At 42.2% G+C, this 143,236-nt stretch overlaps 5 protein-coding genes and 3 non-coding genes across 8 annotated transcripts; 5 read left to right on the forward strand and 3 right to left on the reverse strand.

Moving 5' to 3' along the window:
- Positions 1-22,802: 22,802 nt before the first annotated feature.
- On the reverse strand, positions 22,803-71,537 carry MSH2 (mutS homolog 2). The gene is made up of 16 exons (XM_058020947.1): positions 71,287-71,537; positions 68,973-69,127; positions 68,320-68,598; positions 67,868-68,014; positions 66,718-66,867; positions 64,392-64,525; positions 45,250-45,449; positions 40,146-40,255; positions 38,005-38,128; positions 36,849-36,999; positions 33,911-34,008; positions 32,205-32,450; positions 30,517-30,721; positions 29,463-29,710; positions 25,216-25,388; positions 22,803-23,208 (listed from the first exon to the last, which is right to left on the reverse strand). The coding sequence occupies exons 1-16, from the start codon at positions 71,504-71,506 to the stop codon at positions 23,038-23,040; spliced, it is 2,811 nt and encodes a 936-aa protein (XP_057876930.1). The 5' UTR covers positions 71,507-71,537; the 3' UTR covers positions 22,803-23,037.
- A 5,798-nt stretch (positions 71,538-77,335) lies between these two features.
- Positions 77,336-83,431, reverse strand: EPCAM (epithelial cell adhesion molecule). The gene is made up of 9 exons (XM_058019896.1): positions 83,052-83,431; positions 82,620-83,002; positions 81,800-82,040; positions 81,456-81,521; positions 80,182-80,245; positions 79,719-79,820; positions 79,369-79,566; positions 78,941-78,982; positions 77,336-77,837 (listed from the first exon to the last, which is right to left on the reverse strand). Exons 1-9 carry the CDS (start codon positions 83,429-83,431, stop codon positions 77,796-77,798), a joined length of 1,518 nt encoding a protein of 505 aa, XP_057875879.1. The 3' UTR covers positions 77,336-77,795.
- A 12,113-nt stretch (positions 83,432-95,544) lies between these two features.
- On the forward strand, positions 95,545-101,799 carry SPDYA (speedy/RINGO cell cycle regulator family member A). Its single transcript, XM_058020314.1, has 6 exons — positions 95,545-95,773; positions 96,789-96,847; positions 97,099-97,184; positions 98,777-98,948; positions 99,856-100,147; positions 101,705-101,799. The coding sequence occupies exons 1-6, from the start codon at positions 95,545-95,547 to the stop codon at positions 101,791-101,793; spliced, it is 927 nt and encodes a 308-aa protein (XP_057876297.1). The 3' UTR covers positions 101,794-101,799.
- A 184-nt stretch (positions 101,800-101,983) lies between these two features.
- On the reverse strand, positions 101,984-108,184 carry TRMT61B (tRNA methyltransferase 61B; the record flags this gene model as incomplete). Its single annotated transcript, XM_058020315.1, has 7 exons — positions 101,984-102,099; positions 102,279-102,359; positions 102,934-103,169; positions 103,574-103,665; positions 104,852-105,042; positions 107,464-107,566; positions 107,672-108,184. Coding segments are annotated over 7 exons (1,260 nt in total), but the record flags the coding sequence as incomplete, so codon positions are not given.
- Positions 108,185-108,438: 254 nt separating this feature from the next.
- WDR43 (WD repeat domain 43) lies at positions 108,439-132,415 on the forward strand. Its single transcript, XM_058021306.1, has 18 exons — positions 108,439-108,658; positions 113,019-113,156; positions 115,493-115,614; positions 119,276-119,396; positions 120,537-120,676; positions 121,155-121,257; positions 122,332-122,396; positions 122,769-122,937; positions 123,440-123,526; positions 125,239-125,370; positions 125,826-125,963; positions 126,764-126,850; positions 128,095-128,126; positions 128,925-128,988; positions 129,844-129,957; positions 130,419-130,488; positions 131,103-131,158; positions 131,256-132,415. The coding sequence occupies exons 1-18, from the start codon at positions 108,464-108,466 to the stop codon at positions 131,373-131,375; spliced, it is 1,953 nt and encodes a 650-aa protein (XP_057877289.1). The 5' UTR covers positions 108,439-108,463; the 3' UTR covers positions 131,376-132,415.
- LOC131082170 (small nucleolar RNA SNORD53/SNORD92) lies at positions 116,008-116,085 on the forward strand. Its single transcript, XR_009114327.1, has one exon. It is a non-coding gene; the product is annotated as a small nucleolar RNA SNORD53/SNORD92 (small nucleolar RNA).
- LOC131082172 (small nucleolar RNA SNORD53/SNORD92) lies at positions 120,777-120,860 on the forward strand. The gene has a single exon (XR_009114328.1). It is a non-coding gene; the product is annotated as a small nucleolar RNA SNORD53/SNORD92 (small nucleolar RNA).
- LOC131082168 (small nucleolar RNA SNORD53/SNORD92) lies at positions 124,294-124,370 on the forward strand. The gene has a single exon (XR_009114325.1). It is a non-coding gene; the product is annotated as a small nucleolar RNA SNORD53/SNORD92 (small nucleolar RNA).
- Positions 132,416-143,236: the final 10,821 nt, after the last annotated feature.

Here is a 143,236-nt window from a genome sequence, read left to right on the forward strand (position 1 = left end):
ATGGAGAGAGGCTTTTTGTGAGAAATGCCTTTTCCTGGGGGAAAAGGGACCACACAAGTCAGTTGCCCAGCTTTTACTGGGAAAGCAGCCGTGCTGGTCCCTTGCAGTGATGATCAGTGTTTGATCAGTGTTTTGGATCTATCAGAGGTGCAGATCCCCTTGCCTCCAAATCCTCCTAGTCCCAGGGCTGTGTCACACCCTGGTGTGTCCCAGCCAGCTCCCAAGCCCAGACTTGCCACGAGGATGTAGCTGGGTTTGACAGTGTGTGTAACATCCCAGCATCCTATCCTCAGCATCCCAAGTGTTTTCAGGATCAAACCTTCAAGCAGGTGACGCTTTTTCAAACCTAAGGAATACAAAGAAGTCTCCATATTCCTTTTTTTGCAGACTGTAAGAGTACTTTTTAAAGCCAATGAGTCAATGCAAGATTAATGCTTTTATAATAACATGCATAAACAACATGAAAAACTTACTGCTATTTCTGACAATGTGCAAATCAAACACTAGGTTTCTCAATGGGTATAATTTCCTATTCCATGCAAGTAAAATTATGTCCAGGAAGTTTTTGCTTACAGTATCATCCATGGGCTGCACAGGCAGTGCAAGAATTTAGTTCCAGTTTTACTGTAAAACCTCAGTATCTGAAAGCACAACAGCTAAAAAATGGTTTGGGGATTGTCTGTGGGGGGTTTTTGTGTGTGTAAACATTGTTTATTTACAAAAATAAAAATGCTATAATTCTACATATACAATCCCATTTTTAGTTTTCACTAGAATTCTATTTTGTTGGATACTCTCAGCAAAAAATATTCGTTCCAAATTTCCAGCCAATTTAAATCACTTGAGTTTCGAGATAACCTGTTGAAAAGTATTCCTATTTATTTTGTTTCTGTTTGAAAGGGCACAGCTTGGTAGATATCTTTAGCTGAGCTGGCTTTGCTATCTCCTACTACAAACCTCAAAATTTTACTTCTGGAGCTGATTCCCCTGGCTTTGGTATTTGCTCATTTCTGCATTGAATTCTAGAAGGAACGGCCAGTTCTGTGCTGTTTTCTGGTTGGTATGATTTTCCTTTTTGCATTGATTGCAAATAGCTGAAATATGAACACCAGCAAATATTCCCAGACCCACCAAAATTAGTCACTTTTCTGAATGTTTTTCTTTTTTAAATTGTTTTGTAAAATCTAGAATCTGATTGTAAATTACGTCATGGTTGGAATTAGCAAACTGAATATTTTTTTTAACAGAATTGCTTGACATGAATTCTGTGAAGGATGCTAATGATTCAGTTTCATGTAAAAGGACTTGCATATTTCATTTTCCCATTCTATCTAATTTGTTTCAAATTCTTAAAGTCAGAAGTATGTTAGTCCCATTTGGAAGAAGCCCTATGCTGAACATTTGCTTCTGTGAATAGATCTTTCAGAGGGATTGAAATGGAGCCTGCCTGATTGCTGCAAACAGAATTGCATGTGTAGACCTTCAAAACCTGAACATTTGTACCTATTTGGCCATTGCAAACCAAGGGCATGCTAATGTAATTCCAATTCAAGCAAAGAAACATTAAATCACAGGGCTCGACTGGCTGCTAACCACTTTTATCAAAAAGGCCACACAGCTTCAGGGCCAGGGGTGATGGATGGGCTCTTGACACACAACAATGTTATTTTGGAGGTTGGTTTGGTGGCTGGGAGGTGGCTCTGGGGTGGTTAAAGCAGCTTGGCTGGGTGGATCCAGGCAGCTCCCTTTGCCGAGATGTTTGCCAGTACTAAAAAAGTAAAAAAGATAATGGACGTAGCATTGAGCCCCTCTTGAGAAGCACAGCAAAGTGCTGTGGCCTGTGCTAGGCTGTTCCTGGTTCTGGCCACCTTGGAACCCTTGGTTGTTCCTGAAACTGGAGTGTTTGGGACACTCCAGTTTGCTCTTTTCAGTGCCTCTGCACTGGCAAAGCAGCAATCCTACTGTGATGCTTCTCTCCTCATAAAACGGATAGAGAGATTTGTTTTGGCTTTCCATATGATGACAGCATATATAAATATTAAAAGATGAATCAATTACCGAGTCTGGCTATATTTGCTAAGAGATCTTTATCAGTGAAAACAAGAAGAATTGTGTTACCAGTACAGTGAATCAACAAAAGTAAGTGTTCTGAACAGAAAGTAAGGTGCTAAAATATACAATGCCCAAAGCTCAGGCATGTGTCACAAAATTATCATTCTTTTCCGATGCTCAATGCACCTGTGTCTTGTGGGGAAAAGCCTTGTTTTCTGCCTGCTCCTTGGCATGCAAGGCTTATCTTTTCTTTATCTGTAAGAAGGCAAAATGTATCTGAGGACATGCCTTGGTCTGCACAGCACTCAGGGGTGAGCTGGCCTCCATCCCCAAATTTAAACCTGCCCGTGGACCATGAATACTGGTCCAGCCCCCATCAGAAAATGCACAGAATGTCCCTGCTTTGGGGTGCCTGTGGTTTTTGGAGAGCAGCTGAAGGTCATGGCAAAGCACAGCTGCCTCCTCCAGCCCAGCCCCTGCCAGGGTGGGATCCATCCCACTGCCAGCCCCTGGGCTGCAGCCAGGGATTGTGCTGCCAGGAGAGTGGAGCAAATCATCAGCAGTGTGCTCTTATCCCTGCCTTCCTAATGGGCTAAAAACAGTGGCAAACAGAGAGATCATTTTCTATTTTAATGATCAAAAGGGTGTTGCCCATTATTCACAGCCTACACACAAGATGTTATGATTTTCAATTTTCCTGCACTGATCGTTCAGTCCATTTGGCAGCTGACCTTCAATTGGTCATGGTTTTTCAAAAAAAGGAGGAAAAAAAACCCCAAACAGAAAACCCAAACACCCATTATCAGCATTTCAGACAAGAAAAATAATCGTGAATGTGGTGGTAAGGATCTCAAATGCAAAAGCTTTCAGCAGAGCTGCCTCTGTTTGCAGCAGCTCAATCTTTGCATGGCAGGAAGAAAAGTTTGGGTTCAGGAGAGAACCAGATGGTTGTTTGGGGTGCTGGAAATTGCCCTACAGGCAGCTTCAGCATCAAAATGGCACTTTTGGAACAAATTTCTGCATCTGTTTCTGCACTGTTAGGGACATTTCACATCCCTACTGCTGAAATCAGAGGATGACAGCAAATGTTACACGGGCAATTTACTGTCACATACTGTGCATATGGGTATTAGCCAGGGACATTTTCAACAACCAAGAGACATTTCAGCTGAGTGTTGGTCAGAAAAAAGGACATTTTGCCATCCATAAAGAGCCGCAGCAGGTCCCAGTTCCTGACATCACCCAACATAGTCCCAAAGAGCCGAACCACACAAAGATTACCTAAATAAACCAAAAGAGTTGGGAGGGTCTAAGAAGCAAGTGTTCCTGTGGCTTGAATCTGGAGTAACTTGGTTGAATTGCAGGTAGTAAATAACCTAATTAAGTAGATGTAATGACTTAAATGCCTGCTAGAAGTCAAAAGGAGATGCATGTATCTTTCCATCACAATTTTGATTGTGTTTACCAAGAGATGAAATGAAGAAACATAAGTTCCTGTAAATTGTTGATTGGAAAACAGATTTTTACTCTCTTTCAAATAATACTTCCTTGAAAAACGTTAAACTGGAATAAATTTCAATATTGAAATCTGTTTAAACAAGTGTCAGTATTAAAAATGCTTTAATCCTGGGTTGACAGGAACTTAGTCTCCAGCTCACACCATAATTATGAGTGCTCTTTAGGAATCAGTCCCACTTTTGATGTCAGCTCAGGATTTTTCCACTGTAAGATCTTTGAATGAAGAGGACTAAAAGCCATAAACAAGCCAATCAAAGGCGGATCACGTTTCTGCTGGTTCATCATGTACAGTTTGCAAACAAAAATGGGTATTTTGGGCTTGGCACCCCTTCATTCACAGAAACATGGTTATGGATCCAGGAGGCAGAGACAGCTGAGGTGCAGCTGCTTTGCAGAGCAGTGCAGAGGCATTGGCAGAGGATGTGTAGAGCTGGTGGTTAAGGAGACAGTGGAAGAACCCACTGGTGGTGTCCAGGGAACGTTCCTGTGTGTTTTCAATGCCGTGAAACATGATGGAGTATGGATTCTCTACATCTGGGAGGATGTCAAATCCCAGGTGACGTTTGGAATGTTGCAGTTAAGCTCCTGCAAAGACTTTTGAAATAAACAGGACAAAAAAAAATGTTGCCTGGGATGTGCATGTGAGTGCTCTTGTGTTTTCTTCTGAGCATGGAGGGTGGGAGGTGAGGCAGAAGCACCTCCTGGGTGAGAGACCCCTTGGAAATGGAAACCTCAGAGCCATATGTGGAGACCCAGGTGCTGGGTAAACTGTGTATGGCTGAGCAGAGGCAGGAGGGATAACAACTGGTGGGATGTGCTTCTGATGTACCCCATGGTCATCTGATAAATTCTGCAGCTGAGTGATCCTTTGCTCTGCAATAAAACAGAGAGCAGATGGAAACTGTTTGCTCTGTAAACAGTTACAAGGAACTCCCAATATATCCCCTCTCCACAACTCCCATTCTAATCAATAGAAGCCATCTGTTCGAGGTATTAAGATAAATCTTGGGAATTTTGATATTGACTGGAAAGGCATTTAAAAGATCAATCACACTGTGAACAGAGAAATGTCATTGCCCCAAACGTGGAGGCTGCTAATCCTGCCAGATAACATGGACCCAGAGGGCAAACCTTCCTGGTTTATAAACCCAGGTAAAGTCCTCACTATTGCTCTCTCCATCTCCTCAGCTAATAAAATAAATAAAATAAAACAGGCCCCAGAAAGAGCTGGTGCTGGGCACAGGCTGGGGATGGCACCTGCTGCTGCTGTGGCCAGCCAGACACAAAACCTGCCAGGGCTGCTGTGGCAGCCCCTGCCCATCAAAGCACACACAACTTATTTTACCAGCAGAAATGATAAGGGTGGAAGAGTTGTGGCCACCAAAATTATGCTGGGCCCAGCAGTGAAGGGGAGAGGGAAATTTTTGGCTGTTTAGCCCTCATTTCATTCATGGTGGGTGTCCCCAAAATTGCTATGCTGGGAGTCTAATTCCTCTAGGATTTATTCAGGGTCTCCCATGCTTCAAAGAAGTTAAGATTTTCAGACTGTTTCAAATTCTTCACAGTTCCAGCCTTAAAGAGTGTGATGGGACAATCCTACTAATCTGTTAGATATTCATAATTACAGAAAATCATAAATCTTTTGGTTTTAATAATTACCCTTTTTACACCACTATATTTTGATGTTGCTGTTCAAGTGCCTTCCTGATTAGCAAAAATATCCCTGAGGAGTCACCAGCTACTTCAGCTCATTTCCTAATGGGAAAAAAATAATTCACTGAGCTCTGCTGTCCAAGAAGACAACAAAGCAAATGAGTAGAAGGGAAAACCCACCAGGATGAGCAGCACCAGCAGCTCCCAGAGCTGCTCCTGAGGTCGCTCTCTCTTGTCCTGGTGTGGGCAGAAGGCCTCTGTGAAAGCACCCAGGCTTGGTGCATGTCAGGAGCTGGAAGAAGGCAGCAATTTCAATGGAGGTGATTTCAGGGCAGATGGTTGCCCTTGTTTCTGCTGCTGGTGGGGAGCTCATCCGTGCTGCCCTCAGGTGAGCCTGGGCTGGCTTGCTCAGACCAGGAGTGGACACAGGCCTGCCAGCACCCAGCCATGACATGCATCTGTCTCCAGGCCCCCAAAACCCTCTCCAGAGGCAGGAATGTAAAAATAGCCCTTAATCCAATTTATTACAGCAGGACTCAGCCCTCACATAAGGGCTGCATTTATATTTCCAGTACCAGGATGATGGGGCTGCCTCCAGTTCCCAAAGTGATTTTGTCCCATGCTCATTCCAGCTCCCAGCTCGGTGTCCAGGTTGCCTGCTGGCATGTCACTGCTGTGCCACCCTGGGACAGAGCCTTTCAGGACCCAGGACATTGCTCTGGCTGCCCTGGGTGATTCCAGACCCTGGCAGGGGGCTCAGAGATCTTGGCATGGAGTCAAAAACACCTGTGCTTTCAATTTTAGCCCATGGAAACAATTACCACCTTTGTGGTAATTGTTTAAAGATTTACAAGCCACACAAAGAGTGTGTGTTTACAGGAGTTTGAATAGAATGATAGTTATTTGTCACAGGGTGAAAAAGTAGAATTCTGGGGTTTTAGAATGGGGGTTCAAGAGGCAAGATGGAGGAATCTGAGCATGTCCTGTCCTCCTTCTCCTCCTTCTTATCCTCCATCTTCTGCTGTGATGGTGACACTTTTGAATTGGTTTAGAGTAGAGACAGACTGTCTAACATAGGTGATAGGCATTGGAAAATTATTGTAAATAAAATACAAAACTATTGTAAATAAAGTAGTTCATAGTATAAAAAGTTAACACCACCCCAAGGGCAGTGACTGTGCCACAACCTAACCTGCTGCACAGATCTCAGCAGGTCAGAGAAAGAAAGATAATAGATATAAGAAAGATAAGAGAATAGATAATGTAATGGATAAGAGAAAATAAACAACCTTGAAAAGCAGAACTCAGCTTCTTTGGTCACGGATCTGGGAAAAAAGACTTTCTAGCACCTCAGGAGTCATCTCAATGACAGAAACCTGAGAAGAGCCCTGCACAGGGCTGGTGTTTAGGGATGAAGCAATTACAGGGGGTTCAGTACACCCTGAGCACTGAGATTTGGGGGTTTATCATGTATTGGGGTTTTCAGTGGTTCCAGACACCAAGCTGGGAACTTCATCGGGGTGAGATGATTGTTTGCTGCTGGTTTTTCCTGGGACTGGGTTTCATTGTCCTTCCATCTCCAGTGGGCACCTGGTCACACACACCCAGAAACACACTGACACCTTCAAAATACTGGAGTGAATCCAGAGGATGAGGCTGGTGAAGGCTCTAGAGGATAAATCCCATGAGGAGTGACTGAGGTAGCTGGGGGTGTTTGGCCTGGAGAAGAGGAAACTCAGAGGTGATCCTATCACTCTACAATTCCCAAAAAGGAGGTTGTGGCCAGGTGTGGGTTGGCCAGGATTCTTCTCCCAGCAACAGGAGTAGAGCACACAGCCTCAAATTGTGCTGGAGGAGGTTCATGCTGGACATCAGGAAGAATTTCTTCATGGAAAAGATTGTCAGGCACTGGAATGGGCTGCCCAGGGAGGTGGTGGAGTCACCATCCATGTGGGTGTTCAAGAAACACCTGGACATGGCACTCAGTGCCATGGTCAAGTTGGTGTGGTGGTGTTCAATCACAAGTTGGGCTGGATGATCTCAGAGGTCTCCACCAACCTGACTGATTCTGCAGTTCTTCCTACACCGTATCCAAAAAGTACATTTTGTGCAACTGTTGCATTTATACAGGAACATTATATAAAGGTTAAAATCCACCTCACCCTAGTCATGTAACCAGTTATTTTGGTGGAAATGACGCTATTTGAATGAGTGTCCCAAAAAAGATTTCACCTGAAATACCCTTGAAATGTGCTGTACAAGTCGTTAAAGCCCTCACCATGCCCACCCTTTTTCTCTTTGCTTTTACCCACTTTAATTGGAATCTTACCCCATTTATTCCTCTGCCTGCTTCAAAGTCCTCTGTTTCCTTCCCACTGCTTTATTCTCCCAAGCCAATCCAAGAGCTGTGTGTGACCCTGTGACCTGCTGAAATCAGTGCCAAAACCCCCATGGCTGAGCTGATCACCACACCAGCCCTAAAAATGAATCACACCCTCGCATCTGCACTGAATGTCCTTGTTCCCCTTCCCTCCTTCATGCCTTGCCCTGAGTGATTCCTGCAAAGGACAAAATTCTGTCACTGAGGGTAATTAAAAATAGTTCATATCCTGCTAGGATTGCAGGTTTAAAAATCTGAGTGCCAGGGAATCAAGGCGTTTGCTGTTTTTGGAGGAAACGAAACTCCCACAAGAAACATATAACTTAATTTTGCTGTCAGATGTTCCCACAGACTCCTCTTGAAAGTCAACCAAAGCTGTATATATGTGCCTGAAGTCAGTTTTAAAAAAGAAATTACATTTATATTTAGATTATCACCCTCCAGTCATTCAAAATGGTTCATGTGGGAAGTTTATAAAGCTATGATCAAACCTTTCATTTTGGAATTTATTGATGTTTGAGTGTCTTGGGTCTTCTGCATGAAAACTTCTGTTTGTCTTTCACACACACAACACGTTGGCACCAAGAGATGGTCCTGAGTGACCCAGCCCTGGAGCAGTGCCAAACAACTGGGGACACTTTCCCTTTGGGACTATTGGCAGAATGAGAAGAAGGAGCCCCCTTCCCTCACCCCAACTGCTGCAGGTGGATGCCTGTTGGACAAAGTTTTATGTCCACATGTCCATCACTACTTAAATGCCAATCAGTTGGCAAAATCTTGCATGTATGGCTCCTTGGCCAAGGAAACTCTTTTGACCTTCTCATGCTCCTGGTGAGCCAGAGGAAGGAATAACAAAATGCTTGGTGGGGAGGATGCAGTGCAGCCATAACTGATGTACCTGGGTTTGCTGTGCTAAGAGAGGCCATCTCATGACCCCTCTCTGCTTTCAGAAATATTTGCTCTCCTGCCACACATTGCACCAAGGGCAGGCCTGTGCACTAGAGGCACATGGATTCTGGCAGAGGAGTTCTGTGCTGTTCCTCTGTCTCCCAAAAGAGATCAATCCTCCATCCTCGCTGAGCTGTGCACCAGTGGCCACCCCTACCCCTTCCTGGGGACATTATATGGGGCAAGTGACTCCAAGCCTCTGCTCTTTTAGTAGGAAATGTGGGAATTTGAGAGTGTCTTTCAAATAAAGGATTTCTGCTCACCTGTGATGTCCAGGGAAGAAAAGCTCTTCAGCCTGGCACACTGCTGCAGCTTAATGACATGGAAAGAGAAGTGATGAAATCAATGGAGGGACTAAACCAGAAGGACTCCTCTGGGGCAAGATAAAGGGGTGCCTTTGCTTTATCCATGTGCTTCAGGCTCTCCTCAGCTCATGCCTGGTCAGACAGGGTCAGAATTCCTCTCCTGCACTCCTGGCCAGAGCCCTGTGCATGCCAGGGGCTGCAGCAGCCCATGTCTCATTACATCAACTGCATTTGCAATGCAAAATCAAACCAATTCATCTGAATTGTGCAGGGAGAGAAACACTCATCCCTGAAATCTCTGCAAATCAGGTGAAAACCATCAGCAATGGGAAAGGAAAAAGCCAATATGGACAAGATTATTCATACCCGTATAATAATGTTGACTTGTACCAATATTTATTTTTATCGCTCATCTTTGAAAATGTAGGTATAATTAAACAACCTCTCATGGGCATCATCTGTGCTAGTACTGAAGAAGTGAAATATTCCTACATAGATCTAATAGTTGATGGTAAATGTTAGCATATCCTTGAGATTTGCAAGACCGTTAAAGCAGAAATTATCTCATATTAAAAATGGTTATAGGCAGTTACAGGCTGCATCCACAGCCCTTTAGGGGAAAAAAATGAACCACCAAGGATAATTTTTTAGTAATTGTTTCCATCTGAAGTGCATTACCTCTTTTCTAGCCCCTCAGAGCATTGTCAATAATGAGAAGCCTGTGGATGAATCAGACACTCCATCTTGGCTCCCTTCTGTTGCTGGTGATTTCCAAGCATCTCGTGACCAGCTGTAGGCTCCTCCACAAGCCTCTGAATGAGACATTTTTGGCACCCTCATTTCATATACATTATTTGATGGTCTCGTGAGTCTTTTCCAACCTGAATGATTCTGTGAGTCTATGCACAGAAAGATACCAGAGAGTCAAGGACTTGTCCACCACAACATGGGAGACCTGTGCAGGAATTAACAGCAAATCCTTGAGCCCCAGACAATGTTGTAGGCAGCACGTTTATCTCCTGAAGATGATCAGAGTCCTGACCCTACAAATCTTGAGCACCTTGGCTCCAACAGAAACACAGAGTATTCATCAATTTCTGAATTTTTCACCAGACCAAATCCCTTGTGCACATCAAGTTGGTGAAAGTGGACACCAGGCGACTGAGATTATTATTATTATTATTATTATTATTATTATTATTATTGGGAATTGAAAAAGCTGGGAGCAGATGTTGCCACATAAAAAGCTGATGGGGACAATTCCTCCCATCGTGCAGGTATCAGAATTAGGGAGCAGGAATCAGAAATAAGCTCAGCTCAGTGGGATTGTAACAAAACACCATTTATCAAAGCAGTCTAAAAAAAGCATAGTCTAGGTTTTGAAACTGCTAGTGAAAAGACAGCTGCATCTCTCAGCACTTTTTAAAGCTATCCTAAAAATCACTTCGTTTTTGCTTTGTACCTAGGCCCTGAAAAGCCAACGAGCTTTTTTATGGTTTCATGTCCCAGCCTAAGTGCATTTTGATCTACACTGCAATGCTGTAAAAATGTTACATCAAAAGTGCAAGTGAAAACAATCATGAGGGATTGTTCACTCTTTTTGACTGGTTTCACCTACAAAGAGCAGAGGCTACAGAGAAACCTGGAGCCACAGACAGGCTCTGCTGGAAAGTCCCCCGAAATATCACAGCCCTTTCTTGCCAGAGCACGTCATTTTATTTTCCAGAGCAAATGGAAACATATCCAATGCAGAATCCGGCCTCAAGCCACAGGTGCTCTTGCTTGCCTTCCCACAGAGGTGGTGAGGTGGGCACAGCCAGCAATACCGTCAGAGAGGGCTCATGCACCCTCTGAGCACCTCCACAGCAGAAAATACAATTTAAGCCATGCAGAGGCAGCAGCTAATGTGGGGGAGAAACTCCCTGTGCACTGCCGTGAGCAGGGGCAGGTGCCCAAAGCCCTGAGACCAAATGTGGGGGGATCTGGGTGGCTCTGGGGGAATTTGGGCTGCATTTGGGGGCTGTCCAGCATCCATCTCTCAGCAGATCCTTCTCCCAGGGCTATTCCTGCACAACTGAGAGGGATGGGGATGCCATGGGGGTCTCAGCACATCAGCTGGGGTGTTTTAGCCATTCCTCACCTTCCTGCCTCTCACTTTGGTCAGGCCTGCAGGACACCTCAGTGTCAGGATCTCTGGCTTGTCAGAGTGACCCTGAGAAAGGTTAGAAACTCTCTTTTCCCAGCCTGGTGCTTGAAGAACGAGCCAGAGCTCTTCAGTTTTCAGTCTTGAAGTTGTTTATTAGTTCTTATCTATAAAATTTTCTTTCTGCCCAGCCGAGATCTGCTCAGCAAGGCAGCCACAGGCACTCTGACTGCCCCTGAGGTGGTGTTGTCTTTTTATACTAAAAAATAAGAATAACATATTTACAATAACTTTCCAATACCTATCACCTATGTTAGACATTGCACTTATATTCTAAACCAATCCCAAAGTGCCAACATCGCAGCAAAAGATGGAGACAAAGAAGAAGAAGAAGAAGAAAGGCTGGACATGCCCAGATCCTCCCATCTTGTCCCCAAAACCCCCATTCCAAAAATATTAAAATCTACCTTTTCATCCGGTGATAATTTTATTATTATATTATTTAAATTCCTGTGACTTTCAGATCCTCATACAAAGCTGGTAACTTGCTCCAGGGGTCAAAATCAAACCCACAGGTGCTCTGGGCTGTGTGCCAGGGTCTCTGAGCCCTCTGAAAGGGGCCCCAGCAACTCTGGACATTCAAAGGGATGTACTGAGTTCTGACACCTCAGGATCCAAGCTCTGAGCAGGGCAATGGGTGCCACCACAGTGCCCAGGTGTCCCTGGCAAGGTGCTCTTGGGCACCTGCAACAGCTGCAGTGCCACAGGGCACAGCCAGCATCCATCCCATCTGCAAGCAGATGGTTTGGCACTGGTGCCCAAAATGCTCCTGGATGCCCTTCAAGCAAATAAATATGTAACTCCAGAAGAGGAGATTCAAAAGCCATTTTTTAAAATTGAGAATATAATTTTATTAAAGGGTTTTAAAGACATTGTCTTTGCCCAACAGAAGGAGAGGAGGGCTGGTGTGTTGGCAGGAGCCTGGTGTTCAGGGTGACACTGCTGCTCACAGGGAGTCTTTCAGAGAATCAGAGAATTCCAGAATCAGAGATTTCCAGAATCATTAAGGTTGGGAAAGACCTGTAAGATCACTGAGTCCAACCATTAATCCAGCACTGCCCAGGCCACCACTAAACCATGGCCCTGAGTGCCACATCTACATCACTTTTAAATACCTCCAGGGATGGGGACTCCACCACTTCCCTGGGCAGCCTGTTCCAATAGCTGACAACATTTTATATGACAAATCATTTCCTAATACTCCATCTATTTCCTCTCATCCTGTTTATTTCCTCTCATCCTGTTTACCTGGCACATTTCCCCTCCGCCCGTCAGCCCCTTGGCTCAGCAGTGGCACCAATCCCCCATTTCTGAAGAAAATTATGTGGGATTTCTGATGATTTCATTCCCACATCCCCCACTTCTGATGATAATGTGGTGCTGACATGGAGGCTCTGCACAACCTGCCAGAAGAGAAACAGCCCCCATAAAGAAAATCATTCCAAGGCACTGCTGTTACCCACAGATGCCCAGGGCTGAGGGGGTTTCTCAGGGCAAGAGTTGATTTTTATAGTCTCAAGTCAGTACCAGTAGCACCCCATATAGTCAGGAGAGGATGCATTCACTGCATCATTCAGCACTGTCAGTCATCTTTTAAAATCTTTTAAAGTCATCTAAAATCTTTTAAAACTCCAGAAACTGTAGCTGGGTGTTATTAGCATCAGTCCTATACCCTGCAGTATTTTTTTAGTACCCCACAAGGGTTTAATATGCCATGCTGGCAGCTCTGCGAGCATCATCCTGCAGAGAGCTTGCTCCTGCTTGGTTCATTGCTTTCCAGGAAATTTGTTGTGGGCAGGATTAGAGCACCTGCAAGGCAGATGTTGAGGCCATGAGGAGAGCTCAGAGTAGGCAATATTTGCCTTGGGAGTGGTGTGGAGTTCAGTTCAAACTGCAAAGGTTTCTCTGCTCTGGTTAAATGACACAGGCTGTGGAGACACCCCAGGGAGAGAGAAGTGACAGGTCCCCAAGTGGATTTTCTTCCCCTGAACAAATTCAGCCATTCAAATCCCAATAGATTATCAATAGACAGGCTCATATCTCCATCTGGACAGGCTGCAGAGTTGCAAGCCACTAAAAATAAGGGTTAGAATAAATGTTGTTCTCCCCAGAAAGGGGCTGAGTGGGGAGGGGAGGGTGACACCAAAGTGGTGCTTTATTTAGTGTCCAAGCTTCAGGGGGGAAGCAAAGAGTTTGTCTCCTTTCAGGACATCCATGAGGATGCCTGTCCATGTGCTTCTCCACTCTGAACTGGATAAAGACCAACATCTTTCTATATTGTTTTTCCAGCAACCATTTTTGGCCACTCAGTCCGTTTTAAGACAGAGTCTTCTGACTTTCAGGGTACATTGAAGCTGACAACCTATTTCTGCTGGGCTGGTTTCTAGCTGGTCTCTGAAACTGCTACAAGCAGAGCCCAGCCAGGGTTTCTCCACAGCTCACACTCTGACAGAGAGTCACATCCTACTGACCACAGCTCTCAGGGGTGTTCTTTACACGGCCTGACAGGGGGTGCAGAGCAGTGGGAAAAAAGCATTTCTAGAAAGGTGAATTTTCAACAGGCACAAGACAACCTGATGGCACCAAGCTTTCTGCCATCCAGTTCCTGGAGCTTTCTGTACACATTCAGGAGCATCAATCTCAGCAGACACTTTCCTCCTCAGCTGGAACTGAAAGACTTTGCCAGTGTATACATTTTCTTAAAAGAAGAACTAGGACTACTTTCTGTGCACAAACAGCTTTTGTTGGTTTGGTTTTTTGTGTGGCTTTTTTAGAGCAGCATGTGAAGGGCACCCAAAAATTACAGCCTCTCCCACACTTCAGCCTTCAGGTTCAGCAGCCCCACTCAGTTTCCAAGGGCTCAGGGCTTGGTTTCACTACCCAACGAAGGGAGAAGTGAAACATCACACACAGACTCAGTGACCTCGTCCTGCTCTATTCAAATTGGTGCAAATTTTGTCACTGACTCACATAACAGCAAAATGATGCAGCCTGTGGTTCTCCCTTTGTACCACTTCAGTTTAAGCAGATGCTTCTCATGGCTGTGCTTCTCCTCTCCTCCCTGTTTGCCTGTCCAATCCCACAGCACCAAAAGCAGAGGAATTTCATGGAGCATTTGCTCTGTGCTGGCTGCAGTGCAAAGCAGGGCTGTGTCTGGGGACAGATTAAACTGCAGGAGAGGCAGGGCAGAGCTTCCCTCCCTCAGCAGCCAAAGGTGTCCAAGACCATCCTAAAGGTGCACAAAGCTCTTGGCCACTACAGCCAGGGGAGGGTTTTCCAAAACCCTCCTGACTGATGGTTATGGAGGTTTCTTTGAGTTCCCTGTGAAATGCATTATTGGCTGCCTGCTCTCTATAGACCAGATCCATTGCAATCTATTTTCTAGACTAAATTTTCCCATTTGGATCAAGATCCTGTTTGGGCAGGCCTCACAAAGGGACTGGCCCAAAGCAGGCACAGCAGCTCAGGATTTCACACCAGGCATCCCTCCCATGATCCTGTGTCCTCCTGAAAGGACCAAAGACCAAAGTTTCAGGCACTATCTGCAAATGTCAGATTACTGCACAGTAGCCATGATATTTTCTGAAAAATCCTTTCCTTAGGATTTTTCCTCCTGAGAAGCTGAGAGGCCTCAGGAACAAAATGTAAACAATGATTATCTGCTGCTGTGGAATGCAACAGGTGCATCTGGGACTGGTCTCTTGTGGTTGTTTCTAATTAATGGCCAGTCACAGTCAGCTGTCCAGACTGTCTCAGTCAGTCACAAGCCTTTGTTATCATTTTCTTTTTCTATTCTTAGCTAGCCTTCTGATTAAATCCTTTCTTCTATTCTTTTAGTATAGTTTTAATATAATATATATAATAAAATAATAAGTCAAGCCTTCTGAAACATGGAGCCAGATCCTCGTCTCTTCCCTCATCCTAAGACCCCTGTGAACACCATCACACTGCACTGGTTACCACACTTCCCCAAAAAACTCCTTGTTCACATTGAACACCTCCAAGCAGCCTGGTGCCTTGCATGATATCCTTTGATAAGGGTAACAGGGGAAAAAAATCCCAAGTGCATGCCTCAGGATGTGTGGGAGGTGCAGCAGAGCCTTGGATGGTTTGATTTCCTCTCATGTGCACAGGATAAATAAGCATCTAGTCACTGATGGAGATCAGTTCTCATTCTTGAAAAAAAAACCACAATAAAACTGAACTTTGTAATACTAATGGGCAAGATACTCATCAGCTTTCCAAGTTTCCCAATAAGAAAATTACACTTTTATCTACAAACTACACTCCAGAGAGAAATTAAACCATTGAGAACTACTGAGAGCACAACAGCATTAGCATGGATTCATGGGCCAAATCAACAGCCAGTCTAATCTCAGGGTAAAAAAAGCATTTACTTCATGCAGCTCCTCTGATTCCCACTGAATGAGCACATCTCTTACAGGAGAGATTACAGAGCTCATCCTGTAGCAGAAAGATAAACAGCATTGCAGCTTTCTTATAACCACTGCTGTACCATGCTGCACGATGCTTGATATCCAGCCACAGCAGCACAGAAACTGATCTCTTTCCTTCTCTCCCTCTCAGAAACTGATCTCTTTCCTTCCCAGAGTCCAAAAAAAAAAAAAAAAAAAAAAAAAAAGAAAAAGAAAGAAAGAAAAACAAAATAGAGAAGGAGCTGTTAAAACACTGCTGTAGGGGAAATTGGAATATGACTCAGGTCTGCCAGAGCCAGGTCAGCTCTGCTCCAGGGCTGTGTCACTGCACTGCAAGGCAGGTCCAAGCTGGAGTCTCACAGGATTTTCCCCCTCAGAACATCAAATATTTTAATTTGGCAAGCCACCCAGCCCTGCAAGTGTCTCACAGTGCTGGTGGCCCACCGCCTGCTCAGCAAGTGCTGCTCATCTTCTGGGGCAACCTCAAACTAAAACCTCTGGTTTTGGTCTCAGATGGCTTTCTTTAAGTTAAAGGCAATAACCAGAGCAGAACAGTAGTGGCCAAATGAATACTGAAACAGCACCTTCCAGAACACTTCTGGAGAAAGGCCCAGCCTGTGCTGGGGGCCAGGGCTCTCCTCTCAGGCTTCTGTGCCAGCATGGAGAAATGCAGCTTTTAAACCCTTGAGTTTCACTGGGGATGTACATCCACAGAGAGAGGGAACATCTCACAGAGCTCTGTGCACCCCCTGATTTCCTGCCCCTGCACCACCAGCCATGGGCATCGTCACACACATCCTTTCATACAGCAGGCTCCCTTTTTTTTTAATCTTTTAATGTCATTGACTGCCACCAAGGTGGGAGTGAGTTGCTCCAGTGCATCCCAGTGTCCCTGAATGGAATGATAAACGCCACAGCAGAATGAAGATATGAAAGATGACTTCCTGCAAGCAGAAAGGGAGTGTGAGCTTGAATCATCCATTACTGCCCAAGGTGAAAAGAGTCAGTAGGTACAGAAACCAAAACTCCCACACTGCCCTCCCAGGTCATGGCAAAAAAAGACTGCAGCCAGAGCATCTGCACTAAAATGAGCATCAGAATCATCTTGCTGGTCATTTGGATGGTGAACAATATAAAGCTTGGTTTTTAATTTTTACCTTCTTCATTAGCACACGAAAGCATAAGGAAACTACCTGCCATTATGCTGAGACCCTGAAAACCAAGAAAGGGACACTCAGGTCAGCAACAACCTCCAGCAGAAAGGAGGAGGAATAATTACTGCAAATATCCAGCAGGAGGGAACTGCTTCTGAAACAGCATTTCCCCAGTCACCCAAAACCCAGGCTTGCACCATGGTAACACATGCTGTCATTCCTTGCAGGGCTTGGGACCACATTCTGATCAATCAGCCACATTTCTGATCCTTTGTAGAGTGTTTTTTGTTGAACCAGAGGCTCTGGGGAGGAGGTGCAGCACGTGCAGTAAATGTGGCAATGTTTGCTCTCTCTGTGTCCCTGCAGTGCCACTCTGGCTGCACCTGCACAGGGAGAGCCCAGGCAGCTCTGGATGGGCTCAGGTGGGTGCAGAGAGGTTTAAAAGCTTGGGCTGTTTGCTGTCAGAGGCATCTGGGAACAGCCACACAAGGGAACCAGCAGGCATGCTGAAAAGACTGATGTCGCAGACAACTTTTATGAAAAATCCTTTCCTTAGGATTTTTCCTCCTGAGAAGCTGAAAGGCCTCAGGAACAAAATGTAAACATTGATTATCTGCTGCTGTGGAATGCAACAGGTGCATCTGTGATTGGCCCATGTTGGATGTTTGTAATTAATGGCCAATCACAGCCCAGCTGGCTCGGACAGAGAGCTGAGCCACAAACCTTTGTTATCATTCTTTGCTATTCTATTCTTGGCTAGCCTTCTGATGAAACCTTTTCTTCTATTCTTTTAGTATAGTTTTAATGTAATATATATTACAAAATAATAAATCAAGCCTTCTGAAACATGGAGTCAGATCTTTGTCTCTTCCCCAATCCTAAAACCCCTGTGAACACCGTCACAGACTGATAATCTCTGCTCTGAAGAGCACAGCAGTGGATGATTTCCTGAAATTTTGTGCACAAAAAGAAAGGGGCAGTGTGACAGTGGTCACAAGGGGTTTCAGGGTGAGAGAGAGATAAGAATGTTGATCTCATGTTCAGATGGCTTGATTTATTGGTTTATGCTATATATTACATTATGACTATACTAAAAAGAAGGAAAGTTCTCAGAAGGCTAGCTAAGTTAAGAATAGAAAAGAATGAATAACAAAGATCTGTGTCCCGGCACAAAGCGAGAGCAGCTCTGCCGTGAGAGGTCAGTAAATCCAAACATCCACAGGAGACCAATCACAGATGCACCTGTTGCATTCCACAGCAGCGGATAATCATTGTTTATATTTGTTGCTGAAACTTCTCAGCTTCAGCAGGAAAAATCCTAATGAAAGCATTTTAACGAAAAGATGTCTGTGACAGGGCAGGACAGAAGATATTTCAAAAGCTCAATATGAAAACAATTCATGTTCCTCAGGGTGTGAAGCAGCATCTTCAGGCAGGCACAGACGCACTTTGGGAGCGCTGCCCAGCTTCTGCCTCCCCCCAGCACGGCCCAGCAGCAGGCTGGAGATGGGACCAGACTGCCAGAGTGATGTGCAGCAGCCCTCCCTGTGCAGGTCTGCTCTGTGCCAGGGCCATGGGCCCATTGCCAGAGTCCACAGCAGCTCACAGGGGAGCAGCTGCCCAATTCTTGGAGAAAGAGGGAGCATATGGAAGCCACCCCCTGTGCCCTGCCCTGACAAGCCATGCCTTTGCAGCACGAAGCAGGACAGGGGTGGATCAGCAGGGAAAATATTCTCATAAGCACAGGCTATTTATTTATTTATTCACAGCTTTTCCCTCAGCTCTCATTGTTCAGCACTCCTGTTTTCAGTCTTCCAACCATCCCCACAAAGGCAGGACCATCACATCCTTAAGGAAACTGCCACAGAAACCAAGCAGCTCAATGCAGGTGCCAAGGCACCTTTTCCCCACGAAGGCAAAAGAGCAAACACATTTTCTCACCTCTAGGAAAGCCCTGCTTGCTGCAGCTGGAGGAGCAAACACAACCTGTCATCTGCTTTACAATTGCTTCCCTCAGCTACAGGTTGGGACAGGGGACACTGAGTTCAGGAGGGCAAGTCCCAGCTGCCACTGAAAGGGATCAGAAATTGTCACTTCCCTCTTTAACAGCACAGGCTGGTCCCTCTCAATTTGACTGGCAAAGCAGAAGGTGCAGGGATGCACCCACCCCTGTCCCACCCCAGGCAAATAAAAATCTCTGCTGGCAGTGAGAGAGACACGCATAAAAGAAGCACTGGATGGTGCTCCCTGTGCACAGGAACAGAGCAGGAGCTTGGCAGGAACAGGGGAAATGCTGGGAAAGGCTGCAAGGCTGGGAAAGGAACAGGAATATCTGAAAGACAACTGCTAACAAGGCTCTTTCAGCAAACAGCACCAAGAGCCAAGTTATATCTGCAAGGGTTGCAGCCATCTCAGAAGATGACAGCACCTCTCCCTTTGTATTTTAAGGCTTCAGGTTCCTGAGGCCACTTCTTTTCCTTCTTCCCAGGTCAGCAAGAGGCAAAGAATTCAATGCTTGACCTCACACTTCTTCAGACACAGAGCAGCAAATGCTCTCCCTTGGTTTTTCAAATAAATCTGCCCCAGTGCAGAGTAGCAAGACCAGCTGTCTCACTGCTTCACAGCCAGAGAAATTGCTCAGCCTGTGTAATGGCTGGGTGTTGAAAAACTCATTAAATTAATGCCATGAAAACCAGTTTAAACCAGCATGGTAATCTCGCACCAAACCGGGTGAAACTGCTCACACAATCCCAGAGCTCAGCAATGAGCTCTCCCCCAGGCTTCCCTGGACCTGGAAAACTCAGACCAGGAGCACTCCCAGTACTGACAGGGTGGTTGTCAGCCCAGAACAGCTACAAGCTCTAAGAGCTGATGCAAAGTTGCACTGCTCTGCACAGCCAGGCCACCAGCAGGGCTGGTGTCACCAGCAGGGATCCAAAGCTCTGGAAATCTCCTCAGGGCAGTGTCAGTGCAGCTGCCAGTGGGCAAGGACTCACCTCAGCCCTGTTCTGCCATTGCTGATTCCAGAACCACCTCAGCTCCAGCAGAGGAAGGAGACCGAGTCACTTGGTGACTGCATTGTTATTTGAGATGAACAGGCACAGCTGCAAGCTAGAATATGCAGACAAGCCCAAATCTGGCAGGCAGCATTCCCTGGAGTCATCCAACCCTAACTGGAGCCTTTGACCACGACCCAAGAGGCAAACCCAACACTTCCTCATCAGGCTGGCTACCAGGTGCTCCTGATCCCTACAAGGGCAGTGAAATCACCAAAGGAAAATTAATTCCTTCAGTGTTTGCTCATGTCCCCTCTTTTGTTTTACCTCATCTAATGCAGTTTTCTTCATGAAGAGCCTTCTAGATGAACAGTAAGAGCAGAGACCAAAGGACCACTTGCCTGCAGCACTCAGTGCCCAGCTTTCTCAGGTGAATGAGCAGAGAGAACCTTGCATCTTTATTGAAGGCTAACTGCATGGTCTCACTGCTCCTCAAAAGCCTCCTTAGTTTCCTTTGGAATTTTGATAATATTTGCATCCCTGGCACAGCTCTGCAATATGCAGACAGGTTGTGGAACTGCTCCTGCCCCATAGGTACATTTCTGAACAAAAAGCTAAATTGGGACCAGCAAAAATAGCCACCCAGCCTGCTCAGATGAAATCACAGTACCTGTAACCCAGTTTGCCAGCAGCTCTGGCATATGGAGACTTAACCCTGCCTGATCTCCTCCTGCCTATATCCAGCAGCAGAGGGAGGGGGAAGTGTAGTGTAGAAGAGAAAAACAGTGCAAAAGATTAGCTTTAAAATCTTGTTAACTTGCACTTTCTCCCTTGAGAGTGTTGAAGGGAAACCTGAAAGAGAAAAAAAGAAAGAGAAAACCTCAATCTTCTTTGCTGCAGACACACGAGCCCCTCTCTGAAGCACACAGAAGGTGCTGCCCTGAGCTGGCCCATCACTCCTGAGTAACACATGAGCACCTTTCACCCTCAGACAGGCAAACCTGACCACACAGGAACACTCTATCAGCCTCCAACTGCAACACAAACATAGAAGGAGCCTGTCCTCAGCATGCTGCAGACACACAGAACTGAGGCACTGCACCCAGAAAGGAAGAGTGGACACAAAGAACATAAAAGGAATGAGGAAAGCAGAGAGGAACTCCTCAGTGAGGAACTCCTTGGCTAAGCAGACACTTCAAGTGCACACGGGGTCAGAGGGACAACAGAGGAATTCCTGGGAGAGATGACCTCTGCTGGTTTTATGCCTGTTCTCTTGGTTACATGGACACAACACTGAGCAATGGGTATTTTTGTTCAGACCACAGGGATCTCAGCATGCACAGGCAGAGGCTGTCAGTACCAGCCATTCCAGTCTCACAGGAATGTTTCTATCAATAACCTAAAGCAGTTTGAGCCAGCATTTTTGGATACTTTGGTGGTTGAAACAATCAAAACTGCAAAAACACGCATTGTTACTTTATGCAACAGATTTTTCATGCTGATGCTTTTCCAGACCATGCATTAACTGTGCTGTTTGTAAATGCAAATCTGTTTTTGTCTTTGTGAGCAAAATGCACTTTAATTTAATGGCCAGAAAGGTGTTATGCAGCACTCCAACCTCTCAAACCAGCCTTTAGTGCTTCTGTAAAGCAGATCTAATATGTCCCAGTCCTGGTCTAAGTACAGGCATTTTCCAAGAGCAAACTGAACATCCCACCTCTTTTATGACTATTTAAATGTTTCAATGGACAGCACTGCGACACATTAATCCCTGACACAGCACTATAGCACAGCTTTAACAGCAGCACTGCTGTCCCCAGCACACACCCACTGATGCAATCTCTGAACACAGCAAGAGTTTGCCTAACATCTCCAGCATGATTTTATTTCTATCCTCTCCTGTGACAAACAACTTTTCCCATTAGTCTTTCAACGCTGACAGTTTTAAATATAGGTAGCATTCTTCAGTAACAATTTAAAATGCTAAATTTCAAGGAGAAAATAAACTTGTACCAGCATGCTTTCAAACTGCCTCAATGAGAGAAGCACATCAGATAAAAATCAATGTATTCTTACTTTGTAGACAGCCCTCACTAATCATGATCAGCTCAGACATTCCAGTTGAAATGTAACTTCACCCCAACCTCTGCTTCCATTACAAAACCACAACCCAGGCAGGAAGAGCAGCCTGCAGTGTATTTGACTCAAGCATTACCATTCACATAGCAAACAAAAAAAATCCCTCCCACCCAGTCACCCAACTCATCCCTTCCAAGACCTGTGCAGGTACACAGAAAAAAAATCTCTGACAAACTGCAGGGACATCTGGTTGGAAAAGACCAAACACTGCGGAATCCAACCATTAACCCAGCACAGCCAGGGCCACCACTGAGCCACGTCCCTGAGTGCCACATCCATGTGCATTGCCAATACCTCCAGGGTGGTGATTCCAACACTTCTCCAGGTGGCCTGTTCCATGGTTTGACAGCCCTTTTGGGGAAGAAGTCTTTCCTAATACCCAACCTAAAGCACCTCTGGTGCAATTTGAGGCTGTTTTTTCTTATCCTATCATTGCTATATGGGAGAAGAGACCAATCCCCACCTGGCTACACCCTCCTCCCAGGGACTTGTAGAGAGGGACAAGGTGTCCCTTGAGCCTCCTTTGGTCCAGACTGAGCCTCGCCAGCTGCTTCTCATCAGCCTTGTGCTCCAGACCTTGTTCAGCTCCACTGTCCTCCTCTGGAGCCTCTCCAGCACCTCAGTGTGTTTCCCATAGTGAGGGGCCCAGAACTGGACACAGCACTGGAGGTGTGGCTTCACCAGTGCCAAGTGCAGAGGGACAATCCCTGCCCTGGTCCTGCTGGCCACACGAGTGCTGATACAGGCCAGGATGCCACTGGCCTTCCTGGCCACCTGGACATACTTCAGATGTTGTTTTTTTTTCTAATGGAGCACTAACATAGCATTACTAAATCTTCAGTGAATTAACTGATATAATTGCATCACACAAAAAAGAATCATAGTCTAGGACAAAGATTTTTTGTGTATCTACTGCTGCTTTCCAAGGCTCTGGCAACTGTTTGGCACCTCAGCTGTTAGACTTTCTAGCACACTTCTGGAAAAGCATTACCCATTCTGTCTGCGCAGTCAATAGCACTCAATATGAAAAACCATTTTATTGCAAACTTCTAACAGGACAAAATGATCCCAACTAAAGCAGGAATCTGGCATGTAATGTGCTCAGAATTTTTTACAAAATAATTACAGTCCAAGAAAAAATGCCTACATAAATGAGCACAAGTATCCATAAGTATAAAAGCTACAAGACAAGAAAATTATAGTTCTTTCAATACAAAATATGCTTCAGAAGCTCTATCCTGTTCTTGCACATTTCATGATGTAACTTTCGTTCGAGAAATTATTTCATTCACAAAACTGTTGTTCTTTGCCAGCACATCATTTCTCAGCTGCTTCAACTTGACTTTGATGTCTTCTTCTGACATATCTGTCAAGGGCAACGCTTTCACTTGACAGAGAAAATCCTGAATTATCTTTTCACCTTCCTGAAATGGAGAGAAGAGAAGGAAAAGAAAACAGAAAAGGTGTTCAGATTGCAAGCAGGAATTTTCCAAATTCCCTATAGACACAAAGTATTTTTCATCAGCAGAAACTCAGTGCAGGCAAAAATCATGGCTATTTTTGTCCTTGCTATCAAGTTCTGAAGACCAGAACAAACCACTTACACTGGTACCAGAAGTTCTTTTTCCATGCATGAGCAAAAAGCACCAGTTGATCAGCATAAACACAGCATTTAACATTGCAATCTCCTGTAAGTGTTCCACACTTAATTCCAGTGTGCAGCAACATGAGGTGAGCACTGCCAGCAGTAACAGCACCAGAATGGTCATATTACCCAAACCAGTTACTTTTAGAAGGGACTGTCAGTCAAAAGCAATGCTTCAACATGCAAGAGGAAAGGACAAATTGTAACCAAGCAACTGCAGAGTGGCCGTCACCAAGGAGAACAGATGATAATTAAGCTTTATGCATATGCTTTTACACAAACAGGCAAAGTGGGACTTCTAAACAATCTGACTTAAATAGCAAGAACAAACATTGCAATGAACAGCATTCAGAATCCCTGTACTGGAAACAACTGGTCCAGAATGCAGAAGTTTGTCCACTCCTCTGCACTGTAGAATTCTACTGTAAAGTTCACTGCGTTTTCCTCTGATCATTTAAGATTGATGCAGTAGTTTTCAGTGCAGAAGTTTCCAAAAAGTAATAGCACCCTTTTCCCTCTACACACAATGTAAATCAAATTTCCTGGGTGAGACATCTAAAGCTCTGCCATCCTATTGCCTAGAAGGTTTATGGTATATATTCTATTACTGAAACAGCCAAGAATAAAACATGATGATGTATCTGTCACAAGCTTTTGCTATGTCAATTCAATTTACACCAATTTAGGACCATGCAGCCAGGTCCAACTGATCTCAAAATTCCCTCACCACGATGCCTGACACAGGAAAGGTAATAGTGGAGCAACTGAGGTAGCTGGAGGGGAATTGTTCCTGGTTCAGTAAGTGGATTTGATGCTTTAGATGAACAACAAATGCAGCTGACCTCTGAAACTGAAAATAAAGTAACAGCTAACAGCCTCTGTCTAGAGCAAAGGCATTTTAAATGTAGGAATTGTTCTGGATGTGGACTAACACTTCAAGGTTTCCACACACTGGAGCAGTCCCTAGTCTCTGCCAGAAGGAGATCAGGGTGGTACAAGGCTGTGGAGCCTCAGGCTGGCTGCTGGGACACAAAACAAAGCTCTGTGGTTTTGCAGGTTTGTGTGCATGCAGCCAGGAGCACCCAGCTGCACTGGACAAAAACCAATGCAAGCCACAAAGCAGCAGCACTGGATTTCCCAGGAGAATGCCACAGATGCCACTGTCAGGACTCTTAATCCAGCAACAAGACAACACAGGATGTTCTGTGAAAGCTTCCTGGAGCCTCTGCTTTCCTCTACACTACTTGCAAAGGAAGGTTCTCTAAAGCAACTTTGCTGTGTGACATCCATAAATCAAGTGTAAATCAGCCATTCAGGTACTGATTGGTGTGTAATTTGGTATGATCAGCTGCTGAGTTGTGACAGGTCTGATGGGACATGCAAGGGCACCAAGGAGAAGGCTGGGTGTTCACCTTTCCTCTGGTGTGAACAGATCTGCTCACACTGGGCTCCAAGAACACCACGGCACCAATGAACACTCAAACAAGGGGGGGCAAAACCAGGTGTGACCCAACTGCAGGGCCAAGAATATTCTACACAATGGCAACAAAAGCTGTATTTTAAATCTATATTTTTAGATAAAATTCTTGCCTAAATTAAATTAATCTAAATCAAACTCACTACCCCTGACTATCTCTTCAACTCCTAACAAACACAGTAGCCAAGCCATTTTGTAATGGAAAAATACATTACAGGGTAATTATCCTCAGGCTTTGGGGGAATCTGAATCCTTAAATGATTTTGCTTCAGCAATTCAAATTTTAAAAAAATATTTCTGACAGCAAACCTCTCTTTCTCTGTATAATTTCTTGGCTGGTGGTTCTCCTTCGGATTCCTTGGACTTGCCAATGTTTTGAAACTCCTCCAGCTCCAGTGCTTTCTCTCTTGCACTTTCTATCACATGTTTTGGGAAAGCCGCCAACTCTGCTACATGTATTCCAAAACTCTGGTCACAAACACCTGGATGCAGAGTAAAAAAAAACCCAGTTAAGAATTCTTAGAAGACAATATGGCTACACAGAGATTATATGGACATGCTTGTAATAGTTCTTTGTTCTGAAAAATTAAGTGCAGGACATTATTTGTTTGTCCTCAACATTTTCTGATTTCCTTTTTCCACTAAAAATGATAAAACAAAGAATATGCTCTTATTTAATTAAGCTCTATTAGAGCAGTAATTGTAGAGTTCCAAAGTGCTTCAAGAAGAAACAGAAAACTCTTCAGGCAGAGAGAATTTCCCTCTAGTATTTGAATCAAATTGAACAATGGTTTTTATTAAAGTATTTTGGCACAGTCTGTAGGATATAATAATTTGCATGTTTTTAATAGGTACCTCTGACATTTACTCTATACCTATATAAATATATATGTGTGTGTATAGACAAATATTAAAAATGTTGTATTCTAGATCATCTCTCTCCTCCTCTGCATCTGTACCACATAATTCCTCAGTCTTCAGTCATCTTTAATTATATCAAAATCTCTCAACTGTAACTTCACACTTACTTCAATTAATACACTGTTCATAACATGTTCGAGAAAAGTCCTCTTAATTACTCAGAATATGTAAATTATACACACTTACATAAAACAATTTTCACTTCAGTATCAAAAGCCCTCTGATAAAAATCTATCAATTCTTATTTGTTTATATTATCATAATTCCATTTGTCCTCCCACAGATATTGCTACATCCTTTTAATTCTGGTCTACAGCAAGGAGTTAAGAATAAATTAATTACACTTACAAAATGTCAATTGTTTTTGGTTTTTTTTTGTTAACTAATCATCTATTAAATACCAAGTAACCAAAGAATAGGTGAAGGAAAACTTAGCATTTAGACTTTTTCTGTTTTATTAACCCTGTGATCTCTCAGGTTTCTTAAAGGAAAGGAATCCATTTAAGCAGGAATTCATGTTCTTGATTTTGTTTTTAAGAGACACACCTGCCCAGACCCAGAGCTAACTCAGTTCTCAGCTCAGAGAATCCTGATGAGGGGCCTGGAGAACAGCACTTCATGAGTCTCCTCTTCTGGTGATTTTGTCACTCTTGAAGCACAAAGACATGGTTGGAAACACTGTATAGAAGTTCCTTATCATGTTTTCCAGGTCTGGTTATACATTTCCAATGACATCAAACCTGCTATTTGTTTCACAACACAGCTGTATCTGAGCTGCCTGTATGCACATCCCTGATGGAGCAATGTGACAACCCCAAAAAGGAAAGAGCACAACATTAATGCAGAAACTTAGGTGAGAGATGTTTATCTGATTGGAGACCAGGTATTTAAAGATGAAGATTTCATAGTGTTGCATCTCCTGTGACAGAGGTTTAAGTAGAAAGGTAAAAATTTTGTGTCTCCATGCTCAACAGCACTTCCAAGAAAATGGATGGAACAAAAAGACATTGCATGTACAAAGATGTGTATGACTAAAAATGGCAAAACTGATTGAAGAAAAATATGAAACTGGGCTTCTACAGTTCTTATCACAACCAGAATGGCTGAATTAATACAGACAGGTTTTAAAAACAAAAGGAGTTGGGAATATCAGGGGGCTTTATTGTAGGAGCTGCTGCTCCAGAAGATGTAGAAGGCTTTCATATAGTGTGTATTGATTCTCTCCTCAACCAACATGCTCAAACTGAGGCACCTAAAGATGGCTTGTTGGCATATTCTGTACATCATCTCCTGCTGCTCAAAATCCCCTTGGTACCGACATGCACTTGCAGCAGTTCATGACTATTTTTATGACTATTTTTATTCAGTTCCAATGTAACACTGAGTCACCTTTTAAGCACCAATTTGAGCCTGAACATTCACTTTGTGGAAGGAGCTCAGCATGTGCTGGAGAAGATGGGGAACAGCAAACTAGGAAAGAACCACAGACACCTCCTCTCCAGTGGGAATCAGAGCCACAGCAATTTGGAGTAATATTCAAGCAAAAACTGGGCATTCCCTAGGAGCATTCCTTACTTCTGCTCCTGCTGTGATTCCCCTTGCTCAGAGCAGCCTCCCACAACTTTACAGAAAAGTACCCAAAACCTAACTCCAAGATTATAGCCAGAGGGGAACACAAAATTAACAAGTGGTCATACATGTAATCTACAGGCAAGAAATGATGTCATTTAATGGATTTAAAACCAGAAGAAATGAGTAAGAAGTAGGCAGTTAGTGATGTCATAGGAGTAAAACCAGCAAGGTATCAGATCCAGGATAGCCAGTGTTCTACAGTAACCCTGCTCTGCCCATTTAGTGTTACCTAAGCCATTCCTCTGCTGTGCAACTCAGAAGAGGAAAATTAAGAGGTACACAGAGTGAGAAGGAGCACTCTGCCCACATTTTAAATCAAAACTTCAGCCCAGAGATTGCCAGCTGGACTGAAATACTCTAGTGAGAACAATCCAAAATCACTGTAGAGTTCACAACTAAATTAGAATGCCATAAATGGGCACACCTTGCAAGCCACAGTTACAGCTCTGCTTTATTTAGCAATAAATACAGGCTCCTGCTGAAGGGAACAAAACCAAATGAAGGGGATATGGGGAAACAGGAGGAATAGATGAAATTATGCCTAATTAAAAATTGGTTAATTTAATACTGAAAGGAATAACTGGATCCACTAAAAGACTTTAATTAAATACATCTAACTAAAATTGTACTAACAGAACAGGCTTCTTGTTGTTTTATTGTGATGCCATTTGCTAAAAATTACCCACATGACTTTTCCTACATCAAACTCCTATATAAATTGGGCAATGTAAGACTAAGTCTTATTACAATGAAAGAGCCATTATTAAAAACTGTCAGCACATAAAAGGTGCACTCATTCCTTTTAAAAGAACAGTTTAAGAAATGTAAGTCTCTTCCATCAGCAGGTCAAAATAGCTGTTTTAGGAAAACTGAAAATAACCTTCTGGAACCCTTCTTCTTTAAAAAAGAAAAGGGAACAACTCAAAAGCATCAACCTGAGTGGCAGAAATAGGCTAGACACCCTAAGAAATAATCATTAACATCATCACCTACTGTGCTCACACAGAGCTCCTGTCACACACACTGTCCATGGACAGAGAAGAATGAATATATATATATATATATATATATAAAATATATATATTATAAACCCCAAGCCTGGAGTGTGACACAAATTTTGGGGGGGGATTTTTTTTTCCATTAATGCTGGAACCCTGATTACTGAGAATTTTTAACTTTCTGTGCTGACAAGCACTGACCCCCAAGAGAACACTGCAATTAACCTGAAGCCATAGAGAAAGCTTCCAAAATTGAATAATAGAACTAGGATTATAAGTGTGTAGTTTGAACAGAAATGTGTAATATCACAAAGCAAAAAACTTGGGAGTTTAAAGATTTTTTTATATATAAAACAAAACAGAAGTTTTAGAGCAGAAGCTAGTCCTTCTTCTTCATGAGTTTAAGTAATGTGTAATTAGATAAAGTCAACATTGAGGGTTTGTGTAGTTATTAAGTCAAAAATAATTTAAGTGCCGTTTCTTAATTAAACAGTTTATCCTTAAAAGATCTTCTAGAAAGAGAGATACAGTTCAATTTTTTAATATATTAGTAAAGCACTGCAGAACTCCCAACTTATAGGACTGTTGTATAAATAAACACTAATAAACATCTAAATCTGAACAAAAAAACACTATCTCACATGTTTAATCCCAACCTTAACAAAAAAACCAAAAAGAACAAAAATCAAACCCAAAAAACCAAAACAATCTCATAAAAAGTCTCAAAAAAACCAAAAGCAAAATAAGGCCAAAAAAACCAACCAAACAAAAAACCAACAAAACCAAAAAAACAATAACAAAAAACCCCATAAAAACCCCCAAAAGATAAAACAAAAAAAACCCAACCAACTAAACAAAATAAGGAGAGGAAAAAAAGAAAAAAAAAAGAAAACCAAAAAAAAAAAAAAAAAAAAACCCACAACAAACCCAAAACAGAAAATCCCTTTTCTCTCTCAGGACTCTCAGACTTTTCTCAAAGCTGAGACCCGGCCTTACCAGCCTTACCTTCCTTGACCCGATAGAGCATGGTGAGTGTGTCATCGCTGGTCAGAGCAGTGACATGGAGGTTGTTTACTGTTGGCACTTGGTCAGCAAGAGCTGTGAGCTCATGGAAGTGTGTGGCAAACATGGCAAACCCACAGATTTTGCTGGCAATGTATTCCGAGATAGCCCAGGCCAAGCCAAAGCCATCGTAGGTGGAAGTTCCTCTTCCCAGCTCATCAATGATTATCAGGGAGTTTTCAGTTGCTGTCCTAAAAGCACAAGAGCATTTGTTAATGCTTGAGAGCAGCATGAACTCTGGATATTGGAGTATGACAAGTTCTGCTGTGGATGCAGAGCATGGAAGAGGCAAAAGACCCTGCTTATTTACAAATATAGTGCAGACACAGCATCACAGAGATCATTCCACACTAGGCTCTTGGTCCCATTTAGACTTTGGCCTCTTGGTAGAAACTCTGTATTGACCACTGGAATAAACAGAAGGCTACTTCCAGAACTTATGCACCAGCTAAAAAGAACTTGAGATTCTCTGCTGTATTTGGGTTGCCTCCAGACAAAGGAAGGAATGATGAATCTGACTCCATGTACTCAGAAGGCTAATTTATAATTTTATGACACTGTATAATATTAAAAAATACTATAGTAAACTATACGAAAGAATACAGAAAGGATACTTACAGAATGCTAAAAAGATAATAATGAAAATTCATGACTCTCTCCAGAGTCTCAACACAGCTTAACCATGATTGGCCAAAGAGTCAAAATAATTCACAGAAAACTAATGAAACAATCACCTGTTGGTAAACAATCTCCAAACACATTCCACATGAGCAAAACAGAGGAGAAGCAAATGAGATATTTATTGTTTTCATTTTTTTGAGGCTTCTCAGCTTCCCAGGAGAAAAATCCTGGGCGAAGGGGTTTTTCAGAAAATGTGAGTGTGACAACTCTCCACTAAGACTCCGCAGAAAAGAAAAATCTCAAATGCACTTCTCTCAGAGCACTTCTTTTCCCACCAAGCCCCAACAAGACAATCAAACAAAAGCCCAGGACTTGCCTGAGGATTGAGGCAGTTTCCAGCATCTCAGCCATGAAGGTGGACACTCCTTTGAGCTGGCTGTCCCCGGCTCCCACCCGAGCCAGGATACAATCCACAATGGTTATTTCTGCAGACTCACAGGGAACAAAACACCCAATCTGGGCCATGAGAACAATCACCCCTGTCTGCCGGATGTATGTTGATTTTCCCCCCATGTTAGGGCCTAAAGGAGAAATTTTCCAAAAATTAATTGAAAAAGCATCATCTTTTTACAATTCAGCAGTTTTTTAAAAGGAGAAAAGGCTCTAAATTAGAACAAAGAGTGTTTAAATTTATTACTCTCCTGCCAGAAAAGAGCAGCAAACTTGTCTAACAGGTGCAACAAGTGGCTCCAGAGCTAACAAGGCTTGATTGTTTGTCTTACTGAATGCTCCTTTTTCAAAAGAAAGGTGAACACAGAAAATCAGGGGCCTTCATTAGTTTTGTGACTTTTCAAAAGTATAAGCAGTCATCTAAAACATGTATTCATACCTAAAACTAATAAGCTTTAAATTTAAAAAAAAATCAGTATTTATTTCTGCTTAAGAATTGTAATAATTTGTTTTTACCTCAAACAACTATTAACATTTCTCTGTAAAAATGAAAAGCTTAGTTACAGACTGGGTACAAGCTAAGGGTCACTCAGAATCAGCAAGCCCAGATATTAAGCAGTTAATTGTAACTGAAATACAAATGAAATAAAAAGTATTATCCAGAAAACCACTAATTAAAACCAATTTTACACTTTTGCTAACCAGCAAAAGAAGCGTGTTACCATGCATTAATTCAGATTTTTGATTTTTCATTTTGATTATGTTAGAAGTGCTCATTAATTATTCTCTAATTTCAGATCTTTGCCACTCAGAACGTATGTTAAGGACATCTGGATGGAAATTAAGATTCAATTAAATCTATAAACACTTAAAATGTTTTAGTGTGTAGTAAAATTATCTTAATTACACCAGAGAAAAGGGTAAAAAATGGTACAGTCACTGAAACATGTATTGCATTGAAAATCATCTTTAATGCTTCACAAAGAAAACACTAACAAAGCACAACTGATGCCTAGTGGAATTTTCCAAATCACTTTAGCAGGGTCAGGCTTTCCAGCTCCTGAAGCTGCCTGGCTTGTGGAGTTACATTCACTAAGGTCTTACTTTAGGGAAGGACTAATTTCTTATTTTCTACTGTCCAGCAGCCTCTCTTTTCTCCACAAATGACTCCTTGTAAATTAGCGATCACCTTCTCCAAACAGTACACTACAACTAAAATTATAATAACTAATTCCAGTACAGTTAGTCTGGATTATGAAAACTGTGCTTGTATGTACAGAAATATATAGAATATCCACAGTCAAAGGGTAACATGAACATTGTGGACACTTTTTAAAAATATATAATCAAAACTAGCAATAAATAATAGCTTACAAATACCCTCCCTTCTTTTCCAGAGCTAAATCTTACTCCCCATGCGGAAAGATGATAACTCAGTAGCTGCTCACCCTTGATGAGAGAAATTGTTCTGACAGAAATTTATTAGCTCGCTGATTTGTTTTGCCTGTTGCTGGTTTGGTTTTTTCCTCTTTAAAAAGACATCATTATTGGAAACACCCGAGACATTCACAAAGTAAACAACAAACAAACAAAGAAGAGAAGGGCAGTATTTACCAGTAATGATGTGGAACATCTGCTTGCCCTTCTCGAAGGTGATGTCGTTGGGGATGAAGGCCACATCGTCCTGCGCCTCAATGCAGGGGTGCCGGGCCCCCCTCAGCACCATCCTGCCCCGGCCCTTCTCCAGCACCACAGGCCGCACGTACGGCACCGGGGCCCCGTTGGACACGTGGGCAAAGCTGACAATGGCGTCCAGCTGGGCTATCACATCGTTCATGGTCTGCATGGGCTCTGCATAGCCTGTGTGCACACAGGGGATGGGAGGTCAGGGCCATCAGCTGTTCTTTTGCTCTGCTGAGAAGGTACCTTGAAGCCTACGCCGAGTCCAGCAAGGTAATTCATCTGCAGTAACAACTGTCTTCAAGAGGAAAGTCACCTCCTGGGAGAGCCTAGGATGCAATCCTGAAGCTCCCATGCCTTGAATACCAAGGACACTTCTTCAGACTAAGGAAAGGAGGAGGTGAGGCCATGTCACAGACATCTTTCATAAAAATCCTTTCTTTAGGATTTTTCCCTCTTCTGGAAGGCTGAGGCCCCAGAAAGAGAATGTAAACAATGGTTATCTGTTGCTGTGGAATGCAACAGGTGCAGCTGTGATTTGCCCATGTTCCATGTTTACAATTAAGGGCCAATAAGGGACCATGCTCTCTGGGACAGATTCACAGAGAGCTCCCTTGTTTATTCCTTCCTATGCTATTCTTAGCTTAGCAGCTTCTGAACTTTTCTCTCTATTCCTATTAATATAGTATTAATGTATTATATATCATAAAATAATAAATCCAGCCTTCTGATCATGGAGTCAAGATTCTCGTCTCTCTCTTCACCCCTGAGGAACCCTTGTGAGCCCGGTAACCACGCCATGTTGACTATTTTCCTCATCTGGAAATCCAGTAAGTTCCTTCATGAACAATACATGGCACTCTGATGCTCACGCAAGCAAAGACACTTCAGACACAGCACAGACACTTCAGACACAGCAGCCATCTGTGCTTGTGTGAAGGATGGGAGGGAGAGGTCTGTCAGATAGAGAGCCTGTGACACCAGGATAGATGGCCCAGCATCACATGTACCAGCTTTTGAAGTTCTGGTGTTTGGCTTTTGAAGTTTTGGTGTTTTCTTCTGTGTAAGGGATGAGGGACTGGAGCCTAAAGCCCAAATTCCCCAGGGTCTCTTCTGCTTTTGGTGAAGGATAGTAAAGAATGCCCTGTAAGTAGGCAATCTTAGAGCAAAATATATGGAAATAACTTAGGAAACCAGTTCTCCTTTACCTCTTCTGCTGTCTGGGTGAAGATGCCCAGAGTCAGGCAGGTAGGTGGAGGGAGGATAGATGTGACCCTTATGGCCTTATTTTTGTTCCTATTATGGGATTAGCATTTGCACACACCTCGTCACTGCACATCTGCAGCAATGCCAGGAAAGGGTCTGGCGACAGAAAGCAATTAATATTTAAAAAAATCCTGGGAGAAGGAATTTTTCAGAAAATGTCAGTGTGACAATTCTCCACTAAGATTCCCCAGAAAAGAAAAATCTCAAATGCACCTCTCTTCAATTGGTGTCAAAAGTGAGCTCACATCTCACTTTTGACACCAATTCTTTGGGCAATATTACAGTTTGTCTCTGTAAAAGAGAAACCTCAAAGAAACAGCAAGTCCTCCCTCCCAGCACTCCAGACTGACACACATCAACAGTGGCATATTCACCTGAAGCAATGTTAATGATTTCCTTAACAATTGCATCCTGAGCCTCTTCATACTCTTCCCTGTTCTTTATATATTCATCATTGATGGCACTCAGTTTGCTGTGAACAAAACAAGAGTATTTAGAAGCTGTGATGTTGTGCCTTCACCAACAGTGCCAAACTTTTGGCCTCCTCATCTGAGTCTATACCAAGTGTCTCCAGCTGTTTTAACAGCAAGGTTCAGCACAAAGACCACAAAGCAACTGACCTACAATTCATCCACACCAAGGCAGCCTCAAGATTAATTCCAAGTTTAAGATCACCCACAAAGGCCAAACCAGAAGTTCTAGCATCAATACATGACATCATCTATGTTTGTTATAGAGCTGCTGTGTGATAAGAACTAGCTCTTCAAAGTGAATTTCTGGCTATTTTGCTACATTTTGCTGCTAAGCAACTGTGTAATTAGCCCAGAGTCCTACAACAGGCTTATCAGATCTGAAGGCATTGACTTCTTTCATTTGGTAAAAACCTAAATTAATTACTGTCACTATGAACAGGTTCTGATCTTCCAACTTAGGTAAGCTGAAATAAAGACAAGAGTTTAAACAAGTTTTTATTCTTCTCAAGCTTGTCTCCTAAACAAAGAACAAGAGTCTGCAAGACTGAATAAGAAACACACCCAAGTAGTGTGCCCACACTACAGGCAGAAGTCAGTCTTGTGCTTCAAGTACCACCTACAGAAGCAACTATAACTTAACTAAGTACAGAGAATTCTTTTTTATTAGTGATGCATGGGCTGCCTCACTAAGGGAAAGTAGCAGATGACAAAGTACAGGTTCTAAGTACATCTTCTCAGTTACAGAAAAGCCTAACTTCATCTACATTTAGATTCACAACACATTTGGAACCAGAAAAAAAGCTGTTTTACATCTCATGGATGTTTTTAAAAAATATCCTAAGAGTAAATGTTAAAACAAAATGCAATTAAGGTTTACACTTTGTTCATGTAAGTATATTGGTGTGAAATACAACAGCATGTTGGGGTCTCTTACTGGTCAGAGTGACCCCAAGAGGAGTTCCAAAGTCTCTTTTCCCAGCCCAGCACTCGAAGGAGTCAGGGCTCTTCATTTCTCAGTCTCAAAGTTGTTTATTCTTTCTCCTGACCTGCTGAGGTCTGCTCAGCAAGACAGTCTGAGGCACTCTGCCTGCCCCAGGGCGGTGTTATGTCTTTATACTGAAAACTACATATACAATGTTTACTTTCCAATATCTATCACCTATGTTAGACAGTGAGCCTCTACTCTAAACCAATCTGTAAGTGCCACCATCACAGCAGAAGGTTGAGGCCAAGAAGAAGGAGAAAGGCTGGACATGCCCAGTTCCCTCCATCTTGCTCCACTGAATCCCCATTCTGAAAAATCCAAAATCTACTTTTTCACCTTGTGATAAATTCACTATTATTCTACTTAATTTCTCATGGCTTGCAGATCTTTATCTAAGGTTGGCAACTTGCTCCACAGGTCATAATCAAAATCACAGGCATTTCTGAGCTCTGTGCCAGGGTCTCTGAGCCCCCTGGCAGGGGTCTTGGCTGCTCAGGACAGCCAGAAGGATATCCTGGGTCCTGACACCAGCACATTGGGTGGTGTGAACCAATATGTTTGCCTTCCTTTTCAAAGATAAGGATTTATAACTATGGAAGTGAGTGATTAACAGAAACCAGCCTCTACACCATCAAGCAGCTGAACACAAGCCAGCAGTGTGGCCCTGAGGCAGAGAAGGCCAAGGCCATGCTGGCTGCTCTAGCCAGAGTGGACCCAGCAGGTTGAACATTCTTCCCCTCTAACCAGCACTCCTGAGATTGCATCTGTTTTTTTACGTTTTGTCTTCCCAACACTGAACCTGGAGCAGATGCTCACCACAAAGGCACAGAGCTGGAGCACGGGGCACACAAGGACCAGGCTGAGAGAGATTCCTGCCCAGGCTGAGGATCTGGGGTCAGCCTGGAGGGAAGAGGCAACAGACTCTCCTTGGACGTGCAGAGCAAAAGAATGAGATCCTAAGATCCAAGTTTCTGTGAGGAAAATTCTCCTCAGATCTGATCAGGAGAGCTTTCATAAACAGTAATTCAGCACTGGAACTTGTGCCACAAGGCTGTGAGGGATACTTAGAGGATGGGCACTTAGGCAAAGCCTTGGGCTACCCTATCTAAGCTTGAGATGGGATCTAATTTCCAAGTGCATCAGCTTTGAGTGAGGGATAAGAAGCAGCCTTCAATCTAAATTATTACTCAATTCTGCACAGGCAACTTTCTACTTTGTTTCCTCTGTATCCAAACACTGAGGAACAGAGAAACATCTGACTGATGCAGCCCCTGCTCCTGCTAAAACACTCTGAAAGAGCCAAAATTCAACAAAAAAATTGAGACTTTTCAGCTGATCTGTGTCAGAACTGCTGTCCAGACAAGGACACACTGAAACAGCCTCAATGCAATTAGCCTGAAGATTTAAATTTTTTTAACAGCTCAATTACAAATGGCACAGAACTGAAGTTCAATACACAGGACTAACAGAAATTAGAGAGGATTTGGAACAAAGGGGAAAAAAAAGTAATCAGCAACAAAATTCTGCATGTCACATTCGCTGATAAACATAAATTCCCTAGTGCAGTTTGTGTCTGTATAAACACTCACAGTAAAAGCAATTATGATGCTTGCTGCAGCTAAAACAGAGAAATTAGCCCAAGTCAAAGGACCAAAAATAGATAACAGTTGGCAACATAAATGGGGAATGCAGCTTTTAACATAAACTCTATGCCAGTCCTGCTCAATATTTCAATCTGTGAGTCAATTAAAAATGTGACAGTTTGTAGGGAATGCAGTTTATCAGCATAATTATAAAGGAACAATTCTATTACTTTCAGAACAGGCTTTAAAAACCACCAATATCATCTCATACCTGTTAGTAAATTTCACACCATTCTTCTGTGTATCAATGATTCCATATTTTGAATTGTTACGGAGAGCTTTTTCCTCCTTACAAGTTACCCTAAAGTGATGCCCAAACTGTGAATTTGTCTCCAGCTTGATACTTTTGCCAGCTTCCAAACCTTTCAGATGAAAACAAAGAAAAAGAAACCAGCTGTATTATCACAAATCCTGCATCCTGTGCTATTCCTGCTCACTAGCCCTCAGTTCCCATGATTTAGCCTCTTACCATGACCTAATTGAGTGGACCTGCTTTGGGTCTGTACAGCTGTGAGAAATACCCAGATCAAACACAAATATATATGGATTCATTCTCTGCTCTTACTTTAAAATACTCTCAAACTGCATATTCAAATCAGGTTCTCAAAATGCAAGGACACTCTGCATTGTTGGTGTTAGCACAGCACCTTTACTATCATGATCCTTCTACTAACACATAGCTCTGTTACAAGATTTCTCATTCCATCCCTACATAATCTTGGCTTTCCTTCTTCTCATCCAGGTACCATCTTTACACTAAAAAAAAAAATCAAAACAAAAAAAAAAATTGCAAGCTCTTAGTATAGTGTTGTAAGTATAGTGTTGTAATTTTTCTTTGCCATATTAGCATTAAAAGTTGGTGGCTTTTGCTTTTTCTTAAAGTTGATATTTCAATGCCCAATTCATCAGCTGCACATGGAATTTTCTGCATAGAATAATCAACACTTTAAATGTCTCATTTGCTTATGAATTACATTTTGCTAGGAACATCAAAAGAAAGCTGAATGGACACTCAGGATAATGCACAGAAGGGGAGAAAAAAGTGCAGGTCCTCAAAGAATGTAAAACAGAACTAGAGCTAGCCAAGAGTTTGAGGAGTTACAGTTCTACAAAATGGATTCTGTAACATATATGATCATTTCGGAAATAATTTGGAATGTTGTTTAAAAAAAAAAATTAAGGCAAAGTTATAAGCCAAAAATCCCTGTTTTCAACAGCTTGTACTGCAACAACTCAAGTCAGCCAAACTCAATAATATAATAATGCAAAAATCTTTTAACCCTTTAACCTCTTTATACCAGTTTTCATCACCTGATTGCAAAACATTTCACAAAGGAGACATGAATGAAAGGCAGTTCAAACACTACCTAGTTCTTTGGCTGCAGTCTTTAGTAAGGACTGCATTTTTTCTTCCAGTTCATTCATCTTCTCTCTTAATTCTGTTAAATTAGGATCAAAAGAAGCCTTGACGAGAAATTCATGATTCTCCACCTAGAGAAAAATAACAAGAAAAAATTTATATGAACATAAGTAATAATAAAAAAATCTTTCTGATAATACAAAGTGAAATGAATTTACTTCGTAATTCACACAAAATTTTTTATAAATATATAATGTTGTCATGCAATGTTGTTTGTGATAGTTGGTGTCTGGTTCAACTGCAAAACAAACACATCTCAAATACTTGTTTTCTCACATAATGTACTCCATACACACAAAATATACCAATTTAACAGATTCCTTTCTGCTGAAATGGAGTCGTCTGCACATTTATTTGCAAACAAATGACAGAGCAGTAGGCAGGGCAAAAAGGGAAGCCAGAGGGAATGAAATTGTCAGGTACATGATCATTTCTGCTACCCTGGACTTAGGCAGCTAATCAAGACAGAGCATGGGGTGTTTCAAACAAGAAGCCTTTGGAAAGTGAAGTTTCTGAATCAGTAATTTCTGCCCCAAAAGGGACTCTAGAGGCTTAGGAAGGAATCTACATAGTGTCACTAAAAACCCCACAAATTTCAACCCAGCTCTTGAGTTGAAAAGCAGACACGGTTCCTTCCAAGCTTAAATTTTCAGAGGCAGGGATGAAGCATTTCATCTTTTTGTTGTATTTCATCTCTTTTCTCTCCCTTCCCTGTGCTTCCACTGCCAGGTGGCTGTGTACCAAAAGCACCACCAAACTTTGAAGTTGCCCTGACTTGAGGAGGAGGTTGGAGTAGATGGTTTCTCAAAGGGCCCTTATGATTCTGAGATAAATAGGAATGGAAGTGACAGTTTCTCAACTTTTATTACAGCTAGGTAAATGAATAACCATATCCCACGCTTTTTGAACTTAGATGTTTCTTTTTATATTAGAATGGATTATTGACATAATTTAGTTGCTATGACAACCTATCCTTCAATTGCACTCAGAATAGAACTGCCTATTTTATTTGAACTCCCTCAAAATCCAAGGGGAATTTCAAGTCAAAGTTCAGATTCTGGTGTTCATAGGGACAAGGTTTGTTCTTCTGGTAAAACCAGTGTTGGCTTAGCTATAGACATTTTCCAGTACCTTGAAGGAGGGGAAAAATCAAATTTAACATGCCAGATTCTATGGGATTTGACTAAAAATAACTGACTTGTTATTCTGTTTAGAAGGACAACAAAACATTTTTAAAGTAGAACCTGAAAAGAAACTTGAAGAGCTGGACTATGAAGGGTGAAGGCTTAAACAGCTGTTACTTTTAAAGAAAACAGAGTCCCAGGGCACACACACTGCATCAACAGATGGTCTGTAACTGGTATAAAGCTATAAATTTCTTCATTACCATACATCACAAATTACAGCAACATGTCAATCAAACAAGTCCTTCCATAAACAGCAAAATGCAGTTGATGGATGCACAACACAATACAAAGGAAGAAACCACAGTGCTCCTGCCTTTGGAGAAAAGTATTCATGTTCTAAATTTTTAACCCACTGCAGTTCTCACAAGTTCAACAAATGGCCCTTCCTACCAGGTCTGGCACATGTTTAGGTAATTCTCTTACTTCTGCAGTCAGCTGAGACCTTCACTTAGGATAATCCTAACCCCTGGTTAATAAAAAAAAAAGAAAATCCTAAAAGACTCCTCAAGTAATAAACAAATCCTGGGCTACGTTCTGGATTTGAGACATATCACTGTAACTTCAAAAATAGAGTAGAGAAATGACAAAATTACTTCTCCACTTTTAATACTGATGAGATCTTTAAAAAATAGTTTCAGGTCCACAACATCAATGCACCCAAACCATTTTTTCACTGGCCGGATAATTTCAGATAGTGGGTGAATATCCTGTTGAGCACCATATATGTTAATAACAGCCTTCATATATTTCTAAATGCAGCATATATTTCTATATACAGCTAAATTATCACTAGCTACTTAATACAGATGATCAATTAAATTTAGTTCATATAGAGCAGATTGCAAAGCTCAATAAGCAACTTTAATTGCTGAGTAAACTCTGCCCACACAACATTTTATACCTTTTCCATGTCCAATGTTGTTTCTATCATCTCCAGAAACTTTGAGAAGTCAGAGCAGATATCATTAAGAGGTGTTATAAATACAGCCAACAACAACATCTGGTGAGCTCCTGTTAGGAACAAACAAGAAAATTATCATTCACAAACCCCCACAGATTTACCAGAATTCACTCACCCAAGATAAACAACACAACTGCTTAGCTGGTTAATTTTACAAAGATGGGCTATGACTATTTCACTGAAACACATGTACCTTTTTCTAAAATTGGTGGGATATTTTTCTAAATATCCCATCTACGTTCTGATTAAGCCTGTACCTATTCTGTCACCTTTGTTCATAACTGGGGGTATTAATTCCCTTCTACTATGGGTAAAACAACAAACAATAGTATAAAAGCAAACCCATTGTCTGAGTATTACCAATTTTTGCACATAAAATGTTGACATGCCTTCTGCAAAAAATGTTGGTCTTATCTTCCACACTCACAGCTTTTAATTCTTCTTAATAAATTATTACATAATACTGGGAATATTTGGTAATTACAATATGGACATAGCAACTGAAGTGTATGTTACCAGCTTTTGTTTTCCACAAAAAAAGACCACATATTAAAACCAGGTATTCGCAGTAACTTCCTTCCACTAGACAGGAAGGCATCAAAATTAACAGAGATACTCTATAGCATCAAGTCAAACTGCACAGAACACATATTGGCAGGAAGTCCATGGAACACCAAAAGCACTGAACACCAACAGCAGTTCATTATTAAATTAACATGCACAGATATTGCCAAATTTGTGACGGAAGTATTTTCTTCAGGTACACATAAGCTACACATAAGCACTTATATCCAGCAGCCAGCTGTGGAAAGGTTCCGTCAGTAAATGCATGTTTACATCTTTGCAGCCACTTCAAGTTATGATTTAATCACAGAAAGATTAGCATTATTGACTACATTATATACAAAAAATGCCTCAAAATGAATCCAATACTATGAGCTTAGACTCACTGAATTACAGAATCATGTTGCTGCCTCTAATGCTTACAGGCAAGGCTTTGTACATTAACAGAGAAATATAGAATTAAGCTCTGGATATTCCAGAGCCTCTCAATTTCTTACCAGACTAAGAAAAAAGTCCTAGCCTCTCCCAAGAAAAAGTACCACAGAAATTTATAGAAGTTACACAGTGAGGACACCATTACCCAAGTGAATCTCTCCTCTCTCAGTTGAAGTAGAAAGAAAAAGTTTGGTTTGATTTCTTTTTCTACCATGCCTTTTTGCTTCCCCAGTCCCTCAAACTTTTAAAGTGAAAACTCTAAACTGAATAGTATCTATTAATAGAGAAAAAAAAATTACATCTTGTTGGGAGATTACTGAACTTGCAAAAATGGAGTTTTCTGCTGATTAAAAATCTTCAAAACCAACAGATATGAAATATTGTTTTCAATTCCAAATTTCTTGCTTGCTCTCTTAATATCTTGGTTTTTTCTCCTCCTGTAAGAAGACACATCTAAACCAACCTATAAAATAAAAGCAGCCAACAAAGAAGAAAGAAACTGAAGGGCAGAAAAGGTTTCATGTCCATTCTTCAGAGTGGGCTTAGCAGTTCCCAGCAGACAGAATACATGGCACACACAATGAAATGAGTTTCAATATTCTTGACTCAATGAAAAACAATTGTGCTTGAACTTAAAGTAGCTATTATAATTTGTTTTCTTGCGCAGGGAAGCTTTATGATGCCATTTCATTATTTAAACTAGAAGGGTACACCTTGGACACCACAGGAAGATGTCACACTCAAAAGTTGGAATATATTAGAACTAGAATTTATTATTTATTGAATAAATAAAATACTGATGTATTTACATACATTCATTTATATGGGTCCAACTGATATACTGCAAAATTTATTTTCACTTTTAATCCAACTTCAAACTTGGTATCCAGCACTTGAAGGGAGTAAAACAGTGGAGTCAGCAAATAATGAGGGTTTACAAAAGTTATTTGCACATGCTTTTCTTAAAACACCTGTCATTACAAGAATATGAGCAAGAAATACCACTGAAAAATTCTAAATTAAACTCCAACATGTCTTGCACCTGTATTCATTAACTCATAGAAAAGATGCATAGTGAAAAAAAATGCTCTTTTGCACCTACTCAACATTATTAGGATGGAAAGTAACCACAGAGAAAGACTAATAGAGCTTTGCACCATCAAAAGCAGAGATGCATATTGATCCCAGAGCCTATCTGTGCCCAGGTGCAGGTTTTAATTTAAACCATAATTTACTTACTGAAGCACAGACAAGTGTTTATTACACATGTTAAAGACTTGACTATTAATATGGTTTAAAAATGTTGTCTGGCAATTAAAATAAAACACTAATCTTCAGGGTTGAAACACACAGTTAGTTTGGCAGCAAAATGACACTGCACTATCCAGGCAAAACAGACCAATCCCAACAATTAACTGCACCAGACATTTTGATAGTGCAATGGAAAGTGGGATAAAAGGAAAAGAACAATGGAAATTGGGATAAAATACAGTATAGGTTTTCTACAAGTAGATAATATCCATATGGTGCAACATCTGATTGAAATACTGAATGCCTGAGACAAAGGGGACTCTGCAGAGCTAATTTGGGCTCTTCTGAAGCATTCAGCATGGTGTCACAGGAGGTGCCAAGGTGCAGGATCTGCAGGATTTATGCCATGACCAGAGTGCAGATAAAGAGCACATCACCCACTTGCAAAAGATGAACAAGCTGAAAGGACATCAGCTCCTCCAGGGCTCACAGAAGCATTTATCTTTTTAAGAGGTGTGAATTCATACTAATGCAGAAAAGAAGGCTGCTTATAAATGTCACTAAAATAAACAATATGGAAGCTGTCAGTAGCTTATATTGGAATTAGATAAATCAGAAATAGATCAACACCTTGAAAACTGGGCTAACAGAAATGAAGTAAAATGTAGCACTGAGTAAGATGACACGTTGATAGATAAATGTGTTTCCACTATTAGTAAGGAATAATCAGTTGGATCTGACAAAGGATGGGAAAGAGCCAAGTCTGATCACAAGAGGCTGAGAAAGAACAGGACTGAAAGAAGCAGTAAGGGCATTCAGTCACTGTGTACAGTATGGTAAAAACACACCTGACAGCCAGCACGCTATTCCTGTATCCTGCACATTTACACACTTAAGAGTGTTAGTTTGAGATGGGAAGGAAGATGCCTCAGCAGCTTCTTGAGGACAGAAATCTTGTAAAGGACCCAAATTTCATGCCCCAGCAATCTGAGTAATGAACAACTGCTCCCTTTTGCCAGCTAGAGCAAAATGATTTGATGACTCAGAGTTCTTTCCCATCCTATGCAGACTTCTTATGGCCAAACCAGAAAAAAGCCATCTTCACTCATCACCCCTCTCCTCAGCTTTCACCACCCATAAAAACAAAGATTTCAACAAAACAATGCCTCATTTTGAGGGAAAGGCAGTCACAGCTGATGGCTTTGTGGTTGTTCTGTATCCCCATAGCTGCTCTATATCCCCACAGCCATTCATAGGCAAGGGAATTCTGAAACTGGCACATACTCAGAATCGTCAAAAATCTTTCTGACTTTCCATCCCTTGATGAGTTACAACATTCTGTACAGTCAGAAACAGAGAAATTACCAGATCCAGTCTGAATCATTCATGTACATTGAAAATTACCAGACCATTCATGTACTTTGAACAGGTGGCACAAGTACAAAGAAAAATAAAAATAACACACCACCTATTTTAAACTATCTTTAATATACTGCTGGTGATTGCCCTAAGACCAACTGATTCATGTGTAGAACAGGAAGAACCTTTTGCAGTCTATTAACTTTTCCATATGGTGAGCAGTTTGCCTTACACAGCTTGCTCCTCAAAACTCTAAAAATGGAATTGTTTTCCTACCCCAGTGTTATGACACAGGAACTCAGTTGATCCAAATGGCAACTAATATAAAAAGAAGTAAAGACAGGAAGCCAGCATTCTGAACTAACACCTCAGTATAGGATGGGAATCCAGGGGCTCCATGTCAAGGCTAAAACAAGCAGAGTCTGTTTGGAAAAGCCAAATGGACACAACTGAGGCAGATGAAGAGTGACACAGCTCTTTAAAAGCAAAAACAAGCAAAAACAGTTACATCTGCCAGTTCCCTCAGAGTTTCAGATCTAAATTGCTCTTGGAAATAACACAGCCAATAACCAAAAACTGATTTATTTTAAGATTAATATTGGAGAAGTTTCATTACTTGAATTTGTAAAACTGTAGTACAGAAAAGTATGAGACACTGGGTAGTTTTATTTTCTACTCAAATAGAGGAAAGAAATTTTTGTAACCATACCATTTCAAACAATATTTGTTTTTCAGGCTTTGGTGCTTGCTTTACACAAAGGGAATTTCTAACAAATTAATGGGCTTCAATAGAAATGAGCTTTCTGGTAGGTTAGAACTGCTATTCCTAAACTGAATGCTGATCTTATTCTGTATTTTCTTGGTAATACACAGAAAAAGAAAAAAAATAGCAGCTTTTGTACCTTCTAGACTTGCTTGTCACAGCATTGTACTTCTTACTAATGAGGACTGGAGGAAATCCTGCCATGTTAACTTGTATCAAACACAGGAACATTATGATTAAAAACAAGCCATTTGAGTTATACCACTAATCCTTAAACTGGGGGGATTTTGTGTGTCATTACAACCCAAAGTGGATGACAACACTATTGTATGAATGGCATCTTGTTTGTAAGATCACAGCAAACACACAGTTGGTCAGGAATTCCTAGAGACAAATCCATGTCAAAGATTCCCACACCATCACCCAACAGCTCAAGCATCCCAGCTACACACTAATTGGAACACATTTCCCTGCAAAGATTTGGCTATGAATATTCTTATGTATCTGATTGGCATTTTGGAATTTCAGCTCATTTAAAATTCAAATGTGTTTAAAGCTTTATTCCTGCAACAAAAGCACAAAGGGAAAAAATAATCTTTGGAAATCTTCGCTCTATTTCTTTGCATCATCAGTACACCACAAAACATTGGGAATAGATGGGGGTAGCAATACCTTCATGTTTCTCTAGTGCTTGTACAACATTGGGCAGCTGATTGATAGCCTGGAACATCCTGTAACAGTCTTGTAAGTTTGCTGCTTGTCTCTGAAATTTCTTTGCCAGCCGGTTGAGGTCTGGAAAGCGACGTAACAGATCTTCCTGGAGGCACTGACGTAGCTCTGGATCCATCACAAAAGCTTCAACCAAATTCAACCTACACAAGAAATTCATAACCATGATTAGCATGCCAGGATCTGTAATTCTTTTATGTCACCAGTTATCTGACAGTTTCTATCTGTCCTTTCTCAGTTTAAAAAAAAAAAAAAAACCAATGAAAACAGGACAGACAACACGAGCTGAGAAAGCAAGGAGATTTTACCCATGTCAAGCTTCTGTAATTTTGAACAGTCAGGTTTTCTAATGAACAGGCATTGTTGGTATTTGCAATTGTTCCAGATGCAAATACCAACATCCATCCTGTAGGTAAAGCTGACTCAGAACTGACTTGGAGATTAATCCTTTCCCTTCATGAGCAGAAAAGTCTTCCAGCAGTCTGTGGAAGAAGAGGAATTAAGCAGGAAAAATAACCCCTCTGCTGGCAAAGTTTATCTCCCTGTAGTCAAGGCCAACATGGACATTGAAGCTGTGCAAGCCTGGAGCACAGGATGGGATGTGACCGTGTTCGCAGGGGTCTGAGGATGAGGAAAGAGATGAGGATCTGACTCCATGTTTCAGAAGGCTTGATTTATTATTTTATGATATAAATTATATTAAAACTATACTAAAAGAATAGAAGAGAGGATTTCATCAGAAGGCTAGCAAGGAACAGAAAAAAAGAAGGAATGATAACAAAGGCTTGTGTCCTGGACAGAGAGTTCGAGCCAGCTGACTGTGATTGGCCATTAATTAGAAACAACCACATGAGACCAGTCACAGATGCACCTGTTGCATTCCACAGCAGCAGATAATCATTGTTTACATTTTGCTCCTGAGGCCTCTCAGCTTCTCAGGAGGAAAAATCCTAAGGAAAGGATTTTTCACAAAAGATGTCTGTGACAATGGGAAGGCACCTCTGGGTCCTGACCACTCCAAGCCCTGCTCAAAGCAGGGTCCCAGCTACAGCCAGCTGCACATCCTGGGTATCCCCAGGGATGGTCCCAGTGTCAAGCTCTGGAACAGAGCCCTTGAGAGTGACTGCATGCCCTGAGCCTGGCAGCTGGGTGAGTTCTCAGTGCACCACACTGTACTGACCTAGCCCTGCTTTCTGAGATGTAACAGGGGACAGCAACAGCCCCAGCTACAAGAAGCAACATTTCCTGCTCTTCCCTTATCCAACCACCTAGTTTATCTATTGTAGAAGCTTACTGGGTTAGCCAGCCACGATTTTCCCTCTGTAAATCCATGCCAACTACTTCCAAACCACTGTTTGCCTCATGGCAGGCACTGGGGGACTGCATTCTCACCAATGAGGGGGTACTGCCTGCCAGCCTTGTCACCCCTGACTCCCAGCTTGCCTGCCCTTGCTGTTACTCCCTGACATTTTTGATTGGTATTTTGCTGGGAGTTTTTTTCTGTTTGGATTTTTTTTTTAAGGTATGGGGGTTTTAACATAGTGAAATAAATATTCTTTAAGTGCTCAAAGCAAGCATAAATCTCAACAAGAAGTGACAGAGCATTAAATTGTATTTCTCCACTAGAATGAGAACAAATTTTCATGCATTTTTGGGGGTTTTTGCATCAGTTAATATTGTCATCTCTACACATTTTGCATTTGCTGTTAAAAAAAAGAACTCGGATATTGTTAATTTTGGAACGCTGGGAAGGTCAGTGTTCTTTGATCACACTTTCAGAACACCAAGGAAGAGCTCTGCCTCCTTCAGAGACCTCCCCACATTACATACTGTGCTGATTTTTGGTTAATAATATCTATCAATATCTTTGCTTCAGCAGAGAAGTTAATTTTATCTAAAGACATGCAAGCAAGGAAAGGACAGCTTCCACCCCATTATTCCTGCTGCTTTGCTTACTGACAGAAAAATGCATTTGTTTCAATTACCGTAACATCTGCACTTGCAAACTGCATTGGAAATTACAATTTTTTGTCATTCTGACAGCAGTAATCTCTACATTACACACTGCAGTGCTGTGCAGGGGTTAACACAGTCCACTGCCCCAGGTAATTAGCAAAGACAGGTAACAAAGGCTTTGGCTAAAGCAAGACGAGGCAGAGAGCCCTGACCAGGCAGTGGTACATTTCTGTATAAAAAAATTTCCTTCTGTTTCAAAAAGTATTCTACTCCCACACTCCAGTGAATCTTCTGTATTATACTGAAAAAAAATCAATGAAAAACATGAAAGAAGGATCCTACCTTTATGTTTATCCATTCAACTACAGCCTTAATACATAAATTGAGAGACTGACATTACTGACACATAAGGGTGCTTTACCTCCAAAAGAAACATTACAGTTTCAGCATGTACACAGAGCTTGTCAGAAACAGACAGGAAAACACTGAAGATACCTACTGCAAGAACACAGAACAGGAATTGTATGAGAAACATCATAAAAGCCAAGCAATTTTCCATTCTGATCCCTGCTGGTGTTTCTGAACATGATTTTTAGCTTTCAGACTTCTGACAATGGTTTGGTGGAATAACAAGAGCTACACAATCTCCCCACAGCAGATACGCTGCCATGCTTATCACAAATCCCTTCCATTTACCCAGCACACCTCACTTAGTGCTCACATCACCAACTCTTCTCTCAGAAGTGCCAGCAGCCACCAGTGACCAAACACAGCTTTTAAACACCAGATATTGTTTAGATATTGAGGGGGAAAAGCACTAGGAACTGAACCAAACTAAAGACACCTGACACAACAGCCTAAAAATGAGCCCACTAACCAGATGTGCTCCTTCCCCCCAAGGGATTAGAGAAGGAACCAACTTGCCAACATGAACCTCCCCAGAGGAACCAAGCAGCTTGGCCATTTTTAGTCCTCTGATCTGGAAATTTGGCAAAAACAAAGCAGGATTTATTATAAACTTCTGCATTTAGCACACCCATGTATTCCTGCTGTTACCTTCCCTGGTCTTCAGCAGTTACAGTCATGGCAAACACACAAGAGCTTGTACTGCCCTGATGTTATGTCCTCTCACTTCCCAGCTATTATGCAATACCTGTGAACTTATTTATTATTTCTCCATTATCAAAATATCACCACACCATCAACCCATAAAGAGGAACTAGTTGCAAATATCTTCAAGTTATATTATGAGGAAAATGGCATGAATTTCTGGTTTAAAACCACCTTACTTCACTTTAAAAAAATCCCAATATGTCTTCATTTTATAAAAGCACCAGGAAGACACACTTGGAATTTTATCCATTATCAAAGTTTTAATCCAGAGAAATATTGTTCCTGCCTGCAGCAGGAAACAAGAGTTTTCTGGGTTTATCCAACCTGCTTAAATTACTGACTACCCCATGATTTCAACTTTGAAATTTCAAGTATAAAAACTATTTTTTCTTATTTTGATGACCAATTTCACATATGCAAGAATGTGCAAAATTAAAGTTCACCATCAATATGAGATGCTATCTTGCGCTCTCATGGCTCATGTTTAAAGTCAGAGAACTTCAATTTCTTCCAAGAGGTCCTTAGAAAATCAGTAATGCTAGCATACAGATACACGCACAGAATCACTTCTGAAGACTTACTAAATTCTGCAGAGCTGCTGTAAGTCATTCTAGAACATCTCAAGCACAGCTTCTGTAGTCTTGAGCTCATCTTTACCAGGATCTAGGGGGTTTTCCCCATTTGTGCCTTTTGCACAAACAAACCCTTCACTTTCATCCCACGACTCCCTCACCTTTTTCAACAGCCTCTTGGATAAGACCTGTCAAAGGCATTTTGAAAGCTCTAATTTATTTCTTTCCCCTCCTCTTTTGTCCACAATGACAAGTTCAGAGTTCTCAGATCAGCATGAACAATTTTCCTCTGCCAAAACCATGATAATTAGACTAACATTTCATGACCTTCCTGGTACTGTTCTATCTCCCCCCCCTACATTTGCCAACCACAAAGATACATCTGACAGGTTTGTGCTCATGCCACATTTTGCATAACAATTTTCTGTTGGTAGGAATGCATACAAGGCTGCTGAATGGAAAGGTAATGCAACTATAAGTCATGAATAATGATCACAAGTAATAATGAAATCAAATGACAGATTGTTTTTAATATAAAGTTCAAATAAGGGGAGAAAAAAAAAAGGAAATACGAAAAGAAACAAATTTTTAAAATCCAAGAAAGTGTAACCAAAGAACAGCTGACAACACTAGATAATTCATTTCTACCACACAGCCAAAAGGAAAGGACAATAGGGCAAATCTTTCCACCCTAAATCTAAGGCAGCACAGTCAAGATAACAGAAACAATTATAAGTAGTGAAACCACACTAGAACATCAAGGAAATCTGTTTCAAGACGGTTATTTAAATCTTCAAAACTAGAGAACAAGACTGCAGCAAATGTAACAGAAAATCAGCACAAGTGCTTTTCTTTAATTTGGAAACAGGAATCACCTTTTATTCCTGCTAAGCACAACCACAGCTGTTTACCAGCTTTGAATTCTGTGCCCTCACAAGTGTCATTAGGGTGAGTGGGCCCTGGGAGACAGAGAGAGGAAAAAACCTCACTCATGTCCACGTTTCTGCTGGATATTCCAACTCAAAACATTCCACCTTTCCCCCAGTTTTACTCTTAATAAGCATCTCTTGAACCAGCTTCTGACAGAAGGCCAATGTACCACAGACACACACAGAAAAAGACAACAAAAATCTGGGGTTTTTTCAATCTAATATATGTCACACACTTGCCCGAGCCTCGACAGGCTGCTTCCATTCCACCGATGTCTGCATCACATCTGACATCAGAAGAGATTTCTGCCTCCCTGCATACACCTGTGCAGCACTTTCCACCACCATTTTAAGGTGCCTCAACACAGATGATGTCAGGAGGGTTTAATTCTATTTCTAGATTTCTACACAGAATATCAAAGTTTCAGTTAGTAGAAAAAATAGTTTAAGAAAATAGGAAAACAGAAAAAAAAAAAGGCATTAACCATGCCAGATTTGTATACAGATTTTTATGAAGAAAGAAAAGAATTCTCTGTGTAGAAATAATAACTAAACAGACTAAAATAAAAGATCGCAGATAGAAGGAATAGAGTATTTATAATGCCTGAGCAGGATTGGCCAGCAGCAAAAAAACCCCCAAAAACAACAAGAACAACAACAAGAAAAACAACAAGAAAAACAAGAAGAAAAACAAGAAGAAAAACAAGAAGAAAAACAAGAAGAAAAACAAGAAGAAAAACAAGAAGAAAAAGAACAAGAAGAAGAAAAAGCAGAAAAAGAAGAAGAAACTCCAAAAGAAAAACAAATAACCAAAACAAAACAAAAAACCAAAACCCCAACAAACCAGTGTGCAATAAGATTAGTTATAAAGCACCTAGAATTTTATTCTCTCCTCCACCAACATCCTGCAAAACCCTGGACAGCTCTGCACCTCTCTGTCCATGCAGGAAAGAAAACATTTCCCTCAAGCACTTCTGCTTAAAAAAAGTACTCTGAGGTTTTTTTCTATCATTTCATGAAACTGGGATCCATATGTAACCACTAATACATATTTAATAATGAGTAATAAATATTTAGTTATTACTTCAGGGTAGTGACTACTCATAGATGTTTTCAGAAAAAAAAAACTGTATTAAGAATTCCACATAACAAATGGGGTAAAAGTGTTAATACTGAAATAAACTAGGAATGCCCTCTCTTACAGGAGAAGCTGACTTACTTTTAAGAAGACTTTAAAGTTTGTAACTCCCCTGACTATCTAACAGCTGAGTCCTCTGAAGAGCATAAATTCTCTGCCTGCAAATGAATTTTTTTGACTGTAGATTAAGACCAACCTTCCTGTCCAACTGTTCTACTTGATTATGCAGAATTTTAATCAAGAAATACCACTTACAAAAGCAGCATATTAAGGACTGCTTCAAAATATACTGAGACTTTCATCTCACCACGAGTTTCAGAATATGCACAGCTGTATCAGTTTAATTTTATATTTTAATTTCATATTCTCCTCATACAAAGGAAAGTGGAAAAACACCTCACATACCATTATTTTGTTTCCCTCAGGTTTCTCTCAAACTCAGATCTCTTCTCAAACCAATGCAGCCAAAGCAAATCCTCCTTGGACATGCTTAACCTAGACATGTGAAATGCTACCCCCACCACCTTACCTGCTCCATTGGGTTTTCTCTTTCACACAAGGCACAGAGTATTTTAACACCCTGCAGGAAGCCCAGTCTACAGAAAGTTGCTGTAGTAGATAAATACTTCAAATTCTTTTTTTCAAACCAGGATTTTTTTTTCCAACCAGAATTTATTTTTTCCAGAAACAAGCAAGGCACTGTCCCCTAAGCTCCCTTTATAAACTTTTCCTGGTGACCAAGTAATTCCCTAAACAATCATTTCTCTCCCAAAAATCAGCCATAATCCAATTTGCTGCCTCAGGTAAGCAGTGGAGGCCTTAAATTTACAAATCTCTTTCCATGCCAAAGAACTTCAGTATGCTTTACAGCCCTTGAAGCATTAAAGCAGACACCTAAGATTGGCACATGAGAGCCTAAATCAGAAATCCGAACCCTGATAACTAAAAATTACTTTAGTAATTCAGCACACAGTAGCATAAAAATCACACTGACCATCCCAGATCATTTTGCCTCAGACAATCAGAGCTGTTGCATGCATTTATAAAGATAACATCCAAAATTTCTCAGACAAGCACAAAGAAATAACAATGCAAAATAGCTAAGCAACCCACGCATGCTTTTGGAAGTGCTTGGTTATGCATAAAAGACTTTTTTTTATGAAACTAGAGCAGTCTTTGCAAACAATTAGAAATAAATGTAATACAAACCCTGAGGAATAAAGAACCAGCAGCTTTAGAGAGACTAATAGCATCAAAAGCCATTTTATTTTAGTTATACATCATAGGCTTAGGATCACTGATCTCAGTCCCCACTCAGCTCAAACTGGAGCCTTTGCACAGCCAGAAGTTGCTCTGGCTTCTGGCAGCTCCAGCTGATGGCAACATTCACCCAAGCCACAGGAATAGGTTTGGAAGGGGCTCACAACAGGCTCCAGTTCCTTTGAAGACACTAGATCTGAATCCAGGTTTTTGATTCCCTAGGAACTCAGAATGTTGCTTTCTGGATGGGTTGTACACACACCTCTCCAGCACTTCTTACATATGAGACAGAATATCCCAAGCAAGGGGTCAGAATCTTACTGCTGTTTTAATGAATTTGTAGCAATTTGGCCATCCAATATCATTCAGGATCCAAAATCTTGTGTCTGAGTATCACAAGCTGTTCAGCAGAGCAAGCTCTCCTCCAGCCCTCCCAAATTTGCATGGACACACAAGGGTCTATAAATTCAGAAACAACCCAGGCAATGCCAAGACACCCAGGTGGGAGGCTTGTGCTCAGGTATTGAAGACTTCTCCCTGCTGTCTGCCAAAAAAAGAGCAGCCTGCACCTTCACAGGGACTCCCCTCCATGTTAAATGGCTCAAAACCTTCCCCACTCACTCCTGCCCAAACCTTGTCACTGTTTGCTCCTGCCACATGAGCATAAAGTTGGTTTTGTTTCTGAATGTTACTGTATTATTAAATTACTTCACAGCTTCCCTCCCTGAAAACCACTGTCACGACCTAAACACCCCCAAAAAGCAACACTAAAAGATAGCTGCTTACAAAAGACAACTTTGAAGATGACAGTGAAGAAGTAGAACAGTGTATATTCCTCCTCAATCCAGAATTTGAAGAGCATTACAGTTTAATGTGAGGGATGTGAAATTGCAGGCTTTTAACAAATAGGAAGATATTGTATCATACAGTAGATGAACAGACACAGCAAACCAGGAACAAAGAGCCCCAAGGGGATGCATTTTTCAGAGCTGACCTGTGATGCCTGTGTTCTTAGAGAGACAATGCTGTCACCCCAGGAAGGTGACAGCATTCCTTGGACTCTGATCACCTCTGTAGCTCCTTAAAAACTTTTGCAACCATTCACAGTTCTAGACCCAAACAGAGTACCAAAACTTGCCCTCTGCTGAAACAAAGAAGTCAGAGAGACCAAAGAGGAGCTTTGGTCCAGGGGTGCAGCTGGAGCTGTCCTGATATGTCCACAGCCCAGCCACCAAGTGTGGAGGAACAAAACCTGGGAGAGGAGAGGCTTGGCCACCTCAGCTTGCCACTGAGGGGGATGCTCCCAGCTGCAGCCCCTCCTCAAACTGTTCCAGATTGCAAGGCAAGACTTACTCTATTACCATCTGTATGGCAGATTATACTTTGTCAAGTGGGAAGTTTGCTTTATCTCTCTCTCTCTGAGTGACCATAATCACTCCTCCCTATGGAGGGGACATCTGCTGATAAGAGGCTGTTGAATGTCACTGCATGACTGATAAGAACTACAGCATCCCATTGGCAGATGCTGCACCCAGAGGGAGGAGCCAAGCATTGCTACCCAGATATAATCTGGAGATTCTGGAATACCAGCACAGCATCTCCACTGGATTCCCCAGAGGAACAGCAGCTGCCTCTTCTACCACTGGATCTTCAGAGGAAGACTACATCCTTCTCTACAGATCCCCCTTGCTCCAGCAGAACCACACCTGACACTGCAGGAGGACTGCAGCCACAATCCCAACTGGACTGCTACCAACACCCTGACCCACAGGATTCTGACCCTGTCAGCATTGTTCTAGTGTACTGCATTGCTTATTTTACCCTTTTATTTTTCTTCCCTATAAAGAGCTGTTACTTCCTGCTCCCATATTTTTTGCCTGAGAGCCCCTTAATTTAAAATTTATAGCAATTCGGAGGGGTGGGGAGGGTTTTACATTCTCCATTTCAGGGGAGGCTCCTGCCTTCCTTAGCAGACTCCTGACTTTCCGAACCAAGACACAAACAGACATCTTCATTTGCTGTGGCTGGGTTTGCTCTTCACCTCTGGCTGCCCTGAAGCACCCCACCCTGGGGTGGCCCTGCCAGCTGTGGACATGCCCAGCTGTGCCCTGATGTTGGCCTGGAGTTGCTGGGAAATGATGCCCCCAAGCCCCAGTCCCAGCAGCACTTCCAAGGTGGCAGAAAGCAGCACTGCCACCAGGAGAAGTGTGAGGTAGGGCTGCTACCCACTGCTCTCCTACCTCCATACTCTCCCCATGAGGTTTTAAATGAACTAAACCAAGGATCTACCTGCAGGCATGGATCTGAAGCCCTCAGAAAGCATTTAGCACTAACAACTGCCTTTCACTCCATTGTGACAGTGCAGCTCCTCAGAACCCACTCCTATTGTCCTTTAATCTTAAATGTAACTTGGAGAGTCCACGAATATCCTGTTTTTCACAGCCCTGCTGAAGTCTAATCCCTTGTAATACGGACTGCAAGGTTTGAAGAGCAGCTTTAGAGCCTAGGAGAGCCACAGAAATCAAACTGCACACACTTTCCAGAGCTCTGGGTACACAGAGTGCTACTAAGCAGCTAGACAGATCAGGCTCCCTGCTGTTAAACCTGTAATATTCAACAATGTAAGAGAAAGCCACAGTCAAACATCAGTCTCATGCCTTTTCTAGTATCCCTAATTAGTCCCTAAGCCATCCTACCATGATAACAATAATGGATATTTCTAACTTCAGGACAGTCCATTTACAGAAAAATTTTATAATTCAAATAAATGCAGCGTTCCAAACAAACAGAGTTCACACTCCTCTATATCAGTTATATTTATATAACTGATATAGTTATAAAATTAATATGGATCAGGGAAGCAACAGACTCTTTACCACCCTACATGAATTTCTGAATACACTATTTGAGTATTATGCCAAAGGCTAGAGAGCAAATTAAAGCCCTGGGATTCTATCAGGGGTACCAGGCACAAATTTTTTATAAAAATCAAGCATGAAAATTTTTTACAGAAATCAAGCATTGAAAACTGCATGTTTTGACTATGAGGCAAGATAATAAGATCAGAATAAAAAATAAGAGAGGATTATCAGGAAAAGCAGTTAAAATAGCACTGTAGTTTTTTCCCCACAAGATACTTATCCTAGTCTGATGTTACCAATAATTCACTATCTTTGCACAAGTCCTTATGAACTTTCCGACTTCAGCAGATCAAGCAAAGTAAAGAAGAAAACAATTCTTCAGCAGAAAAATAAAATACTTGGTCTTAATTCTCATCAGCAAAGTACCACTTGATGCAATTAAGACTTTGCTCCTGAAGGAGACTGCAGCAATATTTTTAGAGCCTCAGGGAAGTGAGTGCCTGGCATCATGCTGAGGAACGTGAAATAAAGCAGCACCACAGCAGCAGAGCTCCAGCCAGAACTGAGGAGCAAGTGCAGGACTGGGAGGCAGGCACAGAAATTCCCTACGAGGAGAAGACAGAAGAAGAAGAAAGGAGAAAGAAGAAGAAGGTGAGAGGAAGAGAAGGAGGAGAGAAGGAGGAGAGAAGGAGGAGAGAAGGAGGAGAGAAGGAGGAGAGAAGGAGGAGAGAAGGAGGAGAGAAGGAGGAGAGAAGGAGGAGAGAAGGAGGAGAGAAGGAGGAGAGAAGGAGGAGAGAAGGAGGAGAGAAGGAGGAGAGAAGGAGGAGAGAAGGAGGAGAAAGAGGAGAAGAAAGAAAGAGGAGAAGAAAGAAAGAGGAGAAGAAAGAAAGAGGAGAAGAAAGAAAGAGGAGAAGATGATGAAGATGATGAAGATGATGAAGAAGAAGTAGAGGAATTAGAGGAAGAAGAGGAATCTTTCCTTCATTCCCAAGGCAAGGCTGGCAGCAGTGCCCATTAACCAGCCCCCTGCCCATGGCCAGGAGCTGCAGAGCTGTGAGCTGTGTTTCAGAGTGCAGAGGGGACCAGCAGGAGCATTTCTGCAGGCAGCAGGTGACCAGAGCTTGCCATGGCTGTCACTGCTTCCCTCCAGGTGAGACTGAAGGTCCCCCATGCCCTGCAGCAGGGACACAGGGACATGTCCCTGTCACCATCTCATGGCTGGGACTAGTCCACATTCCCATGGCAGATCAGCCCTGGCTCTACAAAACTTGAGTCCTGAAAGTATCAGAGCATTTAAAACAAGGAGTGTTGCTCCTGTCTAGAGTCTGAAGAACCTTTCATACACTTGTTCATCCAAATTACCCCAGTCACACCTCAAACCAGAACCAGGTGTCTCTTATTTCCCACTCCTCAGCCTGGGTGTGTTACACACAGTACCAGTCCCTATCAAACTGATAGACAAGGAAAATAAACCATTACTTTCTCTTCCCAAAAGCTGGATTTGCCAAATAAGAACAAAGCACTTTTTAATTATTACCAAGAAATGCCACTCAAACTAGTTTTATGTAACAGCACAAATCTAAAAAGATTTGATTCCCCTCCCCTCCTCTCCTCTTTCACAGCTAAGGAATAACAAAATTATTACCCAAATGAATTAAACAGCTCATCAGAAGAGGAACTGGCATAAAAAGGGGAAATTCTCACATTATAGTAAATTACTACTTCACAGAATGATAAACAAGTCTTCCCAACGTTTAAACATGCATGTTTATAGAAGAAAACAAAGGGGATGTATCAGCAAAGTTGAATTTTGAATATTCAATACAGCAAATCCTCTCCTACCTCAAACCCCATTGCAACCTTGCTGGACTAAACAGTCTCTTACCCTCAAGACAAAAGTGATATGAGGATAGCTCATAAAGCAAGAAATATCTCCTGAAATCTTTGTCAGAGATGTATATTTTGTCTTCCCAATGCTTATTTTCACGCATATAGTCTTTTTCATAAAATTTTCATTGTCTGTTTTCTGTAGGAGCTAAAAATATTCTAACAGCATCTTCACAGCTAATTAGTCAGGAAAGCAGCAGGTTTATTGAGCAATGGTAGTGCACAGCTCCATTTCACAGACTCACTATTCCAATCCAAGGATAAGCAGATATCCATTCTATCCTCCTGCAGCAAGTTTGGCAATTTAACTCACAACGTAAATCAACTGGCATAATCTCTGGAACAGTCAAAGTGCCAGCACAAAGCAAACTCAAGTCAGATCATTAAATCTGAACAAATCCTGGCTTTTGGTACTTGCTGACCTGCACTTAGGATTTTCATGAGCAGCTCATGGACCAGCTGCAGAGCAGCAAAAGGATTAATTCTGGATGACAACTTTCCTCACTTTCTCATGGACTAGTTTTCATCAGGTGAACAAGCCAAATCAAACTGATTTTTAGCTGAGAGAAAAAAAAAAAAAAAAAAAAAAAGAAGTAGGAGGCATGGAGTGCCCCTTTTGGCAACTGCTGAGTTTTTCTGGATTATCTGCTATCCAACATGACACCTTTGGTTGTTTAAGCATGATAAACTCCCCATCACAAGATGAAGGAGTCAGCTACAGGAACACCAGTGCCAATTACAAGGGAGCAGGTGGCAGTCCACAGTTTGTGAAGGATGACTGAACCTTTTGATTTAAAGTGATTTCAAGTGTGAGCCATCCATGAAACAACTCAGGGCCACAGGCTGCTGCATGGTGCACAAGAGTCAAAAACAAATGAAGAACTTTCACACTAAATCCTGAAGACCCAAGAAACTCCACATACAGCAGAGAGTGTGAGCAAGTGTCAAGGCCATGAAGGCAAAAAGATGCTAATTTGAATAAAGACAAGAGCAACACAGTATTTAGGCTTCCAGACAGAACAACAACTGCCCATCTTTTAAGAACTCCTAATGAACCTCCATTTCTTATATGGTAACAAAGGACAATGAAGAGGATGGAGCAAGGACTCACCAATTGCAGTCATGAGCACCTTCATTAACCCCACAGAGTGAAACTGCTCCGCCCAAAACCTGCCAGAGCCACCCTAGATGGAAAGCAGCAGAGGCTGTGTCCCAGCTTAATGCCTTAAACCATGGAGGTTTTCTGCCAGTCTTGCTTTTTAATTAAATATGGCATTTTGGGATCCAGTTATAAAAGCGTATTACTGCATGGTCTTCAAAGAATAGAGTCAGCTGAGGAAAAGGTATTTTCATTATTATTTTTTTGTGCTTTATTCCTTACAAGTTTCCATACATTATTAAAATTAAGAGGTTACATTTATTACACTACTCCATCAACCTTAATACCCTTTTAAACTGCTAACTTGTGCATTTCTTTAAGCTTGTGCAAACTCAGAGCAAACTGAACAAGTTCTATTTCTTAGCTGTCAAAAAACAAATATTTCTTCATTTGCATTCATTCTGTACTGAAGAAACTCAAAGCTGTAGGTCAACAAAACCATTAAAGACTCTTATAATCCTCACACATGATAAATGAAAATTAAATTACAAGCCAAGACAAAATTTTCTTGCCAAGAGCTTCCATTGCAGTGTCCTAACATGCCACCTTTCTAATGTTCTTGGACATAAATTAAGCAAAGCAGAAACAATAATGTGGTCACTGTTCTGTCACAGAAAACAAACCATATTCCTGTATCCAGTGTTCAAAACAGTGACTACCAAGGACACTGTTACAAACCTGAGAGCTTTGCACCTGTGCATATTAAGTTTCTATGCATAATGGAAACTTAATGGAATGAATACTCAAACAGATTCTAAGCACAATTTAACTATGGCAGTAAGTGCCTTTCACCTCATTTTGGCAGGATGAGAGCCAAAGAACAGTATGGCAGCTACAGATTCACATTTCCCTAAATAAATAGCAGTTTCATCGTGTCTTACAAGTCTGAAAACCAATCTGACATTTCAATCAAATTTTAGCTTAATTTTCATTTCTGTTCAGCCTCAAAACTCAGACACAAAAGAAATGACTAAAAGCTTAATCCTTCTATTTATTTTGCACCAAGTGAGGACTTGTCAGGAGGAAGTGGGTGAGCTGGAAGTATCAATGAGGAGATACTATGAGTACCTGCTCCAGTGCTGCTGCACCACTCAATGCCACCTATAATTTACAGATTTGTAACACTGATTGCTGATCCCTGATCCAGCAGACAAACGATCTGGATAACAGAATACAAACAAGCAGGATACAAACACCAACAATGTCTTTCCCACACCTGAAGGTGCCATGAAAGGAGTCTTTTTTTCAGCTCCTCAGACAAAAAAACTAAATATAAGTCTTTTTGCAACACAACAATCTAAGCCTTTGGGTAGGTTTTGAGAGCCTGGGATTTTGATTGCAATTCCTTCCTGGAGTCATGGCCTGTGTGATCTGTGCTTGACTAGAAGAGCTCCAGTTTAATGCCTCTAGGCAGCACTCAATGGCAAACTCAGTTTTACAAGCAAACCCAAATGAAAACAGAGGTAAATTAGTAGTTTTGAAAACAGTAAACATAGGTGAAGAGGGTTAAAGAAGAAGCACTGAGAGCTTCAAGCTCCAAATATTTCTCTAGGGAACTTGGTGATGGTAACTTTTGGAATGACAAAGGTGACATTTTTCGAGGCTTACTGGAAGCCAACACCATTTTCATGTCACTGGAGTGACAACTTCTTTCATGGGAAATATTTATTGCACCATGATCTCCATGACAATAAGAAATCACATTTCTGTCTTCAAATCTGCTCAGATCCAATCTGTATTTCAGAAGCTCCCCTAGAGGCATTGGGAGCACTCCCAGAGCCTAAAATGCATTTTGAAGAGGTAATTTAGACAAACCTCTGTCGCAGACATCTTTACATGAAAATCCTTTCCTTAGGATTTTTCCTCCTGAGAAGCTGAGAGGCATCAGGAACAAAATGTAAACATTGATTATCTGCTGCTGTGGAATGCAACAGGTGCATCTGTGATTGGCCCATCTTGGATGTTTGTAATCAATGGCCAATCACAGCCCAGCTGGCTCGGACTCTCTGTCCAAGACACAAACCTTTGTTATTCACTCCTTTCTATTCTTAGCTTAGACAGCCTTCTGAGATGAAACTTTTCTTCTATTCTTTTAGTATAGTTTTAATGTAATATATATCATAAAATAATAAATCAAGCCTTCTGAACATGGAGTCAACATTCTCATCCCTTCCCTCAACCTGAGAGCCCTGCGAACACGGTCACAAACCTCCAAGCCGGTCACATCTTCCCCTCCCTCAGTGAGGACACAGCCAGCACACACTGCTAATGCAGCTGGGCTCACTCTGTGCCTCTGGAGAGGTCCTGACAAGCACTGGAGGTCTCTGCAGAGCTCCTAACCACAACAACAAAAGCAACAAAGCTTTGCAGGGACAGCTGCAGGTGAGAAAAGAACACACCAGCAGTGAAACCTTAACAGCAGAACAGCCCCCACTGGAACTGCAGGCCTCTGGTTACAGCCCTTGCTCAAAACAAGGCTCATTTCAGCCAAACACTGGGCAACAACAGAGATGCCCTCACCTCTCTGAGCACACGTTCCAGAGTCTGACCAGCCCCATACCTCACCCAATGTGCTCCATCCAAGAGAGCCAGGGCCTTGGATTATGTTTCTTCTTGTCTCAAGCAACAAGCTATGGTTGGGTTTTCTTTATTTTTTAAACAAATTGCTACTTAAATAATCACGATGCATGAAAATGTTCTACAAATTTGGAAGTTTTACCTTTCCAGCCATTTATTCACCTCGAGCTTCCCAAATGCATTACTTGCTGACTCTGCCAGAGACAGGGTTTGTTTCTACACTGTGGCCTCCATGCAGCGTGATATTTAGAAACACAGGAGGAAAGCTCAAAATAGGCTTGGCTCAGAGCAAGTGATGTTTGAGTACAGCCTTCAGCTCCTCTGAGACCCCTGCACCTTCTCCATGGGACACAGGCACATAAGAGGTTCAACCACAGTATACATAAAGCATTAAAAAGGTGAGCTGGAATCTTTTATTTATGGGGTGTATAAATGTCAGATAGAGTTTATCCCAAATACAGAAAAAAAATTAAATATATTCAGAATGAACTCTCTTCTCAGGACATAACAGAACAAGCTCTATTTTACATTGTGCCACATTCCTCAGACTTTCCAGTACCTGGAGAATAAACATGACATACTGAAGCTGTATTGCAGTCAATTTGGTTATGCAATTAATACTTGTATTTGCACATGCTGCCTCTGTGACTACATTTTAATTTCAAATATGCTGACTGTGAGATGAGGAGCAAGAACCTCATGTACTTGCCTTCTGAACACACCACACAGGAGAAGTAGGGCTGTATTGTGTATACTTATGACTGATAATTATTTTTTTAATCAAGGAAAACCAGCTGGATACTGGCAGAACCCCAAGTCTTACAAGACAGGCAGCTACCAGGAGCCTCTGTTTCCTCAGTTCTCATCAGGAGCTGCTCCTGTCAGTAAATATAATTTCATCTGAAGCATGTGCACCATGTACTTTAATTTGTGCTGTTACTGTATCAATAGTCAACATGGACTGCTGATTCAACTCTGTGTTCCATTTTTCCATGCAGGTTAACAGCACACTGCAGATTACTGAAACAAGTGCATTCCTTTATCTCCAAAAGATAACTTGCACCACCTGCAGGGCTTAGCAGAGGGTTACAACAATCTAACTTTGGGGGGGAAAAAAAGAAAAAGTAAAACTTTCAGACACCAATTTTACGCTACTGGGACAACAGTTAAGTCAAACACCTCCTGTATAAGCAAAACAGGAGGCTTCCTTCAAAACAGCCACTGAACATCAGTCCAGCTTGGAAAGTTCTGCATGGTTTGAGGACTTTTGCTCTGGTTAGTGTTAAATGGGGTCCTTCAACACGGCACACTCCAAGCTGAGAAACAATCAGGAGCTCCCCTTGATGACAAAGGAGATGTAAAGGAACAACAGTCCAGGTATTTCCTTCTCAAGGCACCTTATGCTCTAAACTGTGGTTTTAAAGCCTTAAAACAACCACAATATACTGTGAAGTCTTCAGAAAACAACTTGGCAACCACATCTTATCTTTTAAAAGATATTTAAATCTGTCAGTACATCTCACTAACAGCTTCTCTCATCATACTTGTTCCTTGGGATTAAAAAAAGAACAGTTCTACATCCTCTGAAAAGCATAAAGTTTGGGAGGATGAAGCTTACAAGTAAATTACATTGCTTTTATCTCAGATAATTGAGCTCATCCAGGTAGTACTTGAAAGCAGAATGCATTCAGACAGAATGCAGCAGAATAAAGTGAAAAGGGTCTCTATGGCATTTCAGTGCCCATTAGCATAGGTTAAAGCAAAGCACTTTTAACAAACTGCAGCTCCAAGGTCTCTGCAGCTGGGCAAGATACAGGAGGTTATCAGTGGACTTCTCTCAAATTCATAGCACTTGAATATAATGACCTTTACAGCTTCACTAAGAGCTTAACTTTATTTAATTACTCCCCTCCTCCTTTAAATACACCTCTTCCTACATGCAGCCAACATCAGCCACAGAGAATAGCAACACAAAGCACAGAGGTGACAGTAACTCTACAAAACAGGTCAAGTTACATTTTCTACCTACAACTCAACCCCAGTTTTATAAAGAAAACACTGTCTCTTCCAAACCTGGAAGATTTCTGATGTACAGTAATAAGCAAACATGTCACACAAAAGTTAAATTTCTAATGTTTACTTTGACATAAGAAAGTTACAAGACGGGAGTTCTAACCTTCAAAATTTTAAAACCAACAAAATCATAAAATTAAATTTGGTTCAGATATGAAGCTGTCAGATCATCTGACAGCCAAAGATGATCTTGGGTACTTAGTCAAGAACCAACAATGAAAGCTTTTGTAACACATGAAGAAGTAAGATACAGCATTCAACAAACCCGGGAACAAATATTTCAGTGTCACATTAACAACATTTCTAAGTGGGCTCTGATCAAGTTACTTACTACACACCATTCTGTAAATGATGAGGAAAGGTAGAGTAGAAAAACTTGTTGAAAAGAAGCAGAATAATTCAGTCTCCAGAAATCTAGAGAGAAAACTATCATCCTGATTTTGGCTGGCACAGAGTTTATTTTTTCTCAGTAGCCAGTGCAGTGCTGTGTTTTGGGTTTTGCCTCTCCTCCCCATTCCACCAGGGAGGTGAGCAGGCAGCTCTGTGCTTAGTGCCAGCTGGACTTAAACAACTACTCTTTGCATAACTTATTTAAATATCAGCACATCCAAGCCAAGATTTCTTTTTTTGGTAGCAGGGATCTGTGCCCAAGAGCATATACAGATATATCTGCAATGCCTTATCTGAAATATGAGCCTTAGAGAATCTATCAAAGTTAAACTCTACTTTTCAGCCTCTTCTACTTTTTCAAGATACACTTTAATCCATATTTTGTAGTGCTGATTGCTAGAGCTGCATGAAATTTGGGTTTAGATCATTAATAGACAGTATACATACGAGTAGTTTAAAAAATGTGTAACTTGTATTTGTGTGGTGAACATCCTCAAGACAAACACACACAGCAGGAACACAGCCTTTGCAGTTTTCCTCTCTGAGAAGGGTGGAGAATCATCTGTGCATTCTCAGCAGAGATTTACCAGATTCTCTAAGGCTTCTTATCAACTGATACTGTTATCTACTGGCAGGGCAGCCACACTGTGACAGAGGTCAAGATCAAAGGGCAGGAAAGAAAAAGCCCCCACAGTATCTAGGCATGATTAGAGTGACCTACTGTAACCAAAAATAGCTTTCTTCTGGGAACAGGAGCATGTCACAACTGCTTAATTCTTTGGGTGTTTTGTTGATTTTTTTTAACTGGTAAACTTGAAGTGACATCAAAATATTATTATACAGACTGAGCATTTGCATATGAACAAAGTCAGTAAGTGGCTGCTGCACTGCCTTAGCCTGTAGCACAGCATCATTCAGATCATCTAAACATATTGCACCTCCTCTTTAAAATGTATAATTGTAGAAAGCATTTAATTTAACAGTAACCTGTCAATTTGCATCTCAAAGAAAAATATATTCAGCTCTAACTGCAATGCATTACAGGGTAGCACACAAAAGACTCCAAACACTACTGTTTCTAGGTTGTGGCACTCTGTGTTTTAAAAGAAAAGGCCTTATATAAAATAGTTACTAAAGTGTTTAAGTCTATTAAACACATAATATTGTTACCTTTCTTCAATTCTGGTCTTGTCCATAAGTGGTTGTTTGATCCACTGATTAACCAGTCTTTGTCCTTGAGGGGTTCTGCATTTATTCAGTAATCCAGCTAGAGACTGGGCAGAATTTGCATTTTCCACAGAACTCTGGAAGAAATGAAAGAAAAAAAAATAAAGGAACAAAAGAAAAAAAAATTAGTTACTGAAGTTTACTGACACCCACTGAATGACACACAGCTATTTAGGAACAGAACATGTTTTTTCTCCATTAAACTCAGCATGCCCACAAAAATGCTAAATGAAACAGCACTAAAGTACTTACACTCTGGTCCCTGGAACATGGGAAGGAAAGAGAAGGTTTGTCTATTTTGGAGCCAATTCTGACTGAACAGCAAAGTTAAAAGTATACCTAGTCATGAGGCAGTTTGCACTTTGAGTAGCAAAAGTGGAAATATATCTACAATATTTGCCAGTTTGCTCTTCTTAAAGTCAAAAATTAGGGGTCCTGTCCATCACAAAAGCAGCAAGAAACAGGACTTGAGTTCAAGGGGTTTGGTTTTAGAACTTTGGGGTTGCTGAGGGGGGAAAAACACAACAGAATCAGGCAGTGGGGAAGAACTTGAATTCTCAAGAACAGATACTTGAATTCTCTCAAGCTTCTCCACATCATCTCTGCAGTGCTATAAACACCTCTAAACTTGGCTCTGTTCAAATTACAGTTCATTACCCATAATTCAGGTTTAATATTAGCTGGACTTCAGACAGCCTTTTGGGAATTTTTGTTGTGGTTTGATTTGGTTTTCGCACAAACAGCTACGAAGCAAAAATTTTGGTTAATATTGAACAAACAAGTTCGTTTCAACTCTTGACTTTGAAATTAAAATCTCAACCCCCTCTACAAGAGAAAAGCTGCAATTAAAACAGCAGGCAAACATCCAAGCAGGAGCAGGTCTGGATGCTCCTGTATGTAGATCTGGAGTCACAAGAAGAGGAAATGAATGCCATGAGAAGCAATACTGACACATTCAGCCCCTAGAATATCTGATATCTAAAGTGTATGGGTATATTCTCAGTGTTCTGGGCAGTATTACATACTAAAAACTTCTGAGTGTTAGAAAGTGTCACAGAACACATACATATATCATACACAAATTACCTACTTCAGCACATCCAATGTTTAGGGTTACATTCCATCCCACCAACTGCATCTGCAGCTCCATAAGATTTTTACCTACACACCTCACAGAGCAACTCAAATTACAAAATAATTTGACTTTACTTTACTTCTGTCCAAAAACCTCCACATACATATCCTACCATGCAGGCAGCTTCCTGCTGCATGGAAAAACCTTTGTTCCAAGGCTCACAAAAGCCCCTGAAAACACAGCAGCATATCTCCTATCACAAAACATGCAACACCTGCAAGGACTTGTAAAGGAATGTAGCTAAAACAGAACTTCCTAGAACACCCTCCATAAAGCTTGAGAAGAAATATAATTTTTGCTTCATTCCCTAGAGAGGCACACAGCAGCAGGAAATTAAAAAAAAAAATTGACAAAATTCAGAACACCTCTCTTCAGGGGCTAACCCAGCTCAGATGCTGAATATATGCTGTTTTCCTGCAGAAATTCCTCCAAAGTAAACAGGGGCCATAATCTGTGATATCTTCCTATAAATCTGAAATGCAAGCAGATTAGGTCCAAGCAAAGATTATTAAGCAGGGCTTACTAATGTGGAAACAGGACAAAAGCTGATACAACACACCACCTTGAGTCCATGCTTTCCTCTAACTGCAGGAATGGGCAAAGCAGAAAAGCAGACTTGGCAGGAGGTATGAAGGAGTCTGTCAATCTGTCTGGATTTGTAGAAAATGTGTGTAAAACAGGTAAAACTGACATCAAAACATGACAGTTAACATGACATGGTGCTTTCAGACTGTTCTCAAGTGCTGTCCTGTTCACTGCCAGCCCTCCCTTCCTGACACCACTGGCACTGCTCCTGTCATGTGTTACACGTTCCAGTAACACCATCTAACTGAGGTTTGCATTCTTTTCCCAAGAACAGCACTACTGTAGCCACTTCCTACCTCCTTGATGATCCTCTCTCCCCTTCTACATGTAAAATAAACCAACAAGAAACAAAAATTAAAAAGGTGGTAAGAGTATCCAAATGTTTAAAACACACACTGCAGGAGAGTAACTGAGAACAAAGCTAAAATGTAGAAGTTGCCATTCAACAGGATCTGGGGAACTGCAATTGGGCAGTCTGGCTCATTATCAAGCAGCAAAGTAATTAAGTATTTTGTAAACCAGTTACTAACTCAAGTACGTATTTCTTACCTGAAAAAGGTTGAGGGCTTGAACAGCTGCATTGTCAAGAACCATATATTGACTTAGATCAAAGGTAGTCAGCTGAAACTGTCCAAAATTAGACTCGTCTGACAGCAACTCCAAAAACTTGATAACAGCTGACAAAGACGAAACAGCAACCTGAAGTTGTTTTAAAAAAAACACATTCTAGTTAGAAACACCCATGAATCCAAGAGGATTTGATAAATGCTCCTAGAAAATTACAGCTGGGGAGGACTCTGAGCCATGCCAGCTCTGGCAGGGCTATGAGAGACTCATCCTGTTTGACAAGACTTCATTTCCACAGGGGCGCTCTACGTCTTTCTAGGCAGGTGCAAGAACAACACACGAGCCATCTGCATAATCTGATCAACAAAATGTGAAGCTGGCACACCTTTGCCAGCTTCCCAAAGCTGTTATCAGGATGCTTCCAGCTCAGGAACACAAACAAGTTATACTGCAGAGATCAGTGAGATATGCTGGATCATCTCGGGACATGGTTTCAGGGTTAGTTTTCAGCCAGAACAAGCATCTGCTCTGACTCACTGCACAGCACTGCTGAGTGCCAGCACAAAGGAGGGGCAGCAGCACGACTGGCTTGTTCAGCTGCAACACACTTCAAACAACTCTAATCTGTTATGAAATGACACATTAAGGGAGGATAATTGTGAACCTTACACCTGCAGTGAGCATCAGCAGTGAGGGCCATTTTCAAACTTGCTTATCTCAACAAATTGCCTCTTGTTTGCAGCTGAGAACAAACATGCAGGCACTAAATCATATACTTAAGCCGTAAGACAACTCAAAAATATTATCATAAACATTACTCTGTTTTCAAATACCAATTTTCCTGTCATGCAAAATAACCAGAGTATTGTATTTCAGTCCTTAGGCTAGACAATGAACAGGAGACACCTCTTCTGCAGCCTATTTGCTTACCTATTAGTTTCTCCTTTAAAGCCATAAGTGAATGTTTTTTTCCATTTCCATTTCCTCCAGGAGCCCTGGTATCCAGCTCTGACATAGACCCAAGTTCAGCAGAACTGCTGAACACTTCAGCAAGAATGCAGAGGAGATCAGCTCACACCAGGTGCACACATCACTCCACTTTTTAAAGAGAGGCACACTGAACACTGCTCACCTGCTTTTCCATCTCTGGCAGTGCTGCACTGTTCAGCTGCTCCTCCTTCTTTGATTTCAACAAGCGGTTGAGATCCTGAACAATATCTTTTGTTGTGAAATCTGCCTTCTTCCTGTCTGTAATCAGGATTCCTCCCCTCTGAATGACCTGTTGTTCACAAACACACACAGTCACCCATTAATTTCTATATTTAAGGGACAGATGTTGACCACATAGAAGCAAACCCTGAAGTGATACTTATTTACTGCTAGGCTGCAGGGAGAAGAATTACAAACAAGATTTTAGAACTTTTGTTGATTAAAGGGCAAATAAATCAAATTTTGTATGCATAAATCAAAACTTCCTTGAATTAAGATATTGGTCTTTGGTTTTTCCACAAATCAGAGCCTGGCTAAAAAAGCAGAGCTAAGCTTTTTAGAGGTTTTGTCTGTCAGCCACAGTGGTTCCCTTACCTGTCTCAGTTTCCCCATCTCCCCTGCAGTGTCTCCTCCTGGCAGCACACACTCCTTGGGGCCCAGTTGAACCAGCAGAGCTTCAAGGTTGGAGAACTGATCATTATCTGGGAACTCACAAACACTCAATTTTCTCAGTGTAGTGTCGACATAGCCCACTCCTACCACCCTCTGTCCATCAGCAGCAGACAGCTTCACCCCCACAACCCCAATGGCTGTGGACATGTCATTGTTGGCAAAGAGAACTTCCTCAAACTGGGCAAGATTTCCTGGAGAACCCTAGTGAGAAAAAGGGAAATGTTTATTAAAAGAATTGTACACACACACACCTGCTTTCTTTCTTTCAAAATAACAAGTGATCAAAGTTGCACAGTCCATTCATACAAAATACACAGCTATTCTGGTTTTTAACCATTTGAATTCAACATAGAGGAAAGCACTTTAGGTTTCCTTTATTTCCCAACCTAAGGCAGGCTCTTTCAGCCTTAGAGCAGTAGGAAATACAGTGACATGCATAACAGCTATATTACCAATATATAACAATCAGGTGTGACTTGTCATCATCAGTCCCTCAAAATCCCAAAACTCCAAGCAGGAAAAAGCTATGGGGCTTTTTTCTTTCATCCCACAACTATAAAGGTTGAAAATTGTACCTTGTAAGCCAAATACCAGTCATTTTCTTTGACAGATTTGCTCCCTGCTTTGTTCTTGTAAACTTCGACTCTGTAATGACGAACCAGAAGCAGGTCCCTCACAAAGGATTCAAAGTTCATTTTACTAAGCACAACACTCTCAAGCTTCTCAGTTCCTACCAAAAAACAAAAAGAAAAAGAAAATTATGATACCTGAATTTGTAATAAAGCTAATTTTCTTATTTTCTGTAATCAAAATCTTAAAGAACAGCCTTCAGAAGACACTGTCTTGATATCAAAGAAGCAAACTTATAAAATCCATGAAACAAAAATCCACATTAAACCGGTTAATACTAATGAAGAAAGCATACTCTCTCTCTCCAAATGAAAACAACGTTCAATTCCTAATTTCACTTAGTAAGTACAGTATATAAATAATATAGTATGATGTATAATATTCACGTTAATATATACAAAAGGATATGTTCCTCTCACAATATTCTTGACTTGGTTTACTAATCAATATTTCACACATTTTGATTTAATGAGGATTAGAAGTCTGCTGCAGATTCTCCTGCTGTACATCTTGTCTTTCCTGAATAAGCAGCTTCTGATGACAGAAGAGACTGCCACCCTATTCACACTCACACAACACTTGTGCCAAGACACTTCTCTCTCATCATAATTTATCCAGTAAAAACAACATATCATAAAAAAAAAAAAAAAAAAAACCAGTTTTCATTAAAACCTAACTTGGAAAGTGCCTAATTGACAAATTTCTTGCTTCTGCTCCTGTATGTGCAAGCAGACGATGCAGCTGAACAAATTTAATTCCATGGAGCTGCCCAGAGGAGCAACACCACTTCCACCTCCCCAAGTCCAGCAGCAGCCTACTCACAGAACAAGGTAATTCCACTGCTGAGCAAATGGGGATTGCAGGCAAATAGATTAAGCTTTCTGCCAGGCTGGGAAGTGGAAATAACTCAGAATGGCATCAGACACACTGGAGTTAGGTGAGACACCAAGTAAGCACAAGCAACAGGAAGTATCACATCTCTCTTTTAGCAGCATGCCTTAATCACATTTGAGGCTCTTCCTCCCTTTCCATCAAAAATGTTAAACAGCAAACTTCCACACGCACAGGAATTTATGGGTTTATTTTAAATAGGATTTTTTTCATTTTCTTTCCTCAAACATCTAGTAAGATTTTTTGAAACAGGTAAAAAACCCCTCATTTAACATATATTCTCTTTCCCAGTGTAGAACTGTCCCAACAAAGCACAGTTTTTCTTCTTTTTTCAGTTGAAACAATGCAATACACTAGCAGGGGGTGGGGAGCAGCTGAAGTTCACGTGTACTTTGAAATCATCCTGAATGCAACAAGTGCAGTTTTATGCTTTTAGTTGCATATGGTAGATAAGGCTTTAGAGGGTTTAATACTGGAGCTGATAATCACATGATTACAAAATCATGTAAAATAACTGCAAATAACTTCTAAACTGAATACAACAATAATACTGATGCATGCTTCCAGTCTGGAAGACACAACAAGCTTTGAGGAGAGCTGGGGTATTTAAATGTTGGTTTTTCTTACCTGTGACCTCATCAGTCACAATAAAAAGGAAAAAGCATAGGAGAATGTCATGTTTTAATGCTGTTGCACATGCAAAAAATCGATTCATTAAAAGAGGTTTATTTTGCAAAATCTGAGCCAATAACTCAGATAACACAATAAATCAATTACACAACACTGTGTTCCTCGAGATTAAGGCTAATACTAAGGTTTGTACCGTCTGACAAGATAATTTATCATGATGCTCTTACACCCACACCCGCAAGCTGCACTGCCTTACACCAAGCGATAAACGAAAAGCAGCACGGGGCGGATGGAAAAGGAAATCTCATGAAGCACACAGAAACACGTGAAAGTAAAGAACTGCTCTCAGTGATTCCCGGCCTCCATGAAGCAGAGCGGACACGGGACACGGCCACCTCTCAGCATCTCCCCTCCCGCATCCATGCGGGCCGGGAGGGCGGGAAGGGACCGGCAGCACCGCCCCGGCCTGGGCCCACGCCACCCCGCAATGCCACCGTGAGCCCGAGCTTGTGACACCCGCAGGCCTCGGCCTCGGGCACCGCCTGCCAGGGCCTCCCGGGGCTGCCAGGGGCTTCCAGGGACTACCGGAGCACCCAGGGGCCACCACCGCCACCTCCCTCCGCTCCCCCGGCCCCCGAGGCCGGCCGCAGCCAGGCCTGGTGCAGGCGGCCTCCCCCCGCCGCTGTCCGTCCGTCCCTCAGGGCGCGCTCCCGGGGCTCCCCGCACGCCCGCACCCACCCGGTGCCCCCGCCAGCTGCCGGATGACGGCGCGGGTGCGGAAGAGGTCGCGGGCGGCCAGCCGCGCGTCCGCGCCGTGCACCGTGTAGTAGTCGCCGCGCTCGAAGAAGCGCACGGTGGTGTCGGGCTTCTCGGGCAGCGAGAGCACGGCGCGCACGAAGCCCGCCTCGGCCCCCGCGCCCTCGGGCCACACGGCCTCCCGCGGCGGCTCCACCGCCATCTTGTGCCGGTGCTGCTGCTGCGGCTGCTGCCGCCGCGGCCTCCCGCCAAACACGCCGCGCGCGCGCCGGCGCGCCAGCAGCGGCGCCCAATCGCCGCGCGGTCCGCGCCTGGCGTCACGCCCGCCCCGCCCAATCGCTGCGGGGCCCGCTCAGCGCGTCACGCCCGCCCCGCTGAGGAGCCGCCCGCGTGGCGGGAGCGCGCAGGCGCGGCCAGCCCGGCGCGCCGCCGCTGCCATGGCAACGCCGGGGCCGCGTGGCCGGGGCTCCGCGCTCCTTCACCTCGGAATTACAGAATTGTGAAAAGTGAATATAATATGTCACTGCGCAGATATTTACTCTATATGTCTTGTTGTGTTGATTAGTAGTGCTGTATTAACATTTTAATAGTACGATAAATGTGGTTTTGTAGTTAAAAGGTAACTTTTGTAGTTAAAACAGGACCTATGTATGTGGGATATTTTTTTAAGAAAGGAATGAGGTACTCTCACTGAGATAGCAGCCACAGGACACCGAAATCTTTCAGAGAAAGAGAATTTATTGCTCCATTATCAGGAGAAACGAACTTCTTCCTGCCTCGCTCAGCCATGAAGACACTGTCAGGATTTAGAGGAAGAAGCTGACACTGACCAGACAGAATCCTGTGTTTGAAGGAATTTATGCATCATGTATGACAATAAAATGGTTATAAAAATAGCAATATAATTAAAATAATAATAATTTGGACAATGAGGATTAGGACAATATGAGACAATAGAAACAAAGAGTTACTGACGTCTGGGTACCTTTTTCTGGGCAAAATAAGCCCGGAAAAGGACCCACGTTAACAGAGGATTAACCCTTAAAAGCAACAGCCTGTTGCATATTCATACAGCTCATACATGATGCATAAATCCCATTCAAACACAGGATTCTGTCTGGTCAGTGTCAGCTTCTTCCTCTGAATCCTGACGGCGTCGTCCTACCTGAGCAAAGCAGGAAGAATTTCGTTTCTCCTCATAATGGAGCAATAAATTCTCTTTCTGTGAAAGATTTTTGGTGTCCTGTGGCTGCTATCTCAGTGCGAGTCCTTTCTTTAGAAAAAAAGCATCCTACTTAGCATAGTTTCTATTTTAACATTTTGTTATAACCTAAATCTATATTTAACACACTACTTAAGAGAATTAATACAGCATTACTTTCTAACACAACACATATAATATTCTAATATTTGCAAAAAGCCAATCACAAAATACACATTTTTCACAGAAAGGCTTGTTGCTTAGGGGGTGCAGCATGGCAACACCTGACCTCCAATCAAGTTACTAGAAAGCAGTTTCCACGGGTAAATGGCAAAGAAGAGCTGACTGACAGACTTTGGGAGGGGCCAGGGCTGGCTGATGCAACCCCCAGGGGTATAAAACACTGAGCATCCTTCTTTGAGATGAACAAGCTATGTGTATGATCAAGGGGCAGTTCCCAGCACTGCAGCTTTTTCCTTATGTAGTCCTTTGTTGTATTTTTGTTGAGGTTTAATAAACCCTTTTAAATTTTCAAAATTTAAAATTGTGACAATTTTAGACTTTGTCTCTCACAACCCATCGCCTTCCCCTGGAGCCCCTGCCTGTTTCTGTGTGTCGTTGTTCTTCCTGGGCAGCTCCACACAGCACAGCTCTGAACTGGGACCATTTATTTCCCTGTGCTGCACCAGAACACTCCCTGCTTTTCCTCTTGCCTGTCAGCAGCAACAGGAATGAGATGTCTGTAATTGTTATGCCCATGGCAGGTGGAAAACTGCTACTCTAGATCTGAATTATTTTTTTTGCCTTTGTAGCCATGATATTTCATGAAAAATCCTTTTGCTAGGATTATTTTCCTGAGAAGCTGAGAGGCCTCAGAAACAAAATGTAAACAATGATTATCTGCTGCTGTGGAATGCAACAGGTGCATCTGTGATTGGCCCATGTTGGATGTTTGTAATTAATGGCCAATCACAGCCCAGCTGGCTCAGACTTTTTGGTCAGTCACAACATTTTATTATCATTCCATTCTTTTCCTTTGCTTGCAAGCCTTCTGATGAAATATTTTCTTCTATTATTTTAGTATAGTTTTAATATATCATTTTCTTTTAATATAATATATATATATAAAATAAAATAATAAATGAGCCTTCTGAAACATGGAGTCAGATTCTCGTCTCTTCCCTCATCCTGGGACCCCTGTAAACACCACCACAAACCTTCTTAGGCATATAGAGGAAAGTTACAATTGGTTTTCAGTTAGGAAAATGGATGTCCTTTAACCACTTTACAGGGGAAAAAAAGAGAAAACATAAATTATTTTCACCAGTGGTTAATTGGTATAAGCTGTGATCTGTGGCAGCTCTAATGCCTTTGAGCTGGTGGGGATGTCACCAGAAGATCTGGTATCAGACTGATGTGTAACTGTGTGTGCACAGGAGTTGTGGAGCAGACACTTAACACTAACAGGATAAGAATATTTAGATAACGTAAGTTTGAAAATAGAAAATATGGCTGTTGCCTTGTTGAGAACCTTTTAACTTTCTTTTGTTTACTTTTTTTCACTCAGATTTGGCACAGCCATGCTCTACTTGGCAGGCAAGTGTGAATTCTGCAGTGTGTTTCGAGGATAGTAGAGGAAAAAAAATAACTTCTTACATGAGTGAGGTTTTCACACACTCTGAACTGGTCAGCATTTCCTCCACCATCACAAACCACCTCCTTTTTGTGCATGTCTGCCCTTGCACGATCCTGCTAAGACAAGGATTTTAACAAAATTCATAAAAATCTATGGGTTTGGGATCAACAATTCCCAACACACAGGGCACCCCTGCAGTGTGGCTGACTGCCTGCATGTCCTGGGATGGACCTGGACCAGACTGCCGCCTCTCCTGGGAGCTGCTAGAATTCCCTGACTAGCACTTGTAAAGCTGGAGCAGCAGAGCTGCTAGCATTTTCTGTTTCCTAGAATATTCTTCTGGCCATTTCATGTCTTCCAAAGTCAGTGTGTTCTGGTGATCAAAGTCCAGCAGGTGAGGATATAAATAAACATGGCTCACAAACAGTGTTTTTTCTCTTACCAAACTACTCTGACTGTTCAGGAGGGTAATGGCTACAGTCAACAGACCCCACACATGCAACACTGACCTTTCATTTTCTAGCTGTGGAAAATGTGCTTTGGCATTACTCAGGTCTTTGAATAAAGTTGTATAGACTTTATTGGTCATGCTTTTTCAAATATATTATTAGCATACCCTCTTCTAAAAAGTCTGTCATTGTCTTTACATAAACATATATTTAATTTTACTCTGCAGTAATAATAATAATACATATTTGCTAATGTAATAATTCATAAGGAAGTAATAGATTTGCCCTTGCCTATACAAACACTATTTTCCTGTGTTGTACACAGGCACTAAGATATGTATTATTACTAGGGTTTCTTGCAGTTTGTGTCTACCCCTCTCTGTAACAAAACCCCCTCATTTATCCAGTCTTAATACACCTTCAATCTACCCTTCACATGCTTTCTCAAAAATGACATTATGTGAAAAGAGAGGAAACGTGGTATCTCAACTTTGGAGCTTTAGATTTTAAAAATATGCTCCTTCACGTAAGGAAGTTAATGAATAAGGCAGATGGAAGTATCAGAATATTTACCTAGTTAAAAATTGATGCAGAGACTACTAGTCCTTTATTAAGTTCTATTTGTCTGTTTCTCTTTTTAACTTTGCTGAATGTTTTCTAATAGTATTAGAAATGGTGTCCAAGTATCAAAATTGAGACCATTTAATATTTTGGTATTTAATACCATATTAATTTTTAGTAGCAATCATTTTTTGCCATACTGCTCTATATATGAAAAGAACTATCATATGCATATGTGGAGAGTTGACACAATCTGATAATGACTTTTTTTTCCATTTGAATTTCATCACATTAGACTCCTTTTGGTATAAAAATCTATAAAACACAATAAGCTGCAGGATACCAATACACTAATTTTTGAGGTATTTTGCCCCTCATCCTTTTCTATTTTCCTATAAATGCACGCTTCTATGCAGCTGAAAAAGTGCAGCGTTTAGTAAATAGAACAACACAAAAGCCAATATTTAGAACAGGAAACTAATGAAAAAACTATCACTGATCACCACTTTTAGAGCTGAGCAGCACCATGTTAGTACCATAGTAACTGAATTTAGAAACTGTGCATTTGTTTCAGTTGTGGATTTAGGTAAACTCTGTCTTTTTAAAGAATTTCTGTAAACTTTCTGGTTTTCTAATCCCTTGGCTAGTTTCAGGCAAATTTGACAAGGAAGAAGACGATAACATAGCACTAAGCTTCATATCTGACATGAAAAGCTCCACTAAATAAAAAAAACAAAAGAAAGAAAAACTATCTGAATGCCTCCCTGCAGTGTGGGAAAAGCAGGGAGAAGATGATGTTCAAACAAACCAACTGGGACAAGGTCCAGGCCACAGAGCAGCCACAGACCAGCCTGTCCAGTCAAGTCTGCACACGTGCAGCTCCAGCCCAAGCACAGCACACAACACCTCCTTCCATCCCACAGGCCAGAAACAAACCTGGTGAAAAATGGAGAGGGAAGGAGGAGGAGAGAGAAAACAATGGCATTAGAATATTGTGGAGAAGAAAGAAATGATGAGAATACCATATTGCAGACATTTGAGGAAGTAGAGATGGAGACTGAAGCATTGGGGAAGACAGAAATACACACAGCTCACCACAAGAACAACTTACTGAAAACTTGGCTTTATTTGTTTAACAGCTTACAGAATTGTACAAAATTCATCACACCTCAGCAGATAGCCTGCATACCTGGGGAGAAAGGGAATGCTACAGATCAGCAGAGGGAGAGCCTGCCCTGCAGAAGTTATCATTGACAAAGCTGCCTGAAAAGGCTGCAAAACATTCCAGTAAATTCCCTACTTTAGGATTTTTGGGCAATCTCCACCACAGCCATGCATGCGAGAGGCAGAGGGGACACTGGTGAGCTGTGACAGTGGAGGTGACACCAGCACAGTTCAGCAAGACCCCTGTGGTATCCAGCAGGCACACTGATGGGGCATGCTTCACATTTCATTTCAGAATATCCTCCCAGGAGCTTATCCTACTTTTCCTGTTTTAGCCAGGGTGGGTCAAAACACCACATTAGTAACAAGGTTTGTCATTCAGCTCCTTATCTTGAATCTCATTATTTCTTTGGCAACAGGAGTTACAGCATTTCCTTTATAAATCAGATTTGCTGGAGGGATTGCTAGCCAACATCCCAGGCACAGGTTCCTGACAGCCAGAGCAGGCTCTCCTGTCCTGGGAGGCTCAGAGCCCATGGAAGTCTGGGCCACAGCTATGGCAGAGAACAGGAATAACAGCAGAAACAGCTCCTTGCTGTGCTGCAGCTTTGCCACAGACAAAATCACAGTAAATGGAGTAAAAACTGCTCTCACCATCAGATGCCAGGCCTGCCCACCCCCAACCCTGCAACAGAGATGTCCTAGGGTAGAGATCTATTTTTAAATACCTACATAGCATTGGAAAGATCAGTCTGTAAATTCCTGAAATGACTGCATCCTCAGCCTGCTGATTTTTTATACAACAATCTGTGTATTATCATTTCACTCTTGTTGCATACTTTTCACAGCTTTAAGAAAAAATATCATGCTAGTGAGATACTAGATGGCCAATAAAAACTGCTAATTGGAGTTCTAGAATATTTTCAACTATGCTGAGGTTCCTGCTTTAAGGAATCAAACTACAAATTTGTAAGCATGATAATTTAGCAGATTATCATTTCACCATGGAAGAATTAGAAGCCTGTTTCAAAGTTTTATTAATTCAAGTCATAAAAAAGTTACAGCAACTTCAAATATGTACAAACTGCCATAAAAAGGTTGTGTTCAGTTACACAGGAGACAGTCTCATTACAACATGGCTACAAAATCATTACTTTCAATAAAACTCCCACAAGGGTAAAATAACAATTTAGGCATGTATGCTCCAAAACCCTAGTAACAGCAGTTGTTGACTCGTTTCATCATCATAAAAAAATAAAATCAGGGAGCAACAGTTAAGTTTTACTTGAGTAAGATGGGGCATTTAACTCTCAACAAATAGTAAAAGTAGCTGAATGGTTACCAGCCTTGGCTGTTAAAGAGTTTTAACAATCATTAAGCGAGCACAATTGCCTCCCTTTCAGGAGGAAATTAAGATTCATGCCTCCAACGTTTTTGTTGTCTTCTTTCTTGTAATCTGGTTTGCCTTCAGTTGATTTAGTTAAGCATTCAGCCCTCTATGCATTTCATTCATTTCCTTCACCTGGAGGGGAGGAGACAGAGGAGAGATCAACATCTGTGCTGTTTCTAAACTTTAAGGCTTAGTAAATCATTAGGACTTAACAGCCTGGATTTTCATTAGCAAAGAGATTTGATGCAACACTAACAGAATCAATCGTGACAAACCCACGGGAGGAAGAAAAAGGAGAAAAAAAAAAAGGAGAAAAAAAAAAAGGAGAAAAAAAAAAAAGGAAAAAAAAAAAGGAGAAAAAAAAAAAAGGAGGAAAAAAAAAAAGGAGAAAAAAAAAAAAAAGGAGAAAAAAAAAAAGGGAGAAAAAAAAAGGAGAAAAAAAAAAAGGAGAAAAAAAAAAGGAGAAAAAAAAAAGGAGAAAAAAAAAAAGGAGAAAAAAAAAAAAGGAGAAAAAAAAAAAGGAGAAAAAAAAAAGGAGAAAAAAAAAAGGAGAAAAAAAAAAAGGAGAAAAAAAAAAAAGGAGAAAAAAAAAAAAGGAGAAAAAAAAAGGAGAAAAAAAAAGGAGAAAAAAAAAGGGAGAAAAAAAAAGGAGAAAAAAAAAAGGAGAAAAAAAAAAGGAGAAAAAAAAAAGGAGAAAAAAAAAAGGAGAAAAAAAAAAAGGAGAAAAAAAAAAAGGAGAAAAAAAAAAAAAAGAGAAAAATAATCACTACTTAGGGCACATGCAGGAAGCAGGCAATACTGTGTAGCTGCTACAACATTGTTTGGATTCCTCCACAAAAGGCTCCACACCTGGGTGAAGCACCATTGGGAATAGCTTCTCAATGGGAACTGAGAGATCCATGCAAATACCTCAGTAAAGGCCTTGTCACAGAACAAGACTATCAGCACTTCCTGTGGATTGCACAGCCCTTTGCTTTACAAATGTAAAGCAGAACTTGCAGAAAAACCGAACCCCGCCCCCTAAGCCCTGGGAAAAGCAATCACCAGCTGCCTTTGAAACTAGTGCAGAACTACACAGAGGTGAAAACTGGCTGCAGAATTTGAATACTTTCAGTCTCCTTGAACACACCTGAGGCACCCAAAGCCAGTTTTTAACCTAAAGCAAACTTTAAAGTTTCTGGATTGTGGTCAAGCTCCTCCTTCCCACACATACACCAGGAACAGAAATTAATTACCTCAGCTTTCACGTACTTCCCTTTCCTCCTCCTTGTCAGGACCTGTAACAGAAGGATGCAATATTTTTAAAGTCTTGAAATACAAGTAACTTTATCTGGTTTTGAGTTGAAAAGCACCAACTTGGAGCTGCCTGTTCCCTATCCTTCCAATGTGAGGCAGGAACAAAGGAGGTTGTTTGTCACTCTCAACTACTTTAAACCAGGAAGAACTTTGTTCACCTCTGTGAATTGTTCCCATACTTGTTTTCCGGGTGACACCCTTCAGCTGTAACCTGAAACAGTGACAGCGTGCCCATCACCAGTTTCCCACCTCCCAGGACTGAAAGAACAGGCCAATTTGCAAAGAAAGACTTTCCATCAGAACCCAAACACGTGTGCTGTTACTTCCCAAATTGTCACCAGCACCATTCTGCTTTGCTGGAGCTTACCAGGACAACAATTGCAGCCACTATTGCTACCAGTACCACCACAATGACAGCAATGACGCCGGCGGTCAGGGACTTCATGGAGAACTCTGGTGCTATTTCATCAACGTAGTAGACCACTGTCTTCTCAAGCTTCACTGGCTCGTTGTCAATGCTGACGTTTATCCCAGCATTATTATGAAAGATGGACTGACCTTTCACCTAAAGTAGAGAGGAAAAGACAGACTTGCTCATTCACATTGCAGTAAGGCATTTATCTCATCACAAGAATAATTCACCTGGCTTTAGCCAGCACACCCGAGTGCAGTGCAAGACACAAACCCAGCCTCTGGTTTGACCCACGACACACTTACATCTTTCTCAAAGTAGTAGGCCACATCAGCTATATCCACATCTCCAGCTAATTTTTGTGAGGCGTTTTGCTTCAAATCAATAGTAATTAAAGGGTTTTCATACTGGAAAAAAAATAATGTGGTATTAAGAAAGAGATACTTTGAATCCAGCTATTGAATAATCACCAAAACATTATGATCCAGTTTGTGAACTTGCATCCTGGATAAAGTCTAGAGTTCTTGAACCCAAGCCAACTGTTTACAGTAGGATTCAAATTCCATTTCTAGTGAAGCAAAGAAGTTATCTACAGACTAAGGAGAGCAGTGTCATTTCTCAGCATTTCTGTTCAGATACAGCCATTGGCTAACTGCTCACCATTTTGAGAGCTTCTACTAGGACTCATGCTGTATTGCATCAGTCAAACACGAGTTTTAAAAACAAAATGAAGTTCTGATACTTTGCTACACTCCCTGTGCCCCTTACCAGAACATTGGCTATGTAGCGGCTATCCAGCTGGTAACGACTGGTGATGGTGTCCGTGAAAAACCTGCAAGGACACCAAAGCCATGGCTGTAAAAACTGCATTTTGTCACACATATCATTTGACAAGTAGAGAAGACTGGTGCAATTGTTTTCTCCTGCAGTCTCTGTCGTGGGTGGAGCTCAGCTAGCACCTAAACCCTCACCTCATCTTTCACTCACTTCCCCCTAGCAGGATCGGGAAAAGAATCAGAAAGGTAAAAGTAAGGGAAAAAAAAAACAAAAACCAAAACAATCCTCATCGTTTAAAATAAAGACAGTTTGGGAAGTGAAAGGGCTGGGTGGGGGAAATACAAAACCTCAAGTGATGTAAAAGCAGTCAGTCATCACTGGTGGATCAACGTCCAGCCAACCTCTGAGCAGTGGCCGCTTGGCAAGAGACTTTCCCCCGGATTTATTGCTGAACGTGGCATCATACAATATAGGCTATCTGTTCAGTCAATTCAGGTCAGCCTGTCCCCCTCCCAGCCTCCTGCCCATCCCCACCCTACTCACTGGGGCAGCACAGTGAGTCTGAGAAGGCCCTGGCATTATGTAAGTGCTGTTCAGCAGCAGCTAAAGCACTGGTGAATTCATCAGCACCGTTTCTGTCTAAAACACAGCACCACACCAACTGCTACCAAAAAAATTAACTCTGCCCCAACCAAACCCAGTGCACTCTCTTCATGCTAGAGTTCAATAACTCCCAAGAGTGAAGATGCACTTACTGTAAAATAATCACCTGTGTTAGACAAAAGAGCTTTACAGTGTGAAAAGCTCAGAAGAAGAGCTAGAGGGCAGCAGCTTTTGATTTGGAAAGGAGGCGACCTAATAGCGACAAGTGGGGTTTTAACAAAATTGAAAGAAAAAAAGAAAAAAGAAAAAAAAGAAAAAAGGCTAAACTCTCCTTTTCCTCCTGCTGCTTCTATGTAGTCATTCTGCCATTTTTGTCAGTTTGCTTCCTGATCAGTTTCACTCAGTACCTTCCATTTCTTTTAGTATATTGATTTGAGGGGAGAAAAAACTAGCAATTTTAAATGGAAGGGAATCTCTTTAGCAGTTACTTTGTTTCCAAATACAAATAAAAGCAATTCTATGAAGAATCTGCAGCTTGCTTCTAAAATGTCTTACAAGTGAGTTCACAGGTCTGTCACTGCTTATAGCAACTATTTAGAAACACACTAGATATCTAGTGGGACATACATACACTACCCTGACATATTACTATCATCACTTACTTCTTTAAAGATTCAGCGTTCAGAGGAGCATTTCTCTCAGCATGTCTCATTTCAATGATGATCCACCTGAAGTACAATGAATATTCTTGAAGTACATGCATGTAAAACAAAACAAAAAAACTAACCCCAGGCTAAAAAACCAGAACAATGAGAGAAAACCAAGGCAAGCAAAGTCTCTCCCAAACCCACTCAACATCTCCTTGTTTCTGAAGGAAAACCACCCCAGCCAAATAACCAAGTGTTGATTGCTCCATCTTCATTCATCCCCAGTGCATCATTCACACAAGGCAGAGCCTTACACAGGAATGTTTTCGTGTCACAGCACACCCTGTTGAAAAACTTACATCGTTCTGACTAATTGATTGCACTTCAGGTCAGCATCGTGTTTGTCAGTTCTCCTAACTCCAGCTGTGTTCACACACCAACAGGTGGTTCCATTGCACTGCTTCGCCTTGAAAGCGCCGCTGTTTTCACACTCGGGATCGTAAAGACCATCGGTATCTTCAAACGCATCTTTTGGTTTCTCACGACGACCCGACTTGGAGCCCATCACTTCTGCTTTCATCAGCAGGCATTTCGAAGTCACTAAAAACAGCCAGAAAGTCGCATTATGCAGCGGCAGAGTACGCATGTCCAAAGCGGAGCTCCGAGTCCGCACAAACACCGGGTTACACCAGCGACAACCAGATCCGAAGCCATTGCACGGCAGAGCAGATGGCTGATGTGTAGGTCGCGTATAAAATCAGTACAACTGGGCTATGGCAGCCTCTCAAGGCAAAGGCCAACAAACCCAGCCTTGGGATTTACAGTTTCCATTCCTCACAGCTCATCTTGAACCCAGAGTGGGTCTTGTCTAGAGGTGTCCCCTCTAGATTTGTAGGTAAAGTGAGGATATGTGCTTGTAAGGAAGCTAAACGTTCATCTTCCAAGAAATTCTTGCCACTGGAGGACAAATACTGAGGAGCAGGCGTGAGCCTACATCAGTACAAGCAGAGAAACCCTGATCGCTTCTCTTCCAACACCAGTTGACCTGGGAGACCAGGAAGAACAACTCCTTCCTTGCCTCCATTGTTTGCTGGGAGCTCAGCGGTCATTCCCACAAATCCCCCGGCGCTCCGCGGGCTCCCTTCCGTGCCACCCACCCTGCCGTGGCCCTTTACTCACGGGTGGAGCAGTCCACGGTGGCTCCGGAGCCGATGGCTTGGCAGATACACCGGCCGCTGTTGTCCATCCTGCAGTCGGTGACGCGCTTGTTCTTCTCGCACACACACGCTGCGAGGGAAGCGCGGCCGTGAGGGGCACCGCCATGCCACGGCAGGACAAAGCGGCGCCGGCCCGGCCGGGCGTGGCGTGCCCGCTCCCCCGCGTCCCCCCGGCCTCCCTCCCTCCTTCCCTCCCTTCCCGAGCGGCGGGGCTCCCCTCGGGGCGCGGACAAAGGGGCGCTATCGGGGCCAGACCCTCCTGCCCGCTGCGGGGGAATAGTGTCGCCTTCGGGGCACAGGGCGCCCAGCCAAGAGCGGGGCCCGGAGGGGTCCCGGGACGCGGAGCTCCCTCAGGAGCGGGGTGCGGAGCGGACGGGCCGGTGCGGGCACTCACAACTCTGGGCGGCGGTGGCGGCAAGGCAGAGCAGCAGCAGCGCGGCCCCGCAGAGCAGCTTCATGGCTGGGGAGGCCGGGGGAGTTCTCGGGGCCGCGGGCAGAGCGGGAGCGGTGTGTGCGCGGAGCGGCGGCGGAGCGCTGTGAGCCGCCCGACAGGTTCCGCGGGTGCTGGTGCTGGCTGCGCCGCGCCCTCCCGGCTCCGGTTACACCTGGGAGGACGCGCGGGGGGAGCGGCAGCGGCAGCGGCTCCTCCCCCGGGCCCGCCGGGCGCGCTCTTAAACCACCGCCGCCCCCTCCTCCCGCCGCACCTGGGCGAAACTGGATGGGCAGGGCGGGGCCCGTTCCCGGCCTCAGCAGCGCCTCTCCTGCGGGAGCCATGGGGGAGCGGCCGTGCCCGCTCCGCAGCCGTGCTGTGAAACCGCCCCGCCTGCGCGGAGGGGGGCGGCGAGCCGGGGGACAGCGGCCCCGCCGCCCAGGGGAAAGTGTTACTCATCCCGGGAGCTCCCGGGCGTGTTTGTCCTGTGACACACGGGCAGGGGAGCGGAGCCCTCCCGGCTCGGGGCTTCCCGCGCCCGCCGCTGACCTTCGGAGCCTCGGGGCGGGCCCCGGGCTCTTCCCTCGGGGGTGCTTCTACTCCCCGCTCGGCGAGCTGAGAGCGGACATAAAGGGGCAGGGAATACTCGCAGGGAATGCTCGCACTTTATAGTGAGCTTTGTTCGCATCCAGGGGGCCGTGTGAACTACTCCGAGCTTGACATAAATTCTGATAATTCCTCAGTAAATTAAAAAGCTGATTTTATTATTATTATTATTAAAATGCTTATCTATATAGAATAAATACTTTCGTAAGGTTCTTCACTGATCACGCGTTTAGTTTTTATTTTCGGTTTTGGTTCCTTTCTGGAATACATAGTAGATTTGCTCTGTTTGCTCAAGGTTGCCCTGAAGATTCGCTCCTGGTACTGCAGGATCCTCATTTCCTCGCTCCGGGAAAAGCAGTCCCGGGTGCTTTGTCTCTGAGCAGCGCAGCTTTGTGGGAAGCTACAAAATGGGAGGTAGTGCCAGAGCCCAGCCAGGTTGCCCAGGAGGAAGCACGGGAAAAGCCGGCTGCAGGCTTTAAGATGGCTTTCCAAAGTGTAAAAGCAATGTCAAAATGGAAGAAAAAAGATAGGTATGGTACTCTGGAAATGCTTTATGAGCCTTGAGTTTATTTATTCAGCTAAAAATATGCATGGATCTTTCTAAAAGGTAGCTACGTTAGCACCCTAGAAAAACAAGTTATTTTAGTACAGGATATAACCAGAATGACATCCTGCCCAAAGACTTGAAGCTTCCTCTTACAAGTTCACTCTACAACAAAAAAATGTCTCTGCTTTTGCATGTGGAGACGTCAGTAAGTGAAACTGTTTGAAAACTTTGTGTGACTGAAGTGAAACTGCCGGTGAGCTATCTTGGTGTTTTTGTCTCTGTGCAGCTGTGTTTGTGTTGTACCTGGTTTTGTGTGTTGTTTTCATCTCCAGAGCCCTGCTGCTGTCTCAGATGGGTCCAAGTTAAAGGAGTATGGTTTTGCTCTTTGGATTTGCTCCTGGTACAGCCCAAATCAGAGTTTTGCGGCATTTGTCTTGATTCTTTGTGTGGTTTTCTGTGATTTCTGATTGACGATAAGTATATTCTTCGATACACTTGGCAAAGACTCAAAAGGAAAACTTGGCCTAGCAATATGAAAACTTGACAAGGCTAAAGTCTCAGATATGGACTTTTGTATGGCTTTCATCAGGTGATGGCATTTTCCAGAAAGATGAGTAGGATCAATAAGCTCAGAAATGCCTGCCTTACTAAAAACCTCTTACTCCATGTTAAAGTACTTTTTTTGTCAAGATGAGACAAAAACAGAAGAGCTCTCTTGTCATTATGGAATTGTCAAGCTCACCTACGTAAGCCTTGATAAAAGGGACCAATAAACTTTATGATAGGCTTTTGCCTTTATTTAATTTATTTTTTTAATATGTAAATATTGAGGAACAGAACAGGCTGGGTACAGCTAGTTCCCTTTCTTCTCCTGATCCTTGTTCTGTGCCTAGTTTTACAAATCTAAGCAGTTTTGAAATCTTGGGAGTGACTACTACTGAAAGTTGCCCTCCTTCTTTCTACAAGCACCTTCAAATACCACATAGGCATATTTTTATCAGAAAATAGCTACAACCTTTAGTATCTAGGAGCTGAATGGTCTTAGAGTATTTGTGTGGACTAGAGCCTCTCACAGTGTGTTTTGGCACTGTTATGTTGTGACATGTAGTAAAATGTGAGTTAGCACCTGTAGAAAGTACTTTGGTTACTCTGCTACAAACATAGAGGCATCATGCAGATTTTTGTAGGATAACATTTAATTTGGCTCCAGTTTGCAGGGGCTAATAAGGACCTTGCTACTTTGTGGTCTTGCCAGATTTCCAGATGTGAAGAAATGATTTTTTTAAATGATGCTCAGTATTTTTGAAGGAGAGTTGCTCTAGACTCACCAGCAAGGCAATGGAAATGAGGGACCACTCACAGCAGAATTAATTTTACCCTCTTTCCACATTATTTTGAGGGCATCTTCTCAGTAGAATCAAAGCCACTGGAGCAGACATGAGGCTAAACAGGTACAAGGGCCTGAGTGCTGAAGTTTATGACACTCGTGTCTGGGGTGTTGGGAGGCAGTGTCATTTTTTGTGCCTTTTGTGGTGCTTGTACCTCTTTGTGCTGAAATACGTGACCACGTTCAATGGCTATTCTATATTAGCTTTCCTCAGCACACGGCTCTAAAGGTAAGGCCTTGCATATTGGTTATAAACAGGATAATTTTATCGACTGTTGGAGATACCTCCTCTTATCAAATAGCTGACTGCTGATTAGGCAGTGCAGTGTAGGCTCATTGTGGCTTTCTCTTACTAAAGCATAATTACAGCTCAGACAAATTATAATTTAAATGCTAAGAGCACTTTACTGGCTCTACTTTATAGCAAAAAGAAAAAATGTTTTGGTCACTAAACTCTACATACAAAAAGTATGTAAGCTTACATTAGGAAAACTCAAGTGATCTGTATTTTTCTACTTTTGCTTTGTAATTTACATTGTATCCTGATCTGTTTGGAGAATGAAGTATTAGTTCACTAAAATACTCAAGAGGCATTGACTCCAGGGGGAGGTTTTCTATTGACTTCAGTGAATTTGGAACCAGATCCAAGGAAATAAATCCAGCTCTTTCTGAAGCCAGTAAGAATTAATGTGATACTGGGCTATGAGGTGAGGTCATTTCCAGGTCTTCACTAGAAATTAGGTAAGTAGGGTCTCTGAAACTCCCCAGGCACAGAAAAGCGACAGAATCTCCTTTCAGGGAAAGTCGAAAGGGTGTGTGAGTCACTCCCGAGGCATCAGGAAACATGCAAGGTGGGGCTGTGACATGCACTGTGATCAGCAGATCGCAGAGATGAGTGGCCACAGCGTGATCAATGCCACTGGGGTGTTTGGCAATCCAGTCTGAGATTCTTCAGAGGCTGCAAACCTGATTGGTTTTGGGTGTACCCTCCCAAAGATAACCAGAGTCTCATCCCTAGAAAATAGGCCATGGATGACACCAAATTGGGAAGCACAGTCTTGTTAGTCTTTTTTGAACAAAATTATTGGCTTTGGAAAATTTGTGAATTTTAACTGGTTACGGCTGGCAAAGGTAGAAACAACCTTTAACTGGTTACGGCTGGCAAAGGTAGAAACACTGATGCTCAAAAGTGCCAACAGGTATTTTGGACAGCAGACATTGCTACATATGTCATTATATTACAGACTTGCTTAGGAACTTTTTATTAGGACAGCTTCAGAATGCTTGCATTAAATTTTTTTTTTTTGTCAGACCTCATCATCTGCATAGAATGAAACCTTGAAAGAACTGTAGGAAGAGGACAATATTGAGAAATCATGTACAGTACCTTATGCATTGTGTGTTTTTCTGAAGATTCCATGTTGTTATAAATTGACACATGTTGCTGCTCAAAGGACTGTAATAAAACTGCTGCTTCTATTGCTATTTTACTTTTCCTACCTTTTGAAAACCACTAGTAAACAGGTAAGCCTTGTTACACGGATTTGAATAATGAGAACATTTGGAGTCCTGGAGAAGTTAAATGTCTTGTCTGTATGGAGGTGGTCAAGTATACAGCCAAGAAAAAAAAAAAAAAAGAGCAGTCATGCCTTTCTGTTAGACTGTTAAACTACTTCCAAACACTGAAAAAAAAAAAAAAAAGAAAAAAACCAAAACAAAAAACCCCAAAACAAACAAACAAACAAAAAAAAAAACAGAAAAAAAAAGAAGCTATTTTACATGTTTGGGTCTTTTTGGTCTGTTTCTAGATCATGACTTATTTTTTTAATAATAACACAGTGTTTGTGCATTTTGACAAGACTGTCATGCACACTGAAGAAGGAAATTAGTTCAGAGGCAGTGGAGACCCTGACAAAGCTGTCCTCAGCTCCAGAACCCCACAGCTTGGGTCTCTACAAGGTTGGAGACCTTAGAAAGTAAGAGTAGCTGCTAAGAGGTACAGGGCTGTTGGTTCAGAGGTTCACAAAACTAGACAGGGTGTAGCCACAGAAGAGAAATGCTCATGCAATTAATGTATGTTCTATTTGTGTCTTTGAGGATTATAGAAACCAACATGTCTGATACGTTGTGGCATCCTCACCTCTCTGCCAGGGCTTAGTCTTAACTGCAGAGGGTGGGGCCAGTAACAGGTTTGTCACCCTCATCTTTAAGTACCTGAAAATTCATTTTCATGGCTTTAATACTGACAGCGTTTTTAGAACATCTTTTGTCAGCATTCAAAACTGCTCAAAATAAACAGCATTAGAGGTAAAAATTGTAATAACTCCTCACCCAGACTAATGCACAGCAGCGAGGCAAACCTAATTTCATACTGTGCCCAATTCCTCAAGTTTGTAGTGTTTGGAAACGGCTCAGGGGAAAACACGAGATCACAAGCTGTAGTAAAAGAAGCTCTTTTTACATTAAAATTATTACAGTTTGATATCTAAGATCCTTTATTTTTTTCCATCTGTGAAAGAAGATAGAGACGAAACTTTGCCAAAACACTTGTTGAAAATTGAGATGGTCCCAAGCAGTTTGTACCATGCTTTGCTGCGTGACAACATCTGTGGGCTGTAGGCAGAACTGAAGCAAATGTTTGCACAGACAGTTGTCCTGTCCCTCAGGGTGGTGTTATCAGAAGGCACACTGAGTTCTGCTGCCATAAAACCTGCCTGCCACTGAATTTGCTTGTGCTGGGCTTGTGCAGGCTGCCATGGGGTAGTGAGGGCATGGACTTAGAGTTTGTCAGGTAACCTCCAGTAGGAGCCCACACACAGGGCTGTGCCTGGCAGGGAGCAGAAGCCATGCACTCCTCAGTGGAAACAGGGTCACAGCATGCACACAGCAGGCAGTTTCCAGGGAGCAGTTAACATGCTGTAAATCCCCACCCACTCTTGCCTCACTCTAATTTGTGTGCACAGTCATACCCCAAGCAAAGGTGAATAAATACACCCATGAGCTGGGCAGAAAATCTCATCCCACAAGCACCGACACAATGGAGAGCAGAGAGTGGGGCTCAAAGAGCTGGGCATGTCATTGGTGTTTTGCTTTTTTTGTTCCTCACTGAAATAAATTGCTTTTGTGTTGTGACTACTTTCACAGTTCGTGAGTTTCCCTTATTTTTTTCCAGTTAGCAAAAGCTGTTACCAAAGTTCATCTGTTTCTCTGTGCACTTTAATTTACAGTCCTTGTACTAGTCACTTTATTGCTTCAAGCTCGGAGTGAGGGAATTTTTACAACCTGTGATTACTGAACTTGGTGAAACAAGAAAGCTTTTTGACCTGTTGTGGAGTAATTATAGACCCTATTGCTACTTGGGAGGGGCATTCAATGTTCAACAAACTGTGGCAGTTCTAATTTAACTGTGTGGAGCCTGGACCATTGGAAGGGAGGTAAAAAAAGCAAATCCTGGACTTTTTCCAGGTCACATTTTAACTTGTCTGGTTTTAGTCTCTAAAGGGCTGTCCTTGAAGTTCTGCCTTCCCACTACTGAACTTGATGCTGCTCCTTTCCTAGCAGCGCAAGAGCATGGGAGCCAATATGAAAACAATTTCCTCTTGCTTCAAAAACTACAGCTACACTACTTTTGATTAATCCTTTCATGGGGTGAGTCTTCTGAATGCCATGCCACGCAAATACAGCTCTTGACAACAGAAAAATTGTCCTGTCTTAATCACCACTATTGTTTCATATTATAAGGGTCATGGGCAAAGATTCAATTGTGTTCAACAGTATAAAAACAGAGAATAAATAGATACTGAGTTTGAAAGAGTTCGTGACCTATGTGACCAGTAAACTTTGAAACTGGAAAACAAGATGAGAAAGATTAGATGAAATTTACACATTTTGCCCAGTTATAGAATCACAAGCCAGCTAGCTAAACCTTTGAACGTTCCCACCTATTCTTTAGCCATTCAAACAGCCATTATGTAGGAAACCTGCCTTCAGGAAAAGGATTAGGATCTTATTTTGAAAGCACCGATGTTTTTCTACTTTTGATGTCCGTAGATAATAACATAAGATATATTTCCTGGATAATGGGTTCCTTGGATGTTTTGTAGTTTAGTGTATTAATGTGTACCTAAACATTACATCAGCGAGGCAAAGCATTTCTGTTAATTTCCAGGTGGAATGAAACACTTTTTAGCGGACGCCATTTTATAAAAAAGATTTCTTACATCAAATTCTTGAAACTTTTTGTGTCCAGCTACCTTTTCAGCTGGGAGATTTTCGAAGTCTGGTGTTTGTTAGTTGTTTCTGGGAGGAAAGAGGAGCCAAGGAAGAGGTGGAAAGTTCCCATTTTGCAGTGTGAACATAGGCAACCCAGCCCCTCTGCGCATGCACAAGGGCAGTGCCCTGGGCTCAGCTGCACACACCTGCTCCTTGCTCCTGCACCTGTCTCCATGGGCTCCTGGCTCCTGCACCTGCCTCTCAGGAAGCCTCCTGCTCCTGGCAGCTGGAACAAATGGCTCCAGGGCCATGGAGGTAGAGAGGAGTCCTGTTTATTAAAGCTCTTTGCGCAATTCAGCATGAAGAAACAACATGGGTAACAAAAATAGCCATGGTTATTAAATACTTGCAAATCCAAAATGCAATCTTCAGTGGCTAAAAAATACTTAGAATGTGGTGGATGATGCCAGAAGGTTCAGAAACATCTAAAGGAAAACACTGCAGGTCATCTCCTTTCCCTGTAATGTAAAATATACATGGCTAGTTTTGAGTTACTGATGTTGAGAGGTATCATTCATCTTTTGTGACATGATGGTGAAGACCTAATGTAGTCTATATAATCTATTTAGTTTTACAGAGAAATTGGAACTTTTCAGGTAAGACTACTTTGTTTCAATTACAACCAGCATATAGATGCCAATCCTTAAAAATAAATCTTAAAGGCTTCCCCTGTCTGCTTGGAATTAGTTAAGTTCTTACAGGATGTATCAGTCTATTTACAGTAGGAATGAACAAGTTCAAACTTATGTCCCTGGAGATTTATGGAGATTTGCAGCTTGGCTGTTTTGCAGTATGCAGGAGCAGCATGTTTAAACATGCACTGTGTTTGCTGGCAGCCTCCACTTTCCTTTACCACTGGCTCTGTTAGCCTAGTCACCACTCTCCTTGTGCACTGCATAATTTCCAAACCATTTTTTCCTTAGAGCTGCTCCTGAATTTCTCAGTAGCTGAGAATAACTACAGCTGTTCTGGTACTTAAATATTAGACAACACTGCTGTATGCTCAGATGTTCTTTTCTAGTAAACAAACAGGAAACAATTTCCCTTCCCATTAATCCATCAGTGACATATACTTAAGTGGCACTGAACTATTTTTAATCATATTGTAATTTTGTCAAAAACTAGGATTTAACTGCAAGGTACCTTTCCAGAATCCTTGCTTACTTGCTCCAGTAGCAAACTGGTAAAATGTGCTCAGTCTGTTATACTTAGTCTTGGTCCAGGCACCTTGATGCCCTAAAAATTTGTTTCTCACAACTCATCTGAATCCTTCCTTTCTCTTCCCACATATGAAACAGGTTTCTGGTGACAGATGTGGGTTCAGGTGGTTCATCTGTTCCTCTTTAATCCTGTTACTTGCTACACCCTTTACTCTGAAAGAATTAACCTCATGTCCAAAATTTGCTTTTTAGATGTGTGTTTCAGTTTCACAATGGGTCTTTGGGAATGGAGCTCTAAATCCATGAGCATTTCCTTTAAAATGTATTTGACTGAGAGGCCAGGCAGGTTCCCCCAGCAGGATCAGCAGTCATCTCTACAGGAAAGAGAGGTTTTTTTCCTATTTTGCGCTCTGCAGGAATTAGGAAAAGTCTCTAACTGAAAAATGCATATTTTATTTGGGATAATGATCTGTATTTATAAGAATCAATGGTGGTACTTCATGATTTTGTTTGAAAAGAAATACCAGGTGTTTTACCTGTATTATCTTTCTTAAGGAAAAAAAAAAGTTCACTGAAAAGGATATCAGAAGCCAAAGACGTTTCAAAAATATAAAAATCTGAAAAAAAAGTATCTATATCCTAAATGTAATTTATAAAAATACTATCCTTGTGTTTTTCCTCAGTGATGCCTCCTGATCTATCTGTAAACAACTCATTCACTGAAAAAACTTTAAGTCCTTTTTTTATTTAAAGGAATCAAACTGCTCTGCAGCTGCCTCTTTGGACCAAATTCTGGACAAGTATATAACTATATATCTCATAATGGAGTTTCAGTGTATATTTTTTTCCAGTGTATATATAAAACTTTTATTCAGTGTATATTTCAAATTATTATTTTTTATTTTATATATTTTTATATGTCAAATTATTGTTTTTTCCAGAAATAAGATTTTGTAAGAATCCCAGGTCTTTCAAGCCCAGGTCTTAGTCATTTTAGTCATAGAAATATTATGTCAAATAAAACAATATATACACATATTTATATAAAATTATTTATACATTCATATAGAAATAAATATAAAAATAGGAATATAAATACAAATACATAATATAAATATATATATAAATTGGTATATACTAAAAATGTAGTTTCAAACTGTGATTACATATAGAGATGAAGAGTGGCTAAACTGATTTAAGGACACCTACAGGAAGGGTTAGGAAAGAGGTACAGCATGAAATTCCGTGTAACAAACGCTGCATTGTCTCGGTTCAAATCGCTGGTGGTGAAACAGCGCTCCCTGATGTCCAACAAGCGGCTTGGAAGTCCAGAAGCTCCATCCATTCTTCCCAGTATTCTTGGATGAATTGTTCAACATCCTTCTGAAAACTGTAGTTAATAAAAAGCAAAGTTGGGAACCAGTTAATTGGACTATAGAGTCGGGTAAAGTTCTGTTTCCTTATTCTCACTGGGTTCAGGGATCAGCATTTCCATGTTGATGTTTTTCCATAATGCTTCCAAGCTGAATCCTTGAGTCATCCCCATCTCAGCTCTATCTCAGGCTGCAGAGTCCTGCACGGGAGGGAAGGCAGAGTCCCAGACATTCTCACAGCTCCCTCTCACAGGTTCAGTTTCCCCAAGGGTCTGATCCAGTGTTGTGCAATGTTCTGAATCAGAGCAGGACCCGAGTCCTGGCAGGCTGGGGACAATACACTGCTGGAAGGTCACAATTCCTGTTCAGTGACTTGATTGTGACAGATTTTTGAGTGAAAAAAGAAGCATTTTAATATTTTGTTGTTGAACCACCAGCTCAAAAATTATTTCAGAGGTGGAAGACCTGCAGGAAGCTCTGTGTGGGTAGAGATTGACACTGTAAGTCACTTTTTATTGATGTAAAGGTGTAAAGAATAATGAAGTATGCATGTCACAATTATCATTGCAGCTTCATGTTTTGCAATAGGGAATAAAAAAGAAGATATTTTTTCCTGGTTTAAAAGATTAAGATGGTTAGGTGTAAGTTTCTGTAACCTGCCCTTCCTTTGTTTTACACAGTTATCAATTGATGAGTACTTTGAATTCCTTGATGAAAAGTAATATGCAAAAAAAAAAAAAAAAAGAAAAAAGAGAGAGAACAATTACCTCACAGTGAGGTAACTCACTGTGAATATGTGTCCAAGAAGAGAGAATTTCAAAGAAGCAGACTTTATCCCTGCCCATGTATTTAGTATTGTCCCCACCCTTCAGTCTGTTCCATACAGAGATGTTGTTGCTACATTTACCACTTGGTATTTTTCTTATCTCTCTCCCTGATCAGAAACTTGGCATGATCTTTCCCTTAATCTATCTCAGAGCACATAAATAATTTAGCAAATTATTAATAGAATATGAGGAAGGTGTAAAGAGGCCTCTCTCCTCATTACCATAACAAATGAGGCCACTTACACTTTAATTGGCCTGAGCAGGGGGAAACAGTGAAAATGGATGTATGTCTTGCCATCTTCCTAGAATAAATCTTTAGCTCTTCCAAGAAAAGGCAACAGTAAGATTTCACACTGAATCTTATTAGCAAAAGGATTTTTTCATTCTTGTTCTTACGTCTCAATAGACTGCCTTAGACTAATTGCATTAATTGCCTGTGTAGCAGCAGTGCATCCTGCACCTCTATGTTTAATGATCTTTAGAGTCAGGTATCCCTTCTCCTTCGTGTCCCATCTCTCCTGGGGAGACGTTTATCAATCTGGGGAGATGTTTTAATCATAGAATCACAGAATAATGTGGGTTGGAAGGGACCTTAAACATCATCTCATTCCATGGGCAGGGTGGGACACTTCCCACTAGAGCAGGTTACTCAGAGCCCCATCCAGCCTGGTCTTGAACACTTCCAGGGATGGAGCATCCACAGCTCCTCTGGGCAACTTATGCCTTGTCACCACTTCCAGAGTGAAGAATTTCTGCCGAACATCTAATCTAAGCCTACTCTAAAAGTGGGGAAGGGAAGGGAAGGGAAGGGAAGGGAAGGGAAGGGAAGGGAAGGGAAGGGAAGGGAAGGGAAGGGAAGGGAAGGGAAGGGAAGGGAAGGGAAGGGAAGGGAAGGGAAGGGAAGGGAAGGGAAGGGAAGGGAAGGGAAGGGAAGGGAAGGGAAGGGAAGGGAAGGGAAGGGAAGGGAAGGGAAGGGAAGGGAAGGGAAGGGAAGGGAAGGGAAGGGAAGGGAAGGGAAGGGAAGGGAAGGGAAGGGAAGGGAAGGGAAGGGAAGGGAAGGGAAGGGAAGGGAAGGGAAGGGAAGGGAAGGGAAGGGAAGGGAAGGGAAGGGAAGGGAAGGGAAGGGAAGGGAAGGGAAGGGAAGGGAAGGGAAGGGAAGGGAAGGGAAGGGAAGGGAAGGGAAGGGAAGGGAAGGGAAGGGAAGGGAAGGGAAGGGAAGGGAAGGGAAGGGAAGGGAAGGGAAGGGAAGGGAGCGCTCTCAGAGCCCGCAGGCAGCCCTGACCTGGCAGCGAGGCGAGCAGGAGGTATCCCCGCCGTTCCCCGCTCCCATTGGCTGCCGCGCCCCGGGCGCCAACAGGAGGGGCGGGAAGAGAGAGCGACACGCCATCCGATTGGCTGGAGCGGTGCGCCGCGCACGCTGATTGGCTGCGAGAGGCGCCACTCGAGGCGCGGAGGCGTGAGGGAAGGGACGGGGGCGGCTTTGGGCTGTGGCGGCGGGAGCCGAGAGCGCGGCCTCCCCTCAGGGCCCTTCCGTGCTCATGCGGCAGGCACCCGAGAGCTGGGGAGCCAGGTAGGCTGCGGTGAGCCAGCCTCCGACAGCCCCCTGCTGGGAGACCTCCTGAAGGCTTAAATACATTTATACATCCCGCCAAAAAATACCCTTGCTCACTATCCCTTTGGTATCCCCTCACATTTCGCGGTTACAAACACCACAGGTATGTTGGTTTCCTTGCCTGTGCCTTCAGGGTATGTCCAGCGTGAGGGATAAGATTAATTCCCAAGGGCAATTAGGAGCTCAAGACTTGATTTTAATCTATCAACATGGCTCCCTTAGCCATTCTGCTCCCTTAGTTCTATTAATTTTCCTTATTAAAAAAAAAAAAAAAAAAGGAAAAGACAAACAATCACAAATGGAGGGTGAGAACACAGATTTTTTGGTAGATCTAAGGAAGTGTGTGGAGCTACAAGGATCTGACAAACAGCAGCTTTTCCCACATCTTTTCCTATTTTCCAAAGTTGATAGAAAAAGGCAAAATTGAAGGCTCCTTCTACTGGGGAAAAATAAAGCTTTATAAAATTAGAACTAAGTCAAAGAACTCTGATTTAGTTGGCTGTCTCAGGGCACAAAACTTAGATAATCAGTACTGATGAAATTAATTTTGCATCATCTGACAGAAGTTCTACTGAAAGTTCATGTGAACAAATGAAATGTACTAGTGGTGAAACTGACTAATTTTGTAGTTAATTTCTTCTTATTTCTTTAACAGGAACCTTTGCTAAACGAAATGAAACACAATCTGGTGTGTCAGACACCTCCCACTGTCACTGTTCATGTAAAATCGAGTGCATCCAGATCACATCAGCAAAAAAAACTTACTAGACTAAAGAGACCTGCTTTTAAAGACCATCAAGGAAATTGTGAAAAAGGGGTTCCTAGTCAGAAATATAAATGTCCAAAGGGACCATGTCTAATTATTCAGCGTCAGGAAATGACATCTTTCTTTAAATTATTTGGTAGGTTAATAATGTGAGATATGAATGAATTGACTGAACAGAATGTTTTCTGAGCTCAGGAGTTTTGAGAGTGCTTTTCATATTGAAAGTAATGGTAGTTCTTTATCAAAAGGTTTTGTTGTTATAGTTTGGTATAGAAATATTTAATGTTTAAGTTAAAAATACAAGGGCTACCAAATTGATGAAAAGTATCTTCTTAAAATTACAAATGAAACCAAGGTGGTTTGCTACTTTTTATTTTATTATAATTTTCCTTATTATTTTCTCTTATATTTCAACAAATACATGTAAAACAATGTGCATCTTGTTTTACACAAGGCTTAAAAAAAGGACTCCTTGTCTGTTAAATGTGTTCTTTACTGTGGGAATAAACTTCTGGGGGAAGAAGTGGAATGATCTAAGGAGTTGGAGCACCTCTTCTTTATTTGTGTCTCTTTCACATGAAGTTTTGCATTTATTTAATTTAGCAAGACATTAAGTAATAGTGGAAGATTACAGCTGGTTTTTATTTGACCCTTAAATACAGAAGTGAATGAGAGAGAGCTGCTGGTAATTGCAGTACATGGTCATGGACAATGAAGCACTGACCAAAAATAAGCAAGTATTGCCCTATAAAGGCTGCCAGGTAATGAAGGTGCAGGATCTCAGCAGTTCCTCTGAAATAATGGTGTGCTATCACCTGGAAGCATGTAATGCAGGAAGAAATGATGCAAACAGGAAAAATACTGGTTATTTTTCCACCTTCACCTGCTGTTACTGAGAATGGATGAAATGCAGCCACCAGATTTTCCACCTTGCCTTTCTGGTAGAGTTTGTTTCCTTTTGTCGTGTAAGCTTTTTTCACACCTGAACCTCTCCTACTGCAGTAGGGAGCAGTTTCTCTGTTCCCTGCTGGCTGGTCTAGCTTCTTTTCTTTCATTTGGTTTAATGAAAGACCATCTGCTATTTATTTATAAATACCTGCTGACACAAACAGTTTTGGTGTTTGAAATGCTACAGCTTTCTCTTGTTACAGATGATGATCTAATCCAAGACTTCCTTTGGATGGACTGTTGCTGTGAAATTGCAGACAAGGTAAGTGTATTTCCTTCTCAGTTAACAGAACATTCATTGAGTGAGAAATCTGCCCTTAATTACTTGATACTTTAATGCAAATACAGAACATCTTTTTCTAATGGTTTCACGTGGATGTTTCAAGAAACTTAATTCATGCTTTCCTCATTGTTAAAAATGATGAAAATATCTTGGTGCAAGATGTGTGAATCGATGTAGGAAAGACTGTATCTAAGTAACACATTGATACTTCATTTTACATTTTAAAACAGTATCTCTTGGCAATGACTTTCGTTTATTTCAAGAGAGCTAACTTCACGCCAAGCGAGCATACCAGAATCAATTTCTTTGTGGCTCTGTAAGTACTTTAAAATTATCTGGTTTTATTAGAATAAACTTTGCATTGTATTTCTTTCTGACACTGATAACTATAATAGGTGATGAGACTTCCTTGAGGAATATACAAACAACCTGATCTAGGGGGTGGCAGGGGGACTGTCCCTTCCCACCCAGACCATTCTGAGGTTCTGTGATAATCTACATACTGTACATAACCAGTGCAAAGTCACTGTTCTTCCTGAGATGGAACAAGCTTGAGCAGCAGGCAGGGCTTGCTTGCATTTGTGCAGTGATACACACAGCAGCATTCTGCCCACCAAACTGAATCTGGGAGCTTTTTAAAGCATTTCAAGAAATATATTCAGGGCAATACACTGCAACATGTAGGTGGCTCCCAGGTGCTCATATAAAACCCTATTTCATATCTTTGCCAGCCTTTAGGGCATTTGTATCAAAACATTTCACCATGGCATCTCAGGAGTAAATTGTTATTAAAGTTTCTGTCAATATATTTAAATCAACTGTAAAAACATTGCTAGAGAATTTCTTTGAACTTTTTTGAACAGTTGTAAAATGCCTATGCTTTGAAACAGTGGTGGAATCAGTAATCCAGCTTTACCAGGCCTACATAACCCTCTCTATTTGGCTATACCTGCAGAGTGTTCTGCATTTTTTTTTTTATTTTTATAGTGTTATGGTGCTCAGGTCATCTTTTGTTCCATGGCTTCTCAGATGCTCTGATTTGCACACAAAGGGGGCAAAGGTGGCTGTTCCTTCTGCTGTCACTGGTGCTGTGGTGACACCCACAGAGCTTGGAGGAGGGAGCCCTCTGACCCCCCTGAAGGGGGAAAAGCCAGGCCAGAACAGTGAAAAGGTTAGAGGGGGACAGAGAGTCTGGTGAGACTGGGACTAGAGAGAATACTGGGGTCAGGAGCAAGTGAGAAAACTGGGGAGGAGACCAAAAGTCCTAATTTTTCAAGTGTGATTTACAGGAGTTTAGTATCAGGTGGGTCCAGAGGAAATAAACATTTTCCTGTTGTCTGAGAAGACAATTTAAAACTAAAAGTAACTAGGTAGTGAACAAAGGGAAGAACAGAGACATTAAAAAAGTAAGTTTTGCATTTCTAACTAAAGGTAGACCTGTATTTAGTTGTTTGCTCATAATTTAATATGAGCAATGTAATTTTCCAAGAATAGCTAAAATCCATAAAGTAAAAAGTAAGAGTTTAAGAATTCACAGGAGAGTTTTAAGCCTTATTTAAAGAATTTAAAGCATCAATCAGAAATTGTTCATTTTATTGAAGGGTTTCTTGCCAGCTTGGAGAAGGATGTCAGGATGTATTAGTTCTTGCTTATCCATTAATTTAGGAAACTCAAGGGTAAAACAATTTCTATAGAAGCTTGGGTTTTTTACCCAAAGGATGCATATGGAACTAATTAAGAAAATACTGTATTCCTGAGAGTTGGCTGTATTTTGTTAGTGTTTTTTCCTCACAATACTAAGAAAAAGAACCACTGCAACATAGCTGTTACTTTATGTTAGAAATCATTCTAATATAGTGCTATAAGATTGAATAATGTTTACAAACACAAACATATATATATTTAAAGGTATCTGGCAAACACAGTTGAAGAAGACAATGAAGAAGCAAAGTATGAAATTTTCCCATGGGCTTTGGGCAAAGCCTGGAGAAAGCTGTTCCCTGATTTCCTAAAGTTAAGAGATCAACTTTGGAGTAGAATTGACTACAGGGCTATTGTAAGCAGACGCTGCTGTGAAGAGGTAGGGAGGGAGATTTCATATTGTAGATGCTGAAATCACAACAAGTAACACCAGCTTGCAATTTAGCTCTGTACAGCTAATTTAGTTTCTTCCCTAAAGTAAACAGACAACCCATGGGAAAGAAAAGATGCTGCTAAAACATAATGGTCTATTTATCCTCCATAGTTTTTCCTTCTCCATTTAAAATACATTATTTGAAACAGTGTTTTTGAAGTAAACTGGAATATCTTATATGGCACTACTGTTAAAATTGAAGTTTCTATTGACTAGTATTTGCTTCGTGCAAATATTTTTTTTATTTAAAATCTACCTTAATTTGTTTCACTTCACCCACTTTAGAAATAATTTTGTGTGCTTTACAATTTATAGAGAAAAAAATATATTCCTCACTTTTCAGGTGAAGTGTGTATCTGGAAAAACCCTTGTCATACTCTAAGAACATAACGTTTGCTTCCAGATGGTGGAAAATAAAATCTCCCATTTACTCTAGAGGCCCATTTCTGGGGATGGGATTAGATGCCATGGGAAAAGCACAAGGAACGAGGCGAGTGCAGGATGCTTTTCCTTGCACGCCCTCCCAGCTTCCCACCGTTGTTATTTCAGTGATGATGAACACTGCCAGCTGATGTTTGGAGCTGGCCAAAGTGACCAGCTTGTGTCCAACATGCCCACATGAGCTGCTGTTTGTGAGGACTCAGGTGAACATACAGGGCTGGAAGCTGGGATGTTTCCACACCTGACTGTATCAGGATTACTTACCCCTGCCTAAGGAGAGTGAGACAGATAAGAGATGATGTCCATTTCAGCTAGGTTAATTCCCTGCCATACCCTAACTGGATCTAGTTTTCAGCTGTGTGTTTCCCCATCATGTTTGCTGTTCCTGATGCCACCATGGCTGTTCCCACAGGTGATGGCCATCGCTCCAACACACTACATCTGGCAGCGAGAGCGCTCGGTGCAGCACAGTGGCGCCCTCAGGAGTTATGAGGATCGGGTGCAGCTGCCCCGGGGCCCCAGTGCCACCCCCACAGACTGCCTGCTGTGTGGGAAGAAGGGCAGGTTTGTACGGCTGGGACTGTCATCCTCCTCCTCCTCCACCGACACGCTGGAGATGATGGACCTGCACTCCTCCCAGAAATCAAAGGATGCCTTTGCCACTGACAAAATGTTCGTCGACTCTCCTTCTCATAAAGCCCAAGGTATGGTGGGGGTTTCATGGTATAGGAAAATGCTGTGAATAATTTTCCATACTTGCCCTTCTGAGTGCTGCAGGGACTGCTCTGTCCCTCCCTCTTACACCTCAAAAGAACTGTGCTTTTACCCTCTGGATTCATTTTCACATAGTGTATCAACTTCCTGGAAGCACCAACTGCTTTACATCGAGTCTCTTCATGTTACTTTCACCTACTACAGTAGATTTTGAGTTTATTTCAGTATTTCAGTATATTTGCATGCTTTAGTTACCAACTGCTTTACATTGAGTCTCTTCATGTTACTTTCACCTACTACAGTAGATTTTGAGCTTATTTCAGTATTTCAGTATATTTGCATGCTTTAGTTACCAACTGTTTTACAGTGAGTCTCTTCGTTCACCTACTATGTTAGATTTCAGCTGTATTCCAGTCTACTCAGGCATTTGTTGCTATTCTTGCATTCTAAAAGAAACTGAGAGTCCTGTTTTAAATGATTTTTTTATGGCTGGAACAATAAGAATACTGGTATGTGTAAAGTGAGTCAAAGTGCTCTTGCTGAGAGCATGTTTTATTGAGACAGGCCAGGATGCTCATTTGTGGTATAGGTTTGGACATAGGTTAAATCACAATTTCCATTTTCCTCTAAGTATCTGATTTGTTGACAATTTATACAAGACTGTTTTAATACTGGGGTATGAGTAGAAAACAAGATCTTATTGCAAGAATTGAATCTCTACCCATTAATCTACTCACAATGGCATCCTCAGCCTTTGCATTAGGGCCCTCTGTTACATACAGCAGCTGTGGGGCAACCCATTATTAAATTTATTATTAGAAGTTAAACACACTTGAGATGTAAACTTCCTCAGGCATCTGGATAAAGCCTCAGCTCTGCAAAGACTCTCCTGTAATTAACCAGTGCAGAGTTCCTACTATACTTATCTAATACAGAGGTAGTTATTTATAGCTCTGTATATTTTATTTGCATGTGTTCTCATTAATATCCAAATTTTCACCATTACAGCAAGATTGTTACTGTTTTTGACAGCTTTAGTACAAATATGATTCTCAACTTGGAAAAAAAATTGCATTTGACTATTTCCTGAGATATAAAGCAAGTCAGGTGTTTGCAAAACAAAACTTGATAATTTAATGTGTTAAACATCACCACTTACTCAGGGAAGACCCAAAATGACTTCAAGTCTGTTTTTACTTGAGAGATCTGGCTTCTCATCTCTGACAAGGGCCAGAAAAAATTGTGTTTCCTCGAACCATTTGAGAATACTTTACATGAAGTGACATTCACAAATAAGCAGGCAACTTGCAGCATGAGTGCTGGAAGGGAACCAAAGCTGTGCCCGTCAACAACTGTTTTGATGCTGAAATAAGCACAGCTTTATCAAGTGAACACATTCAGTGAATTTCAGTTTCTCTTAAAGTTATGCTTTAAGAACTTTGTTCTTAAAGAAACCTATAGTTGGAAGCCAGCAAAACATTAATTTCAAAGGAGAGCCTTTGATCCCTCATTTTGTTACTAAAATTTTTTCTCCCTCTTTCTGGTAGACTGTCTGAGGCTGTCCAGCAAAAGGCAACCATGCAGCACCCTGGATCAAGATAAGTCTATGGACTGGTTTACAAGCAACGGGGAATGAAGTGCACCTGATAAGACAGAAACAGATTCTGTGATTTGCAGAACAACCTGGGCTGCATCACAACACCAGACGTGATGATTCACTTCAAACTTTTACCTTTACATAGTGGGATAACAGTTGGCGTTTCAAACTTGATGCCAGGTAGAAATCAGAGCAGTCATTGCTTAAAAGTTACACAACTTGCAAAATGTAGCATCTACTTTGTTATGTTTTATTTCATTCTGATACAATACTCAAATTAGCAGCTAAGGAGGCAGCAGCATCAAGAAAGCAGCGGTTGAAACTTTCTCAGCTTGGTAAGGAACGCTAATTAAAAAACAAAAGTTACTACTTTAGTATTTCAATACACAATGATTATTTTATTATTATAAGTTTTATGGTTTCATGATATAGGAAAATACCAAATACTAATACAAAAAAAAAAAAAGGTAATTTGAAATAAAAATACCACTAAACATTTAAGATAAACTTTTTCCAAGTCTCACCTGAATGAGCTTCCTGCCAGTGGGATGGTCGGGCAATGTAAGGCACTGAGTGGTTTGTTTCAGCAGCAGCACTGAGTGACTCTGTGAGAAGGACATTTCTTTTTATTTTGTTCCCACAAGTTTAAGACCTACATGCAGCCTAGAGCAGACAATGTACATGTAATATTTTTCCCTGATATGTTCTTTTTTTTGTTGTCACCTATCAGAATATTCAGAACTCTTTGCATTTTGCAGATCTATACAGTATATATATTTACATTTGTCATATATATATAATATATATATATGGCAGCATTTTTGGATTTGCCAGAACAGCATAATTCCAAAACAGAGCTCACTGGCCACTGTTTCTCCTAAGGAATCCTTAAATCCATCAGGGTCCTCTAAAGCAGCTTTGTGGTGAGTATAAAGAACTGAATTTTCTTAAGAATCTAAAATTTGAGAACAGTAGTAGAAAGGGCAGTCACTCTTTATTGAAATTTATTTTTTTAGCCCAGATTTTTAGTAGGATATTTTAACTTAAATAACAATTAATAGTCTTCTTTAAACCTGACAAGTTCTAGGGTGTCCTTGCCTGTTCTCAGCTGACCTAGGTAAAAGCACTGGATCATCAAAGTGCAGTAATAGGGGATCTCACCAGCAGTGAAGTCCTTACCATTGTATTCACTCTCCTTAAGAACTGCTTCATCCTGAATATGGATTTCTTCATACTCATTTTGAGGTGGTTCTTCAATATTTTCTTGAGTTCCCACCACTTGGCTTGATTTGTTATGCTTGCGTTTAGCAGGGAGTACTGACCAGCTCCTGTGAGTTACCTCAATTATCCTTTCACACAAAAAGGGAAGCTTGCAGCTCCGTATTCTGTCTAAAAGGTCAATAACCTGTGTGATGCTTTTGAAGAAATGCAAAGGGTAAAGTAGTATTTTGAAAACTCAAAGCACAAAATTTCAGTTTTACTGACTTTGGCAGATTCTTTACCTTTGGGGTTACATGAGTCCTTCAGTTTTAGGGTAAAGGAGCAACCTGACTACTGCACTGGAGAACAGTGCAGTTACTTTGAGGATGCCATAAAGGCCAAACTTCACTGACCAGAATGAGAACATTCCCCAGGCAGTTGCCAAAGGATTTGGCCAAGTGTAATTTATACTGAGTACAACTCCCAAAGAAAGCTACATGGGGAAAATCCCAACTTTGTTAACCATTTCATTAATGCTGGATGTGTATTGCAGAAGATGCTTGGTTTTGTACTGAGGCCAGGTAATGCCTGAGTGAAGGTGCCAGAAAGAAATACTTACTTTGCCAAGTACACAGCACACACCCCACCTTGTTTCAGGCTTGGGTGTACGACAGGCAGAGCACACTGAGGGTCCAGCATGTCCAGAACTACCTGCAAGAGAAAGACATATTAATGTACACTGGGAGAACGTATGTACCTCTGCCAGAGTAACATACAGCAATGCTGGGGTGATAAAAAGTTATGGAAAAGAGATGCATACAACAGCAGTGTGTAATCAGCCTCCTGTTTTATCACTGCCTCTCAAAACCTGAGGTGCACTTCCACAAAATGAAGTCCTCTCTACTTCCAAATGAATTTCTATTAAAACAGCAAGTAGCATTTGGCCAACTAAGTAGGTCTGTAGGAAGTTAAGCCTCCTAGTAATTAAATCACATAATCCTGACAGTACTAAAAACTTTTGAAAGACTACATTTACTAACACATTTGAATACCTATTTCTCAAATATGAAAAAAAGAAAAAGATTGTTCAAATGTATAAAAAGAACACATTATGGTTACAATGTCTAACTTGCTGTAATTTCAAGATTAAAACTACTTCTTGTCTTTGGTCATTTATCCATCTTCTGCTAGGAAGCTATCCAGATTGTAGAACAATGGGATATGCAATATCTGATCCTTCCTGCAGAACTGTTATTTAAAACATTTTTGAAAAGGTATTTTTATGCTATGTTTTATATTTCTTTGCTTGCACCATTTTAAAAATTGCTATTTGTTTAAAGCATTTAGTAAGTAGTTGTAAGTAGTTTGTCAGCTTTACAGGGAAGAATGGTAAACATCAACCTATTTTCCTCAGCAAAACTCCTTTTAGGAAATCTGGATACAAAGAAGCAGGACAGGAGAACAAGCCACAGCATTCTCTAAATTATGGTGCAGTTACATTGTGCATTCTATACAGCTGATAGAAAAGTGGTCACATAGTTGCATATAAATAAGGTTCTGTATTCTTCTGAAATTTAATGCTTGAAATATGTATCTCATAAAAATATCAGTTTCTCAAATTTACAAGAAAGCAAGTTGGTATTTGCTTACAAGACAGCAGTAATTAATTGTAATATTTCTATTGTACAGCTTTATCACTCTTTCATTTGACAACCTGTAACTGGAACCTTGAAAACATTTGTATCTGACAAAAAAATTACAATGTTTCTTTCACTGATGAGGACCTGGAGTGTTATTTCTCATGCTAGATATGGGAATCCCTTGCATGAGCACTAGAGGTTTTCATTGATGGAGAACAGCCAGGTGTCAGATGGGGGAGTTGTTTGGATTCACTCACTGCATCAAGTGTTACAGATTTCAGTTCTGCAGCAGCTGCTGAAATGTCCTTCAGAATGAACTCCACGTTATCTGGCCACTCGTCCGTGTGTCCGATTCTCCACGCAGAGCGCCAGTGCCTGTAATTCTTCTTGGCTAAATTATGGTGATCCTCTCTGATTTCATAACTCAGAACACGGCCCTTGGGCCCAACTGCAAACAAACAGAACACACTCCACTCACCACTTTACACTGCTGTTACAAGGACTTGGGGAAAAAACCAACAAAAGCAAAAACCATAGCCTATAACATAAGCACACCTTTCCATCTCCACTTTGGGAAATTATCACACATGAAACAATCAATAACAATCTGTGTTTTCTTTACATTTCAAACAAACATGCAGAAAAAGTGCCATGTCAGTTCTTTCACAGACAGCAATCCATCAATGCACAGATGAAATAAAGTGTAGTTATGGTAGTACAGACTGTTCCAAGATGTTCTCCTGAAGTCACTCGTGCAGCAAAACACAAGTAGAGCATCTGTGGCCCCTGCTAGATCCTTCTGCTAGAGCAACCAGAGGTACCAGCTGGGAATGCTGCACCAGTGCTCACAGAAACCTGCTCACTGATCTGAGCCACACAGACACATTTTCCAGTGTACTCTTTGATTTACCCAGGTTTGTGTAAGCTTCCTGTTACTGTCTGCAACAGCAATAAATTATTAAGACTAAATTTACCATGAGTCCAATGTACACTGTTTCTCATACAGGATGCATTTCCAGGCTGTGCAGGCAGACAGCAGGGTGTGCAGTGCTGTATTATTCCAATTCCTCAAGCCTATCTCACTGCTCACTTCTCTCTCCTTGCTACTCTGGAATGGGTGCAGGCAGCTGTCAGGAAGCAGCAGCTCCCCAGGTCACTTCTGCGCCTTTTTAAGCCATTTCAGTTTGAAGTCACCAGGTCCCTTCCCTCACCTATGTGATCCCACTGTGAATCCATTCAGATAACTGAGTAAAAGAAGGGATGGATTTTTCCTTGATCCAGCTCACCCCACATCAGACAAAGGCCAGAACCAGCTGGTAAGAAAGAGAAGGCTGCAGCACATTGCCTTCGATCACCTGAAGCAGTTGTAGAGTCACAGTGCCAACTCCTTGTTACCTTAGATTATCAGTTTAGAAACATCAGAAAAATTAAATTCTTCCCACTGGGGGGGTCAGTTTTACCCCTACTCATTCAAAGTAATTTCTACTTTTTGAAAATGCTTTTTTAAAAATAAGAAAAAGGTGAAATAGCTAGGCAAAACTTCATTACTGTGAAGCTACAGTATACATACAATTTGCATACATCATATTTTCCAGTTCTCAAAGATCTTAAAGTCATGACAAATACCACTCTCTCAACTCTCCTGTTTCATGTCAGCAGTGTCTGGGAATTATTAAAGAAAGAATGGAAAATAAAATATAAAAGGAATAACAATTAAGAGATGAATGAAATCTGTTAAATCAACAAGAATTTTGGAAATTAAATAATTCCATGGACATTGGATTTGGATTCCAGCAGCTGTTTTCCTTGTTGGGTATCACTGGTGTGTATTCAATGGGGGCAAAAGCAGCCACCCCTAGGAACCAGCAAATCAAATCTATTTATTTCTGTGTCAGCACCAAAGTGTGTTCAGCTGTGACTAAAACTGGCTGTATTTGGGGCCAATTTAAATTCAATAAATTTGAAAATAGCAATGCAATTTCATACCTTTTTCCCACTCCTCAAAATAGAGCTGATCTGGCACATGACAACTGCACTCTTTCCCTGGATAGGGTTAACAGCCTGGTAATGCCAATGATTCTGCCAACTTGGCCCATTTACAGCTAAATTAAAGTGATTAGAAAAAAACTGTTGGACAAGACCGAAATGAGAGGAATAATTGGCAAGTTCAGGTGTGCTTGTATGAAATGGCCACAGCAGGCTGAATACCCAGGGCAGAAAGATCAGCTGCTGTATTTTGCCTTAGCCAGTAGCAGGTGTTCCATCTCTTTGGGTTCTGGGTCTGCCTGAAGGGCAAGCTGGGGAAAGCTAAGGACTCCTACTTTCCCCCTCTCTAAATGGAAAGAGAAGTGCTGATGTTTATCTGCTGTTCAGTCAGCTTCTAGCTCCTAGAGCAGCAATGTTTGCTTTGAGGATAATCCTATGCTAGCTTCAAAATACCAATGGAACTAAAAACCCCAGACACCAGCTTATTCCACAAAGATGATCAGAAGAAACCAAGCAATAGCAGTAGGAGGCAGAAGGATGGAGAGGAAGGAGAGGTGCAACTGTTGGCCCTGAAACTTGGGCCCAATATATCAAGACCAGCTGCAGCTGAGTGATCTTGAGGCATGGCTGAAACAGCTTTCTGCAGGGCCTTTGGTAGTAACCATTTACACTACGGTCCTCTAAGCACAGTCAGAATGGTTTGCAGTCCCTGTGCTGATGTAACTTTCCTTCAAATCAACAAAATATACATGAACTGCAGCAAAGCTTTCATGAGCTGAACAGTAAGGACCACGAGAACCATAAGTATCTGGGCAAAAAAAAAAAACCCAAGTTGTGATAAGGAAATAAATAAATACCGTCTTGTCTAAAGCCAGGTTCTCACCTGCTCTTGACAGAAACAAGCTCATAGCACCAGACCCGCTGCCAGTTTCCAGCACGGTGTCTCCCGGGTGGAGATCCATCATCATTAATAGAGCACTTATATCCTGCGACCGAGAAAACCATGGCACGTTACTATTAAAGCTTTAATATTATTAAAGGTGAAATTAAAGGTGAGATTCGGCCAGCGACCTGCCAGCCACCAGCAGTACCTTGGGGTAGGCGATGGTGGCTCCCCGCGGCATGAGCAGCACGTACTCGTCCAGCGAGGGCCGCCTCAGCAGCAGCCGCTTCCCGGCCGACGTGCGCAGCACCTGCCCGGGCAGCTGCCCGATGATGTCGCGGTGGGGCAGGAGCCCGCTGGGGCTGCTCAGCACCGCCTCCGCCGCCAGCCGGCACAGCACCTTCAGCGTCCAGTTGTTCTTCCTCGGCATCTCCGCCAGCGCCAGCTCCCCGGCGCGGAAAGGGCCGGAGCGCGGACCCGCCGCACCAGCCAGCGCTTGACGGGGGGCAACCATCGCCACCTCCTCCTCCTCCTTCTCAGGGCGAGCCTGAGGCGGCTCCGGCACTGCCGCCGCCGCGCCCCGCGCCACCGCCGCCGCTTCCTCGGGCGGCAGCAGCCGCCTTACCCGCTCCAGTGGCGACAGCGAAGTCTCCCATGCCCGCCTACGAGGCTTCCTGTCGGCAGGAAAAGAAGAGGAAGAGGAGGAAGAGGAGGAAGAGGAGGAAGAGGAGGAAGAGGAGGAAGAGGAGGAAGAGGAGGAAGAGGAGGAAGAGGCGGCCGCCCGCCGCAGCGCGCGCCAGGCCCTCATGGAGCGGCCGGGGGCGGGAAAAGGGGGCGTGGCTCCCCTTCACTACCGTCGCCCCGCGCGCCTGCGCCGCACGCCCCGATGACGCCGTACGGCGTCATCGGGGCGTGCGGCGCAGGCGCGCGGGGCGAGCACGCGGGCGGTGCATGCGCCGCGCGGGGCGGGCCGGGCAGAGGCGAGGGGAGCGCGCGCGCCATGGCGGCCTCTCCGTGCGCCTTCTCCCCCCGCGGGTGCCGCTTGTTCGCCTCGGCCGGGCCCGATGGGCGGCTCCGCGTGTGGGACACGGCCGGCAGCCGCCTGCAGCACGAGTACGTGCCCTCCGCCCACCTCAGCGCCGCCTGTACGTGCCTGGCCTGGGCCCCGGCGGGTGCGCGGCAGCCCCCCAGCAAGGTGCGTGCGGGGAGGGCGCGGGGAGGCGGCGGGAGGGGGGCACGCGTGAGGAGCGGGATGGGGATGGGGATGGCGATGGCGGCCACCCCAGCGGCGCTGACGCGTGGCCGCGGCCCGCTCGGCTTCACCCCGCCCTCCCGGCGCCATGTGGCCGGGCGGGCCGGGGAGCGGGGCGAGGGTCCCGGAGCTCCGCGGGGCTCGGGTACCGGCCCGGCCCGTCCCCCTGCGGCCCCGGCGTGTGCGGGGTGCCCACGTGTGGCGCGCCCTGGGTTGGGGGGGCGCGGGGGGAGCCGCTCCCCCTCCCAGGATTGCGCTGCTTACGGTAAATTTCACGTGTCCGTGGGGGAGGCGGCGCTGGAGGCTTAATTTTGTGGTTTTTAAAACAAAAATTCGGCTGAAGCACTGACTGTTGAAAACCGTTTGTCTCTCATATTATCTGCGTGGACGAAGCCTTCCTTGAAGAAGCGAGGTATGTTAATTGATAGCACGTCTTGAGTAATTGAAAAGGCGATGCTGCAGAGCGGGTCAGCTGCTGTGCACCCCTTTAGGTCCCTCTCCGGTAAATGCAGGATCTCTCCACGCTTCCTTAGCTTTGGAAGTACTCCCGTGCAAGCTGCTACACTGTCTATGATTCATCTTCCCGAGTCCAGGAATCCTGCAAGAAGGTGCTCAGTAGTTTTAATTCACAGCGTGCATGGGGAGTGCTTGGATGTTCTCCACCTTGGATCGAGTTTTAGTTAACGTCACCTCAGGTGAACGCTGAACCTGAAAATATGTGGAGTATGTACTGGGGTGCCTTTTGGTCTTCTTTATGTTGAAGTAATTTTTTAGCTGGAATATACCATTTCCTGAGGAAAAAAAGAATGCAAAACCTGCATAAAATATGAGAAATCCACCCCCTTTATCATAAGAAGTAGGGAAGGGTTTTTAAAGTGTGTTTCAGTATATCAGCAATTCAGTGTATTTGAAATGCTGTTCAAGCTGTTTTAAAATGCTTGAAACACAGATTATCAACCCAAAGAAGGGCAATATTGTTTTGATCCATTGAGCAGCTTTGAAAACTCCCAGGACATGTGAAGGATGAAGTAGAAAGTCAGTTTTAGGTGGCCTGAACCCGTTCCTTTTTCATGGAACTTTGCAGTAAGAACAATCCGTTCATCACTTGCAAAGCTGTATAGGTTCATTGCTCTTAAGTTCACTGAAGCTGGCATGTGGAAATGGGGTTAATCTGTCCTGCATGAAACAAAACTAAACTATGCACACTGTGCTGCTGTGGTGCCATAAGTCAAGCACAGGAAGTTTCTGAGGGGCTTTTAAAACTGTTTTTTAAAATAACCTTTTCTAGAGGCACACTCTTAAGCCCCACAGGTCTTTGAATTTAACCTGATTTAAGGTTATTTGAAAGTAACCTTATGCACCTCTCAGTGCTTTCTAGTTATTCCAGTAGTTTGAATCCTGTCCCCCGCTCCAAAGCGAGTCCATTTTGAAGTGGAGCTGGGAAACATGCTGTTTCTTACAACAATTGTGCCATAAAACCTTTAAAATTCATTGGGTTTTTCCCTTAGACTGAGTTGTAGAACTAAAACTGGCATAGTTATGCCAAAACCATTTTATTAGATCTGTTTTTTTGGCGTTATTTAGTCTTTTGTTCCTGGAGATTTGATATCTGTCTAGTTCTGTATCAGGTGGTCAGGGGTAGAGCTCTGCCAGTGGGTAGCTATAAATGGTGTTTGGCCAAATTACACTTAAACTCAGTATGTTTTGGGCTGCTGCCACCTTCATGGAGGCCATGTGTTGCAGGGGAATATCAGAGCTCACGTTTGGAGCTGCAGGCTCTGGAATTGCTGATGCAGGGCTGCCTTTGCTGGGATGCTCCCTGCCCACGAGCTTCCAGTGTCAGTCAGTGCTTCCTGTGTGCAGCTCCATCACCTCCTGCTGCACGGGGTGCATCTCCAGCATCCAAAACACCTCCTTCCACTCTCCTCCCAACAAGCTGCAGCTGCTCTGTCACTGTCAAGTGTCCAGACCTTTAGATTTCTCCCCATTTCAGTGCTCTGAGTGCTTTATTTCACCTGTGAGCAGCAGATTTCTGTTTAGAAAGTCTCAGTGGCTTATCAAGTCAAGGAAGAACATTATGGAAAAATGTGTGCACAGTTCCTTTTCAAGTAACTTCTTTTTAATATGTCTACTAATTAAAATACTGTGCTTTTTCAGGCAAAGTTGAAGGATTTCTAAATAAGCTTCCATAAATCTGAAAAAGAAATCAAATGACAGGGAAACTGATATTTATCCTGTCCATGACAACAGGGTGCTGTTCTATTTAAGACCCTCATCCACAAGTGAATCCCACATTGATGTTAAGGGCAGTTGTCATTTGCTCTGTGTACTAATTTAATGTAGGGAGGAGAAGTTAGATTTTTTTTTTAAGTTCTTAAAGGTTTTTTTTTTTTTTTCCCAAATCATCTCAAATGTTAACAGGTGTCTGAATTTTCCACTGGCATTTCTTCATGCAGAACTTTCTGATAAAGCACTCCCCTCATATTGCTGATAAGGAGTGCTCAGTAGAGAGATCCATGTGGAAAAAAAACCTGGAGAAACCTTCACTGTCCCTTGCTTTTTCCTGACCCTGGAAATAACTCTGTACTTGTGGGAATTCTCTTGTGCCTTTGAGTTGTTCCAGGGAAATTTGCTATGGCAAACTGAAAAAAAAAATCAGTTGAAAGATTTATTCAGGGGAAGAGAATAAAGTCTGTTATTAAGTTTGGCTTTGCTTTGCAGCAGGGGTGTGTGGGCTAATTGCTAAAACTACTTAAAAAGATGGAAAAGTACTAGAGGTTGTACTTGCATCTCTGCTCTGTGGCCTTTGGCTTTGCATGTCAAACTGCAGTTTCAATTAATTGCCATTAGTTTCTCAGCATCTGTCTTTTAATATTTTATAAATATATTCTATAATTATATTTTATAAGTATCCTTCAATATTTTATAAATATTTTATAATTAATGTATTTTTCTTTCTCAGCAAAGATAAAGCCTAAACAAATACTTGCAAAAACCCCTAATTGTAATCTCTTATCTCAATAGTCTGCTTTTGATGTAAAAGTTATCTTTACAGCAATTTTGTATTTTTTGGCCTAAACCAAAACACTTTTCTTTGCAGAAGGTGTTAACTCTGTTAAGTACAGAAGGAATAGAAAATCCTTCTTCAAAGAGCCAAAATATTTATCCTTCACTATCAAACTTTGATATCTTACTTGTGGTGAAAATTACCACATCCTTATTGTCATATTTCTGGACCTGAGTAGAAATGATTTGTCTGCACTGTGTCATGTGTGTTGTAAAACAGATGAGCTACGCCACATGGAATCTGAGCAGAGCTGCTTGCTCACATTTTATCAGTCTCCTTGGGCTTCTTCAGGCTGCTTGTCAGTGGAAATAGATATGTTGTGCAGAGGAAGCATTAGCATGTGTGTAATTTTTAAACTGGGGAGAATGCTTTGCTGTGATATAAGAAATGTAAGGAGGCTTACCAAGGTCCAATTTAAAAACTAATCAGTGGCATTAGTGATTTTTTTTCTTTTCATGTCCTTGAACAGTTTTTTATTTTTTTGTGTGTGTGCAATTAGTGATTAACCCAGTGAGAATGAATATGATTACTTCTTCTGCCCTCTTTATTTTAGTTTCATGTGCTTAAGAACCAGTTTTATTCCTTCTTCCCTTCTCAGTGATCTGCATTCTCACATTTTTGGTTAAGGGAGACAAAGTGAAATCCCTCCTTGAGGTGGCTGATAGCTCTTGCAGAACAAGAGTTTGGAGACATGAATTGCCTGATCACCTGAGGACCTCTGGTGCAGACAGCAGGACCTGGGCAGAGCACTTTCCTCTGAATCCCAGTCACTTCCCTCTGTGGATGGGGTAGCACTTTCTTTGTAAGAAGCATTATGAATGCTTCAGATTTGCAAGACCCTTTTGAGAAAAAACGAAATTGATCACAATCAAGCATTTCCATTTTGTGGGTGAAGTATTCTGAATGTGTTAATCTTTACTTTTGCCTCTGGACAAGAAATTTGTGAAAAACTTCGATGTGTTTTTTCTTCCCCACATGCATGTGGTTGGGGTGGTAGCAAAATGGTCTATACCAGGTGTTTCCAAGTGACTCATAGCAAGTTTGTTACCCTTTTTCATGGAGGTGCAAGATGAGTTTCAAGGATTGTGTACCCTTCAGTGTTCATTATCTTATTGGTGTTTGTGCAGGCTGTCTGGATCTCAGACTTCCCTCAAGGTTTTTCTTCCCTCTGCTTTAACACTGAGATTAGCCAGTCAGACTGATGTATTTCACAGTTTGTCTCTTTTGGTTTTCCAGGATGGCCCCCAGAGGAAAAAACGGAAGTCTGAAGTTGGAGGAGAAGTGGACAAGCAGTTAGATATCCTGGCTATTGGTACAGCAGTTGGTAGCATTTTGTTGTACAGCACAGTAAAAGGAGAATTACAGAGCAAGCTAGTAAGTATTGCCCTCTTCATCACATGCTACCAAACACTGATGGTTTCAGTCAGTTTAGGCCAAAAAAATCTTGGTTTCTAAGTTAGTGCAACATCTTAACACTGTCCATGGATTGGCTACTTTCCATTAAAAATAACAGTAATGATGAAATTCCTCACTGGAGAGTTAAATCCTTGGTGGGACTGTTGTACCCTCAGTTCCTGCATGGCATTGTGGAAGGGCATCAATGCTTGGGGAGGTGTCACACTGGTGGACTCTTCTGTAAATTTACCTCCCTTGTGGAAGCTCTTGAGCTCTCAGCACATGATCTCTTTTGAATAATACACAGTGACTTTAATTTTGCCTTTCCAAACTCCCAAGCCTCCATTTTAGTTGTGGGTTACATAACAAGCAAAATAAATCCATATGAATGGCTGTGCAATACTTTTGAGATACTTGGGTATACTGTTGCTTCTGAACTCAGAGTTGTAGGTAGGGTGATAAACATACATGAATTTAGAGAAAGCAGTAATTTCTGAGAATTAGGATGCATGTAAATGACAGTAACTAATGAATATCAACTCCATCATATGGAAGAACTGTGTTTGAAAAGTGTAGTTGTAATTTGTTTGAAAACACTCTTTTTCCATAGAAGATAGCAGGTTTTATGAGTACCTTACTTTTTACATATAGGTTGAATTAAAAGATTATTCCTGTTAAAATAAGAGATGTTACTTTTAGCTATCTTTATTGAACAAAGTATCTTGCTGCAGTGTAGTTTGTCTTGCTCAAAGCTCATTTGCATCAATACCTTCGGGAGTAATCTGAGCAGGTTGTTACAATCCAAATAGTGAAATGGACTCCATTAAATATTTTCATAAATAATTCAGGGTTATATTTGGAGCTGCAGAGATTTTGGTTGTTAAGAGAAGTGATACTGCTTAAGGGGTCTTCTGGTCTGATGACAGTCTGTTCCTGAATGCTAATACAAAGGGAAGGAAGGCTACTCACCTCTGAGTGCCCTTAAGGAAGGAGGCACTTAGATCACTTCAGCAAGACACCTGTGGCTGTTCTGTCCTTTGAGCAGATTTCATGTGGTTGGCCTTGTTTGGCTGTGTGTGTAAAAACAGCAGGCAAGACAATTTTTTTTTGGAAGGGATCAACAGAATCAGTCTCCTGTCCAGTAGCATCCCACCCGGAAACTGAAGGCATCATGCAGGTGTGTAGGTAATTGTGGTCAAAAAGGAATGACAAAAGACACAAGCCCCACAAAATCTACAAAGTTGTATCAGTGAATTATACACTTGGCATGGAAATTGGTGTCTTCTAATTTAAGTACACTGCAGTGGGTTTTGAATAAGGGGTAGGGCAAAAGAGAAGAGAGAGAGGAAGGAAGGAATGAAGAAAGAAAAGTCACCAGTCCTGGCTCCAGCATCAAACCAGCTGATGGGGTGTCCAGGGGCAGCCATTGTTCAATGTTGGGAGCATTTTTTATAGACCAGCTCTGCTCACCCTGGAGCAGAGTTTGTCACTTTCTATGAGAATTAGTTACCATGTGCAATTTGCTCTAGACCTTTCTGGAAATGGGCTGGAGGGCTTTGGGAGGTTTTTGGTGGTCTGGATCCCCCCTGCTGGGGATGCCTTTATCAACAGTCCAGGCCCAGTTCTTGAGTCTTTCCTGTGCTTGTGCTGTGCTGATCATCAGGAGCCAGAACAAGGCTGGACCAGCAAAGTGCTGCCCTTCCTTTGCATGGCCCCCTCCTCCAGCCATGTCCTGTGTTTTCCCACAGTGTGTTCTTACCAGCAGTCCTTGGTTGGCTCCCTGGCAGTCTGGCTGTCAGTGTTTGAGATTATCTTATGGACTGTCTTCTACATGGCCTGCACAGGACAGCCCTGGGAGTCACACGTGCACCTGAGGGCATGGTCTAAATGCTTCTTGAACTCTGGCAGGTTTGGGGCTGTGACCACTTCCTTGGGGAGCCTCTGCAGAACTTTTTCATAATATCCATCCTTGCTTACCGCCTCCCAACACAGCTTCTTGCCATTCCCTTTGCTTCTGTCACTGTCCACCAGAGAGAAGAGATCAGTGCCTGCCCCTGTGCTTCCCTGTGTGAGAAAACTGCACACAATGTCTCATCTCCTCTAGGCTCTATAACCCAAGCCAAAATACTTATGTGTATGTACCAAAATGTGAAATACCTTTAATTTATATAACTGTCATGTATGTTCTTTAAAATCACACTCTTTAAGATGCCAGTGATTGGAATTTAGCTCTCAAAAGCACCTTGTTCACACAGTTGGTGTGGACAGGTTGTCAAGACTACTCCAATGAGTTGACCCTGTGTTATCTTTTGTAGGATGGTGGTCATGAGAGTAGAGTAAACTGTGTGAGATGGCATCAAGAGAGCTGCTGCTTGTATAGCTGTTCAGATGACAAACACATTGTGGAATGGAACACACAGACCTGCAAAGTAAAGTGGTGAGTGGTGCTGCTTTTCACTTGAATTTTTTTACTCTTGTTTTTGTGTGCTTTCTCCCTTGCAGGTTTTGGAAATGCTGCACTCTGCTTTCCAGACTTTGTGCCCACAAAGTGACTGTTGGCTGTTATTTTTCTGAGATCAGAAGTGGTTTTATTAAGGAATGAAAGTATAGTTGTCATAGTTAGGTATCTTCCTCTGTGTGTTGGAAAGGCTCGATGAAACTGTTCTGAGAGGGGTTGGGATCCCTCCATGCTAACTTTTAGTGACACTGAAAGACTGAAAGTCCCACTAATGCTGAAAAATCTAAATTCTAGAAAACATCCTTGATTAGATACTGGAAGATCTCATTCCAGTAGAGCCTGCTGCCTGCACCCAGCTTTGCTCAACAGGCCTTGCTGTGATGATAACCCACTTGGTTTCGCTTGCTGCTGATGTGCAGTGGGGACATTTCCACTTGGCTGTCTGAGCAGGCTGCTACTGTTAAAAGTACTGTTGAGCAAAACTGAGCTTACTGCAGAGTAACAAAATGTCTGGTGTAGGCAGTTACTTTCTTCTGTAATAAAGTCAAATTGTTCTTAAACTTTAAAGAAGAAACCAGGATTTCTATGAACATCCTGGTTCCTTTTCTTCAATAAAAGCCTACTGATAGCCTATTGATTCTTCTCTTGATGTTGTTTCTGTGATGTTTCCCACTGTTGGTTATTACTGCAGTGCTCCTGGTTTTATTAAGGCTGGCATGGGCACTGCAAGCAGCCCTTCATCAGTAGCCTCTTTGGTATCCCTAGGAAAGAGATCTTTAGGCTGTATAATTTTTAGGCCCTATGTAAAGTAGCAGGAGATGGCTGTAAAATCCCCCTCCAGCCTTCTCGATCAGAATTGGACACTCCCAGCTCCCTCACCTTTCCCTCCTCCATTATGTGCTCTAGTCCCTGAGGTGCCCTCGTGGCCCCCTGCTGGATTTACTCCACCATGTCAGTGACATTGTGTCCTGCCCCCTGAACACAGTGCTCAGGTGCAGTTTCAGGAGTTGCACAGAGCAGAGGGATCCCATTCCTTGACCTGCTGACAGCGCTCTGGCTAATGCAGATCATACAGATCATCCACAGCTGAGCTCATTGCCACAAGGACTCCCTGCTTGCTCCTGCTCAGCTGTACTGTGAGGACTGCAAGTCTCTTTTCTTCAAAGCTCCTTCCTAGCTCTTTGTCCCCAGCCTGCAGGACTTTGTTGTCCTCTTCAGGTCTGAGATTCTGACAGCCTGTTTCTTCTCAGGCCTGCTGAGATGCCCCTGAGTAGCAGCCCTGTCCTCCAGGATATCAGCTGCTCTCCCTAACTTGGGATTGAGTGTGAAGTTATGTGTGCATTCTGAGATCATTAATGGAGACTGGGGCAGTTATGGAGGATATTAAGCACTACTGGGATGTCCTTAGGAGGAGTAACACCAGTGACTGGCCACCAGCTGGACTTCACACCAGTGATCACAGCTGTTAGAGCTCAGTGATGCAGCCTGATCTGCTCTCCTTAGAGACCATCCATTCAGGCTATAGATCTCCAGTCTGGCTGCAAGGATGTGTGAGACCTTGGCTTCAGCAATGCTTTTGACAACTTTAATGTGTCTCTCCTCATCAACCAAGGAGATTGTCTCATTAAGGCAATCAGGTTGGTTAGACATGATTTGCCATTTGTAATTCTATGCTAGATGTGCCCAGAAATTTTTTTTGACCTTTCAGTGCCTGGAAATAGTTTCCAGGTGAATTTGTTGTATAACCTTCCCTCTCATTTCCTGGATTATTCTATGCATTTATGTTCTTTCCTTGTTTCCAATGAATGTTCCATGCATTTGTGCTACACTTCTCTGTGGAGAAGCCCCTCTTCTTTTTGCCTTCCTGGCATGTCTTTGCTGAAGTGCCTTCCTAAAGCTCCTTGTCTTGCAAGGCATCTCACTGTTGTTCTGTGAATCCAGTGACATCAAAGCTCTGAAGCTGCCCATGGACCTCTCATTCACCCTGTTTGTATCCCACAGTGTGTGTGTTCATGTACAAGTACTGGAGATGTGTCCCAGCCATGCTGCTTTCCCAGGAAAAGGGAGAGTTTTTGCTGCCATACATCTTGGATGTTTCCCTCTGCCCCCTCCCTTACCAGGGACCACGGAGTGGGGGGACTGTGGTTATGAAATGTAATTTGAAGCATTGTATTCTTTAAAATTAAAGATGGCAACAGAAAATCATTCCCAGAGTGTATAGATAGAAAGCACATGAGCAATGTAACATCATGGTCTTTACCTGAAAATTTTCTGTGTTAATGTCATGAGTCCTACCTAAGGTAACTCAGTTTAGAAAGAGTAGAAGAAATCAGTTCTAAAGTTTTGCCTACCAGAAGGAACAAATTATCCACATCAATTGGTCACACCCAATGTACACATGAGGGTGCCTGCATTCCTCAACACCTGTCAGGACCCAGAAATTAATATTTGTGTAACCCACAGAGAAATCAGGATGGTTGCTCCTGGGGTAGAGAAGTGGTATTAAAGTTTTTAAATTTGATTTGCAAGCTTGTAGACATGTTCCTATAGAGGTATGGACTGCTAGGAAGGGAATTGACACCTGCTACTGTAGGAGTACTCCATAGGGCCACTTCAGGAGGTGTGTGCAGCACACATGAAAAAGCAGGGACAAGCTGTTGGGGAAGAGAGAGTTGCTGAAGAGGCCAAGCAAGGTGTTGTAGAGAGATAGACTGAAACGTTCTGGATGACTTCTTGTCACTCTGTAGCTTTTTCATGTCATAAACACTCTTGACTATTTGGAGGAATTCTGGACATGTCCTTTTTGAGATTCTGTTTAAAACTCTTTCCTGTAAAAATTATAGAAAGAGTATCCAAAGTGCAAACCAAGGTATTTTTGCTGTACTTTATATTCTGAAGTCTAGTTTAGACTCATCTTTTTAGTACATTTAAAAATACCTTCTTAATTTATGTTAATAAAGGGTTTAAATTCTTAAGTCATGATCTTGTCTTCAGAAGAGAACACAAAATCTTGTCATACTCTCTGTAAGGTGCAGTGTTGTCCACATTTGTGGGCTATAAAATTTTCAGCTTCTATCAAAGGTGATAGAATAAATGATCCCTGTTTTAGAAAACAGAAGAGGAATTTCTTGGGCATGTGAAAGTTATTTAGAAATGTTTCCAGGAAGGCTGTTTACGATCAAAATATTAAGGTGAAGTTTATTATTGTCAGTGGCTTCAGAGACTTGGGAGGAAGGTCAGTAACTGAACAGGCTTTGAAACTCTGAATTTTAGTGTTGAGAAGACTTTTTTGAATGGATTGGTGAATAGAGAAGTCTTAAAAATGGTATGGCTCTTCTTGCCCTAATTTCAGAAGTAGAAAACTTGGAGAGGAATTCAGAACAGAGTAAGCAAGTGTTAAAAAAGTCAGCAGTTCAGGATTGAATAACTTCATATTTTTGAGTTGTATTTTTTTGTAAACTAATTTGAAAGCAAAATGCAGAAGCAGAATCGCTTTGACTTCTTGACTGCTTAAATCACTGTTTTTTAAATTTTACCTTAAATTTTCCATCACAGTGGTTTTGAGATTATTCTAATGAATACTGTTTTTTCTATTTCTCCATCTTTCTCCTTTTGTACAAAAACTCCATCCAAACTCTAGTAAGTGGAAAGGCGACAATAGCAGTGTCACCTGTCTATGCATCAGTCCAGATGGAAAAATGCTGCTATCAGCTGGTAGAACTATAAAACTGTGGGACTTGGAGACCAAAGAAGTCTACAGAGTAAGTACCTCTGTTAAACTAGGTGCGAATAAATGCCCTTCTTGATTGGTGACACTGCCTACCTCGTGTTTCCTGATCAGACATCTAAAACATTTCACTGTGTGTGAGGATACAATTAGCAGTTTCGGGGTTGCTGGACATTTTTGTTGTGATGGTACCCTAAACTGTGGTTTCCACTTGCTGAGAACTGAATGAGGACATTAAATTTTTGTTTCTGAGCATGCTGCCAGCATCCTCTCTCAAGGCTGTAGGAAAATGATGGATGCTGTTCTTTTTAACTGGGTCCCTGTCTGATACCCTTCTGTCAGGAGAACTCTGTTCACCACCGTATCAGTTACTGCTGGCATGGGTTTTATCATGAGTCCCTCCACAAAGCCTTCGAGTTTCCTTGCTAAACTTCATGTAACTGATGGCATTATCAGTTTTGCTGTTGAAACAGTTGGAAGGCATAGGAGCAACTCCTTATTGTTCCCTGAGCAGGGCTCAGACATTGAGCAAATGGCCATGCTTTAGCTGATCCGTGAATGCTGCCGTGTTCTCTTGCCTGCTAGCAGACAGGACAGGGATAGTCTCTGAATCTCCTGTCAGGTGAGTGTGTCACATGTGCTGTTACTGTGGGCTTGCTGGCACATGGCAGCTACCATGTATGTCTGCATTCTAGAATGACCAAAACCACTCTTTGCAAAAGTAGATTGAAAAGCCAATTTTTGGGGGGCCCTTGGGGGTGGTGTGTTGCCCGAGTTTAGTGTCAGCACACGTGTGTCCATGGTTTAAGTTGAGAATGCAATTGAATCTAGTTCCATTGGAAAGGTTGAAGTGGAAAGCTGGGGGGGCAGAGGGGAATGTTTTGTGACAGTAACAGCAGGTGGATGTCATTTCTTTTGCATGGATTTAGTTCCACTGAATTTGCCTTTGATTCCCCATTTAAGTTTTAAAATGTTGATAAATAACTGGCGGGTCAGAAAAAGCTTCCTTGATGTATCGAAATGCAAGGGAACTGATCACTTGTTACAAACCACTGAGCTGTCCTTGTTGACTTAGTAACGCTTGAATCTCTCCTAATGTTTGTTAACTAATGTTTTGATTTTTGCCATATGACTGCTTACAACAATCATGGAAAGGTCCTGTTTTTTCTCTTAGCATTTCACAGGCCATGCTACATCAGTGTCATCATTAATGTTTACCACAGTGAAACCTACAAATGAGAGTAAACCCTTTGATGGAATTACAGGACTTTACTTCTTGTCTGGAGCTATACATGACCGATTATTGAGTGTGTGGTATGTAAGCTTTTCATCATCTGTGACTGATCATTTTGAGCATAGAGCCATCAAGTGACTGTGATTACACAAGATAAAGCAGAAGGGGCACTCTGGAAAAATGCAGTGATGATCTCTGTATTGGTGGTTTCGACTCACTGATTGTTGAGTGAAGACGAGATTTTCCTTGGCTGTGTCTGAGCATGCTTCCAGGTGCCATTTGCATCACTAGTGTGTGCCAGAACATACTGTGTCATAAACCTCCTTGTTCTTTGCACTTCTTGTAAGGTTTATGCAGTTTTCTTGCTCAGTTTGTGGAGTTACTTTGCTCTTAAAAATTAGAACATTTTGTAAGCTGAACATTGAAATGTCAGTGTGGTGCTTTTGGAGATAGGAGATAGCGCCACATTTACTAGCGATTTATAGGCTTTGTAATGCTTGTCTGGTGCAGAGGATGCTGTTTGTGCTCTGGTAATGTGTTGTTTTTTGTGTCTTCCAGGCAGATCAGATCAGATAGGAAAGAAAAGAATGCTGTGATGTCTTTCACAGTAACAGATGAACCAACTTTTGTGGACCTGACTGTATCAGAAGTCAAAGAAGAGGTAGGAGCAATAGTTTGTAAACAAATACATTCAACAATTTTCACTTACCACATCAGTTTCCTTTTAAGGGTGTAAAGAAATAGGCTTGGTTTCTTTTTGGGTTCTGTTATGCAGAGTTGAGATCCAAATACCAATTCATGGGTCTAAGAATATTTATTACAGGTGCATTTATAAAGCTGGTAGTTTGAAATGCTCCTTTTCAAAACTACTAACTTCAAATCCAGTGTGCTTTTTCAGAAATGTTTGTCATGATGGCAGAAATGTCAGTTGCTTCCTATTTAGAACAAGTTAGTAATTAAAATGGTTGTTACAACTTGGCAGCAAAGAAAAACACAAAATAAATTATTTCTAAAAATCTGATTTGGGTATGGTCCTGGTTTATTTCTGATTTCAAGTGTTTTTGGCAGTGTAACTGCATTTGGAATTAACTAGCTTTGAATGAGTTAAAGTAGCAGTGTACATTTGCCAAGTCTCTCAGTTTTAACAGCACAAGTCTTTCAAAGTGGTTGCCTTTTGAAAAATGTGTGAATGTGAAACACGTCCACAAACTGTTCCCATAATTATTTAAAACGTTTTTCTCCTGCTGCCTTTAAATTCCTTTTCTCAGAGCAGTATTTCATGTTGTATTTTTCTAATATTTCCAGTTCCCTCTTCCTGCATGTATGGGAGAGTATTCAGTAACGTGCCCCTGTCATTTAGTTTCTCAGAGGAGTCATCTCATTTTCTTTCCTGTAAGCATATTCACAGAGTCAGTGCCTTTGCAGAGCTGAGCCTCTAGACATGTGTCTGCTACTGTGCAAACTGTTTAACTCAGTGCATATTACTAGTAATAAAGTACAGTTGTGAGTTATTTTATTAATCTTCTAACACTTGTACTGAATGTTCCTGAGTGATTACATCTTTGGTCTTTTCAGATTTAGTGTAATGTTCTTAAATACTGAAAAAATTCAGATTGTAGCTACACAGCTGTCTCTTGATGTCCTAAACTTCCAGAAGGGGGTCTCTTGATGTCCTGAACTTCCAGGAGGGTTTTTCTTTGATCTAATGAAACTCTCTTACTGTGCCTTCTTTCAGCCTGTGAAGTTAGCAGTTGTGTGCAGAGATGGGCAGTTGCATTTATTTGAACATATCTTGAATGGGTAAGTTAGGATTCACCTGGAGGGTGTCTTTGGGAGAGGTCTGGGGTTACTGCAAGGCAAAGCTCAGTTTTATTGTGCTGCTGCCTTTAAGCTCATAAATGCTCATGAATCAGGTTCCAGCTGCTTCTTTGTCTTGGGTTACTGGGCAAGGTTTTGAAGCACTCACTTGTTGGGAACTGTGTTGCACTTTGGTATTTTGTGTGGCTTTAACCCAGATTTTGTGTCTGTGCCTCATCTTAGCCATCTGTAAAAGGTGTAAAATGGCTGAGTTTGCTGAGGACCTGCTAATGAAAGATGCATAAATGTGCAAAATATTGAAGTGTTCAAGCTAAACATCTTGAAATTTTTTAATTTCTTTTTTTTTTTTTCCAGTTATTGCAAAAAACCCTTAACATCAAACTGTACTGTTCAGATAGCAACACCTGGGGATGGGGACTCCACACCAAAGCCAGTCCCTATTCTAGCAGCTGCATTTTGCACAGACAAACAGTCTCTGCTGCTGGTGTATGGAAACACCTTACAGCCCATCATAGAGAAAGTGGTATGTAAAACTTAACAGAGGGGGTTTGCATTCTGTGATATGCACTGCATGCTGCTTCCAGCTGGAGAAATTTTTGGGTTTATTATTTTTATTTTTACTGTTTTGAAATTATATAAGCATACAAAACATATTCATTGCCCTTGTTTTGGGAGGTGTGACAGTTGGACCCAAGCTGTTTGGAAAGGCAATTTGTATTCTTCCATTTTTTTCGTTGGAGTGCAGGTTGATGCCATTGCTGACTGTTTCTTGCCATTTCAGCTCTTGCTGAGTTAGGCCATTGAAACTGGTTTTAGTACAGTTCCAGTTTACCTGTGTAAATGTCCTTGAAGAGCATAGAGATATGGTAACAAAAGGCAGATATGCAAAGGAGCTGCTGTTCTAGAATGAAAAAAACATTCATTCTTATTTATACCATTGGAATTTGTTCTCAGCTTTCAGTAGCATCATGAATCACAGGTGTGAGTGCCAAATATATTAACTGGTTTTGTTCCTGTCCTCCTAGTCTTTGAACACCAGTGAATCCCACATATGTTTGGTACGGGACATCCAGAAAGTGTTGTCACTTAAAACAGATGCTGCTGTAACAAAGGTGAGTTTGCATAAAGTGTGGTTTTGTTGCTTCTCTTCTTTTCTTTCAGAAATGAAGAAGGTAATATTCACTGCTCTCTTAAAATGAGACTGGATTTCTGGATGGACCTGTTCAGAGCTGCAGAAATATCTATAGATGTTCATAGCACTCAGGCAGGTGTGGGCAAAGAGATCTTCATGGTTCCTGTGTGTCCTGGTATGTGCAAGAGCACACAGTGGCCCTCTTGTAACTCAGCATGTCTGCTTGAGAGACAGGACTGATTGGTGTGGCTTTCCTGCCTCAGATCAGTCCTTCCCTTGGAGTCTGTTGGTTTATACAACCTCTTTGACCCTGATGGTTTGGGGTGAAGGTGGGATGACTTTGTTTTAGAGTCTAAATGAAAAGTAGTGGAGCCTTAATGGGCAAGTCCTTTTTGCTCTTTCTTGGTGTGGCCTTCATGTGTTCCTGCTCACAGGGACCTGGGACTGTGAGCTGGGCACTTGCATGGCAGCAGTGTCCACTGAGGCCACTTGGCAGTGTGTTCTCTCATGCAGGATCCCCTGGGTGTTTAGAGACAGGCTGTAAAGTTCTTAAACGTTGTGCATATTCAAGGCCTTGAAGATTTGAAATGCTTGAAATTCCAGCGAAGTGAGCAGACAGTGCTGTTTTTCTGACCCTTCAGTTATTATCTGCTGGCGCTGGTGCTCCATCAGCCAGGCAGGGTTTTGTGCTGATTGCTCAGTCCTGGGGCTGGTGGGTAGCAGGGCCAGGTGCAGGGCCAGTGTGGCATGCAGTGATGATACCCATCTTGGTTTCGCTTCTTGCTGAATTCCAGTGAAGACACATCTCTTGGCTGTCTGAGCATGCCCTGTGGGGAGAAGGTCAGTGATGAGTGTGGTGAGCTAAGGGCAGAGTATTTTATCGCCACTGGTGTTCTGTGGTAAAATTCTTGATGCAGAAAATCAACTTTTTGGAAATTGGAAGTTTATTATTGGAAGATTATACTTTTATAGCGGCCTGGATAGAAGTGCTATGGTTTAGAGAAACATTCTGGAAGTAGCAGAGAATGTATTTTTGATATTCTACATTCCCTGTGAGTCCGGGGAGCATTTGGTTGTTAAATACAAAATTCTACCTCCTTTGTGTTCATTGAAGATGGTGCCTCAGCTTGTTTGGTATAAACTAAGGTGTCTCTTTTTGTCACTGGTCACAGCCTAATTCAGGCAACTGAGTTCTGTGTTTGAGCTATCCCTAGAAGAGGAGAGTTGGGATTGAAGGGAATAGTGACTACCTTTTGCTGTTACATTGTGTTGCTTTTCTTGGTCAGTTATTGCATTCCAGTGCATGCTGAATTAATCTGCATGTGGTTTTATGGAGCTGAATGTTAGCACAGGTGGTATCTATCTATTGCCACCAAAACATCCAAGTAAATGTTGTTTGATACAAACAGTTCTGGGAATGTTACAGCAAAAGCTTGTAAGAAAAGTGGTTCACAGGTAATTCCCAAGAGACCATTGCTTTAGTTAATTATGAAAAGTAACTAACTGTTTCTAGAGGTTATTAATTCTCTTAAATATGTTTTGATTTACCTATAATTTATGTCAAGAAAATTGGTTGTGTCAGGCTGGTTTTACCGTATGTGTGAGAGTTGCAGGATAAAATCCATATTTTACATGGGAAGAAAGCTCAGGATGCCAGCAGTTCATGCAAATGTGGTTCTCTCTGTGTGCCAGGTAAAGACACCTGTGGTGAACTCGGACGCCAAAGTTCTAGTACCTGGCATTCCAGGACACAGTACAGCTGTTAAAACTCCAGCCTTGGGAAAGGAGAAAAAGAAGAACAAGAGGAAACCAGGAGAGACAGAGGTAAAAGGCTTCTTATTTCAAACTCAGCAAGACTGGAGAGACTAGAATCACAAATTATCGTTATACCTTCTTTAGGTGAACTTGGATTTGCTTTGTTTGCTGTGGAAGAAAGGTTAATGTTACCATCTTTCTATATGAAAGAGACTTACCCCTTCTCAAAACATTTCTTTCTTTCAAGCCCTCTATGCCTTGCCTGTGGTTTTGCCAGCTTGTTGCAGAACTTTGTCACACACTTGTTGCTGCCTTTCCCAAGACAGATTAGTGCTTTTCAGCCAAAACTTCATCTGCCTTTGTTTTCTTATGCTATCTTCTGTCAGTACATTTAAAAAAACACACAAAATTTGTGTTCTTCTCCAGCAGAACTAGTGAGAATGCTCCAGGTTAGGTACTTTGCTTTCAGCTGACATTTGTGAGAAGCCACTCTGAGACAGCACTGCCTTATTTCCCCTGTGCAGGAGAGCATCGAGGAGCGCCTCGGGGCATTGGACATTGATGTGAGCAAAGTCAAAACTCCCGGTGGCCTTCCCCAAACAGACAGCTTTGCTGTGCTGCTGGTCCAGGGCTTGGAAAGCAATGATGCAGAAATCCTAAATGTAAGTCTTGCAAGCTGTTCAGTCTGTGCACTGGGACTGGTGGGGAGCCTCCCTGAAAGCAGGGAAGGCTGAACAGTTCAGAGCCTGTTGTTTCTCCCAGCTGCTTTTTGCTGGTTTGCTGCTCAAGGCAGTGCTATTATGAATTGGTGTTACTTTTCTGTTGCTACCTGCCTTGGTTTCTGAGTCAGTCCCTGATCTTTGAAAGCACTTTGTTTATGGTAAATTTGTTATGTCACAGTTCAGATGTTTTACAAATGGTGCTACCAATGCACCTCTGCTCTCTTTAGCTTGGACTGGAGCATAATCTGTGCCTAGTCTCCTGAGAGTACATTTTTCAGGCAGGTACTGTTTGAAAAATAAATTGATGACAAGTTTCACTTGAAAAGCTTATCTTTACATTTGGACATAATAGTACTGGGGCAGAGAACTGTTAGGAATTTGATGCTGAACAGAAATTTCTTGTCACAGTTGCTAGTGAAAGGCATTTATTTATGGAAGTCAGAAAATACCAAGGGAGATTTTCATGTGCCTGTAATGCATAATTTTTAACATGTGGCAGGTGGACTAGAGGCAGTGCTAGATTGTTTTAGATGGGTTTATTGAGTGCCTTGACTTTGTTAATTGTACCTGACTTGGAAAATGAAACTCCTTTTAATAGCTAATCTTTCACTCATTATCCTCAGCATAAAAAGTAGTGGAGTAGGAAGAGAGATACAGGCAGGAATTTTTGATTTTCCTCGTTGCCCATACACATATTAAAGCTGAATTATTCTCTGATCATATTTTTTTCATTTTAACAGAAAGTGCTTAACACAAGGAAAGAAAATATAGTAAAAAACACAGTAGCCAGAATGCCTATACATGCTGTCATTCCACTGCTGCATGAGGTAAGAGAGCCTGCACGTCTTGTACTGTCACACAAGCCACATGTGATTTGCCTTCCAGCTGCTGAAATCCAGGATATGGCTCTTTGTTTTTGAAATTGGTTTGGTGCCATAAGAGGACTGAAATGTTTCTTAATTTATCCCTGATTCACTTCTTATCTTTTCTGGCTAAGCTTAACCAGAGGACCAAGTGTCACTGTCAAAGCTTACTGTCAGAGCATTAGATAGTGTATTACTATCTTAAATGATTATGTGGGAAAAGAAAGGGAAGAGATTAAGCAAACGCTTGTTTAGTCCATGGCAAACAATCACCATTACATCTTCTTTTCAACTACTAACATGGATGATAATTTGAAGCATCAGAAAGTCCATTTTGCTGTACTTAAACTTTGAACATCACTTAGTAGTAATTTTAAAAGGGGTTTGGCTTCTGAACTGCTTATTCAGTGATATTAAATAAACCTTTTATTTGGACAGAAATACTGTAATGATTAGCCTTGACTAGACATTACTTTTTTAAACCAAACATTGCTTAGTTGCTTAGTTATGTGAATGATGCTCTATTGCATAAGTTAATGGTTCAATTTCCTTTTTAATTTCTATTTTAATGTGCTGACCACAAATAAGATTAAATTTTTTTAATGGTACTGATCTTAACTGAATTATGCAGATAACCTGGTGCTGAATGTTTGGTCTTACAACACCTCCTTAGGCTTATGTTAATGAGATGCTGTGTTTCTTCCCTGGGACCTTTGTCAGGGGATCTAAGGACAAATGTTTAGCTCTATAATCTCAGTGGATGGTCAGACCTTTGTGTAACTGTCTTCTCCCAAGCTTGAGATTTGTTGTGTGAAATGGTCATTACCTGGCCATTACTTTCTTCACTTGTTTCCCCAACTTTTCCACCCTGTAACTGCTCTACTAAGCAGATTAACAGAGATGAAAAGTAAGAGGTTTCCTCCTACTTATTCCTGCCAGGTTTAAGCTTCAGTGGATATTTTGCATGTTAAAAGCTCCAGCTTTCTTGTAATACTGAAACCCAGCTTCTGCAAGGTACCAGCCTGTGTAGAGGGTGGTAGAGCCAGCAGTGTAATTTTCTGCAGCCTGGCAGTGGTTAATCCCAGCATGCTTCAAATGCCTGGAGAACTTTCTGCCCCAGTATTGGGGCTGTCAAATGATCTCATGTTGGGGTTTTAAACTCACCATGTTTGATACTTATTGCTGACTGGATTTTCTTGTCCTTTTAGCTTACAAAGAGATTGCAAGGCAACCCATACAGGTAAGAGACAGCTCAGCTACAGTTCAATTCACCTAAAACTTCTCATGTGTGTGCTGTGGTCCGTCCTACCACGTGTGTGATAGATTTTCATAGTAACTGCAATTAAACTGCACCATCTGGAGGTAAAAACTCACCTTGCTGAAGGTGAAAAGAGGAATTTAAACACTTAAAGCAGTGCTTGGTCAGGGTGGCTGAAGTGAAATAAAAATGGAAAAGGATACCTGAAATAAGCATGTAACCCTGAGAATGTAACTGAAGGCCCCAAATATTTACATTATTGACTTGATCAATAAGTAAAATAACTCTCAGGTGTAGAGACTGTGTAATTATCAAATGTATTTAGACATCTCTTCATGTGGTGTTTAATAACAGAACCAGCTTCCCCCTCTATCTTGTTATGTTGCCATAAGGACAGCTTTGTTGAGATGGGTTGTGCTGAGTTGTGGGGGTTAGGTTGGTTTGGGTTTGAGTTTATTTTTTCTAGATTTAAATTCCCCCATTGTAGTTGGAGAAGAAAGTAGCATGCTTTGATCTTTTATTCATTTGGACCATCCATAAAAGATTTCAGACCCCTGAGCTTGCCTAGTTTAGTCCCTCACTGAAATGTCTGTTCCTTTCCTAACAAATAACTTGCATACCTCGTGAGGATAGCCGAACTTTACATTTCCATCTGCAGAGAGCATTTATCTTGCTCTCTAATTAAAGAGGAACTTTATATAGAACTGTTTAGCATCTAGGATGTGAAATGGATGTCTCTCAGGCAGTATCTCTTGGATATAATTTATTTCTCTTTTCCAGTGCCTCACTAATGGTTCGATGGCTGAAGTCTGTTTTTACCGTACATGCATCCTACCTTTCCACAGTAAGTATTTTTCATTCATGCCTGTGCACTTAAGTAAAAAACTATGTTTAAATGCTTAAATAAATGTATTTTCTTTCTTCAAGAATCTCCTGCTCTCTGCATATGGCAGTGCCCAAATCAACGTATAGAGAGCTTTGCTTACACCACTTTTGCTGAGTCCACTGCACTTTGCTGATAAATTGTTTGTCTTGGTCATCCTTGACATAATTATAGCCATCCCAAAGTCAAACTAAGATAGGTTATGCCATACCTGTGAGAGGGAGCAAAATTACTGCCAAAGAGTAATCTAGTCTGTGTCACTGGATCTTACAGAACTAAATTTTCTTTGTTCTTAAAATGCTCATATTGAGGCTGTCTTGGGCATGCCCAGATTTATAGGGTAAGGGTGCCAAAGCTGTAGCTTCTGGATTGAAGTCCAGCCTTGCCTTACAAGTGATGGATGCAACACTCTTGCTGGGTTAAGAAAGAGACTTTTGGGCAGTGTCAGTCCTTTCTGCCATTTGTTATAGCATTGCTGAGCAGCAGAACTTGCACCATTGCTGAGGCTGCATTGGGACGCTGGTGTATGTTCACAGCTTTCTGAGCAGTGCTTTGCCCCTGCGTGTGGCACGGACTGGGAAGGAGAAGGAGGCTAAGAACTGCCATGCTTTAAAAGTAGATGATACTTCTAAACATGGCTAAGTGTTAATTGATCAGGCTGCAGGTGGTTCCTCAGCTCTCCCTTCTGTCTAGAATAATATAAGCAAGTGTTGCTTGCTCCAAACATACAAAAGTAGTTTAAAAAACAAAACATTTGGGATGTGTTTGTTAACAGCTTCATTTTTTTTTTTTTTTTCATCTGTCTCTTCTCCCAAGTTGCCAGACCTTATTCCTCAGCTGGGAATGTTATACCAGTTGATGGAGAGCAGAGTAAAAACTTTGCAAAAGCTTTCCCGTCTGCATGGAAGACTCTTCATTCTTGTCACCCAGGTGAGCTTCAACTACATAACATGGGATGTGCAGGGATGTTGTTTGACTTCCTGTTGGGATTGCAGCTGATGTGATGTGTCCTGGGCACCTTAATGCCCAGGAATGTTGGTAATGCTCAGAGCAGGCCATTAATTGACTGTCCTGTCAACAGGACAGTCAGTTAAACCCAAACCTGAACCAACAGTCCCTGCTCACTGGGACTGTTTTGTCCTATCAAATAGATCTGCTCACCCATAGAATTTGAAAGAGGAGTACATAGGGGGCACTGGGCCACTTTGGAGCAGATGCCTCTCTGATTTTACTTTGTCATTTGTACTTTTTTGGCTGTTAAACCAGCACTGTGAGTGAATTAATGTGTGCTACCCTTAATGTAGATTTAATTTACATTGTTAGGAGTTTTGTTGTCTTTTAAGGTGGAAATATATTATTTAATTTAAGGCTAATCTTTAAATTCCATTTAGGTTGCAGCATCACAAACAGTTCAGGATGTACCTGAGGTTAATCAGACTGCAAAGTTGGTCTATGAGGATGGTAAGTGTTGTATGCTAAGTGTAGCTCATCTCCTGAATTCACATGACAGCCTACACTTGATGGCTGTTCATCATGCACCTGTGCTTATCTACAGTGCACAGTCTGCAGATTGAGGGGTTTTGTGAGATGTCCATGGCAGGAAAATCAGTGGGTAATGATGTAGACATCTTGTAGTTAGTTACTCCTTCCTTGCCTTCCTTTTATCTCCTTTAATTCCCTCCCAGCCTTGCTTCACAAATGAAGAAATCAGTGAGTTGGAAATCCAGTGTGCTTCTTTAACTTACCTGGTAACCTAAAATTTCTAATGTTACCTGCCCTTGTGTTAAGGTGAAGGCACTGCTGTGTTTGAGTCAGCAGGACATCAATATAGGGGATGTCCGTTATGTGTGAGTGTGTACTTCCAGTTTGGCTTTTTTCCTTCTGCATCTTCGCCTGTGTACTGGTAACAGAAGTGACCTGCTCTAACTGGTGTTGGTTACCTCATCTCCAGTAGAGTCAGTTTTGGTATGGAAATAGCAGTTTGAACACTTGGCAGCACATGGGACTGGACTTTGTTTGTACAATGACATTTTAAAGCCTGTTCCCCAGACTGAGAGATTGCTTTCTTTTTGCAGAGTCCTCAGAGGAGGAAGGCTCAGATGATGAGATGATTGCAGATAAAGACTCTGACGTAAGTGGAGTTGGACCAGATCTTCTCCCATTTGCTTGTAGCAGAAATAGTGTGACTGACAAAGGTTCAAACATTTCTGGGTTTTTTTTCCCCCCAGGAAAACTGGGATGAAGATGAAGAAAAAGAGGAGCAATCTGATGAACAAGACATGACTGTTGAAAAGGAAATCAATGGTGATTCTGATTTGGAACCAGAAAATGAAAGTGAAGAAGAGTAACAGCACGAAAGAGTAATTTTAGCGGTTTGAACAAGTGGGCCACCAAGCTCTTTGATTCTGGATCCTGTTGCTGAAAGATGCTGTACTTGCATATCAGGAGTGCAGAGCATTGCACAGCCTGTGTGCAGAGGCACCTGTGGGGCACTGCATTTCTGAATCCAGAATGTTTAACCGTGCCAGCCTTCTCTCGCCCTCCTTCCCTGCGCTTACTTAGAGAAACATTTCCTCCACCTCCTGGTCAGATTATGCCTGTCATGTGGACATGCATTTGTATCTCAAGTGAAATAAATCTGCCACTGCTGTTCGTGTGGGAAACTTGGTTCAGCTTTACATTGAATTTGTTTCAGATATTCAAGGATCAAAGACAACTGGTCTGTACCTTCTTTCCATGCTTCAGTTAGCAATAGCAAGTGGGCATCCTTCTGATTTTTTTTTTAAAAAGGAAACTGAAAAAAGAAAAAAAAAGATATTTTTGTAATATTTAAATTCTGTCCTGCAATTCTTTTCTTTCCCCCCTTTCATTGGCTTAGCCATACGTTGGCAATATGTAAATGCCAACTTGACTTAAAAATGGATTTTTCCTTTTTTTTAACAAATTTGAACTCAAGACTTTTATATGTGTAAATCAATGACTTTTCTTGTGCTTTAAAAGGACATTAGAACTATCACTGGCTCCTAATTTTGTTTTAATGGAGGCTGTATATAAGTTTAATGCTAACCCAGAGGCCAGACCAAGTTGAGTTGGGTGGGGAGAGGGGAGTGGCACAGGGAAAGGAGAAGGTGAATGCTTGTGAATACATAGCACAGAGCTATACCTTTCTTATGGATTTTTAATCTTTCAGTGGCAGAACAAGGACAGCTATTTGCTCAGCTAACGGAAGCTGAAGTGGTGCAAACACGTTTTTAAGAGCAAAACAAGGTAAAGGTTTGAGCCATTCACCACTATAATGTACAATAATATATTTGTCTATAAATGGAGCTGTTGCAACTAAATACCACCCTCTTTGTAAAGTGAATAAATATACATCTCTTTTACCAAATACCTGTCCTGTGGTGTTTGTTGAGAGAGACCTTGGGTAGCTTCAGGTGGTGGTTAATGATGAAATGCTGCTTGTGGAAAGCAGATTTCTAGTGGAGAGGAAGGCAGCCTAAAAGGTTATGATGTTCTGCAAAGCACCTGTTGTTACAGACTTGTCTCCCTCCTTTTTAGTCATATCCATGGATTTGTCCACAACTTGGCTTGCACTGGGGTTGCAGCGCTGTCTGGATTGAGGGCATTGTGTCATGGACAAAGCTGGGAGAAATGTTCTTGGATTTGGAGAGCTGGATGTAGAAGAGCAGCAGGTGGAAGCTTTCACAGTCTTTAAACTGACAGTGAATCAGTCTTACTACTGTACACAGCTGGGCTTTGTTTGTTTTCAGTTCTGAGGTGCTGTGAAAGTGCCAACACTTGTACATTGTACTCAAGCCCCCAGAGGAAGCTGAACTGATGAGTCAGATTTTCAGGCAATTCTGCTGTCACTGTGTGCAGGCAGGCTTTGGGTTGGGCAAAAGAGGGGTGTGAATGGAGGGGTGTTCCCTTGGGGTGAGTGCTGGTCTGCTGAGCTTTTGATATGTGGAGTAATACAAGGAGCCAGCTGTGTTTGAGTCCTGCAAGGTCCTCCCTGTGTCTGCATCCCAGCCCTTCCAGGAATTGAAGCAGAAGCCCTGGGTTGGGGTGACAGAGCAGAGTATCCTGTTTGTACTGTTCAGGTGTGGGCAATGGTGGCATTGGGAACTTGCCACCACTGCCCCTTGTTACCTGTAAGGTTGGCATAGCCTGTGCCCATCATTCCTATGCACCAGAAACTGTTCCAGGAGTGAAGCTGGGGGAGAACCTGGCAGCAGGAAGAGCAGGGGGATCTTAAGAGCATTTTGTTCATTCTTGGTTCTCACAGACATTTAGATCCTGTGAATCTGTTTCAGTGACAGCCAGCTGGTGGCAGGGCGTGAGTTCTGGTCTCCTGCTTTGGGGTTAGGACAATCAGTTCACCCTGTCTTCAGCCCTCAAGCAGCTGCTCTGTGTGACACTGGCTGTGCCAGCTGCAAACAATTGGGCTCCTTGGTCAGAAACTGCCCTCACCTGAGAGCTGCCAACTGACCATGCTGTGCACTTTGTAATCCTGAAAACTTTATCTGCAAAGCCAAGGTCTTGGCCAGTCGAGGACTAAACTGTGTCTGTCTAGAGAGACTGGACATGGGAGAGGTCCTCCCTTCTAATCTAATCCTGGTAGTTTGGGAACAATGAAGAGAATGAAGAGGACAGACCAGCTGTTCATTTGGAGCAATGGAGGTTGGATGAGAATTTGTGAGGAGTCCAGTGCAAACCTCTGCAGTTAAGCAGCCAAGAAACCAATAGAATGGAAACCCTCAGGTGTAACTTTGGGTTTTATTTGCCCAGCTATTACCATGTCTCATTTATAGGTGTGTGTTTAATGTATGTCCAGGCGCCACTGCAGGGCCTCTGGGATTTTTGTTTGCTGTGTTTCATGCAGTGGCCTTCCCAGTTAGAGAAGCAGACAAACTGACTGTGGTAAGGAGCAGTACCGGAGGTGGCCAGCGGGTGCCAGACCAGCTCCACAAAGTTCTTTGCATCACATGAACAGCCCGTGACTCGCCTTTGAGGATGGCGTAAGCGCGTCGGTACTGGATGCGCCCTGCTGTAAGGCGGGGTGGTTCACGTTCATGCCTCTTGTCATGCTCCTGCTTCCAAAGGGACTTAGTACCCCACCAGCACTGGGGGTGAGAAGTGTTTGTTGCCTCCCTTCCTAAGTATTTCAATGTTGTGTCTGATTCCTGCAAGTTTCATAGGGGAATGAGAGCTGCCCATGTGGGATGAGCACCTGTGTCTGTTAAATGCTGTGCAGTGTCAGAGTTACGGATGTTTTGCTTTCAGCCTCCCTCTGTGCTATGGGAAGTGATTTATTTGTTTTTAAAAAAACCCCAGCAATTGGGATCATCCTCTAAAAAACTTTTGCTAATGGCTTCTCTGTCCCAAAAAAAGTATCTCAATGACCCTGGTAAAGTATAAACAAAAGTAAAACATGCTGTTGGAGAGGAGGAGGATGACACGGAAAGGGAGAAAATAAGGAAAGGTTTAGGATGCACAACTAGTTCTTAGAGAATTCCTGATTCCTGGCAGTGGGCACAGAGAGACTTGCCTCTGCTGCCGTGGCCATCCAGCCATGGGCAGAGCAGCTGCTGAGGCTTCCCCCATTCTGCCAACAGCAGTCAGCCTCCAACATGTGGCCATGGTTTTGCCAGAATGTGGAAAACACATAGTTTGAATGTATTTGGATGTTGTCTGACATCACCTGAGTGGAGCAGTTTGGTGGGCAGGATGCCCTGTGTGCAAGGGTCCTGGCAGGGATCGGTGACTGGCACAGGCACTGGCAGTGTTATTTTCCCAGGCAGGCTCCTGATCCAGCTGTGGGGGAAGGCAGCAGCAGCTGGATCAGCCCAGCAGCAGCAGCAGCACACGGAGGAGACGCTCATCTGCACAGAGCCCGTCAGCCCCATGGCTCCCCTCATGGCAGCGAGGGATGATCCCGCCGCAGGGGAAGGGCTGCGGCAGCCTGGAGACTCCTTCAGCCAGCACTTGTTGCAATCTCCTTCCTGCAGCTGTGCCTGGAGCATGCTGGCCTGCAGTGGTGCTGCAGGGTCCCAGGGATGCTGCTGGGCTCAGGGGGCAGAGTGTGTACAAAAGCTGCATTCCAAGCGCTGATTGCGAGACCCCGGAGCCGCTGGCAAGTGCAGCAGCTCTTCTTCACTTTGTGCAGGTGAGAACCCAGCCTTGAAGCTTGTCCCTGGGGACAGGGAAATGCTCTGAGTGTAGGTTTGAATTCTCAGGGACAGTCAAAATGAGAATTGTTTTGAGGCAGGTATTGTAATGTTTGGTTTGGGTGTGTTTGCAGGAAAGACAGCAGGAATAAACCCCTTGCACAATGAAGAGCTTCACATGGCCAGTTTGCACCCTACAGATACACTGATCATATCAGCCCACTGAACACTGGGGGCATCTGATGCAGAGTGCAAAGCCTCTTTGAACAGAGAGGAGAGATGAGACTTGAAGAAATAATTTCACAGATGCAGAAAAAGGGAGCAGACGCTCTGGTCCCTTTGCTCAGGCTTAGCTCTTCCAAATCCTGGGCATGGTCCCTCTTGGAATGCTTCCTTTATTGCTGATATGCAGCTGGAATACTGAATGTAGCTGGGGAGAAGTATTGCTTAGTAATTTAGGTGACGTTTTTGCTGGATAAATTCTGGACTAGAAATGGGCTGTACCATTAAAACTTGCTTGTTGCTCTTTTATTATTGACCTGACTGTTCTACAGGGGATAAAAATCCTGATTTAAGAAAGGTTTTTTTTTTTTTTTACGGCTTGGCTGCCACATGGTTTTACCCTCTGTGAAGTCACGTAAAGAATGATTAGCTCTCCGAGTTCTAACAGCCCTGTTGGAGAGTATTTCAGAATGACCTCCCCTGTGCTATTTCCATTAAGAAAGTTTTGAATTGTTAGGAACTGCCAAGATCAGAAATGTTTTGAGGCAGATCATATTTATGTTTATATTGGGTTTATATTGGGTTTGGTGTCTCTGCAATAAAGCAAGCAGGGAATAAGCCCCTGGAACAAGGAAGTAGAGCAAAAGTGGAATGTTTGGATGGTCAATTTGTTCCCCGCAGATGAGGCTCCCTGAATACTTGGGACATCTAATGGGAGTGCAAAGCTTCTTTTACTTCTAACATGCGGTGCTATTGTTCATGTGCCAGCACTCTTCTTGTTGTGAAGAGAGACAACCAAATAAATCCCAAAAAGTAAAACCCAACCCAGAACTGGGCTGGTGCAGGTTGTGCTGGACACAGCCCCAGCAGCAGCAGACGCGTCTGGCTCTGCCTCTGTGTGCCGAGCGCCGGCGATTGGAGTCACCCGGCCTTGTTCTGAGGCTGGGTACCCAGCTCCCGTCACTGCCAACTCCGAGAGCCATCCCAGATTCAAACCCTGACACTTCTGCCTGGCAGAAGCACGGGTTTGAAGATGGATTCAACTAGAAAAGGAAAGATCATTGAAGGAAAAGGTGAGGATAGAAGGGATCTAAAAGGCTGGAGTAAATGGAAAAAAGGTCCCCCCAGATTCCAGGGAAAACTGGTCCATGGTGTCAGTGGTGGCTCTGTGTCAGAGTAGGTGTCTGACAGCTACAGATGATCCTGCAAGGACACCCATGGCATCCCAACATTGTCTCATTAGTTTATACTGCTTTCTCCTTTTTGACAGTGGCCAAATGACTCCTTCTGTCAGCCGGGACAGGGTCTGTGGCCACAGCTGACCCCAAAATGGACATGGTCATGAGATTCAAATCCTGTTGCTTCCTCTGCCATCAATGTCTGGTCTCACTATAGATAAATGTTGTGTTCTTCCTCTGCTTGCTGATCAGGTCCAACATTGAGGATGGTATTGAGGTGCTATAGAAACACCAATAAGGCCTGCCTGCTTGCAGAGAGGTCTTTGTGGTTTTCAGAGCTAGCAGTCACAGCTGTGTGGGTCTTTACTGAGTATTCACAGAAGCCCAACCTCAAGAAATAATCTTTTTCTCCCTCTTATCCTTGCAGCCTCCAGCTTTCTCTTCCAATTTACTATTTCAGTACTATCCACAGGAATAAAATGCACGCTAGCTTCATGAAAAATAAAATAAAGCAACCTTCTTGTTGTCATACATATTACAAAAGTTCTATTACCATTATATTGCAAGGGTTCTATATTGCTAGATTTTCATACCTCCTTCATGTTTCTTGTAGGCAGTTCCTCTAGCACTGACTCTTCCTTGTTCTCACAGCAGCCAACTGACTCCAGCTCCCACCAATCCACTCTTTTATAGCACTGTTCTTATTGGTTACAGGTGAGGCCTGTTAACATCAGGCCTGCTCCTAATCTTTAGTAATTGCTTCAGCTGCAACTCTTTAGGGGATAAGATTACATTCTATACCACCTTCATTTACCCATACTGTATCCCCCTACACCTTCTGATTTATTAAAAGCCCCATGAGTGCCTCACCTATTAAATGGGTTGATTGAAAGGTGGGATTCCTGGGCATCCTCCACTCCCAAGGACCCTCCCTCCTCTGCCTGCAAGGATGGTGTGTGGAACCATGGAGGTCTGGGCTCCCGACCTGCTCAGGGGGCCCTGGCAGAGGCTGCAGAGCAACGCTGGCCCCAGGGTCACTGCCAGGGAGGAAAAGGTGAAGGCTGAGTGTGAAAAATGCCACACATTTTTCAGACTGAGCATGGCTCAGCCTCACACAGAGGTGAGGTTGGATCTGAGCTGCTCTCTGTTGGGAGGAAGGCTCTTGTGGCAGCGCAGAGAGGCTGTGCACATTGGCAGGGAACAGCTGTGCCCTGCATGTGCCCCCTGCAAGGAGCTGTGCTGCTGCCAGTGCCCCTGGAGCTGTAGGGCTGCTGAGCTGTGGGGCAGGGAGAGGAGCAGCAGGGTGCATGTGCAGCTGAGCCATTGCTGGAGAGCACAGGGCTCTGGGCTCCCTGCTGTCCCAGGGCAGCCCAGAGGCCAGGCTGTGCCTGTGGCAGCTCTGGGGAAGTGGCTCAGGGTTTTCCCCTGGCCTGCTTAAGGTTGCTGCTCTTCAGAGCATGTTTCCCTGTGCAGCTGTTTAGGAATTTCCAGGAAATGTGTCCCATGAAATATGGAGCTTCATGTGATAAATGAAGCCCACACCTCAGTTAAAATTTAAAGGAAGTTTAGGAAGAGACAATAGGGGACAATGTCAATAAAGCAAAAGAAACTGTGCTGGATGCTTCTGCAGTCACAAGTGCACTAATCAACACAGCAGCACCCCTAATTATACCCTGGGTATTGCAACAGCCAAATACATATTCATAATGGTAATTCATATTCAAATACTTTAACATGGTTCCCCCTCCATCCCTCCCCTTCAGAGCATGTGCAGTCATCCTCATTGTGGTGTCTGCTGCTTCAATGGGCCTCGATTCTTTCATTGGTTAAATGTTAACATCATCACAGCACAACATTCGTATTAAAAGAACTCAAAGCTTTAATGTTGACAAAAGTCAATATTATAAAAGACATAGTGTTCACTCCAAGGTTTGTGAAAGCCAACACTGTAACATATTTATCACACTTAAGATGCTTTACGTTTGCATCTTCGCCTCTGTTAAACTTTGTGTCTCCATTTTGCAGATCTGACTGGCTATACTCTTACCAGGAAGTTTTCTCTGGATGCTTCTTACCCACAAAAGTCCTTGATCCCATCCAGAAGAGCTCTCTTTCCTCCAAGATCAGGAAGAATCTGCCACCTGCCTGAAGAGTGTTTGAAGAAGAGAATTTATGTGTTAGGCTTTAAAGTTGCAGATGCACATATGTTCTGATATTTAGATGTAGTTTTGAATAAATGTGTTTTGATTGTATCTTTTAAATTTCGATGATATATTTTTAATTGTATGTATTTTATCTTTATTTTAAAAAAAAATTAAATAAAATAAATTCATATAAACCAAGCAGACAATTCGAGACCCGGACCTTCTAGCCTAGAGATTCTGGGAGTGCAGCTCACTCGATGTGCCAGTGTCTCACCACGTCCTTTCCTCACTGGGCCTCTCCTCTTCTTCTTTTGCCCTGTTTTCTTTATGTCATTTGTGCTGCTCTTTCTTACTTGGCATTAAGTAACAAAGGGGCCACCTGTTCATATGTTCGGGGGACAATGCATCCAAAGGATCCTGTCGAGTCAAAAGTTTTCTAGCAGGGTGTGTTCTGTGCTCACCAAAGGCCTGAGCAAAGAAACAAAGAGAAGTGTGCCCAAATGGCAAAGCTTTGCTCCTTTGCAATCTCACACAGATCTGACTCACAGGTGTCTTCAGTCACAATTTCATGGGTAAGAAGAGGTTGTGTATTTCCCTAGGAAATGATGCACTGCTTTGGAAAAGTCATCTGTATGTATATTTACCCAGGACAGCAGTCCAGCTGTGTTGTTTGCAAGTTGTTTGCAGAAGGATGAGTGGACTGTGAGGCCAATGACAAGTGACAAGGATTCCTCAAATCTATTTATACTCCAGTCTGGGTGCCATTCAGCCCAAAGATGAGAGATCATTTGTTCCCTTGGCCGTGCTTGCCAGTGCAATGAATTCCTGCGTAGCTGGAGCAAGCAATTCTGGATTCAGCTCCAGCTCTTGGTGGGCTGCATGATCATTGACAATGCTCCCTATTGTCCTTGGTTACAATATAAAGATGTATTCTATTCCCATCTTCAAGAGCTATTGAAACCAGGAGTGGCATTGTTCTTTTCCTTATCTCCTGTTAATGGGCCCATCAATGCCTTTCCCCATGACTCAGAGATAATTCCCTCTGGGAGCCCTTTCTGTCTCATGGACCCACCCCATGACTCATGGAATGATAAGAGCCCATTGTGAGATGCTGTGCCCTGGGGGAGGAACTAAGCATCCCCACCTGGATATAATCTGGAGTTTGGGACAGAACAAGCAGCCTTTCCACTGGATTCCCAGAGGAATGGCTGCCTTTTCCACTGGATCTTCAGAGGAAGACTATATCCTTCTACAGGCTCACATGTGCCACTCCAGTGTGGAGAGTCTGGTTCTAGCATGGCTTAAAGAAAGAGGCCATGAAGGTATACAGTTGAGGGAAAAGTAAAAGGTAGTTGTAAAGCAATTCCCAGGCTTGATTCTATAAATAATTAGGCTCTCTCAAGCACCACTTTATAAACAATAAGATTCTCAGACAGTCTTCCCATAACAGGCAAAACACTCTGTCCTTGGGCTCTCTGGGAAAAGATAGCTACTCTGGGAACAGATATGGAGGTTTTGGGAACTTTTCATATCACAGTGAGAACGCTGGTCCTGTTTTCAATAAACAAATCATAGGTATTGTAAAACAAAAGGAGGGGTTAGAGTTTTCTCTGTTAACCTATCATGAGCTTGGATTTTACAATATGCATGAAGTTAATTAACACTTATATATTATATATACTTATATATATAATATATATATATATATTATATAACACTTATATGTTATATAAAGTGGCTGATTGATCAATAAATCGAAGTCAATGCTGATCAACGACAAGGTGGGTTGGCTTCCTTCGCTTTCAACACTCCAGGAGGAGTGCAGCCACTAATCCAACTGGACTAGTACCAACACCCTGACCATGAGGCTGTCACTTTGTATTCTGACTCTGTCAGTGGTTTTTCTTTTGTATTATTGCATGTATTTTGGGTGGGTGTTTTTTTTTTTCTTTGGTTTGGTTTGGTTTTTGTTTTTTTTTCCCCCCTTTTTCCTAATAAATTGTATTTCTGACTTGGAGTCTCTTGCTGGTTTTTCTTTAAAACCAGAACACCTATCCATAAATTATTTTGCAGTTTTCTTTTGTTGCCCGATTGATAAATGACACAAAACTCGGATAAGTTTTGTGGGTGCTTTATTAAGGGCCCGGGGAACTGGGGGACTCACGTCCCTAAAGTCCGAGCCCCCAAATTCACGTATGGGTGCTTCCCTCTTATACATGCAATTCACAACAAAGTCTCCAAGGAACAGTTTCCCCGTTCCCCTTGCCTAGCCTCCAAGAAACAGTTCCCCGTTCCCCTTGCCTGGTCACAGACCCCTTGTGATACATTCCTTGGTTCACAAACAAGATCATTAATCCTCTGCTTATCTTATTCTAAGAGCATTGTATGCTGCCTCTAGACAAGTTAGCATTCTTACTTTCTTGCACTAGTTTAATTATTTATTAAATCCCTAAGACTACCTGCTAGGTTACACACAAAACTCAACACACTTTTCAACGGCTACAAAACTGCTTTTTAACAAATCAGTTCACACACAACTCACTATAATTAAATATTTTGCTAAATTTCATTTCTTTTCCAACATTTCCCCCCTTTTGAGCATCCTTCAGTCCTGCTGCAAGGATGCTCAATCAACAGTATTGACAGTAACATCTTCATAACGAGGTGGGGAATGTTCTTCATTCTGCCGCCCACGGGTCATTGCCTTCAGCAACCGGAGAGATCGCCTCTTTTCCTTTTCGATCACACCTAAGAGGCATCTATATACAATCCATATAGTCACTAGAAATACTAAAAACATTAGTACATACTGTATAGCAGACGTAATCCAGCCAGACAGGTGAAGCCCCAAAGAATCAAATACTGCTCCTATCCAATTATGCTGTGCTTCCCTTTCAATTTCCTTGGTTTTTGTTTCCACTTCTGCCAGTTGAGAAATATCTTTCTCAACTTCAAGTGTAACATCTGGAATGTGTACACAGCAATGATCTATTCTCCTACTCAGGTAAGATTCAGTACCGTGTTTCCTTGTTGTTTATCCTGATCCCAACCGACTCCTATCTTGCCTCGGCTTCTTTCAGCCCCCCGTTGCCATATTGCAATAACTTCACCGGCCTCAACTTTCTGGCTGTCAAAGATAACACAAGTTAATTGAACATCCATCCCTTCCATGACTGTAACCTTTGTTTCTTCAACCTGTACAAGAGTAGACCCTTGAACGGGTAATAGTCTCATGATCACTAGCAGTAATATAATTAAGAAGGCAGCTTTGCGCGGAAGATCATCCGGGTTGGAGACACTATCTGGGTTTCCCACTGGAACGGTGCCTTCTTTACCCTGGTGTAATGGATCCAAGCATCCATCCCCTGGACCTTCACCGCCGTGTAGGTCGTCATCATCACCTGGTGGGGTCCGCTCCATGATTCCCGTAGCGGATCCGTGATCCACTTCTTGACGTACACCTGGTCCCCAGGCTGGATGTCGTGGACAGAATTCTCCAGCGTGAGCGGTCTATTCCACTGTAACGTATTTCTTAAAGAATTCAAGATCTTATTAAGTGACATAACATACTCTGCAATCGCCTGGTCCCCACTCACATGTACCTCCCCTTTTAATACAGTTGCATGATATGGTTTGCCATATAATATCTCATATGGACTTACGCCTACCCTTTCCCTTGGTTTAATTCGAATCCTGAGTAGGGCCAAAGGCAAAGCTTGAGGCCAGTGCAGTTTAGCTTCCTGGCAAATCTTTTTGATTTGTCCTTTCAGGGTTTGATTCATCCTTTCCACCTGCCCACTAGACTGAGGTCTCCAGGGGGTATGCAAATTCCAGGTTATATCTAACATTCGTGCTAATTCCTGCACTACCCCGGCTATAAAATGTGGACCCCTATCTGATGACAATCCTAAAGGTACTCCAAATCTTGGTATTATTTCTTTTAACAAGGTTTTTACCACCTCCTTAGCCTGATTAGTTCTACATGGAAAAGCTTCCGGCCACTCTGAGAATGTACATACGTACACTAACAAGTATCTGTATCCCTGTGCCCTAGGCAATTCAGAAAAATCAACTTGCCAGTAATCTCCTGGTTGTGGCCCGACTTGCAACTTTCCCATTTGTATTTGTCTCCTAACTACTGGATTATTTTTCAAACATACTGGGCACATTGCATTAACTCTTTTTGCCATTGTTAACATCTGATTAGAGATTATCTCATTCTTCAAAAATTTTACCAATACTTCTGCCCCCCAATGACATTTATTATGTTCTGATTCCAAAATAAATTTCATTATGCGGGTAGGTACCACTATTTGTCCCATTGGTGTAACGTACCACCCAAGTTGATTCTTCTGTGCCCCTAGCAAGTTTATTAGTTTTCCATCTTCTATTGAATATTTGGGCTCCTGATTCAGGTATGGGGTAGCCGGATTTGTTCTTACCGGTACCAATGCCATTTGAGTCCATACTTCCCGTGCCACTTGCCGAGCTGTAACAT

The sequence above is a fragment of the Melospiza georgiana genome, chromosome 3 (genome assembly GCF_028018845.1).
Source record: "Melospiza georgiana isolate bMelGeo1 chromosome 3, bMelGeo1.pri, whole genome shotgun sequence".
NCBI classification, from domain to species: domain Eukaryota; kingdom Metazoa; phylum Chordata; class Aves; order Passeriformes; family Passerellidae; genus Melospiza; species Melospiza georgiana.

What these genes read in the sequence shown, in the direction of transcription:
- MSH2 (XM_058020947.1), bottom strand. Translation starts at nt 71,506, where the DNA reads ATGGCGGTGGAGCCGCCGCGGGAGGCCGTGTGGCCCGAGGGCGCGGGG. An exon ending in GACTGCAGCCAAAGAACTAG is followed by an intron (nt 37,000 to 38,004) that starts GTAGTGTTTGAA and finishes TTCATCTGAAAG; the next exon opens with GTTTGGAAGCTGGCAAAAGT. An exon ending in GATGTTCCACATCATTACTG is followed by an intron (nt 30,722 to 32,204) that starts GTAAATACTGCC and finishes TTTCTCCTTTAG; the next exon opens with GCCCTAACATGGGGGGAAAA.
- EPCAM (XM_058019896.1), bottom strand. Translation starts at nt 83,431, where the DNA reads ATGGCTCCCGCAGGAGAGGCGCTGCTGAGGCCGGGAACGGGCCCCGCC. An exon ending in CGCCACCGCCGCCCAGAGTT is followed by an intron (nt 83,003 to 83,051) that starts GTGAGTGCCCGC and finishes CTCCTGAGGGAG; the next exon opens with CTCCGCGTCCCGGGACCCCT. An exon ending in CCTACTACTTTGAGAAAGAT is followed by an intron (nt 79,567 to 79,718) that starts GTAAGTGTGTCG and finishes TCTCTACTTTAG; the next exon opens with GTGAAAGGTCAGTCCATCTT.
- SPDYA (XM_058020314.1), top strand. Translation starts at nt 95,545, where the DNA reads ATGAAACACAATCTGGTGTGTCAGACACCTCCCACTGTCACTGTTCAT. An exon ending in ATCAATTTCTTTGTGGCTCT is followed by an intron (nt 97,185 to 98,776) that starts GTAAGTACTTTA and finishes ATATATTTAAAG; the next exon opens with GTATCTGGCAAACACAGTTG. An exon ending in GCAGACGCTGCTGTGAAGAG is followed by an intron (nt 98,949 to 99,855) that starts GTAGGGAGGGAG and finishes CTGTTCCCACAG; the next exon opens with GTGATGGCCATCGCTCCAAC.
- WDR43 (XM_058021306.1), top strand. Translation starts at nt 108,464, where the DNA reads ATGGCGGCCTCTCCGTGCGCCTTCTCCCCCCGCGGGTGCCGCTTGTTC. An exon ending in TCATTCCACTGCTGCATGAG is followed by an intron (nt 126,851 to 128,094) that starts GTAAGAGAGCCT and finishes TTGTCCTTTTAG; the next exon opens with CTTACAAAGAGATTGCAAGG. An exon ending in AAAGTTGGTCTATGAGGATG is followed by an intron (nt 130,489 to 131,102) that starts GTAAGTGTTGTA and finishes TTCTTTTTGCAG; the next exon opens with AGTCCTCAGAGGAGGAAGGC.